Below are 120,174 nucleotides of genomic sequence, written 5' to 3' on the forward strand. Positions count from 1 at the left end.
GAAGTGTCTTAACATAGTATATGAACTCCAAGTCATCAATTATCTCAATTGAGCAGAGGAGAGAGACGATTTTAGATTTGCAATAATTTAGTTGCGAACATGTGTCCAGCTTTCATACCCACCTTCAGATACATCCAGGATTCAGGCGTGATTCTTATCCTGGTGCTGACAGACAGACCTGCTGATTGGCTGAAAACTGTCTCCTGTCTCTGCTGATCCGAAGAGTTCTGAGAGTCAGGAGAACAAATTTCCAAAGCACTGTAAAAGAAGGCATTAGACCAGACAGATCATTGTATTGTGCAGGACGATTCGCCACAGTAAATCTTGCAATTGCAAATAACTGCCAGGAGATGGCGCTTCAGATCCACAGGAGAAGTGTATTCACTCTTCCAGGTTTCAGCTTTATTTTGAACACAGGAGCTTGATACAATACAAATCTCAGTTAAGTTACAGTATACAGATTACAAGTTAACAATAAATTAATAACATCCGATTCATTCTAAAATTATGTGTTGTAAAACCTTTACTCATATGTAAGTCCTGAAAAACCATCTTTGATCGAACATCTGGTAAAGTAAAAGTGTTCTTACCAATGGATGGAACCACTAAAAAAAAAAGAGTCAAAACAGCTGTTTAAAGTCCTTTTCATTTAAGCCAACATGTCATAGCAGCACTGGATTTCGCAACACACAACCAGATCCCACTTCTGTTGAGGGTCAACCAACTCTGCAAGAACCTCAGCAGGGAAAATGGCAAAATAGTTTACCACAACTTTTTAGCAAATAGCAAATGTTTTTTTTTATTATTCTTATTATTATTCCAGGCAGTTAACCAAATAATAGAACTTCCAGTTACCTTTGTTTTTGGACAGTTTTTAACCAGATTTCCTGCAAATGCTCTGACTTTGAGTTACAAAAAAAGATCAGATGCTCTATTTTCCCTTCACTTTTTTTTTTTTTAAAAAAAAGTACTGTTTCGAAATGTATCTATGCAGATTAAAACCTATTTATGCAATAAAGTATACTTTTCCAGAAATCTACATAACGCAGAGAACAGAAGGGGTCAGTTAAGTATTTTACTGATGGTGCTGTTTTCAATATTTATTAGCGTCTCCTGCTTAATGAGGGAGATTTCATGAAGTTTCCTGTATTAAAATGAACTGTGTATAAAAGTTCAAGAGCTCAAATCACGTTTCACAGGTGTATCAGTGTTATTAAAACGGTTGTCGCATGATATCCTGTACACAAACAGCACACGGTGCCGTTCGACAGCTCGCATTAGGTGCAGTAGCGTATTTGTACAAATGTGTTTCTAATACTTGAACGAGACCGACTGGTTTGATAGTCAACATAGTTTCTTCAGATATAGTTTTGCTTCAACGAGACAGGCTTTTACAAACGACGAGGCTTTCAGGGCACAGAATTAGAATTACATTTAAACTATGTACATCACTGACGGAGAGCGGCACAGAGTGGATGAAATAGGCTGTGAAGTAGACAAACATAAGTGTGTGTGTGTGTGTGTGTGTGTGGACATGCATGTCTATGTGCGAGCATGTTGACAGGGGTTATTTTACATTCACAGTTGCAGTGGAAAGGTGGGTTTGGAGAGAGAGCGTATTGGGCACATGTGACCATAGGGAAATAACACAAACACTGAGAACTGCAGGGTCATTTCCAGGCGCACCGACTCCGACTTATTACAGAGTCTAACTGAATGTACCTGTTCTCTCTCTCTCTCACACACACACACAAATGCGCGCACACACACACAGACATAGGATGCGGTCTATGAACGGCAGCAGCCGGCAGTCCTCATTTCTTTGTCGACGTACTGCTGCAGCTGAAACTTTGGCTCGTCTGGCTCCTTCATGGTCCTGTGCTTGAGTTCTCTGAGGGAGAGGGAGACAGAAAGCGACAGCTGCCAACTAACACTAAACTAAATTGTGTCATTTCAATACAGTTTGAAAAAGGTTTAAATGCTGCATATTGTTATGTCCTAGGAATTACTTCTGATCAACTTTGGAGATGACAGTTTTGTATCTTCTCGTAGGACTTTTTTGTCTTGTTCCTTTTAAATGTTTTTTGTACGTATATGTTAGTTGTTTAAGTCTGTGGCCACTTAACATATTTTTGTAGTCATTTCCAGTATATTTGCTTGTTTTAAAACTAATTTTAAAGAAAAGGTCCTGTCTAGGGCCCAGTAGCCCTTCAGGGTGCTGGACCATTGACTGTAAAATAAGTGGACATCATGACAGCTTCCCAAAACAGAAGCCAAAGTAAGTAGAGCTCCCCCTGGTGGCTGGCTGCAGTATGGAAGAGCGTAACACTACCTCATTGAAAAGCTCACGCCTCCTGACAGAAAAACAAAGCAGAATTTGCCACGTTGTGTGTTGTTCTTTGAACAATTTTAAAGCTAAAACTCTTGAGATTTTCTCTGCTCCATGAGAGGGGGACAAAAAGAAATTCATAGCTTCAGGCCATAAAAATAAATAAATAAAATGACAAAGATGGAAAGCCTTGGGACAATGATAGTCAATATGTGTAAGTATGCAGCACTTAGACACTTAATCACTTTAAATTGTGATGCTAACGTTAGCTGATGTCAGTCAGACATCAACAGAGCTGTTAGTTACTATATTAAGAATCTAAATTAATGTTAAAAAGTCAACGTTGATTAAGCTTCATGCTGTATTTATGTCAGGATTAATTCATTTATCATTATGATTATGAATTGACGACAGATGTCACACATTAACTGGAGATTCAGTGAGATAAGAGTAAATGTCTGGGTGTGACACCTCCAGCCACTGAGTGGGCTCGTTCACCCATCTCTCAGTCGGTAGGCTGACAGGTATTTCTTCAAGTTTTTCTATGTAATGCCGCAGATCATTATATATGAGTTACATTATATATGTGTCTGCCTGACTAACAGTAGCCATTTCGCCTGTTTTCCGGCCGACAAATGCTTGCTTAGCAAAATAAACACCGACTACTATGGGGGCATTTGCATTTACCAGTTGTGGTTTGTTTTCACCCAAATTGGGGTGTGGCCTAATTTGCTAGGTCATAAGCTCCACCCCCTCCATGTTTGTGGATAGTACTGTTGTTTCAGACTAGTTTTGTTCTAGTTAATTATTTGATACTATAAAAACAGATATCGTGATGATTGACAGGCGCCATTGACAATCGTTCCATGATGTGGCCCCACAGGAAATGAGAGTTGGGTAAAAAACAACAACAACAAAAATAATAATAGCAATATATATTATTATGGAAGGAAGTGGAGACGAGTTGTCCATTTTTTCTACAGTTTATGAGAAAGGTCATTCAGTAGTTCTTCCACGATTACACTATTAATCAGCTCATTAGAAAAACCATAATTCATGATTCAATACAATATTAACAGAGACCTGGACGATTTTTCAATCCATCAAAAAATGATTTCTATTAATATTTCAGTGCTGAAGTAGTGTGCTGTTGTCGTACCTGCATTGTCAGTTTCCGTAAAAATATTTTTTTCCCTGGGTTTCACTCACATTAGTGTGTTTTTGTAAAAAAGTAAAATGGAGAAAAACACAATGCGGAAGAGATGAAAAAATTGGATGAGTCATAGAGGAGAAGAGAGTTTTGGAGAGAAAAAGAAGATGTAGAGATTGAAAATGTTTTTCCGTGAGCTAGAGGATGACTACAAGAAATGATCTGGTGCTATACCCAGACTATGCTACGCTATTTCTGGCAACACCCCACGGTGCCAGCCTGTTACCATAACAAAGCTATAAATGTAAAGCAGCTCCCACACAAACTGTCGGACTCCACCAGTTAGAGAGAAAGACAGTAAAAATAGTATCATAGTTTCTGTTGTAGTTGAGAGGAACCTTTTTACATGTTGATCTTATATTAACGACTGACTTTGAGTCTCTGTATATAACAACACTTACTCGTTAAAACTCTGCCTCCCTGTGACATGAAAATGCTGGTGGTATATTAAAGAACACAAAAGGTGTACGAGTAATGACACTTTCTGTTTCTTTCATTTATGTTTTCCCACTGGGTAGATTACTGTACGGTAAATAAACAATGCTTGGAGTCTAGCCAGACTCAGCACGTCACTAGATGCGTTTCCATTACAGTTTTTTGCAAAATTTGGCGAATGAGCTGTAAGGAAGATGGATTGAGGAAAATGGACTTCAAACGCCCCCCCCACCAGATCCCCTGCGTTATCTCTAGTGACGGGAGATTGGAAAAAGGAAAAAGTGTTTCCATTGCAATTTTGTGCTTCACTTTTATATCGATACGGCTGAAAAACCACCTCATGATGGTGCGAAATAGTTTTACTGATATTTGAGAGTTTTTTTTTTTTTTTTTTTTTAATATAGGGTTTCTATCACCAGCTTTATGTTGCAATATTTAGGGCAAAACACTTTAGGGCTGTTCATTCAATTAGTTCTTAATGTCCATGTTATTCCTTAAATCACGGCTGACATTTGTGTCATTCCCAGACAAAAGGGACTTCCAGAAAAATCAATCCTTATGAAGTTACCTGCTCATAACTCCAGACCATTGTTCCTTCAACAAGCAGCACTGAAATGTAACTAAATACCTTTTCTGAGGCAGCGTCTTGAAGCACATTCAGTGTCATTCAGCTTTACATGCTGACTCCACTACATTTAAATTGTAAAAGATTTTAGAAGCTATTATACATTTTTATTCATTTTATTTTATTAAAAGATCTTTAATGCCCAGACACACAACTGATTTGATTGTATTCACCATCTGATTTGCTGTGCACGGATTCTTAGTTCCTTTTTGTGAAATTCTAAATTTCCTTTCATTTCCCAGAATCTTTCTTCAAATAAATCATGAAATGACATGAGCGCATGAGTGTGTTATTGCTTAAGAATTCAGCCTGCATCTCGTGAAAGTAACATGGTGCAAGTGCATGTACTTGGTTCGTGTGACACCAGATCACCCAGGGAGCACAGTGTGTTGTTGTGTGCGTTACTCACTTGGCCACAGCGGTGAAGGCCAGCTCCACGTTCAGTCCAGATTTAGCACTCGTCTCCATGAAGGGCACGCCAAACTCCTGCACAGAGAGAGTCTGCTATGAGGTGTTTGATTTTGTTTGTGTGTGTGTGGACTTGGCGCTCTGTGTCCATCCCAGGGAGGACAAAATGACGTTACGCTGTGAGAGAAATCAAGTTCATGAGTAATTTAGAATTTGGAGGATTTAGATGTTGAGCCGGGATTTAGAGCATCCGGAGAGGGACTGATCAATACCAATACTCTGAAAACACTTTCAGTGGGTGCTGAGATCTGGATTTGGAAACTAACGCTGTCTCAGTATTACCTCTGAGTGCGTTACCTTGACAGCTGAAGTCCTTCTGCCACATCATCATATTTATTCTAACGCATCTCAGAGCTAATTTGAGGGAAACGACCTGTAAAATGAAGTAAGCCAGTCGCTGCCATTTATTCCAAACAATAACAACATTATGTTCCTCCATAATTAAACACATAATTACACGCACTAATCACGACACAGCAGCTACACAGGGGGCGTTCCGGGGTTCACGGACGTGACCTGGAGGGCAGATTATACAGCACGTCTTGTGTTGTTGTGACATGTGTCAAACTGCATGTGTGCTGTACAGTGTGTGAAGTATGTGGGCAGTCATGGTGAACAACAGAAAGCTCACCTTTGCCAGTCTCTCGCCTTCCTCTCGCTTCACCACCCTGTCATGTTGGGTGTCAGCCTGAACACATTAGACACATAATACAAAGTTAGAAACTGTCAACAGTGTCTAGAGGTAATGAGGGAACCCGTGTCGTTGGTGGTGTGACATGCAGTACACGAGCTCATTCTCTTTCACGTCAATTTAACGCTGAGACATTTTCATGTTTTAACACCTGCTTGAAGATTTTTAGCTGCTTTTTCTAAAAACGAACACACACTGAAGATGGGGGCACACATGTCATCGCCTGGTGTTGTCACACTCGTCACAATATGAGTCTGGTAACATGCAATTTGGATTTCACTGACAAGGTTTAACCAAATACAGGGAACATATACGTCTGCATGTAACTGGATTGTCCTGCAGCTAATAAGATAAGATTAATTATGTTGTGTGTGTTTAATAACAAATGCTTTAATCACTTTTAAACTTATTCTGCTGAAGGAAGGAAACTTTGGACTGGCTTCCATGTTGTAGCAAAAAAATATTTGTCTAGATATTTTTTCATTTGCAGAAGGTGCCTGTAAACAAGCTCTTCAAGCTAAACTAATGCATGTGTTGTTTTGCAGCTCTTCTTGCTAGCATGTTAGCAAATAGCTGCTGATGCTCGTGGCTAACTCAGCCTTTCGCTACTTTGCAGGTTGGCCATGTGAGTGGAATGTGCATTGGAAAAATACCACAAAAAGCCCAACTTGAAACAACACGCTAAAAATAAATATAAAATCTGACTAGCTACATGTTAGCAGACGTTTGCCTGTGTGCACATGGAGCAAACACAAACATCAGCATCAACACAATGTGACTTCCTGAATAAAGTCTTCTTTTAGCTCCATTTATGTCTCCACCAATTCCTGAGCAATATGTGCGGTGATTGAGCCTTGAGGCTGGTATGAGAGCAGAATCTGCCACAACTGCAGACTCATTTTAAAAACAGTAAATTTAACAAATGGATTATGGACTAATAGTGGTCTCTAAACCTTAATTAACCCTTAGCTTGTTTTCTGCCCCTGAAGGAGCAAACTAGCTGTAAACATTAGCACATTTGGGTAAACATTTTATTAGTTGTAGTTGATAAGTTGCAGTAAACTTTAATTACAAACTGAGCAGCCATGAAGTAGCTTTGCCGTTAATTAGGTTTCTGTTGACCTGAAGAATGGAAGCCTGATATTCATTCTCACTGGCTCGCCATAGTTTTCTAGCAGCAGCAAAAAAAAAAATAAATAAATAATTCTCCACTGTGTTCAGCGGCTTTAGAAGCATAAAATGAAAATTGCCTAAAGTTGAACGGCAGAATTGGGTTGTAATATTTAAAATACGACTATTCTCCTGTCGCTGGATCCATGGCTAATACATAAATGTCAAATACTGATTTGTTAAGCTTTAATACTCTTCATATTTGACATACATAACCATACAATAAAGTACTCAGTCCTTGCTTTCAGGCACATTCCCCCGCTGTACCACCATCCATTATGCCTCCTTCCCTCCCTCTACGAGTCCATCTGTCTCCCAGTGTTGGCAACAAGGTCTCACCTTGTTGCCCAGCAGCATGACGACCACGTCTCGCTGGGCGTACTCATGAATCTCAGTCAGCCATGCCTGGAGATGCAAAAAGAGCAGTTACAACATGTAAAACAGAAAGAGAAGGAAACGGGGCGCGTACAGAGACAGGTGTGATGGGACAGGAGATAAAGACTGAGGAGATGGATGGCACCACAGGGACTGAGAAAGGGAGAAAGACAAAAGAGTCATTTGCTATTCACTGCCTCCAGTTCATCTTGTCGCCCTGTCTTTACTCCAGAGCTTCTCCTCTTCGCCCACCTTCTCTTATCCTCTTGCTTCAGTTCATCCATTTCCTTTCAATTACAGGCCAGTGGCCTCTTGACTTTAAAAGCACTTCATGTATCTGGAGGTCAGCCTCACCCTCGATGTTTGTTTACCGGAGGCTAAATGTTCCCAACCCACTTTCAGAAAATTTTGAAAAACCCAATGAGCAGGGATGTGATCAGTTCTATCCAACTGAGACAAGATGATTAATGAAGCTAAAAAAAGAGACAGAGCAAGAAAGAAACGGCTGCAGTATGGACTGATGTGATTAGTACCGAGCATGTCCTTCTTTACTGTCAGAAAATATTTTGTAATACACACAAAGAAAAATGAGTAAATGTACTTGGCAAGGTTCCAGTATGCTGATTATAGGTAATGCAATCATGATGGGTCTGGTTTGAATACGGGAATAACAGTAAACATGACATTTGAAGGGAGGTTGTGGTGGACAGTTATGGACAAATGACACTTGCTGCACAATGAGACCAACCTGCTTGTCAAAGCGAATCATTGCTGTTGTTATGTTCTGGGAGTTTGAGCTTAGTATCAGGGAGGACGAGATGGTTGGCTGATATTAACTTATCACAGACTGGCTAGTATCAGCAATTATATGCAGATACGAAATAACAACTAAAAACTATAACACACTACGCCAAGACATGTGAGTCACAAACTATTGCATTGTCCCAGACATTATTTTTAGCAAAACATTTCCAAATATAGTCTGTCCTATTTGCTACTTATCTCTGTTAGGTTCTTTTCTCTTGTCCTTCTTTTTTTGTTTTTTGTTTTTTTTTTGTTTTTATTGTATTTGCTGCGCCCATGTTGTTAAATTAGAGGGGATTTTTTTTATTTATTAATGTGTTTCTTGGGTCTATTTGTACATTGTTATCTCACAGCCATTGTACAGAAGGGAGAACATAAGGGTTTGATGTGGATGATAACAATAGGAGTATGGCATGCCAGGAAATCTACATTAAAAATGATCCCGTCAAATTACATTTGTTTTATAGAAATCTAAAAATAGAGCTAGAAAGAATAGGAGCATCAGGCTTCTCCATACATATGGATACATCATAGTTATGAAATGTAATTATTATTATTGGCTGTAATTATTATGACAGTTGAATCGGTTGACTTAAAAATTCATGACTTTTGGTGAAAGGCAGAGATGGTGTAATAGAAAAAGAACAACAAAAAAACACCACTGAGATGCTGACTTTGTTCTGAATGTGCTCGTTTTGATACATCACTGTGACTAATCTTTCTCTTAAGCTAATGTGATTGATTTATCTGGATTAGTAACTTTTTTACATCTATGCTCTTCATAACAAACCAAATGGTGAGAAAATCTGTGAAACACTGAGTGAGATGTGGATCTGTCCAGATTCCTGTAGCAATACGGCTGCTATGTTGATGCATTACTGCAAAAAAAGGCAAAAAGGTGTGTATTTGTGCTATTGCTCCAGACTGCATCAGTCACTGCCAGAATGAGGCACACTCAAAATGCATTGTAATGTGTGGAAAATATAATTATGTCTTGTTCCGGTGGATTAATTTGTCTAACATGAATCAATGTAATGAAAGCTTTAAATATAAATGCTTCTGAAATAAAAGCTCTCTGCTATAATTTTGATTAAAAATTGCATTAAAAATAAGATCTAATAAAATTAAATGGTCAAAATGTATTAATAGGATTATTAATTCAGGGCACAGTAATTTACATTAAAAGCGTGTAGCTGCCCTACATTCATGTTTCTAACAACACCAGATGATTATGGAAATAATTACAGTTATGTAAATTACTGTCCCTTATTCCCTGAACAGATCCCATATGCGTGTGCGAGATTAAATGTAAATCTAATTTTTTCTGTCATTATACGTTAAAATAACAGTTGGAATCTTCTTCTAGTAAAATGCACATTGTAGATAAGGATAACGAACAATGAACCCATGACTATTTGTATTAACTTTCCAGCGCGCCTATGTTTCCGTTCATGGGCGAGCATGAAGGTCAGTTATATAATTTCTCCCATTAAGCGCAGATAAGCACAACAAAAAAAGATATGAGTGAGGAAATAGACGGGCTGTGCAACAGTAACAGTAAAATACATAAAAGCATTTAAGAGCAGCTCAAGGTGAAACTGTTTGAAAGAGAGAGTCGAGGTTATGTTGGTGAAAGGAGATGGGACATTTAGTAAATACTGCGGTTGTAGGCAAGAGGTCAGAAACACATGGCCTTCAACAAATGGGCCAATTCACAGAACTGAAAAGAATCACGCAGTCTTTCCTTAGGACTGAACATCCTGTGTATTTGCATCATATGTTGGTTTTTACATGGGACGCATGTATGGATGAATGCTTTGACTATAACATTCTTCATGTACGATGACACAGCTACACAAACCCAGCAGAACAAGAGCAGGTTACTGGACTCCAAAGCTGTGTTCACACACTTCATTTTAATGTAAGCCAGAGATATAAAGCCATTAAGTCCAACTTCGGTCACTATGTGATGGAAATGATGTGCCATATATCAAAGTTACGTTGGATTGGACTGTTTTTCTACACTCCGACAACGTGGTGACACGTCAACCAATCACATGCCTTTGTTTCACCAGTTGTGACAGCGCACAAGTGTGCCACATTTAATTGGCTTGAAAATGATTATTTATTTAATGAAAATAATTAGTCTTGGTTCATCTATACCAGCGACGTAGTGACAGGCAGAACAATTAAATATTCTTCCACTAGATGGCAGAAGGTGGACAATTAACCTGACATCTACCTGTTGCCATTCAGTCATAGTAATGGATAAATACTTGACAAGAAAAAGTCTAATCTGAACTGGGTCCTTGAGAATGTTTTGACCCAGGCGAAGGTCCTAGTTTGAATAGTGGTCAGAAGAAAGCAAAAGGGCTCAACTCAAGGTTCTTTATCCATTGGATTTCCTTTTACAGAGGAACGAACCGAGCCGACTCCATTCTGCTTAGTGTGTAGGGGAAAAGCCGTTTAACAGAGCCACGGTTCCAAGCAAACATAACACCACCTCCAAACACAACACTGTAGATGATGGGTAGATGATCATTATTTATACATTGTGACATTTTAATTTGGTGGTGTGCCGTGGGACTTTTCTAATGTTAAAAATGTGTCATGGCTGAAGAAAGCTTTGGAAAAACTGTACTAGGAAGCAGCGCATAGCTTGAAGCCTGTCAAATGACCTATTTTGCCATCCTATGGATCAATTAAAAAAAAAAAAAATAAAATGTTAATCTCCATATAATTGGCAAAGAGTGCAAATGCAAAGCAAGACAGCGCTTGATAAACTGTGGCTGTCTGATATTTAATAGGTACTAGAGGGCTGTAAATTAAAACTCATGGACTAAGCTATTAAGGGACTTCCAGGCAAATATTTACTGTGGGCCTCTGCTGACCCCACATATTTTTGCCTAAGTTCCTATAAAGTCCAGCAATGAAACATGTCTCTGTTTGTGGTATTTAGATATTGACACAAATGACCCAGAACTGACTCTAGTGGATATTAGTGCTCCAGTGGTGAAAATAGTTTGGTATTTATAACCAGTCTGATGGATGAACCATGGCTGTTGGGGCTCTTGAGGGTGTTGGGCTCCTTGGTGGTCGTCCATTTTGCCCAGTTTGTAATCTATCTTTGCCATGGCTCCACAAAGTAGATCAAATTTCAGCTTTGTTAAAAAATGCTTCCAATATAAGTTCTGTCACTGGCAAACAACTTTTTTCACTGTTAACTTCTTTCAAATGAGCCTGAAGTGCTAGAGAATCTTGCAGCAACACTTCATAATACGCTCTTTCAGCAGAGAAAATATTTCAAATTTCCTCCAAAGTGTTCACACAGTCACATCTTTGAAACGATTCCAAACATTTAAGAAGTTTCTTGAATTGTTTTGTAAACCTGAAGGGATCAGGCCACAAATCTCTCCATTTTCCTCAGAGCCACAATGTACACCTCCACTATTGCTGGCTTTTGACCTCAAACATTGTGAACAAATCCCTGTGTCAACTGATATTGTTTACATTCCCTTCCAGTGTCACAATCCCATTTCAGATTGTGTAAAGATTATTGAGGGAAAAAAAGACAGCGTATTTATTTGTATCTTTTACAGCAATTTGCTAATGGAGCCAACTGAACTGAAAAGTTCTCAGCAAGGGTTTTAGTACCGATGCAGTACACAAAAGAAATATAACCGTCAAATGTAACCTAAGTGGAGAAACCCAGCTGAGCAGAGAGCTCCTGTTAACATTTCAAGCCTGAATGAGTCAAATATTGACTCTGTCTGACTAGCAGGAGGCAGAGGCAAATATATTTTATTACTATTGGGTGAAACAGCCAAGAGAAAGGTCAGGTTCCTTTCTCCTTCACACACTTATGATATTGTACTGCACATGCACGCACATACACATGTTTGTTTGGCTCTATTTGTGAAGACACTCATTGGCATAACGCACTCCCTAGCCCCCTATCCTAACTCTATCTGAACTAAATGCCTAACCCTAATCCCAACCCCTTATCCCTAACCCTAGCACACTTTTGGAGGACACTTGTTAACATAACGCACTCCCTAGCCCCTTATCCTAACTCTATCTGAACTAAATGCCTAACCCTAATCCCAACCCCTTAACCCTAACCCTAGCACACTTTGGGAGGACACTCATTAACATAATGCATTCCCTAGCTCCTTACCCTAACCCTAAGCATCTGAACTAAATGCCTAACCCTAACCCCTTAACCCTAAAACTCTTTGTGAGGACACTCGTTGACGTAATGCATTCCCTAGCTCCTTACCCTAACCCTAAGCATCTGAACTAAATGCCTAATCCTAATCCTAACCCTCTTTGTGGTGTAAAACTCAAACTGGTCCTCATAAAGAGAGCTGTACAAGAACACACACACGTTCATCTCTTCCTTTGTGTGCATCATCAGACGAAGACCACTCAGATCAGCGGTAATCCCTCCCCTCGTCTAAAGGTTTACAGTATCCTGTGAGGTTTACATCACTTCATTACGCCGAGATTAATGCGCTGAGCCCTCACCCTGCAGCTCCGACTCCCAACTACATGTGAACCTGCCAATTACTCACGCAGCCTTGAAAGATCTCGGCGGCCTGTGGGTGGATTACGGGGAAAGTGAGGAAAGAGCACAGCTTTCTGAGCAGCGAACAAACTTCAAAGGACTCGCTGTCAACGCCGAGCGTCAGGGTTCATGAGTACGTGGGAGTGGGACACGTGTATGGGTTGGTATACATGTGATAGCTTTTGACAGAGATTTACAGACTTGGTACACCTATAACTTTGACACTTTGACTTTGTGTACAGTCACCCAAATTCAAAGACTGGTTGTCGAGGGATACAGACCTGTCCTGGTTTCGGGCTTATCACTAAAAGGGCTTCTATAGCATCAAGTTATCTCTCTGCTGACTGTATATTTTAGTAGTGTAAAAGAAGATGCAAGCTTCACAGGTTCCAAGACATGCCAAGAAAAAAAAAATCTATCTACCAGTTACAGACAGTCTTTGGGGCCCTGGAAGTCTCCAGATAATGGCACACTCTCATTTGCATATTACTACAGCTGAACTTAGTGGGTTTCTTCTAAATAGATAAGGAAAATGTGTCAGTGTTGATATATCTCAAAATGATTCACTGTCTCTCACTGGTTCAAATAAGATAAATATATATATTATAATGTCACCAAGGTTGTCTGCAAATATAGAAGGATTTTTGTCTTGTTTTTGAGAGTCATTTTTATTTTTACCTATGGTGGCCAGTGTGATAAAATTGCAACTGAATATGTGTTTTTTATTTTTTTATTTTAAAGGACTGCCTTACATTTTCCATTATTCTTGCAGGACATAATTAGTATTTTCTACAGAAGAGGTAATAATCAGTCAAAATGGGTGCAGACTAAGAGGTCACACACTCAGGAAGAGAATTCTGTGACAAGAGGCCAAAGAATGTAAGAGAAATTCAACAAAGTGTACTAATGATAGTTGAAAAAACAGTGGAAAATGGGTGGATGCCAAGATGTGCAGATTTCAACCTTGAAGCAATACAACTGACACAGCTGATTGCCAAACTTTTACTGTGGGGAAACACCATGCTGGTTGCAGGCTTGTAGCTTTGGGTGGACTTAAAGTGTGTTCACACTAGCAGTGACAGAGCAACAAGGTGTAACACATTTTTAACGGAAGCGCCAGATATGAAGCGAAAAGCTAACATAGCTATAAGATGCACGGAATGGTGGTTGTGCTGGTTTCAACATTTTTTTTTTGTTGAGTGCTCGAATGGCACTCCAGTGGTATCAGTGCCCCTGGCTTGTAGTGAGAAAGCACAATCAAATGGAATGTGTTGAGGGCATATTCTTCTCAAATAGAGATCAGTGTGATAAAGAGAAAAAGCTCCATTCATACATCAGGAAAATGTTAAGATCATGCTAGTTTGACTAAGGAACTTTTTGGGGTGGGAATATCCACTAGCAACCAGAGGGCGACGAGTGAATCGCATTGTGTGGATGGAGCTTTAGTATTGGAGGATACTGTACATCGTCCAGGAGTCACCAGGGTACGACATTTTCCTGGAATATTCTGCTTTTATCTTTGAGAACAAAATTGCTGCATTGACACAACTGAAGACGCAGCCATGTTTGCAGCTCTGCGGTGCCTAGCAGGTCTACTGTTTACTTCGGGTACCACTTTACTGTGTTAGCATGCTAGCCCTAGACATAGCACAGGAACATGGATATATCCTCAGCTTGCTCACTACTTGCACAATATACTGTCTCTATTTATACACATATTTACTACATTTATACTTACTTATAACACTTAAGACCTGTTTTATTACTTAAGGCTTTTAAGATTTGGTATCTATTTCTTGTATTCTGCTTCTCCAACACAATCAACACAATCTTGACCTGTTGATGGTGCAGAAAAAAGATGTGATGTGTAATTCAATTTTAATTATTTCAGTCTAAATCAACGGTGTCTGAGATTACCATCCTTGGAGCTGCACCGCTAGCGTGGCTAAAAATGTTTCTGCCTGCAGCTGCGTTTGTGAAGCAGAGAGCGGCTAATTATGACATCCCTGAAAACACAATCTCAGAATAGTTGAGAATATTTATCTGTTAACAGGGATCACTTGACTTGAGGCACTTTGTAGAGTATTCAAGATGCAAAGCAACAGTACTCCCCCCAAACAAACACAAAATGATGAGACATACAATTCTCAACTTTGTAAACATGATATTCTTTTGCAGATAACTGACACATTATTGTTGGATGAAGAAGCTATGGGCTGTTATTAAAATAGCTGCATTTACAGAGGTCATGGCCAGACCACATACACGTGTACGTTGAGAAACTAGTTTTACTTCATTCCGTTATGAAAACAGCTGTTAATCAAGCCTGACTAGTGTGTGTGCACGGCTGTGGGTTTCTGGGCGTTATTTTGGGGAAGTTGCGGTTAAATTGGGGAGGGCTGCTGTGATGGGGAAAAACACACACAGTGATATTACAACGTGAGAAAGAGATTAGTCCAGACGAGAGGGATCTGAGACCGTGTCAGCACCGCAGGTAAACAGAGTCTTACATTTTATATTTCTCACCACATCAAAAAAGCTATAAACTAAGTTTTGTACTTAAACTGTACTTAAAGTTAGCAACTATTTCCAGAAGTTAAGTTATTTAGGACGTGTTTGCTGCTGTAGTTTAATTAAAATGACTACTTTAAAGTTGGACGTACTATGGTTGTGTAGTACTAAATGTCAGTTCACCAAGGGATTTTGCTGCAACTGAAAGAACACTACTACGTCTGTTTTCTGACATAACATTTTCGTAACAAAACGCTTCGTAACGAAAAAGGAGCCAAGCACTAAATTAATAATCTATGTAAATGTCATAACTAAATTTCTAAACCACCACTTTAAAATGAGTGGTTTTCATTTGACCTGGTTGACAAAGATTTACACAATTTTTGAGTGGTGACATAGCAGCTATAATGTGTATTGTGAAAAAGTATTGGGTGTGAAAGCTTATCTGAGTAGTCAAGATTGGCCTCCACCCTTCCCCTTTTCTTTGAATATCCTCACCCTGCCTTCTTTCACTCTCTGTTTTTCTCTTTTTCGCAGGGTTATTCACACACGAGGGCTCACGCCACCAGGCGACATGAATAAACGCTCCACTGCTACGAATGGCACTGCCCGTTCCAATGGTATCTATGCCGAGTACGTCCACAGGAGCAACACTAATAACGTGAGACAAGGACAGGGAGTCGGGCCCAGGGTTCGTCCTTTGTCCACAATCTCGCCCTCTAATGTGACCCCACACTCTCATCAGCGGAGGTGGTCAGTCGACTACTGTAAATGCAGGTCCCCCCCTGTCATTATTGTGAAGAAGAGTATGAAGGAACCACAACCTCCTCAGCGGAGCGTATCCCTGCCCCACACAGGATCCCATACCTCTTTCAAGCGCTACTCCTGCCCGCTCATTGGGTCCTTTACCTCACCAAGTCAGTCCTCATCATCTTCCTCTTCCACATGTTCCTCCTGCTCCTCGCCTCCTCCCGTCAAGACATCCGTCATCACCGGTCCTGATCCTCTCGGCTGGAAGTTGTGCCCCAAGTCCTCAGCTCGTTTTCACGCTAAGAGGCTTTCTCTGCAGATTTCCATCCCAATCATCCCTGAACCCACCACTCCGAGCCCAGAACCTTCGACCAAAACTAAACCCCCCCTCAAGCCCAAACCTTTCCGTCGCCACCACTCTGAATCTTCAGCCTTCCTCAGATCCCTGACGAACCCCTTGCCCGCGGTGACGCTCAAAGACCTCTGTGCCGTGCACCTCCGCCCGGTCACCCTTTCAGACGACTCCGACGACGTCTTCAGTGAGGAGACACGGGAGGAGGAGAAGGGGTCATCCTCAAGACCACGCAAAATACCGCCACCTGTTCCGGAAAAAACGGCCATGGCGAGACAAATAGCGCAACTGATCGCCCATTCGCGTAAACGTTGTAAGCCGCCTCGAGCAAAAAGCAAAGAAGAAGAAAACATTTACACCAGCTTGAGAAAGCGAATGCCTAAATATTCACCAAAGACTGCCGGTGTACTGCCACATGCTACTGAACCTGGTAAGCAGACATGATACTTTTATATAATCATCATAAAAAAAGAGTTCATGAGATAAATAAGGAATTTCACAGTGTACTTCCATGTACATATTCAGAGGTAATTTCTTATGAGAGTTTCCAGAACTGTCTTTCCATGACAAATAATTTAGCAATTTGCAATGTCCTTCATTCTGATTAGCTTTTCATGGATTTCCTTTATGATTTGTCAGAAAAAGAGGTGATGTAAGCCGATGGTAACAATATGTGCTGTTTTTCAGCTGGGTTAACTCGAGATATCAGCTGTGGCAGAAAGAGGCCCACCCCACACTTCCCTGGATGAGAGACCAGAGAGAAGTGAAGACTTCCCTAATCACAGACACCATTTACTAGCGGTGCTGTGTGAAGTAGATGGACCGTGTACAGTATGTCCCTGGAGACGGGACGCCATGCTCTGCCTGGTTCAGTCGAGGTATTCTCCTCGAAGGGTGGAGATTTGTACAGATAAAAACTTTTCTTGCTCACACACCAAAGTAAATGAGTGTTTTTGCTTCAGTATTTAGCGTGTATTTTTTATGCGTACTAAACATTTCTGTTGCATCTGTGCATCTTTCACCCAATCTCAACTTAATTGTTTAGGTCGGTCACAAGTAAGAGCAGCTTCAAGGGGATGAGTGGTTTTACGTAGAAAAACAATCAAAACTATAAATGTTGTGATTCCTGCTGGTTATAAATAGAAATTACAAATAACTGTGAATATATGTTTTTGACTTTACAGTATTGATATACTTTGTGATAAATGTATATCTTAATTCAAGTAGGCAAAGGGCACCGCTATCATCAGTTGATAGGAAATGAGTTTCAAAAACCAAGAATGTGGAAATCACAGGAGATAAAACATCATCATCATTTCTATTCCTTTTTTGTTTCATCCAGAAGACTTGTTGAAATTAATCATTATTTTTTTCCTGTCTATGTCTACTCTTCTGATTTAATAAAGGCAAAACCCTAAAAAATACCTGGGAAAAATAATTCAAGAGTCCAGTTTTGTTGATTAATAGTTCACAGTGATGACTTTTTTTGGGCCATATTTCTATTACTTTATTAATTTTAATAATAAAATTGTATACCAATAACTGCATAACACTTCTCAAATTTAATAGTTAACCAATTTATGCTAGTCACTAGGTTATGGATGGTAGTTGCTAGGCTAGAAATGCTAACTGCTAGTCTATTGATGCCAGTCAAGGTGTGCAAAGTAAATTACATATCTTGTGGGTGATCGAGTTACACATGCAAACTACTTACCTTCCCAAATAAACATGTCAGCTTGTCTTGTGGTATAAAGAACAGATCCTGCAATAACTCAGAGGCGCAGGCCTCTCTCACTCACTGTAGTCGAATTCTTGATCCATCACATGTAAAAATAAAGCGTGTCTTTTGTTAGCAACTTCGGACATATCAAGGAAACTGACCCCATTCTGATCCAATATCTTCGTCAACTGATACCTAATTGTAGACCTAGACTATGTCTGCCGTAAAGTTTGATACATCTTCTCATTATGTTCTTCTGAAATAAAGATGAGAATCATCTTGAGGTATACTAAAGTAAGACAATGTAAGATGGTGCACACACACATGTTCGGTAGGACTCTAATTAATCTGGGTTATGGTCCTATAGGCTGGAAGCCTCGCTGCAGGCCAGTGAGCTGTGTGATTGTTGATCACCACACACACTTACGAAGACATGCAGTGACTGCACATGCTGCATCTCAAGTTTTCTCCTCACTTGAGACTTACACATGCAGATCTAGGAAATAATCAGAGGACGGCTGTGTAGTGGCATAACTTCCAGTTGACTGTTTTAAGACCAAATTTATCCCTGAAGAAGTGAAAATCGGCCGAGAGGAATAAAATATTCACCTCTTTAAATGTAGACAAAAGAAACTAGATAAAAGCACAAGAATACAAAACTTCACATCTATTTCTCTTCAAGCTTGAAGACTGCAAACTGAGCACTGCTTGGGAAATCAAGTGTTTCTGCCAGAAAGCGGTGGCAGCTCTGAACTTGCTGCAAACCCAAGAAGACAAATTTGTGTGTTATCTTTGCCTTTTTACTGTTCAAAAGCACACGAGAGTTGATCCCACCTATACTTTGTCTTCTTTGGTTAACATTTGAATGAAAATCTCAGATCCCTTCAAGAAGTCAAATACGACTTTGTTGGCGTATGCTTTAACATTGTCTCATGTTCCTAGGACACAATGGATGATCTACACAGACAGACGTGGGCAGGCGACGCCAGTTGTGACCAGCTGGGCTAAGCTGAGGAGTGACTGTAACAACACTATTGCTCTGATCCGGTGCATGTGGGAAACAGACTTCATTTGCTACATGCTTTCTGTCTTGTGGTTGTCTGTGACAGCCTCTGTGCCTGTGACCTAACAGCATGCTAGTCTGAGTAATTCCTTGACGTCTTGTTAGCGTCCCCAGTCATTTACTGTTGGGGCTTATCTAGACTTTTTGACACTTTCAGAAGTTTTAAAACTTTAACTAGACACAAATAAATGGGTATATAATGGTCCAATGAGTGCAAATGATGCAACAGCGAACATCTCAGCCCCACTGACACCAACAGATGCCACCACAAAGCTACAGCCACTCTTTATGCAATGATTGTGTGCTTGCAGAAAGCTCTCTGGGCCAGTGGGTACACAACACTGCAGACTGATTGAGGCCATTACTTCCAAATCACCTCCAAACTCCGCTGCTATTCTTGGGGCTTGGTTCTGACATGTTGTACATCACTGGTGTGTAGCAGACTTTTACAGCTCTTGTGAGTTTGTTTTGTGGCTGACTTTAGTGAGACACATGGCTATTTTTTATTTTTAGGGCCATTTAAGATGACCTGACAAATACAAGTGTATCACGGTGAAGAACGACCCATAATTTATGGTTAAAGTGGCATTTGGTAACACGCTGAACATAAACTTTCTTAAAGTCCACACAATCTGCTTCCTCAGGAATGCCTGTCATATATCAGCCAGATGTGGCTGATTCACAATAAATATTCTTCCTAGTCATGACCTTGCACACAAACAAAATTTGCCCAGATGTTGATGCATGGATATTGTTGTTGATCACTAATATTTGACCGGAACTATATGTATGTGGCCTAGTGATTTTGTGGATTTCATGTTTTTTTTGTTCGCAACCTTCTGAATATAGTGAGCTGAAACAACACGTCTTTGAGTTGTAATCACATGCTCAAAACATGCTTTAGTGGGAATGAACCTCACTTCCACCAAACCTCATAAGTTTGGACTGAAACTGAGAGATTAATAGCTGAAACTTGAAGGGCAACAAGGAACAAACGTCCCAGGAGTTTAAATGAGATGGCTGGATGCGCTTTGAGGAGGAACAAGAAGAGAAAGATGAAAAGGCAGATAGGGAGAGATCTTTTCATCCCTCAGAGTGAAGAGAAGAACAGACCGACGCCTATTAGCATGCCGCTCTGTGAGAGAGCGCGTTCACGACAGCTTGTTATGCGAGTGCGACACGTGTATCGTTGTGCTTTGTTTGTGTGAAAGTGTACATGCTGGTGCTTGTTTGATTTTGCGGCGTGAGAGGCGGCACCACAGCAATGATAATGAAATCCTGAAAGGAACCAGGTTAGCAGCGACGAATGTGTTAACGACTGTAAATTAGGTGCTACATTACATTATCGCTAATAAACAGAAGACATATAATCTAAATCAAATAAAGAAAGAAGGAACCCGGCTGCTCAACAACTCACACTAACCAGGGACTCTTCACACCCTCCAACCCACAACACAACCCACAACAAAACTGGACACTACTCACTGGACATTATGCCTTATGGCTCAAAAGACTGCGTATATATTCATTTATTCCACCCTTACTTTCTGCACTATTCAACTCAGGGTAGCATCAGTCACTTTATTTATATTGTATATTGTCATGCGCTATGTCATGTTCTCCTTTGTCTACTTTGTACAGGATATATATATATATAAAAATAGAGATTTTTTTTCTCTTTTATATTTTTATATATTCTCAACATTTCCACATTTCTTGTTTACACTTTTTGTTTAGCTGCTGCATCGTAAGCCTTTGAGGAAGGTAATTTCAATCCTGTATTATGTTGCACATGTCAAAATTGTCAATAACGTTGACTTGACTAGAAAAAAAAAACTTATTCTCATTGTTTTAGTTTTATTCCATATTTCATTGTGATGTAAAATTTCACAACTAAAAAGAATGTATTTTTTCTGCCTTTTACCGTACATAGAAAAAAGGCAGTAATCGATATAAATTCACCTGATAAGTGTAATTTCTACCTGCTGGTGCTGACTTGCTCATTCTCATTGTTCGTACTCATCTTTGACACTAGAGGGCATATGACTTGACTCTGGGATGCAGGGTAAACTAATTTACTACGACTGCACTTCAGATTATACTTGCTTTCCACAGCATTACGCCTGAACCAAACGCTACCTGATTTACCAAACCACTGTTTTGCATGAGGTAATATTAATAGAATGTGAGTGCCTTAATAGCATGTTAAAAAATTGAAGCATTTAAACTAATTCCTTAATTTGTTTATTTACTTGTAGAAATTGTTGGGTGGATGTTTCCCTCTGACAAACCATAATTACGGTATGCATTATTTAGACGGGACTACATTTTTAAAAACGCATGGTTGGCTCTTTCAAACAAGACGGGTGCTTTGCATATGCAAATATTAGTAGTGGCGTTTGTTTTTGGTGCAGCATGTGTCTATGTGAATATCACTGTGTGACTGTGAGTCAGTGTTTAGCACATGCGAGGGCATTAGTGTGGATGTGTGCAGACCTCTTCCCAATCCTTCACATTCACAGTGCAATAAGCCAACTACAGATGGAGCCATTAAAGTTCTTGTCAAGTCCTCCTGAAAGGCTGAATAACCAATTACTAGACCACTTCCACAAGCCTTTCACATCTTAATTGCCCATTGCTTGGCTTTACATATTCATAGGATACGCATTGGCCTTTTCAAGCTGTGGAAATGTATTTCTTCTTCTTCTTTTTTTTTTGCAAACAATGAAAAAGAAATGCCATTGTTATCATAGGAGAAGCTAACTTGGTTTAAGTGGATGCAGGCTCGACAGAAGGGAGAAGGCATGAGAAATAAACAGAGGGAGAAGCAGAGATGAAGAAAACGTGTGAGGGCTGAAGGGAAGATGGCAAAAAAAACAAAACAAATATGCTTGTGTGTAGAAAAGAGAGAGTGGGAGAGGAGGAGGGACAGACGTTCATTTGATTTGGTGCTATAAACAGACAGGGAGCTGGAGAGTGTGTTTGCATTGTTAATTTTTGCTTGGAAAGGGAAGGACCTTGAAGAGGAAAGCATCGCCACCCTCGGCTGCCAATCAAATATGTTTTTTTTTGTTTTGGCCTCCTTGACTGAGTTAGGCAAACTGACACTGAGATTCATCCATTTTGATTTCGGTGCTAGATAACCAGGGCTGGAAATTATAGCAAAAACATTTTTCCAAACTTTTTTATTTCCACAAAGAACACATTTATTCATAACCATACAGACCACAAGTATGTCTACATTAGATTTATTTTTTCTTTTCAAAATCTGTATTCACAGAATATATTATGTTTTCATATCCAAGGTTATAATCTAATACCTGCTTCTTTTTCCAATGGTACAACTAACATGACTTAAATACAACTAGAGCCTGACCTATATGTGATTATATTAATACATGTTGTAATGTTTTAAGCAGAGTATATTCTCTATATTCATTGAATATTATCTGAGGGTTATGTTGGAGGTAAAAGTTGGGGGTTTATTGTGCAGTAATTTATTCCACAATATATATCATATCAGACTAATACTGATCTGCCAACATCAGGCAAAAAAAAAAAAAATGAAAAACAATTTATTGACTGGGTTCTCCTGACTATACAATTGCTTTTTTTTTTCTTGACTGACGTTTTTAAGTATATACTGTCTACAACTAAAAGCATATCTTAATTGATGCTTTGCATGCAGAGAAGAATATGATTTGCATAAAAGCTGGGGCGACATAATTGCTGCATTTAACTTCCAGCTGGTGGGATGTTTGCTACATGTCTCTTTTCCCTCACTCTACCACATGTGTTTAATACAAAAGCAACGCATTTCTATCATATAAATAAACAAATCAAACAAATGTTAAAATGTTAAATATGTGTTTGTTGTTGCTCAGCCCCCTTCACATTAAAAAAAAAAAAAAAAAAATGCACATTGCCCATCGCTTTGTGTCTGACGGCCGCTCGCTAGTGGACGTTCCTGGCTCTGGTTGCCTCGGTAACCTTCTTGTACATTTCCTACCCCAACTGTTTCCAAGACACAGTGTTTACGTCACGTCAATAAACTGCATCAGTCATTCACAGTGGCTGTCACCTCAATATTGGAATTACTTCAACTTGGTAGCCACCAGCTTGTCATTGCCAAAGATTTCACCCGTCATCGCTACATCTCACTGAATTTCATTAACTTTCAATAGTCTCTGGAGGGTTTTCTTGTGTGTTCACCTCAGGATGTACTGTACTTTGGTCAACAGAAAAAAAAGGGCGGAGAAAAGTGAAAGGATCATCCTCTCCAAGGGGACAGTGGAAAGTTGATACATTTAATTGGTTTCTTTTAAAGGGACCAACAAAGGATAAAGACATGGAGTGTAGATGTTGTTTAATATAGACCGTCCAAGTCTTAAAGTGACCCGAACTGAATGTTTGAAAGTATTTTTTATAAAATGAGGACTGTGGATTACAGCGTTCCAAGAAATGTCACGGCCATACAACAAATTCAACATGTGTCTTGTATGAAGAGAGACTGCTGCATGACTGATGACAACGTGTCACCAATGCTACAAATTACACAAAAGGTCCAAAGCGCCTCTGATCGTATTCTTTTCCCTACAGTCCTTTCTCTCTCCGAAACATTTAACTGGCCGTGAGCCAGCTGACACCGGGTGTACATCAAATTGATTTTTACTTTACTGTTGAGGGAATCCTTTGAACAACAAAACCTCCATGCTGCGAAGGCTTTCAGTGATTTAATGATTTAACGTTTTATTTTTTTCTTTCTGTGGCCTCTGTGCCCAAGCGTGCTGGTCAATACCAATAAAATTAACCAGCGTGCACGTGCTGCTGTGCTGCGAATTCATTCGTGTGTTTGGCGTGTCAGCACTGGGGTAAGGCGACGCAGCAGCAGCTGTAAAGTCCTGATACGAGGTTGTAAAGGATTGAAGGGTTTAAGCACATGGACCATTGAAGCATTACAACTATTTTTACATGCATCCAATAACCTACAGCTAAGCAACAGCCTGAAAAGCTATTATTTGGCCTCTCCTGACAGTAATGCCATTCATCATTGGTTTGGGTACTTTGCTCTGATTATTCAAGTGATGTTGGAGGAATTGAAGTGTTACAATCACGTCTAAAAACTACACAAATTGCCACGTGCGTACCGTAACAATCTCAGCACACGTCAGACCCATCAACAATAGTGGGTGACTCAATGAGAGACAATCAAGGTCCAATCAAGTGCACCAGATATGAGGCTAAAAAAAAAAAACGTATCACATATGCAATTGAGATCAAGGACCGTCTGGCAAGACACCCAGCGAAGCGACGACATTAATTGGCAACATGTCCTTGAGCAGCGAGGGAGCTTGATGAAATTATAGATTGTGTAATCACTGATTATGTTTAGCGGTAATGATAAAAGGTAAAAGTTGTGTGTATCCGTGGCATATTTACAGCGTGCTACCCGTCGGATACAGCATTCATTTGATTTGCGCAGGTTTCCATTCATCTCTGTTATGACGGGACTGTCACATGAAAAGGGGCAGAGATGAAGAACATGTCACATTAGGTTGTCTCACACTGCAGATACACCGGTTCCCTTCACTGGTAGCTGTGTTGCAAATTGAACAGGATGTAAATGGAGTGCACTGTGACGAGGTGAGGACTGGGACGGGAGCGCAAGTGATGGGCAGTGAGATTATATTACAATACATCTCATACATAAAATACATCAAACATTTTTCTGAGGGAAATTTCTGGCACTCTTACAGTGCATCATTGTCGCTGTTCTTCATAAAGTCCCTTATCAACTACTTACCAGTTTTTTGAGTGAAAAAAAGTCATACACCAACAATCTACTTTACTGAATGAGGGTCCAGCACTGATCTGAACACATCCAACTCAGACACAACTAAACAGTTTCCCTTTCACCACAACACCTCTACAATGAGACCATAGACTGTAGAAAAGTGGAAGCCATGACAGTTTGTCAAAAGTTAAGCCGAAGCACGTGGCCATGTCAGTGGATGGGAGTTGGACCAAACTAAAAAAGTACATGTCAGTTTTATGTAGTCAATATAAAGCTGATGTATGTTCAAGTGTTTCGTTTCAATTATTTGACGCTATAAAAAGGGATGTTGCAATTAATAGGAAACAATGTTTGAATGGAATCCTTGAAATGCACCGACTGCAAAGAGTATCACTGTATCTGCTCGCTTCATGAGACGCTTTCAGACCACTTCATCCACTCCAGGTTTCCTTGTTAAAGGGGAAATAAAGCTCTCAACCAAGTAAACCACATTTTATAGATGGTGTTCCACTCTTATTACCAATATATAACACTATTGACAAATGTTAGCAAGTGCCACCATCTTGCCCTACTGTGGCCCGATGACAATAGGAACAATCATTGTTGGCTAACAGCCATTAGCTTAAACTAGCAAAGGCTTTGGTTTAGCTAGTAATTAGTGCCAATTGAGCAAACATGTGTCGGTTAACGCAGATATATTGTTCGCACTGTTTATAATCATATTCCTGTATCTATTCAACGCTACGTAGCGTGTACTTGTTTTCTAATGCATTTTATTGTGCGGTTACAGCTAGCTTAGCTTACTGGCTGCAAACAGAGCATTGCAGTGTTTCCACCTAGACATCTTTCAGTGAAAGCATTGCCACTTCCAACATAATGTTGAAAGAACGCACCATGGTGATACAGGACGGACCACGGATTAAATGGTCCAGGTCTCCCTGCCAGTGGCAGCCACAAAGACACCAGTAGTGTTGCCAACATGCTCTTTCATCCACACCACCAGCTTCACCACTTCTTCCACTGTCAGTGGTACCACTGCTCGGTTTCCAAGTGGTATTGGTTCAAAAGCATATCCAACAGGATTTAGACTGGGCTTAGATCTCTTTCCATTTCGATCTTGCCCCTTTTCCAGCAGCATTCAGAGGGAGTCAACCAACCTTGTGACCTATTACGATTTCGATTACGTAATTAATTACAAAATGGTGACTTCCCAGCAGGCAAGCCAGGTGGAAATGATGGAAAATAAACTTCTTAAATCTTTTTTTTTAATATCTGACTTCAACAAAAGTGTTATTTTGGTTATAGTTTGCAGTACAAGGACCAATACATTTATGTTTCATTTCCTCTTAAAAGCGCCTCAACTGCCCGATCACTTTGTGCTGCACAGTATTCTAACAGTAGCTCAACAAACAAAATGTTTTCAAGTCATAGCCTGAAGAGGTTCAATCTCATTATGGTGTTATTAGCAGGACAACAGAGGAAGTGTTAAATAAAAACAGCATACTATCTTTGGAACAGTCTTGAAGCATTGTAAACAAATGAAGACTGAAAAAAATCCTAGGGGGCGAAAACATGGCAAGTAAATTGAGTTTGGACAATAAGTACAACAGAAGACTCAAAAAAAGATAGTTTGCATGACGAACACAGGGAGGAACAAAGGAAGGATGGACAGGTTTTCTAAATGCATCTGTGATAGATTTTGGGACTTAATCTGCTTGTGCAGCCGTAATTACTGAATATGTCCACATCTGCAAACGCACCATCTCTTTCCTTTGTAGCCATTCAACCACTGAATCAGTCTTTCTTACCCAGAAAAGAGCAACTATCGCCAGACTGCACGAGTCTGAAAAAACTTTATATTTTAGCGCACATGGGGACAACTGACAGTTTGCAAAATGACCACGTAAGGTAGAACACTCAGGGTCAGCATCTGAGTGGCAGTAAACTTTTATTTGCCTCTAACTTTCTCTGTGATCACTCATTTTAAATGCCAGTACAGTCAAATGCACAGCAGAGCGGTGGTCATTAACCTGGAATGATGTTGGATTTTGTCAGCCTGCATTATAACATAATTACTGGGCTGCTTACAAGATGCTGCCTGTGTGTTGAGTAGTGTTGCAGAAGACAAAATTTTGTCATTTCTGCATTGTTCACATGGGCAGAGGGCTTTGTGATAAGTTAAATATCTTTATAATTATTTACACATAACAGAATGCAAGAAAGACTTTAAACAAATCTGACATTCAATTCATACATGTCCTTTAATTCAAGGGGAAATCTATTACAACACACTAATTCATCACCACGGAACGAAAAGCGTTTCACGAGAGGATCTTAGGAAGCCAAATGCGAGATGACTGCTGAATGCTACTGAAATGGAAACATAAAAAACACGATAAATAAAAACAGAGATGACGGACAGAGAGTCCACGGTTACAGATGGTAAAGAACTGGAAAAAAAAATGAGCAAAATAGCAGCACAGGAAAATACGAGAGACAGAATAAAAAAGGAGGCGAGATGGACAGCACTGGTAGCTGTTCTGCCATCTCTTCGCTGTCCAATTGCTCTGCAGCCTTCACCCCAAACCTCTGCTGCTAATGGATTCACACTATGGGAGACTTCAGTATGTGCTGATACAGAATGCCGCCGTAGCCTTAGAGAGCTCTATCCCCCACATGCATTCCTCTGAGTTTCAGCTCAAATGGCTGTTTTCGTTTTCCCATCACTAATTTATAACACAGTGCTTAACCTGCTTTAGGAGCAGTAGCTAACATTCGTTTGTTTGTGCTTAAGCTGTGGCATTGCACATTATCACTTTCAGGATTTGAAATGTGTGTACGTGATTGTGAGAAGACTATTTAATTTCATAAATAATAAAGTAGTTGCCTTCATTTCCAGTGGTGCTGAATTAATTCATGAATTAATATGTGAATTAAGAGAGAAACCAACCGTTCAGTGCAATGTGATCACGTCTAATTAGCTTGCTGTTAATTTACCTATTAAACAGGTCACCTTAGACATCACTGCAACACTGTCCAACGCTGCCATCATTGCCCTCCCTGGGAGGTTTGGCAGGACCCCACCACTCTAGTTGCTATGCAACACATGCTGTGTAGTTATATTTAGTGATGGCGATAAGGCGTTGGAAATAGTAACTCTAATCTGACCACTTTTTCCGGCAATAAGTAACTTAACGTTTTAATAAGTTAACTTCATTAACTTAATTACTTTTAAACTCAAGTAATAAGTAAAGCTATAAAGCTAGTTTTTAATGGCGTCAGTAATCTGTAGTGGGGTTACTTTGTCAAGGAAACTGTGGCAACACGGCTTATGTTCCACCATGAACTGTAGTAGGCAAAATATATAAGTATGAAGCAAACATCTTAAAATGTGTTTTATTGTTTAACTATTTATGATTTGAGTGTAAGTCTTTAGCTGTTTCCACGGTGGCATTTCAGTATAACATGCATAATATATGTGCACTGAAGTAACAAATACGATACAAACATGCAGGTCTGACAACACAGTATCCAGTGATGCAACGTGGCCATATTAAAAAAGGTCCAAAGCTAGCGTGTGCCTGCACTTCAAATGTTCTAATTAGGGCTAATTAACATTAACAAGACCAAATTAACTTTGTGTGTCAGTGTGTGTGTGCGCATATCTCACAGACTGTAGCTCCTCACTGTGCAGGACAGGTGTGCTCTCTCACCCCTCCTAAGGGATTATGGCTCACACAGTATAGATACACAAACATACACAGAAACACACACACACACACTGTCTGTTCACTAGTCTCCCACTGTGTCTGCATCTGCTCTTGAGTATTGGAGCGGATTGTGTGCTAATGTTGAAGCTAACACTGTGAAACACAAGGTGAATGCTACGTACTGAACAAACAGGATGAAAACACACGATCGATGTTCTGATGTGAAATCATAATCATGCCAGAGCTATATAACTAATAGTAATAGCTTCATTACAGAGAGTTGTAAACTCACATCTGCCACTCTGACCCCTGGCATGAAGCTATAAATACGTCGCTACTGTTCTGGTTTTAACAGCTTTCTGATTGGTGCTGGTTTACTGTAAGAATACCTGGAAGTCTGAGGAGGGATGCTCTGTGGGTCTCAGGAATTTGATATGACACAAGTCATGTGAAATTTCAGAGAACACACTTGTGACTGTTGTTTGTATGATGAAATTGCCAGTCTTGTTCTTCTGTATCACAGCCTGACATGTCTTTTTGTTGTGCGGTACAACAGGAAACGAGCGTAATCGTTAAAGACTCAACACAAATCTATCAGAATCAGATTATTGTCTAGTTTTAAATAGCAATGGAATCGTACAGAGAAAATTTAAAATCAAGCACATTTTGAGTCAGTCCTTAGATGTGGATTAATCCACAGATGGAAAGTCTCCTTTTACTCTTATGATGAAAATAAATAAATAAATAAATCTATGATATTCCTGATGTGTTTACATATTTGCGTTTGCACCAACCAGCTCGTAGCTCAGTGCCACACACAGGGTTAAGTATTAAAGCACCATTGGTGTTGAGATTAGCTGTCAGTGAAATATGCCTGGGAGAGAGCGGTTAGCTGCAGTATTACAGGCGTAATGACAGGTAATCAGCTGTTTGGACAGAAGCTAAGGGTCTGGGCCTGTTTCTCTCCGGGGGCTGCTCTCCGTCTTCTGTTAAGAAGTCATTTGGACACCTACGCACACACCTGCATGAGCGCACCCACACAATCACACAGGTAGCCTCGCGTAGACATAGCTGCGCACACACACACACGTAAACAGACACACACACAGACTCCAGATGTAGGTGGATTAGCGCTGCCAGATGGCTGTGGAGCCATTCGTCTCCTTCATGTGGAAGACGCTCCTTTACAATGGGCATCTCCTGCTCTTAACTCATCCCTTCGTTAATCAAAGGAGAGTAATGCACCTCCAAGAGATGTGAGGAGAGGCATCGAATGGGGCAGGAGATGGCTGCGAAATCAAATGGGAGCCGAGTTCAGATGATGAACGGGCCGCAACTACAAAGAGATGGAACCATCTGGGAGAAAAGTGAGTCTGATCTCCTCCCCGTTACTCTTCAGTGTCACCAGTACCCCTCGTTTGTTTCCACAGTGGTTCTTACCTGCTCTCCTAATTGTCCATTATGCAATTCCTAATGGGAGTGAAAGGCTTTGAAGGAGCGTCTTAACATGTATAACCCCAAATTATACTTGGTTTTGTCTACATGAAAGGAAACCATTTACAAATGGCCAACGACTGATGTTACACTGAGCCGCGCTAAAGTCTTGAGAAGGATTTTGCTAAAATTACCTCAGCTTTTAAAGGGTTTGTGGTATTTTAACAAGGAGCATCGAGACTCATTCAAGAGCCAGTTCTGACAGATGGCAGATTGTAAAAAACTGGTAAGAAAGTTAACAAGGACAATATTGTGCCTCTTGTGCCCCCATGTCTTCCTCCGCCCAGCAATGTCCAACGGTCTTCTTTAGAGTAGGGTCAGGCTTCTCTAAATCCAGCCACCGTGTAAAGGAACTGATTTAGGTTATCTCTGATCGTGACAATGCCCATAACGTATGACTTAACGTACGTAACGTATTTCATTACACAGAATGAGACTGTTTCAGACCAGACCGTTGTCAATGTGTGTGACTCTGAGGTGTGGAGAAGATAGAAAGGTCTGAAAATGCAGCGGCAGAACGAGAGTACACACAAGTTGTGCCAAAAAAAAGGTGTCGTGTTGGTTGTTTGGGGTTTTTTCGGTTTTAAAAAATCCAACGACGACGACCAAAAAAACATTTTTTTTGCAAGGGTTGTTTGGTTAAAGTTGTGGCCGGAGCGATTTTCTGCACCACCTTAGCCGCAAGCATGTCTTTGAGTAACAAGAGTGTATGAAGTCAAGGTCAGAGCCCTCCACATCAGCAGGCAGCGCCAACACAAAGACACACAAGGCTGTTTTACTACTAGCGTGGAATAATTCTACAGTATTTACTCATGACACTAAAATGGTCCACCCTTAGTCAGTCTACCACATTATTTCTTCTCTCAACCAGTAGAAAATGTTGTGAACACCTGATTATGCCTGAAAAAAAAAAAAATATAAATTCTGTGATACTGTCAGAATTTTGAAAAATACTGCGATATATTTTTTGGTCATCCTGCCCAGCCCCAACCGCAGGTAGGAAATTGAGAGCATTGCCGGCCCAGTGCACAGCGCTGACACTCCTACTTGTAAATATAACACTTATATAACCCATTAATCAGCATTTATCCAGGAACCATTCTTGGGGAACAGAAGGGAGGAAAGAGTGCACTCGATCTTACCCGGATGTTGTCGAAGGATGCTTTGTTGGTGACATCATAAAGGAGGAGCAGAGCTGAAGAGAGAAAAAACAGACATCAGAAATCTGATTTACACAACAAGTCGACACTGACCGTGGACATTGTCTGTGCCCTGTGGCCATCAAAGTATTTCATGACAAAAAAAAGCAGGCGAATGCTGTAAAACATTTGGAGGAAAGAATGCAAGAAAATTGAATGCAAAGACACAAATTATGACAGGGCAAGACAATAACACATAAGGTGCTATTGAATATTTCAGCTGAGGTTCTTTCATAGCATGATGTTCTTATAAACCCATCTAAATGTCTAGAAAACGTTTCAAAATGCTTCATCCATCGATTTGATTTTCATTACGAGCAAATCTGTTTGAATTAACCTCCTTTCAGTTTTCCTCCTGCAACAGTGATTAACTGGGCTGTTTGTGGTAATGGTGAAGAGGTTTCACTGACACATGTAGCTGGTTTTATTTCCTCCTGTATACATCCCTGCAGCAGCCAGGGTCTTAAAGATAGCAACAAAAGTGCACTGAATAAAACTAAACTCCATTCTTTACGCAGGCATATGTTCCAGAGCTCATAACTCGGGTTAATGAGAGTTGCCAACAGATAGTCTCTGTTGTTCAAGGACTATGAGGTCTCTCCTCTAGGACGTGGTGCGAGGCACAGATAAAGGTAGCACAGTATAAGAGATTAAACCATGATGCTGAGGTAAAGATTCTGGGTATTGGTACGTACCGGTATATTTGCTCAAAGTTTTCTCCACCATTTACTCTATTTTTTTATCCTTTCACTTTAGCAGGTACAACATACACACAGCAGTAGCAGGGCAGGATTAATAAATGCTTAAGCATGGGGAGCCAGAACGGACGAATGAATGAATAAATTACACCATTATATCATACGCCATGGTGTACCAAAGGGTAACCGCCCCTGTGTCAGAACAACTAATTCTTCGCGGGCCAACATTAAAGCGTTTCGCAGCTTCCTCTGTATTTTGCTCTGCTATTTCAAAACCTTCCCCTTTAAGTTCACGTCACATTTTCTTCTTTGTGCCATCCTGCTAAAGCTGTTTTGACAGGCTTTTGCTGAAAATGTGGGTTCATGTGGCACTTCAAATGTAGCTACTGCCATATGTGGCACCTGTGTGTTACTATATCTATCTATAATTGGCTGACTAGTGCATCCGGCCTGTGTTTGTAAACCAACCCCCCGGACATCATAAGAGACCTGGCTACTGACTGAATACAAGCCACTATTAGAGGAAATACTTATTTATTTATTCTGGCCCAACAGGACATTTTACGGAGCAGTTGGCCTGGCAACTAGTAGTAGCATTTATGTTACATCCTGTTTCTATGCCGTCAAATAACTGATTAAATCTCACCCATGAACAGGGTGGAGTTTATGACCTATACTGCAGCCAGTCACCAGGGGGAGCTCTACTTAATTTGGTTTCATTTTTGAGGAGCTTTTCTACTGTCCATCTTTATACAGTCTATGACCTGACCCTAGAAACCCTAGAAATTGTCCCCCTCCTGTTTCCTAACAATAGTACACATAGGCAGAATACCGCAACCAACTGAATACTCCTTCCTCATATTACTTATGCAAATGAGCAGGAGGACCTACACTGACCAACAAAGGTAAAACCATCTTCTTATCTAGATACAATATGAAGGACTCATCTAAGCCAACAAAACACAATGATTCATAGTTACAGGCTATTCTACACTAGCAAAAGCATAATTATGTATTTCATAAACCATTTCGCCATTGTAATTGTAAGGTATGTTCATGACAGAGTATTGGCAACAAAATAGCCTGGTTCATGTGAAATCTAGTCCCTGTACCTGATTGAAATTCAATTTATGTAAATGGAAAGAAACCCAAAAAGATGTAGGGAAGCACGCAGCCACTTTTTGCTTTATAATTGGAGAGATTTGTTTCAGAAGGCGCTTCCACGGTTTGAAACCTTTGGGTTTTCCACAGAGAGAAAAAGTTCTAAAACGGCTCGCTGTTCGCCGAGCAAAGTGCTGAGCTCCACCGTTTACTGGAGCAGGAGAATTATACCTGACAACATAACTACACATGTGAATTCTAATTACCTCCGGCTGCACTGTGCTGCCACAGAGGACAAAATGACCTCAGGTATTTTTCTGCTCGAACTGGAGGGCGGGCATTATAAAGCTCTGTCAGACAGAAAAAAAAAAAATCATTACACCTACGAGGGCAATTGCAACTCATTTTCGCAGCAGGATAAAGCTTCACATGGAAGAATTAGCCAAAGCTAATTACCTCCACGGCACCTCTCCTCCTACTGCATGTAATCCCTCCAGTCATCTCGGCCAATACCAACATCTCACTCCATCCTCGTTCCTCCACTTTTTTCAATCCCTCCACTTAACCTCCCTCCTCCGTTCCAGCTCCTACATCCCTCGGCAATTGCAGCATTTTCGCCCATCTATTTTGAATTAAATCTTTTGTTTTTCTATTCCAGCCAGACAAGTCCGTGAAGGGTGTTTATTGAGCCGTAATCACCGTGAGCGTGTTTTCGGCCCCCGTCCAACCCGAGGAAATAGAGGTAGGGAGGGAGAAGAGGGCAGTGTAAAGAAAAGATAGGACGGGAGGGAGACAATCTGCCCCACCGGTTAATTCCGTCTCACGTTGCTTTTGTTTTTATCTGCCTCTAGTAGAAGACCAGAGTAAACCAAGAGGAGTTGCTTCCCTCCACCCTCCCCTAATCCAATTACATTTTGCCAAAAGCAAGACAGATGAAGCTGGAGAACTTTCTCACAGCTGCAGAGACGCAGAGTTTTGTTATCAAAGGTTGCAAAATAGTTGGTACAAGACAGAAATAACTACTCCGAAAGGTGGAGGCAACTAAGCTAAAGGGCAAAGGAGGAGATGAAAATAAAGTTGTTGTGGGGTAGTTATTCTGGCGGTGTTACCCGCAAAGTAGTAAAGGGATGTTATTTGCAATAATTTGCAAGTGAACTAAGATTTATAAACCGTCTGTTGACCAAAACCAGCAACAACAAAACATTTAGGGGAAACTTAACTTAATATAGCACCAATGTTCACTTGAAAATAACAGCAATCATCTGTTTTTTTTTTTTTTCTGACTAAAAACCTCTTGCCAGTAGTGAAGTTGGGTAGCTGTGCGAACTATCAGCGAATCCGAGTTTGACCAATAATTCTGTCTTCTACCAAAACAAGGGCAGCTGGACTTCAAGGTTTTTGGAGATGTTCTGCCACGCCTCCGATTAGCTGCTGCAGTTCTGAAGCTTCTTCATACCTAAAGAAGCTCCTTGGTTGAGCTGTGAAATGTCTCCAAATCCATGACCTGGAGGACTGAGAACCTTCGGGGACATTCTCTCTCAGACATTTCTTTTAAAAACATAACCCTCATCTGACCATAGCCTGGCAGGAATGTTGATCTTTCCCATAACCTACTAACTTTAGTGGCTAAAACTTCAGTAAAATTAACTAATGTACAGATCACCTTAATATTTGTGAAACGCCAAATTTCTGTACATGTGGAATATCTGACAACACATCAGCCAACAACCTTTCACCTCCACACTTGACGCTGGAGCAAACCATCGACACATGGTTATTTGATTTGAGTTCCTGCAGGAAACCTTGAGCAGGAGATGGAGTTGGAGAGAGTGAAGTGATCCATAAAGAGCACTGCCATCCACATCTCTTAGATAATCGTCTAAGTCAATAATCACTCACTGACTTTGCCTGCACTTCTTCCTTTGAATATAAGTCACAGAAAAACACAATCGATGCAGACGACAGCGTCATGCATTCTGTAAAAAAAAAAAAAAAGAGCTTATACACACAGGCACACAATGCACCGTGGGATGTCATTACTGACCAACAACAGGTTTTCCAAAAACAAAAAAAGGATCCTAAAATTGTGATTTCCTCATAAGCCTTTAACCAGTGGCTGCAAATGGTTGGAAACCCACAACAGTGATGAAATAAACCATAAAGCATGTAGAGTAATGTACAATAAAAAGGCACTTGGGGGCTTTATTTGATCCAGTGAGGTTTTATTTGATATCGAGTCAAGAAACACGGGGTGAGAAAAGGGGCAATTTAACAGATGCTGAGAGGCGGGTAAAGGAGAGATAAGAATGTCGCCTTAACAAAATAATCAGGAAGTCCCACAAAATTTTACAACCACTTCCACCATTTCCCTTCATACTCAGTCTTTCTGCAGGACGACCTTTTTTATAATTATTAGTAACAGGACAGGAAAATTTTCATGTTTTTGTTAGTTCTACTCTCATGCTTGTAGCCCTTGTAAATATGAAGCAAGGCTGATGGTTGACGTTGTAACAAACCACACACTTCCACTTAACACCAACACTACAACTTTACATATATTAGCTAAAATCAGCCTCAGTTATTATGATAAGTTAAGCTAATGGCCTGGTTGTGCCGTGTTTTACGCTGAATGAATGTATTATGTAGAGCTTCTCAATGAACTCTGCAAGAAAGCAAGATTATTTCCATGCTTTTCACAGATATCTTTTCCTTTTAGGTTCCAAAATGACTTTTACAGATCAATTTGTATGCACACTGCCAGAATATTCCCATTAGCTTGCAAATAGATTGAGAGCGCCACAGTCACTTACAATGTCACTTAAAATGTATTACTACCCTCAAAATTAGTAGGCGACTCCACTCCAGCGAGGAGATCTGCTAATGAAAAGCCGGTGTGTGTATCCGTGTGCATGTGTGTGCATGTGTGTGCATGTGTGTGCATGTGTGTGCATGTGTGTGCATGTGTGTGCATGTGTGTGCATGTGTGTGCATGTGTGTGCATGTGTGTGTCCGCGCGACACCTCTGACTGATGAGTTTCACTTCATCCCTTCAGGCGAGTTGCTGCCCCACCACTGATGCTGCTGTACGACAAAATGAGAGCGAGCGTGTCAAATTGCCACCAGCGTCCCCTCCTTCCCTCTCCCTGCATTATTCCTCTGACAGTTCCAGCAGCAGTTGTCATCTCCACCTCTTCCGCGAGCTAAGCGTGGCCCGTGGGGCTCCATTCTACAGCATCCGTTGTCGTAGGCGGCGGATCAATCACGACGACAAGCGATCGCTAAATTCACCAGGCGCAGCGGGAGCGTTATCCGCGACTATTTTGAGTCTTTTCCGGGAAAACGTTAGAGAGATCTGAACAGGTAAAGAATGTGGGGATTTAATGCCGGCGGTGTAGTGTGTAGAATACATTTGCATGCACACACACACACGCTTTGAGCTTTCTCTGAACTCACTCTACACAAGAATAAAGTCTAAAAAATCCCCTTGCCTGTGACCTTGCGCATCCATTTTAATATGTAAGAAGCCATGAGGTGTGTGTGTCTATGTGTGTGTTTCTGCGTGTGTTTCTACGACTTACAAAGAGTTTGATGATGGATGGCGCAGCTCACGGCTTTCCCTCCAGTGCAGCGGCACCCTCAATGTTTTGTTTCCAATCGCCGTCGCCCCTCTCCTCCATCCATCTTCCTCCACTTTCTTTCTCTCCACACCTGCTTCCCTCCGTTTTTTCTCCCTCGGCTCCCTTCCCCCTCACAGCTTCACGCTTCCTCCTCGCGCCTCTTGATCATCCTGCCACCGTCCGTACTCCCGTCTTAGCCGGGCTACGTTTCGCCCCCACAAGCTGCTGATGGAGGGCTACAGGTGCTCGTTAGCGACGAGAGGTCGGGGCCCGAGAAGGCGGAATGAGAAACGGCGCACGGAAGACGGAACGAGGCCGAGCGCATCAGCGGCATGATGAGTCGATGGCGTCGATTTAATATGAAAGACTCGCAGCCTACTTTGTTATCGCTTTAACATTTCTTGCATCCTTTCGGTTACAGCGCACAATAGCACTGATGGTGGTATTTTGACAGTGAGACAAGTACAAGTAAAACAAACAGAAGGCTAATTATTTTACCACCTAATTGTTACCGCGCCATATGTAGACCTGCACTTTGTGAGACAGTAGTGAGCCCGTCATGGAGCAGATGTTACCAGAAAGTTTTAATGAGTTCATCCCTTATATTCGTTGGGACCAAGTGTGCCAAATTAGCTCTTGGTTCCATCTGCAATGTACCTAAAGACAGCTATCACTGGATTTTTCCACTTCCACACTGGAGAGAACTTAATGAGAAGGCTGCGATACGAGTCTTTGAGTCGGGCTTATGACTGTTTACTTATAAAAGATGTCCCAATTCCTCTAAAATTGCGGGGATCATTGTCTGTGCGTTCGAATCCGACCCAGACGTTTGACAAATCTGAGGCAAAGTGAGGTATTAGTCATTATTGAGTAAAGAGCCAAAGTTCTCAACACTAAATGCCAATGACCTGAAAACCTTTCACAGCCACCATTAAGTGACCATTTGATTTATCTCGTGTTTTGTTTCTGACTAAACACTTGTAAAACCACTGACATTCCCTTTAGTCTCAATGGTGTGTGTTTATAGCTGCTTTGCAATTAAAACTGTACACAATGAAGTTTAAACTGGAGAGTGATGGTGACCAGCTGCACAAAATGTTCATCATTCTGCACAAACAGTTCATGAATGAATAAACTATAAACACACCTCTCTTAGAAATGAAATCCTCACAACATGCTAAACATTATTACATTTACTTGGTTAGCTATCCTTTCACCTAGCTTAGGTCAAAAACAATGTTTGATAGACAGAAAACTCAAAAAGAAAGAGGTTGGGGTGGACGGATGGGTTCTGAGAAAAAGCTGCACTTAAGCAGGAGACGATCCATAATCACTAATTACATATAAAAACCAAATATTCCTGAGGGAGGACGTCCTCGTTCTGTGCAACTGCCAACATCAGGAGCAACATCAACCAACTACATTGTGTTAAATGAATGTTCAGAAGCGAGTTGTAGGAGGCAAAACATTAAAATTCTATATCCTAGTTACAAATAAAGCCTTGCGATAAATCTGAAGTGAAAAACTGTCTTCACCGTTTAATTCCGTTCCTGTGAGTATATTAATGAACTGAGAAAAGACACTTAGAGTTAACAATTAAACAGCCTAATCTGCAGCAGTGATGCAAAGCCAATACACCTTTCCTTACACTGAGGCTAACAAAGAGGAAGCATCTTGATCTAAATACAGCCTGAATAACTCTTTCAATTATGAAGCACCATTGGGAGGCGTCAACAGTAATGCAGCCATTCTTTGTTTCTTAATATCTATTAATGCAATTCTTACTTTTTCAATTTGTTCCTTAAATTTATTATGTTCATTTTGTCTCTTTTTGTGCAATGACGGGACAAGAAAGAGCAAGTTGAAAGTGATGCCTTCACATCATTTGCCGAAAAATATAAATCCATGAAGGGGATGGAATGAATCCACTCACTCAAAAGAACTGAGCTCTATTCATCTTCCTCTGAATTTCCTCTGTTCTCTTAAAAGTGTCGCCTTCCATCAGCGCATAATGCCGCTTCATTCCAGGATGAGTTTCTATCAAAAGCTCTGCCGCCTTTTCTCCACACTTATCCCTGCTCTCTTCCTCGACATCACTTGATTTATGCCAGTCACCTTTTGTCTCCACAGAGCTTCAAGCATCAGTCTGGAGGGATGAAGAATAGTTCTTTGCATCTTTGATTTGTTCCGACTGTTTTGTTTCCCTGCTATTTCTTCTTTGTCTCTCTTGATTTGACAAATTCACTTGTCTTTCCAAATATCTCTCTCTTGCTTGTATCAGGTTCCTACTGCCTCTCTTTCCTTATGTCTCTCTCCCTTCCTTCCCTGGCTATCGCCCTCTTGTGACTTGTACCACCCGTTGCTTTTCCTCTCTTTTAGCATCCTGCAACTGTGCTCCACGCTGTGGAAATGACAAACTGTCAGATGCACTGGGCAGCGACGAGGAGTGAAGCGATGAGGGAGGGAGGGGTGTTCTGGCCCCAGCTGGACCTTTGCGGCGCCCTCTACACCAGATGGGCCCGGCAGATTGCACTGGGCTCGCTCCAACCACCGACACGTTTGCACTGATCGTCTGGATCTTCTTGTTTTCTCATTATGGGCCTAATGGCAGCTGAGATTGAGGCCCAGACCGGATAAAGCAAACATCAATAGCTGTCCAGGGGGGACAGTAGCACCTTGGGACGTGTTGTACTGACGAGCCGTCCTTGGGCAATGCATTTGTTACATGAAAAAAAAAAGGAAACGGTAAGCTAATTGCATTTAGGTTTGACACCAGCGTCCCAAGCTAATGTCAATCTGTCAAGCCGTCACTACTCCTGAACGGTTGCTACTCCAGGTTGCCATAAAATTTGTTGAACTCAATAACGGCAGTAGAAGATTAATTCCACTGGCGTTACTGCTATTAATCCAGCACCATCGGCAGCTCACACATTTCATTTATCTGATGAAAGGCCTCATCATTAATTGACAGTATCGCATAAGATTTGGTTTAATTTATAGGTTCCAGTTGATGTTTATTAATGCCTGATAATCAGTCGGCTTCTAGTATGATCGGAAAGTTGCTGTCTTTTGTCTCGAAAAACATTTGAAAGATTTTCCTGAGGTTTGGTTCAAACATCCCATGAGAAAAAATAAACTAAGATGGTGGAAATATCACTATATATGCTCAACAACGACACACCAGCACTGTGAAGATTTAATTCAAGACACCATTATGTCCAATTACAGGCTAAGAGAGCCACTATGGAGCAAGTAACACAAGGACCAAACTCTGCTGATTTAGAATTCTCTTCTAAATTCATCATACTGATGTATAATGGATGGACGGATGGACAGATGATGCCACAACCAAAACGATAAGACCAAGATTGTAAGAAACTGGTATTTCCTTTAGACGTTGTAAAGCACAAAACTGATTTTTTTGTGTGTTTTGCCTCCAGCCAATCATTCATTGTGGAGGATTTATGCCAGGTATGTCTTATCAGCTACAAGCTGGGTCGAGGGATGTGTCAGTCTTCAACAAAGCAACAAAAAGAAATGTGGTGAATTATGACTCTGGCCTGGTTACTGGCTTGTGTAGAGACAGGTGGTGGACAGGGGATTGATCCTCTTGTTTGAAAAATACTGGCTGGCTGTTCACTTGACATTTTCATGTAGACTCATCGACACTTTTCAACCTAGAACCTTATGTGCTTACATACGCAGATGGCAGGGAAGCTGTTCACTAAATGAAAACATTAGCTACAGTGAACAAGTGAGAAATCTGTAATTTGAAACAAATTGTAAGAACACAGCAAAACTGTAGATATTTTTTGAGTTTTTGATGCAATTAAAGTGACTTAAGGCCCACAACACTCATCTAACGGACTTATGTTCACTGTTGATGCTTAGATAGGGTGAAGAAAGCTCAGAATGGCAAAATCTTTACATTTCAGAGTCTTGGTTACAAAAAAAGGAGAAAAAAAAAAAAAGAAGTCCATGAGAATCGACAGCTTTCGTGACAGCTGCGTTCAGGCTGCAGCCTCTACCCTGGACCTGCCTGTCAGCCCCGATGAGCTTTATTTAAAAGTCAGTAGCAGACGGACAACTCAGAGGAGCTGGTTCCAGGCTCCCTGGGTGCCTTGTTAAAGATCAGCGAGAATAAACTGTTGCACTGACAGATCAGAAGACAGGGCAACTGGCCAGCAACACACACACACACACACACACACACACACACACACACACACACACACACACATGTACTGAAGAAAGATCCCACACGTAGCTACAGAAACATGAACACGTGCATTTCTATGCAGAGCGATCAAACACAATCAGTCATAAACAAGAGGCAGAGCGGCTTCCCATGAGGATGCTGCTTTGTATGCCGCTGAACAGATCCGTGTTCGAGATGATGCCCGTACAGCAGATCGAGTGCGTGTTTGTGTGCGTCCCTGTGTTCCACTACACCTGCTCATTCAGGCTGGCCTCAGGCGCACACCGCTATCTGTACTCAGTGTGGTTGTTGGAGATATAACAGCACACACACACACACACACACACCACCACACATGGGGATGGCTCATAGCTGTCTCGCCCCCCCACTGTGTGAAAGGCAGGCTCATTTTCCCACCCAGTGGTTTGCCACTCACTTAAGGGAACCTGAACATAGCCTCCGGCAAATACCTTCACACGCACACGCCGGTCTATGATACCAGCAGCAGCTAGAGTGTTTTCTCCTCTCCCAACGGGAAGAAGGGAGCGACAGGGAGCATGTCGATGTCAATCACATATTTGAAAACAAAGCCAACGAAGCGTCAGTCAGAACAGTTTGAATGTGTCGGGAGAAAGTAGCAGGTAGAAGGACGTACGTCGGTCACAATCAAACGGACAGAAATAAATGTATCGTACCATGGGCGTCTCGGTAGTAAGCGTGAGTGACACTCCGGAAACGCTCCTGACCAGCAGTGTCCCAGATCTGAGGAGGAAGTAGAAAAGAAAAGGCAACATGAACATTGTAACGTCGAGGGTTTTTATAACAGGTTCTGGATTTAACATGGAGCGAAAAGGTAACACATGGATTAAAAAGTGTTTAAATGTCCCAATACACGGTGCAGCAGGTGCAGGGTTGATGCTCAGAAAGAAAACTCATGCAGGTCTGGTGTTTTAACACATTTCCTCACTCTGGTCCTGGATGCCATCAGATAAGGTCCCAAATGTTTCCCTTCTTCATTCATTCATGACTCAATATGTAACAGACACTATTAAATAATAAAGTTTCAGTTTCAATGTTGAAGGAGTAGTGTGCTTTATGCTAATGGAAACCAGGATATATGTTTTAAATGGGAAACTCTAATTCAGACACTCAAGCAATAACATTAAATACAGTGTGTATACAGCTAACACTGGTTTAAACAGCCAGACAGGTAAGCTGATAAATTATAGATAGAAGGAAAAGGAGAAGGAGAAGGAACAGGGCCTATTTTATAATTATGTGAGAGAGAAAAAAAAAAACATAAACCGTGAACGGTCTACCAACTTCATTTTCTGTCTATTTCCAGAGCTGCCCTGTTCACCTTTCTAAGACACTGACAAACTGCATTTTCCTTGAAAACTGGAGTCAATTTTACCTGCGCCAGAACTAATCATCCGTGCTTTGTATTTCAGAATATCACAGAGGCACAAAAAGATAATAACACCCTGACAACGGGGAATCTGAATTTCATAAAGGGCATTCACATGTTACTGTGCACCTACTGCCGCACTCTGCTGCAACATTTAACTTTCTCCACGAACAGTTTTTACTCTTCTCAGAATATGAGTCCGGTAACACACCTCTGGGATTTCATCATGCGTCGTGTTTTAAACGATACAGATCACATTGTCCAGCTGTAGTCGTAACACAATGACACACTTTCATCGAAGGCATATACTTAAATAATATTAACGTAGAGCAGATCTTATCTAATATTTTATTAATTTTAAAATATATTTTATCGCTGATGGAAAGACTGTTTACTGTGATTCACGTAAAGTAACAGATTCTTCCTGAGGCTTTTTTGGGCATCATTAAGCTCAGTGTTTTCACAGCCTGCACCTTTAATGCTGATACCAATCAGGATCAGTTTCAATGAAAAAGGAAAAAAAAAAACACTGTACTGGTCATGTACTGTATTTAAAGGTAACAAAGTTACCAACTAAATGTGAAGCATTTCACTCAGAACTTGGTGGACGGTAAAAAATGGGTAAAAGACGAGTGAATATTTCCAATTGTGGCCTGAGACATAACTCCAAAGAAATGCAGTTTGCTTCATTGTGGCCAAACAAGGAGTACTTCATAAAGCATCAACAATTAGTGCAAGTTTAATTAGATAACGGGAAGTAAGAGAATTTGATATTTTTTCTCTTTTCTGATGTCAAATCTGACTCTAGAACTTGCAATGTCACAGCGCAACATTCAGGGATCAGCTGATCCAGCACTGGTTCTGTGTACTGTAATGCAGTTACTTCCTCATTGAGAAGCTAAAAGGGGCAGAGTTGCCTGCAGATGCCTTGGATATCTCTTGAAATATCAAATTTGATCGTTAGACTGATGCATGAGGGAGGATTGACTGAAGAAGCGAAAGATGAAGAGAGGGAGAACATCACCGTTTGTGTAATTGAGGCAGAAAATCTCATCAGTCGTTATCTAATGTCGTTTTTCAACGACCAGGTTTCATGCGCTTCTCTTCCTGTCCGCGTTTTCTCCCTGATAACTTCCAGGCCTGATAATCTGATGGAAAGGCTGTTATTCCCTCTAGTGTCTTCAGTCAGGCAGAGCAGCCGGCTAATTGACTGATAGAGATTAACTGAGGCCTCATTAAGTCATCGTTTGCGCTTCTTCACCCTCCTGCAGCAGGCAATGAAGATGCATGGGAGGTGTTTACACCATGGGAAACAGTTGCTGGTGATTTGTTATTAGAAAGAACCCACACATGCACTTTGACAGGAATGAAAGAAGAAGACTAATGTGCATTTAGATTTACTTACAGACTGTACACTTTGGTTCTTACCTGCAGCTTGACCTTCACAGCGTCGATGCTCATGACTTTATTCTGCAAGACAGAAAGGAATCAATAAATAGTGAACACGACAGTCAGTGTACCCACACAGACAGTGATAAGGAGAAGTGAAAAGGACAAAATGGTGAATACAGCTTTTTAAAGCAGACTGAACGATGCTTTCAGGCGCTGCTAACGGGGAGTGCTCGTTTCTAAAAGGAAAGCCGGTTTGGAAAGTGAACGCAGGCGTGCATGCGGAGGCTGATGTATTACGCTCGGCTTTCTGTGGCCACAGTTGGTGTAATAAGGGCTCGGCCTCCACCATCAAGCTCTCTTTTATCACTGTGATGTTGTCAGCACACTGTACTGTCTACACTCCCGTGGCCACACACACACACACACACACACACACACACACACACACACACACACACACACACACACACACACACACACACACACACACACACACACACACACACACACACACACACACACACACACACACCTTTGTGTTGCCGTGAAGCTCTTTGTTTCAGGGAGTTGCATCATTTACCAACACCACGGCTGCCGATCAGTTTAGCATAACGCACACACGCCGAAGCTTCTCGATACCTCTGTGAAGTCGTGTCACAAGGAGAGATAATTAGCCGTTGGTTTGGCTGCTCAAAGAGACGCCAAGTTAATGGTCACCGATTACAGCGGCTCCTACATCATTTTCTTCTGCTCCCGACATAAACAGAGAGCGGACCCGACTCATCTATCATTAGGGGGGACGTGATAATACGAACAAACAAGATGGATGAGCACGCAGAGGGATTATCAGCCACCCTGTCTAATGCGTTTTATAGAGATACAGGCAAACATGTATTAAGGAAGAAGCATTACAACGAGTCTAAAAGCCTTTGGCCGTGCCCTGAATCTGATATTTGAATTCCAATACATCGCCATCCACCGGAAAACACTTGCTGTGATGCTGCCTTGATGTTATGTATGAGCCTTAATGATGAGCCCATAGATTTTATACATTTGCTCCATCCTAACATTCATCTCATACTAGGATCTTATGACAACGTAGCACAAGGTGGTAGGATTTCTGTATTCACACAATCATACACCGTGCCTTTGTCGATGAGCCCTCAAAAAAATAAATAAATAAATATTTCACTGAGAACCTTAAATTATTTCTACATTATGACATTAAGAAGTTTGAGTTGTCAGCAGTCCTGTCAAAAAAATACTCTCAGCAGAAAAAGTGGTGTGTTCATAAGCTTGTTTTGATGCCATTGGGGCAAGAGAAAAAAAAACATTTGCCTTTAAGATGGTTACATAAGGTTCTATTAAATTCCAACTGAAAATCGACCTGCAGGCTAGAAGTCAGCTACCAGCCAGAAAAACTACAACAAACCTTCTACCTGGCCTAGTCAACGGCAGCAGGAAGACTAACATGGACTGTTACAGACAGTCAGACGTGTGTTAATAATTGCCCTAATTACCTTTAGCATTAGGGCAATAACCTATATCGATGACATATACGTATGGAATAGCTTGATAAGACCCAGATACTTGAGAGATGCTTGACATCATTAACACTTTTATCCTGCAGGGGGCACTAATATAACCAAAAGCTCAAAGCTGCTAAAGCCCCAAAAGAAGACAAATTAGTTGTACATTAGGGATGGGTGATATGGGATAAAAATATCCAGACAAATTTGGTGATAACAATAAAAATCATGAAAACAAACAAACAAACACATAATTCAAATCCATGTTTCTGACTCAATCTGTCACCATATTCTGTCTGAGCTCTAAGATGATTAGCATAGTCAAATAAGCTGGTTAACTAAATGGATGTGGCTGCTTTCTCCTCACTCATTAGCTGCCTCTCGTCGTACTCCATCTCGTGGTTGTGCTTCAGGTGGTGGAATAAATTTGTTGTTTGTCTTGCTATCCTTAGCCATTATTTTATCTTTTATTTATTTTTCTTAAGTTGTTAAGTTTGTTCCGCATCCACCTTATGATACCTGAACTAGTTCCATATTACTGATGAGCTGCTCAGAGATCTCCGTGTGTTCTTCACCACCTTCTACAACAACTGTTATGCTATTCTGCACATTGGCCACAAGTTGCAAATACACTGAGTACTTTCATATTTTACACTTACTAAAATTGAATCTGCTCCCAACTGTAGCTGAGCCGCTGAATATTTGGAGGATTACAATGAATTTAGTCTTATGGTTTGTGGTCAGAGTCTAGAAGTGTCCTTGTTAGTTATGTTTCTGAGAAAAAACTCAACTGAGGCATCTCAGCTTTTCTTAGTAGTAATCAAAATTGTTCTTCCACATATAGACTTATCAAACTAAACAACATAAATTTAACTCAATGTCACGCCCTAAGTGGGTGGAAGCCACCTTTAGCGGTGGTTTAATTTCCGTGGTTTAATTTTCAACTACGATCTGGACAAGTCACTGAAGTTAAATCACACTCAATGTGCTAATTGAAGACAGAATATAGGGGACGTGTTTAGCTCAATGAGTAGAGCACCTGTATGTTATTCCCCCTTCACTGCCTTCCCATTTCCTGTCTCTCTTCACTATACTTTCAATTAAAGGCTAAAAAGCCCAAAAAATGAATAAATACATAAAAAAAAAACAATCTGAACTTTAGTTGAAAAGTGTAATTTGGTCAAACTTCAAGCGTGAAATTGATTTTTCAGTCATAGAAATTGTGTTCAAATATGTCATTATGTTTGAATAACATCTATGAGGAACAGTGCTGTGCTATAAGAAGATGTGAATAAACCACCCGCACTGTAAAAATCAATAAAGGAAATGATGAAAACAAAAACAAATTGCTTTGTTAGAAGTCAACCATTGAAAACTAGATGGCTGAATGGAATCCATGTTTAGAATACCTGAGCGTGTATGTCCGTCTAATTGGGGACAGAAAGGTCACATGACCTCCACTTATAGAACCTACATATCTACACATCCTCCTGCAGAGGATATTGGAAACATGCTGCCTGACTGTCCACTTCCTCATCCGTGAATGTTTGGCCAAGATGCTGCATGAGCGAGAGGTAAAAGTGACGATGTCGATTTTTGCTTTCAGTGAAGTTCCAAGCACCACAAGAATGATGATGGCGATGGAAAGAAAACACATCACTCCACTCTAAAGTGAGGGTTGGTCAAAGATCCCAGATGAAGATCTATAGAACAGATCATTTGACAAAAAGTAGAAAGGAGCTGGCAGCAGAATCATCTGATCTGTTGCCCTGGTATTAGCACCAGAGAAATTGAAGTTTTGATTGCTTTTCACCCACAGATGAAAAAGTCTGTTTCATTGACGCGCTCCTCACTCTCCTAACTCGCAGGCACAATGGGCAGACTGACAGGTCACACAACAAGAGCTGTGAGGAAAGACAATAGCTAAATACAAGAGGGCTGGTTGTCATGTATATTAAAAACATATTTACAATATTCACATTGTGACACAAAAATGACATTATATTTAACACCTACTCGTCTCCTGGTTACGTTAAAGGTGATGACAAATCATTGGCTGGAGACACTCGCACAACATTTTTTTAAAGTTGACTGTTATGTGATGAAAGTCAGGTCGACACTGACTAGTCAAAAGTACAAACAAAGTCGAAAGTAATGCTGAGTACATGCTGAGAACAGACAGTTCATGCGCTACATACTGTAGAAGTCAGCGGTAAAGACAGTTAAATGGATGGGGAAGAAACCCCAGGTGGTAGTGGCGACAGTCACCCACAGACCCGAACTCGTGCCCCAAAACATATGCTCCACATTCAAAGGAAATCTCAATGTGTGTGTGTGATAGTGTGACGCCTCCAAAGAGCTGTATCATTGCAGAAAAGACTCTGGAACCAGAGCCACCTCCTCATAGACTCACTCTTGTTTTTGTTTAATGAATACTATGCTCTGATCTACCTCCACCAGTTACAAGGAAATGTTGGATTATACACTGTACTTAATTTTAAAATTTTAAAGTTTGTTTTTACAACTCTCACGGCTCATGGAACCACTTTACAGAGTGGTTGGCATGACAAGTTGTGGTCGCCATTATGTCATGTACTGTTTCTATAGCATCAAATTGCGAACTAAAGCGAAACCTATCTAAATTTACACTTGAAAACGCTTCAATGTTATATTAACTACCTAAAATGCCTGAAACTATCCTTGAAAAAAAATGAACTTCGGCCCAAGTCCCATCCACAAGCATAGAGGAGGCGGAGCTCATGACCTATACTGCAGGCAGTCACCAGGGGGAGCTCTGCTTGCTGTTACTTTATTCTAAAAGCCATGACTGAAAAATTGCTGTAAGAGTACTGGGGATTTTTTTTTATTTTGTTTTATTTTGTTTTTTACTTTACTTGAGTAGAGGTGTAGAGCATCACTGTGTGTAGGCTGGCTTTTTACATAACTGTGAGACCACAACACCATCGTGAAAAGTCCTTCACCTCTGATGTGAAATCTGAAAGCTGAGCACGATGATATGTGAAGTGGCTTCTGTGAAGAATTAAAGGATTAAACAACACAGATCTACTTTGCATTCACTCTTTTTTAGAGACTTAAATGTTTTATGTCCATGAACAGGAACATAATTCAAACATTCCTTTTCCTATCATGTCTTTGTGCCAATTTCTATGTTTGTCGCTATCACATCAAACCTCATCTCTTCTGCTGTTTCGATGAGATTTCAGAAATGACGTAAATCATGCAAAAAGTTTGTCTGGTGAACTTAAGCCTGCATGACTCAAAGGGGTTCTCCTCATCGTAATCTTCCTCTGCAGAAATGTTCTCTGCAGATTCTGGCATCAGTACCCATCGAAGGACTATTTCTCCTGAGTGTCGTTATGCCTCACAGCATTGTACTCTATTTCAGTGGCAGCTTATAGCTTTAACTCTGTAAAATTTGTTACACTCAGGAGCAATGCAATAGCGACTTTTGTTTGTCTATTAATGGCTCCTTAGTCTACACCAGCGTCTCTTTACTGTCCATCACGTCCACCAGTACACGCTGTAGACTGTAAAACACGCTGACCAACACTGCAATGTCACAGGGTGTAATGCAGCAACATGGCAGCACTATGATCAGGAAAGAAATAAATACTGTTGGTGAAAATAGGACTCTCGTTAGTAAAATCTGTTTATTTGATTGATTGTCTGTACGCAGTATTAATTCATTAAATAATTCCTAAGTCGATAACTTTCATTCATGACAGTGAACCCTTGAAAAAGTGATCATCCATGAACCCAAAAAATGTGAGACCGTGTTTACAGAGCTGTGGGGAAGTAACAAGTAATGTTAATGGATCCCAGCATTACAAGCACTTTCATTGTTGCTCTCACTGGTTACACTGATTTTTAAGAAATATAAACCAGTTTCTAGATCATTCCATCCTTCATTCATCAAACCACAGTCCAAGTCAAAACTCGTCTCTACGAGAGCTGAAGACAAACCAACTTGGCCTCAATTGTTGGACAAAATGCTGGAACTATTAAAAAGCAAAGCTGTAACTGAATGTACAACACACTCACTCTCTCTCGCTCTCCTGCTTTTCTCTTACATTTAAGCAATAATCTGCATGGCTATGCTGGTAATGATTTTCAATAACCTGAGGCCCCAGTTATCTTGCCTTGTCTTCTTCTGATCGTCTACTTGAACTCTTCACTTTTCCTTCTCCCACTGTGATTTCAATCCTCATATATTGCAATGAGGTTTGCTCGGGTTCTGTAACAACCTACACAAGGAAAATAGAAACCAGAGGAGAGCGGCGCAAAAACATTTGGAGATTAAAAGTAGAAAAATAAGAATTTACCATGAGTGATTAAATTAGCCTGTAATCAAATTTCTCCCCATGTGCGGAATTGGTGTTCACAGTATCGCATCTTCTTTCTGGCATCAATATTCTCATGAAATAAAGTGCCATCTGTTACACCGAGAAGCTACAGTCTCTCAGGGTCATTTTTGGAGGAACGTCCACATAACTCAGATGATACCAAGCCCTCTGGTCAGACAAAAACCCCACAGTGCTAAGTGAAAGCTCAAGGAGGACTGCAGTTCAGCCCATATGCACCTTCAACCACATCCAAATTAGATTACACAGATCTGGGTCATAGCATGCCAACTCATTAGACTAAAAAGAAGAATATCAGAACTTGTCATTGTCACTAACTTTTAGCCTGTTGTGTCATCTTTGCCTCAACCTGGGCTGGTTACACAGATTATAAAATGTATGGCAGTTTACCATACGCTAACACTCTGGGAGGGGAATACAACAGATACATAATAAAGTTCATTATTCTCAGAAACAAAATGAGTGGGGTGACCAGGCAGAGAGGTCAAAGGAGAAAAAATGTCTCACAAATTCCTGCTGTAATGTGTCATGTTGAAACTGTGCAGGGTCTGTTGCCTTGGCAACCGTGGTTTTTTGTCCTTGTTTTGTCGCACTAAATACCATAAACTGTATAAATACGGACGACATGCCCAGACCTCCTCGCTTTGGCCAAACTGATGCTATTTTCCCATCTTACACGCTTGGAGCCAGAGTCTGACCAGTACAATCCGAGAGTGGAGCCATAATATCGATGACCCGCCACACTTCTGCCAGATTCAGTCGTGTTTCGTTTAATTAATACTTTCACTCTGCTCCATGTCCACCAGTTTCAAGGAATGTTGCATTATACACTGTACTTACCTTTAAAAATTGTTATTACAACTCTCACAGTCCCAAGTGATGACTTTGTAGAGCAGTTAGCATGGTAACTGATAGTCACCATTATGTCACATCCCATTTCTACAGCGTCAAACAACTAACAAAACTTATCCAAAAAACTGACATGTGAACATGCATCAGTAGTATATTAAATACCTAAAATTACTGAAACTACCCTTGAAAAAAAAAAAATTACACAGTTCAAAACTGTTCTCAAAACTATGGGCTTTTATTTAGCATTATATGTAGAAACTAGCTTTGTGGCTAACGGAGGTTAAGTTTTGCCCCTAGCTACATGCTAATACCGTTAGCATATGTAAATGGCAGTTTACGTTTCATAAATTAGCATTGTGGCTAGCGGACTTTCCCTAATAACTTTCCACGACAAAAAACGTTCATGACGAGCTCCCGCTAACTCGCCATTTTCGCAGAAAAATGACAGCTTCATGCTGGATATCAGTGCCGTCAAACCACAGACTTTTTGAGTAGTTTTTATCCGGCATAAAGTTTTGAACATAATTTCTGACAGCGATGAACAAAAACATCTAAATCTGATTGGTTTAACTGAACCACTGGAAGTAACCTGATTGGCTCACTTCCATGTCAATCAAAATTTCTGAAATTTCCTAATTAACTACGTCAAAGGGCAGGTTACTCAGGTACAGAATTATGGAAATAGTTCCCAGAAAACTATGGTGGCCAATTATATAAACCATGTTTCCATTCACACCAGGCCCAGTTTGCAAGAGATTGCAGAACTGAATCTCTAATCCAAACGTGGTGCACAGAAAAACATGCAAACCTATCAAAACATTAATTTTCTGAGACATGACAACAGATATTCTGGATAAAGCCACCATGCAAATTCTTCATCATGTAGGCTACTTTGTTTGAATAAAATGTCAGCTTTCCTACTTGGTGCAGCCACTTCTCTTGTGGTACCTCATCCCTAAAATGACCTGTCAGGTTCAACAAGGATCAGGAGAAATCAATGCTAAAAGCTGACACGAAGAAAAAAGTCATATTTTCTATATTTCAAACTGATAAGCACGGCAGTAGGAAAGTTACAGATTTTGGAATGGGCTCTGACAGGTCTGAGTGTGGTGTGTGGTGTAGACAACCGCAGGCTGCAAGACATGCCCACGCAAAGACAATATGCGCATCAAATAACAGTAAGTAAGTAGGACACACATCTTAAAGCAGCTTCACATAGTGAATGATCACAGCAAGTTTGACTTGCACACACAGGCCACGACACAACACCTACACACAATGCTGAGCTATGGAAAAAGCAGCCATCAGGACCAGACAGCCCTAAGCTATCTGTCAATCAACCTGGCAGCCTGGTCGCTCCCTGCTTTGAATTTATATAAGGAGTCTGAACTCCTAGAAAGTCCTCCAACTTAAAAAAAAGAAAAAAGAGGAGAATACACCTGAACTTCTGCCACCGCTGGACTGATCAATGATGAAAAACCTCTCACATAAACCAATTATCCTGCTTTGACTACAAACTAGATAACAGAAAAGAGAAACGTACCAGCGTAGATGATGTTTAACACGTGTGCAACATGACACGCAGAGGTGTCCGCTCTCAATATGCAATGTCAATTTACTTTCATTTAAAGCCAAATGAAAGCAATGACACCTGCATTTTTCCTAGTGTGTTCCTTTGACTTGATGTATGTATGTATGTAGAGTGGACCCAACAGTTTCTTAAAAAGCTTAAACGTTTCAGGATTTAAGTCTTTTGTTTTTGTTTCTAAAACAAAGTACCAACAGTGACAAACACCATAAATCTCGCAATTTGCACCAATAGTATTGATGAATCCATTTTAAAAGCTGCAATAACACTTTTTTTAATGACCATTAAGATCTTTTAGACCCATTTGACAAGATGCTATACCAGAGTATTCCTGTGATAGCCTTTCAAGTAACTGGTTATTCATCTGGTCTTTCAAATACCAGAAAAATCCAAGAAAATGTCCATCAATACCACCCTGAGTCCAAGGTTAGGTTTTCAAATGTTTTAATTACCCAAGCAAGAGTCCATGACCTCGACCCACACAATGCACTTGATTATCGACCCACTGGCATTATGATACATGATGTACTGCAGCTGTATATGCTCCTCAACTAGCTTAGGCTCCTGTCAACTAATCAATATCCGTTAAGTCGGAACCATAAACGCAGAGGCTGCCGATGGGCGTCTGGGTGGAACAGCTGTGTCTTAGGACAGCATTTGTTGTTATCGATGCTATTGGAGGTATACAGAGGTAAAAAAGTTGGCATACTTATCTTTGCCTCAGGGTACTATTTCCCTGCTGTTTGCTACTCGACATAGGGCTGTTGTTTTTCACTGGTCCATACATTGGCATTTACATCATGACAACAGTGTTTTTGTTTTCTTTGTAAACCCCAAGGCAATTATTATTAGTAGCTACTGACATACGATGCACGTCAACCCAAGGTGCACGTCAGGACACCCTGTAGGCTACGACGTAGGGTCTGAAGCTAAACCTGCAATGACTACGAACCAAGCTTGAGTATTACTCAGCCAACACAGACAGCTGTAGTTACTCAACGCACTTCATGCATTTCTTGTCTGGGTTAGAACTTTAACACCGTCCTGCCAAAGGGGTTATTTACATCACAAAACTAGACCAATGCTTGTCGGACAAAGTGCCAGATGAGACAAACTTCACAAACAAAACTGTCAGCAGTTGGACTTCAGCTGCTGTTAATTTTCTCCCTTGGTTCTACTTCACTACTGGGAGGTAAACAGTGAAATGGTGAGACAGCTCCAAAAAGAGTTGTCTCACACACACATTATCTATGCGTGTCTCTGCAGCATTCTGTCTAATTAGCGTAGACTTAATGAGGGTTAATTATTTCAGCTTGCTGGCTCTTCAAGTTTTTAGGGGGAACTGAGGGCTCAGGTTTGACAAATTAAGAAAAAAAGGGAGATACATTATGAGACTGCTGTATACTACTACTGAAAAGGACAGATGTGCTCTATGGTGGTTACTGAAGTTCAAAAATAAAAGGAAATAAAAAGAAAGTAATTTTCTTTTCATTGGCCATGGGTTCAAATGAAGCATTATAGCATGAAGAACCACTTTGCTGTCAAAGGAACTGGCCCCGACAAACAATGCACTGATATAGGCCTAACGAAGGATGTATTTCAATGATAAGATGAAAATGAAATCCATGAATCCACCTCCTCGCTCACACTGTAATCAGCATAATCTGCCGCGCTGCTTTTGACTGGGAAGACACTGTCTGTGGAGGGACTATGCTCCTATCTGTTGTGAAGTATTACAACTAACTGACTAAAATTCAAAACTTTATACACATTTACACACAGATCTAACTCATGTTGGCCTTATGGCAGTATTTTTTTCCTGAATAAGTGGAACAGGCTGCAAATAAAGCTAACTAGCCAACAGTTACACACCAACATACACAGAGCTAAAGTAGCATACATTTGGAGTTCTGTATTTTTAACACTAGCAGCTATGGCAACATTCAGTCCACTTTTAGCTTAGTTTTGGTCTCTTCTACCATCCCTTGAAGCTAAAAAGACTGACTGAAGACTTATGGAAACAATTTCCAAACAACCAAAACAGAAACTTATAGAGTTCCCCTAAATCAAAACAATGGGCTGAAAGCGGCTAAAAGAGATCCGCAGAGCTCAAGAAAGATTTTATTACTCTCTGTAGACTCAATACTGTAAAGAATGTTACATGTGCTGCTTTTCTTGTGTATACAGTCTCTACCTACACTTCCTCAACTAACTCTGGATGCAAAAACATTGACATGTCTGACGTTAGCTCCTCAAACACAAGTAGCGGCCAGCCACCTTAGCTTAGCAGTCTGGGGAATATAGGAATTATGTATAATAAACAGCCACATGAAAAATAAAGCACTTCAGACATTTAAACACATATTTGCTTTCTGGTTCATCATTAACTCAAAGATTGTGTATCGCAGTGCAACAGCTGACGGTCGTTCCAGGAGTCAATCATTCTCTTGGGATGCTTTTTTTTTTCCTTTGACATTTTCTAGATGAAGTTTGAGTCTGGAGGCACTTTATTTTTCAATCATGGCCATGGTTACTGCTCATGCTTACCAATCACTTATTTCCCAACACAATGCCTCAAAAAGGCACTTTACAAGTGTGGGCCCTGGGATTGGGATTGGTCTGGTCCGGACAACAAATATTAGATGGAATGCAACTAATATATGGAGAGAAAACTTGTTATCCCTCCGAGATGAATCCCAATGATTTTGTTAATCTTCTGACATTTCCTATAGGGCCACCAGCAGGTTGACATTTTCATTTTTGTGTTATATCTAGATGGCTATTGGATCCATTACCAAGAATTATTACATCCATCGTCTCCAGATTTTCATTTTTGTGTTATATCTAGATGGCTATTGGATCCATTACCAAGAATTATTAGATCCATTGTCTCCAGATATTAATGTTATCACATTTGGCGTAACACAGACTTTTCATCTGTATCACCCAAATTATGAAGTTATTTCACTTCATAGTTAGTTTTGTTCTTTTAACACTGAGCCAATTATGCTAATTAATGTAGAGATTCCCGTGTTTAGCTTGGTTGGTTTAAGAGTGACATTTTTTGACATCTTTTTGATTGCCGTGACATTTTGCACACGCACTTGTGAAGTTTTTTTGGCAGGTCAACTTCCGTAAACTGCCACCTGGGCAACATTTCAGTTGCCAAAACCTTAAGGTTCAGAATGCAATCAGTCAGAGCTAAGACAGGCTCCACATACGGTTTATCTGCAAAATACGTGCCATGTGAACAAAGTGCATAATGAGGCTAGTTACTTTGAGTGTACTTGTAAAAGCCAAATGAAAAGGAGTGAAAAAGACTGTCTCATGTAGCCACTAATGGAACTGTAGAATGTTTGTACAAGGTTATACAAAGTTCACGTTACTAAGACTGAATAGTGTACAGAAAAAAGAAAAAGCGAGGAATGAAAACAGAAAACCTAATTCTTATATGTTCCTGACGACTTTGAGAGTTTTTATCGGCTTATTACAGAGATTTATGTGCATTAATGGAAGACTTGGCGAAAGACTGATTCTCTCGGTTGCAAAACAATTTTAGTCTGTTTGCATCGACAAACCAATCTCTGGTAAATTCACAAATTACCTTGCAGCAGTAGACCCCACTAAGCGGAGTAAAATTTGTTATCTTGCTTAGTCTCCTCTTCCTCAACCCTTCAGTCATGTTGCAGTGGTGTGGCACAGAATGGCTCGCGCCCTGCTTCTGGCAATAAGGCCAGCTAATCCTGGATTTGTCACTCTCTGTGATTCCACTCCACTTCCTCTTCTTCCTCTCTTTATCCATCTATTTCTTTCCCATATGTGCTGTTTGACTTGTCTTTCCACGAAGCACCCTCACACCTAGCTTCCCTTTCTAAACTTCTCTTCCTCCTCCACGGTGCTCCATCTGGCCCTCTGCTCAGCTCTGCTCGTTGATCAAGGCTTGAAATCTTCCTGTTCCTTTTCACGCATCAAACTTGTGAAACAAATTGAGTGTAGAGCAGTATCCCTGTGGTCAATATGTGATTTGTCTCTCTGTCTATGAGTCTGGCTTTATAGTTTTCAGCAGCCATGGGCCCATGGGAGCTCTCACATTATATTTCTTTTTACTATCGCCAATCCCAGCAAAGATTTAGATCAAAGGGCAGCCAACCATGGTGAGTCTGACATGTCCAATTTAAAGCTTGGTTTGTGCCACTTTTCTTCTTTTTCCATATCAGGGAAAAGCTTTAATATTCCCTATACTGTGTTTCTACCCTCCTCCAATGGGAATCACTCAGTGTTGCGGTGAAAGAATCTGATAGTACATCATGATAATCGATAGATGTGTGTGATGGGACTTGGTTGCATTGATTATGGAAAAGAGGAACTAAAGTAAGCCATCATTTTTCTTATCCCAAATTTCCACAACACTGCCATCTTAGATTTACCTGTAACAGTGGCATCTCAAAATGACAAAATTACTCCAGATCAATAGTGACTGATATATTAGCTCCACACATAAACAAATAAAGGGAATGGATACAGGCATCAAACCCCCTTGTGGTACTTATTCAGCTCAAAATTCTGTTATGTTACAAGTGGAGCCCCACAGGGATCAATGCTTGGTCCACTACTTTTCTAATTCTTAATTACTATAGTACACACAAAACATTTCCCAATCCACTTGTTAATGTATTATTTTTACAAACTTGACTCACTTGAGCGTGATCTCCTTTGAAAGAACAAAATGCACACTTTTAACAGAGACCAAAGAACTGGGAATCACTGGTGCAAGAAGTGTTAGTAGTCATTCTCAGGTGGAAGATTTCACCAAACTTAATGGCTGACAGATCCAGTATATTGAGTGTACAAAGAAATCCACAAAAAAGTAACGGAAACAGGATAATAAAAGGATTGAAGAAAAAAATATATGCCTCTGTTTTGGTCAATGTGCTATTTCATTCTAGCTGGTCAGCTAGTTGCTAACTTTTGATCTAAGCTATTCGGTACTAGGCAGATAATGTACATGTGCTTTAACAGAGTCTTTCTGCAGAAAACAGTTGCCAACTATAGCTGGAAACAAGTTTGTTGTGATCAGTCACCCTGAAGAAAAACTTGTAGATCCCAAAACCAAAACAATGCACCGAAAGACACTAAAATGCTCCTGGGATTATCTGAACTGCAATGCTGTGATATAATAATGTGGTGGCTATTCTTGATCATTGAAATCGTCATCCTTTTATTCTAAAAATACTGATTCATTCAGCTTCAAAGCCTAAATATAGACAAATATAGACCATGCAATAGCCCCTGAATGTGAGTTCAAAATGAACTCACATTCTTTTGCAGGGTATTGTAAGGTGCTTACTGTCTCTGACTATTAGAACCGACTCTACAGACGTCTGTATTTTAAGTGAACGGTATTATAATGCCTCTATATACTGTTCAGTTCTTGCCCCCATGTGATAGCTTTATCCAAACAATAGGCTGGAAATCCTATTAGGCCATGTCGTGTTCTTCCAATAAGTCCCGCTAGACTTAAAAACTTCTGCTTAAGCCTAGGGTTATCTCTAACTCATAAAGGACACAGCCTGCAAGTGCTTCTAAATTATTCTGTGTGCATTGTGCGATATTTTAGCATTTTGTCGAGGCTTTGGCATTGATAAGTAAAGAAAGTAGAGGCTGACAGCTTGATGAATAGTCGCCGAGTATCTCTGCGGTTTGACAAAGATGAGGGAGTTTTCTAAAAGGCGCGGTTTCCTTGAGCGAGTTTGCGTCTGATAATCAAAAGCTGGGGACTAAATTGGTTTCATTCCGTACTTCATCCACTCCTCGTCTTCTGATTATTGTGATTACAGAGTTGTGCAAACAAGGAAACGATGGAAGGAGAGAAAAGGAGCAATGGCTCCAAAGAGACTAAATGTGGCTGACCGTAAAGAAGAAAAGGAGCTGAATGAAGTGAGGAGATGAAATGACTGAAGATGGAAATGGAGCCTTCGGCATCAAAATATCTGTACTCTGTACACGCAGTCACGTAGCTCATTGCTTTTTTTGCTTGCTTACTTCAGTGAGCAGATTGTTTGTGTGTGCATATGTTTTAGTGTGTATAATGCACAGCGCCTCCACCCCTCAGTTCCACTCTTCAGGGTCAGTAGTACACCATTAAGCTGTGATACAGCAGCAGCTACAGGAGCACTGCGCAGTCAGCACACTTTGTGTTGTGCAACTACTTGTGCTTGTGAATGTTTCACTAAACCCAAAGTACTGTGATGTCTTTTAAAAGAAACAGGGACCTTCTGCTCTGTCTGACGCTCTCATCCAATCGTCTATCGCAATTAGGCCTTTGTCTACATCTACTCCAAGACCCGACTGCTAACTTGATGTGGAATGTATTTCACCACTTCATATAATCAATGATATTCAGTTGACATGCCACTGTTTTTGTTGCTGTGGCTAATCAGAGCTATGAAACATTAATTAAAAGCCATCAAGGATGTTGCTATAGCCACACAGCGCACAAACTGAGATTTTCAGAGACTGGGTCGAACAAGTCTTGAAATAGCTACAATACAGACGAACTATTTTCAGCAGCATGTTGAGCTTTCAGCTTCGGTCTTCATTGTTCTGATCAAATACTTCTCTTTCCTTTTTCCTTCAGTTCCAATTGCCAGTAGTAGCTGTGAATATTTGCTAGCTTCACCTGCCTGTAATAACATAAATGTTATTTTTATGACAAGAGAAAGAAAGAAAGAAAGAAAGAAAGAAAGAAAGAAAGAAAGAAAAGTAGATTTCTGAGTTATGAGGAGACCGTTTTGATAATATTATATAGGATGAGATTAAAGACAATAGTATTTATCATATAACTGCATGGTGGATGGAGTAATGTTGAAATCTTTCATTTTCTCGTCATCTTTCAAACATGATGCTCTCCTCTGTATAATCAGTGTCAGCTGCTCTTCAAACATTGCGTGAGAAGCTATTTCCTGCAACCCGATCCTGATATTTTAAGATCCTAACCTCGCAGGACGTCATATCCCGACATGGAGGTTTTAAAAGTAATTATAGATGAATTATTCTGGGACCAATGGCTTAAAATGCAATCAAAGAACGATAAAAAAAAAAAAAAAAAAAAAAAAAAATTATATCAGTCCTATAAAAAGGTCTAAAACGCTACGTCAGCAGCGATCCAACCTGCTGTTCACTCAGTTCATGTGCAACGATGCACGCTTTTTAGAAAAAAGAAAAGGGTAAATCGACAAAAATTCAATCACATATATATGTAGATTGTAACACGTGCACATAGAACACATGTATAACTCTGATGGTGCATGTTTTGTTTTGATATAAGCTGTTATTGAGCACCTTGCATGCATCCGTGGAATTTCACTGCGTAGGTCATGATAAGCAGCACAAACCTCCTTTGATGCTTAAAAATATGTCATCTTCAGAATTATATTTAGCTTCTGGTGCTTGGTTTCTACTTCTGCAACAGAGCCCATGTGACTGGTTGTAAGACAGATAGATAGAAACTTAAAACACACATGACTGGTACATGGGGGAGATTGTTAAAAAAGGTTTTGATTAAACGGAGTGTTAAAAAGTGCAGCGTCTATTTCAGGGTGTTCAGGATAGTTACTGCAGATGGAAAGAAGGATTTTTTGTAGAAGTTTTTCCGGACCAGTGGAACTTTGCGCCTTCTGCCTGTTGGCAGTAACTGAAAGGAGTGGAGAAGGGTTCTCTGTGGAGTATCTAGACTCAATTTTTATAAGAATATATGTTTCAACCGATGTTTCAACTGATAGAGAAAAAAGGTGTTTTCCTACAAAAATTTAGTTGTAAACGAATTCAGCTCCTCACCACTTTCCAGGGTAGGTCTCTGCTGGTTGTTGGGTTTTAAGAGGGTTAAGAAAGGCCTTGGGTCTGTGTATAACACTGGGGAAAACAAGAAGAATGTTACTTCTGCTACCTCACCATATAAGGAGTGGTCCACTGCTTTGCTGCAGCTTGCTCACGAGATTAGCGTTCATCACACTCTGATATTTCACATGTTGGAAATCAGCTAAAGTCGATTGGCTACACATGCATGAAAGGCAGCGCTCCTCCTTTTGTCTACAGGTGGAGCCTAGGTAGAACAAGGCCAATGTGTATGCTTAGATGGGGCTTTGTTTTTTTTCTACCCTTAAGGAGGATAGGCTGAGGTCTCAGCGGTGAATCAATACTTATTCTCTGTGTGCCAAATAAATATCCTTAACGAGAGAAGTTGTCGAGTGATCTCTACATAGTAAGATTATCCTTTCTTATAGGTATAAAGATCCTGGGCAGAAGGAGAAGAAAAATTTGTTCCTTCAACAGGTGTAAGCATTTACACCACCAGTGTGTGTGCCAACATCTTTCTGCAATTGCACCATGAATTTGCTAGCCATAAATGAAGGCGTTTGAAACCGAGCTGCTAATAATACTAAAATGTTACCTTTACAGAAATCACTGCAACATAGAAAAGAGAAAATACTTTTTCTGTGCTTTCTGAGAGAGAAATAGATGAAAATGAAAAAATAAATCAAATAAAAATTAGATAAGTCAACTGCTTACTATAAATTAGATGTATTCACTGATACTTTATGTAATCTTACATATATGTGTCCATAGAAGGCCACGTCTCAACAGCTTTATGTTTAGTAGGTGAATGTTTTATTCTACACAGACTGCTGCGATTTGTCGCTAAATCCAATATCTGTGTTATTACAGTAATTTAAGATGTGCTGCTACAAATGTATGGTCACATCAGCTTCGTACATGGCCACCGGTTCCATTCATACTATAATAAGGTGCAAGGATTACTGTATTACTGTGAAGAGCAGTGGCACTCACATAAACGCTGGCTAAGATTTTGAGACTTGGTAAGTGTAACAAAGTAAAGAATGGGCTGTAGCAGCATGTCAGCCGTTTTAGTCTCTTTAGTTTAGTAAAATTTATGTAACTCAATATGCTGACGTTTACTTGTCCATGATCAAATTCATATATTAATTCTATAAAGATAAAAGCGCTGCATCACAGAGATTAGCATTAGCATGTTCACACGCAGATATTGAATTCTAGCACACTCCATGACCTAAGCCTCACGATATGAATTGTGCAGTCGTGTGTGTAAAATGAAACTTCAGAACTACCTTCAAATTCCATCTTCAGCAGAGCTCGTGTGCAGCTATGATCTGTGAACATCACTGTTGTGGGATTAGGGGTTGATTCATTACATTTGGGACACGCAGGCAGTGAGGCGACTATATTATTTTCACAGAACCTGCCTCACGGGAGCATTAATTGATGGTTCCCGGTACCCCCTTGCCCTTTCTGCCACTTTAATACCAAGAATTAAATATGAGGAAGTTTGATCTTTGACACGGAAAGGGCCTGAGTGAGAAAGTCAACTCATTTCTCTTTCTCACATTATATTTTGTATCTAGTTAATCAGTGCTGAAAAATCCAAGGATGTAAAAAGCACCTCACCCTGACTGATAATACTTGCTTTTCTTCATTTTAAAGCCAGAAGAATCTGCTTCTGAGAGTATGAGTATGAATATGCATGATTCCAAGTGATGGCACCATGTGTCTTTAACATTGTCAGTCAATATTCTTAAAGCCTTAAGTTTTTAAGGTAAAAGAAACGTCTGAAGAAGTGTGTACTGGTTTCTGTGACTCTGTGATCACAAGAACAACTAAAGGTTATTTAAAGCCACTGTTCCACTGGATTAATGAGCGAATGAACCGCTCACCCACACAATCATTTCTGGACTGTGATGATAGTTTCTCTTCTTTATCGGCAGCAGGGGCATAACATTGTTGGTACTGACAGTATTTCCCACCAGTGAGTATACTTGTCACAACAATTTAAGTGGATATGTCTTTTAGGGTCACTGCAGTATTATGCTGTGTCCAGTTTGTGAGGAGACTGTTTCATTTTTACCCAAAAAAATCTTGCAAACACATGGAATAAGAACGCAAGATTATTAAGAAACTTGCAAAGCCTGAGTGGCTCCAATGTGGCTAGAATGGGCTAAAGCCATAGTGATAGCTAGCTAGTTAACATCAAGCTAGCAAAACTAAATGAGCAAGACGGTCATACAAAACTGTAAATCAAAGTTATGGTTACTACTGGCAAATATTAGTAGTATTAGGGTTAACTAACATTACGTAATATAATGTTAAGTGCTATGCTAGATAGCTAGCAAGGTTGTGTTCGCTAGCTGACTTTAGCTGTTGCATTGGGTCTCAATGCTCGGAGCTCTCTCTAACGCTATGTTTCATAAGTTTACATGAAAGTTGACGTAGCATACCAACAGGCAGTTTAAACTTATTTTGTTTTCATCTTTCATGTAGCATTTCATGTAGCATTTTGTGAATGGACAACCTACTCCTATGGCTAGTGACTATACTGCTGCTACAGCCAAAGCAATTGTGAGTGTCCTTTGGACTTAACATTTGAAATAATATAAACAATGAAATTCAAACTTTTGACCACTTTTTTTTAATAACTACATAACAAAATACTTAATAAACTACTTGCAATATTTATTACAAAAAATGAATACTTTACTTAAAGAACACTTCAGCTTCTACTCAAGTCCTTGTACTTGTACTCAACATTTTAAAGAGTAACACCATTATTAACATCTGGAATATTTGTTTTCAACTTTGAAACGTCTCATAAAACAAAAACAAAAAAAGGTACAACAGGGGCTCACACAAAAAGTCTCTAAAATGTGTGAAAACTTATGTATCTTTAACAAAAAGTTCCGCAAACAAATAATATCGGAGCTAGGAACTTGAAATTCAGTCCACCCATTCCTGGGACATGGAGACTTGTGCAGTGAAGGCACAGTGTTTCTGCATCAGTGACAACCGCTTGAGAGCGGGTAAAAATGACGAGCTGGCTACAAAAATGTTTTTGATCAAATGAATTTCCTTTCAAATCACCACTAAATGACAGTTATTCATAAGCACTTCACTAAATAAGAACTGTATGCAAATTGCAGGCTTAGCTAGCTCCAGTATCAAATAATAAATATTCATAGCTGGTGACTGCTAAAGTCAAACTAGCTTTAGTTATATTTTATTCAGTTGTTGTCACGCCAGATAATTCAAGCCTGTGACAGGATGATAGCTGTGCATGGTATGTTACCATAAAAACAGTTTCAGGTTATTACAGAGTCGGTGCAAGAACAGAGCATCAAGACCAGGACTAACAGACTCATGAACAGTTCTCTCCTATAAGCTGTTAGACTACTGAACTACTGATTTGACCCAACAATGGCACTGTGCACCTTGCATTTTACTTATTTTACTTTATTTTATTTTAATTTAAGTGAGTCTTTTACCTATTTTTGCTAAGTCTGCACAGATCTCTGAGAGAAATGCAATTTCATTCTGTCTCAATTACAGTTGTATGTATGTTAAAATGACAAAAAAAAAAGCTTGATTTGATATAAGATCATCTGATTTAATACATAAACACTATTGTCTGATGAAATTCACCCAAGGGCCCACGCAAATCAGACAGCAGCAAAGCAACGAAACTCATGTGGCAACAATTGCTCAGGTGAAAATCACCCAAATTTAGTGTTCTAGGGTTTAGGACAACAGTCAAGTGTGTTTGATCTTCCAGGAAAAGATATATAATGTCACAACCTCTGAGTGAGTCAAGTTATGTCTATCCTTCCACATTCCTACAACAAAATGGTGGAGCTCAAACCTGTTAGTGTTTTGGTTTTGCGATTGAACGCTTGGGTTAACTTTGAGGTACGTACAAACTAAACCAATTTCACAAAACTATCAGCGACAAGACCTGACTGTTAAGTCACCTCTGGCCTCTGTTGCACTTGAACGCATCGCAAAATATAGAAAACAGTCAGCCAGGTATTACCTTTCATGCACCATACGTTCTGTGCCTGCCCCCTAACCTGGGAGGATAGGAAGAGCTGCAAACCGTTGCACACACCTGGCTATTCTTGAATCAAGTCGATCGCTGGGTCCACAGTATATTCACTGTACATGATCAAGCAGATTTCAGAAGATATTTGAATGTTTTGCTCATGGCTGAAATGATGATTCTCAGTCTGAGTATGCCTCTATGTCCTGCTGATGAACTCAAAGGTAATAAGTTATTCACACTAGCCCTGGCTGGCATTAGCATAGCCATTGTAGTCAGTCTTACTAATTCAATACCACAACGGTATTGGCCATTCAACAATTTATTGATTGAGAACCAATATATTCGAAGAGAGACGCTGAGACTGAAAAAGTGGTTTATGGCATCTCACAGTTTATACTGAGGGCAAGCAGGGTATATACTCAGCATCGCTCTCTTCTATTGTACCATTTCTCTAAGCTGATGAACGATCTATTGAGACCTCACTCACAAAAAATGTGGGAGGCATCGGCTGAAAAGCTGGCGTCATGGGTCCAACTGCCAATATTACAGGACATGCCATGCAAATATAGGGCCACAGACACTTGCTGATGGTCTGACACCAGAAAATGGTTAACTGTCAACTTGATGAGTCATGGCCCCTAAACGTCAGCTGACATTGTATGTTTTGTCTTGTACAATGTGTTAACACTGGACATTTTAATCGGCCTTCCTGCAGCCAGATCCTTTCACTTCTCCTCAGATGGCAAAAGAGAATTAGATGTTAGCAGAAAGAAAGCTCCCGGTCGCCTCTGAGGCAAACGCGATACAGTTTACAGAATTTTTTTCCTAAATATTCTTGGACAAGTGTTATGTCTACGTCAGTGATTCATTAAAAACAAATGTAAGCACCATTGTGTGTAATATATTTACACAATATTGTGTGTAAATTCATGTCAGCACAACACAACACAGCCGTGACATTATTCCTCATAACTGTGACAAATTACTCAGACAAATTCCTCCCTCACACAGTTTGAAGTGAAGTACTTTGTTAACGGCCCTTTCTGCCCATTCATCTTGCAAAAAAACAAATTATTCACACAGCCCGCTGACATGTCTGTTCCAGATAATACCCCGCACTCAGTGCTGTTTTTAAGAGGGAAAGCTATTCATTGGATTTATTTTCCAACTTTGCCTCCTTACTGTAAAAATCCAAATTACAAACCTCATCTCCACTCGTGACGACAATAACCTGAAGGTCGGCCTTTAAGGCCTCAAACTACAAATACCAATTTATTTATAAAAACGTGTTTGGGTGTCTTGCTGGAAGACCGAGCAAAGCCAATAAAAGCAAAAACTCTCGAGTGCATGAAAGTTGCCGGCCTGGCCTGGCAGAGAAAAGGCGGATATAGAAAGCTGTGGCAGCAATGTGCTTCTCTGCTTCAACAGTCATGACCATGGTTTGCTTCACAGGCCCCAGCTGAGCTCCTCAGTGCAAGACGGTGAACGTGTGGAATTTAATTGGGAAGCTATATGAAAGGAAAGCGGGATTATTTCTGCTTGCACCATGTTCTCATACGGAAGAGTGGCAAAGTTGGACTTAATGGTTTGTGGCTCACAACATCACAACTGTGTTGGCCTTTTATTCAATTTAACCATGAACATGAGCTCTCCCATAACTTTAGTTGCGTTATTGTAACCACACTGCTTAGATCTGTATTTACACTGGATGATCAACCAGTTCATATGAACACTAATATTGCATTCTTATTCCTAATGTGACATTACACTGAATTACATATAAACAGCATTTTCTGTTAGGGTTTTCTAAACTGGGCCTTATTGCGGACGTACTATTTTCCAATTGAGACTTTGGGATGTTCCAGTTTTTGGAGAATTATTTACACATGTACACAGCACATGTGGAATATACCAACCGAGTCAGGGTTTTTACCCAACAGGCCTTTAGTCTTACAAACCAAGTAGCGAGCAGCTAGTTGGACGACAATGGACGGGACAGACGCCTTCTTAACAAGAGGAAAAATAACAGGTTTTTGGATGAGTGCAAATACTGCACAAACCTTCTCTAGGAGGAAGCTGAAGGAATGAAAGAATGAGAAAGTTTATGGTTGAGCAGTGGAATAAGGAGGAAAAGGTTATGGAAAAAACATGCTTATCTTGGTGAAATATTAGTTTTCATTTGCCATGTAAACATCCTGGGTGGGATATTGTCTTTTCAGGCTAGGGATACCTAACCAGCCACGAAAGGTATGGACATCGTCACTAGCTGGTAAAACAAGAGGAGAATTTAGCTACAAGTTCTGTCAAAAGTTGGTGGCAACCAAAGTAGAGCTAAAAAGTTAAGTGAACAAGACCTAAGCTTAATTTATAGTCGTGCATCACTTCCAGATCCGACGCATTGCAACAGCAGCGGTCTCTGCTTTGACTGGTCCAAAATGAACAGAGAAAGCTTTACATTGATGTGACCAAGACACGACTGTGTCCAACCAATGCCTGTGTGTTCAGAATGTGTCAACAGCCGTTCCAACTTGAAGGTCCACAACAATCAGTCCTCTCCTGATATCTGACATGGCCTTTTGAAAGAGATGGGAGCGTGGCTCTAGCAATCCAACAAACTTGAGCATGGCAGCAAAAATCATTTCAAACCACAGCATTCCTCTTTTGTCATATCTCCCATGGCAACAGACAGTATTTAGAAAAAAAACGCCGTCCTTGCCTCCAGCAGAATTTTTACTCAGAATGAAGAGAAAGAAATAATGTCACAAACACATTTTCATTTAAGACAAATAAAAAAAAAAATCTGGCTGAAAAACTGAAATAATTATATTCAAGAATTTGCCGTGTGCAATGTAACATCCTCAGTTATTCCAAGAAACAATACCAAGGTCTACTTTGTGCCCTCAAGAAAACTGGAGTCCTGATATGACCAACTACAATAATTTGCTTCTCTCTGAAAGAAGTCAGTTCTCTGTATGAAGACTTGTGTGATCAACACTGCAAGCCTGAACTGAAACGCTTCTGCTTCTGAGTGTAGTGACCAGGAGCGTGCAAAGTGAAGTGTCGGTCACACCTGCCCTGACCGGACACCGTCTAAACTGCGCATCTGTAAATTTGCCTCCGCATGCAGATCTCGGTCACGGCTTGTTACCGTGGCAACAACAACAACAACAACTCTCCTCGTCCCCAGCTGAGGACCCTCAGTTAACACTGAAGCTCCAAAAAAAAAGCCTGAAAGCCATCTGCCTGTCGAATTAGCAGAGTGTGGTCCTAGCAACACATTCATTTGCTTTGTTTTGTTGTCACGGTTACAGGACTATAACAACGGTCTCCGGGGAGCCCAGCAAGTACTTGAGGAGTCACGTGATGCAAAATTAAAAAGGTAAAGTGAACAGGCCGACTGGCCGGACTCTGAAAGTGTCTTTGTCTACTGTATAACCTGTAAATAAATTTGGCTTTGACACATAAGTAACATTACAGGAGGATTTAAAAGGGTCTGTGAAGTAATATTGACGTAAATGAACCTAGAGCCGAATGATTTTGAAGGCTATGTAAGAGTGTGGAAATGTGGCTTTGACTTTGTTCCTGATGTTGTTGTCCTGTGGCAGCTTATTAGCATGAGTGTGTTTCACCGCGTTGCTTATTCATGAATCCTTAAGTGGGTCTCGTATGGCGTATTCTCAGCCGACTCTGCAGGAGAGGAGCAGACCATGTGCTGCACAACAACGCCCAGGACAATGAACAATGAATGAATATTTAAAGTCCACCTATTTTCAGTATTTTTTATTTAACTGCTTTGTGTTTCTTAAAATGTAAAGATTGGTTGGAATTTGGAAAAGAGAAAACATTTAACTGCAATAAAGTGATAATGAAGATAAATTACTTATATTAATAAAAGTACAGTACAATGAACCCAATATACTGCCCGTCTCACCATATGTGCATCTGATCTTTTACGTCCTGTAAGCTGCAAAATGAAGTCACTGATACACCAACCCCACGGTTTAGTTCAGTTTACCGTGCAGATGGGGATCATAGAAAGGGCTCACCAATGCAAAGAACGAGATTCATTTTGAACAATAAAAATTATAATTACAATAGATTTAATTAACTTTAACTGTATTAGCAAAATGTAAATCAGGCTGACAGCCCAGTGAGATTTATAAACCCATAGGAGCTCAATTTCCTATGCAACAAAACCACTCCAGCCCCCTCACAAACTTACTTCAAGTACTTTTTTTTTGAGAATACCTGAGATTCTTAGTTGATCAATCTATGCTACCAAATCACCATTGGCGCGCATGTCGAAGCTCATTTGAATCCTGCGTCTTCTCAGTACTCACAGTTCCTGGGATGACTCTGTTTTACCCTCCTTCAGCAGCGTCCCATCACTGCAGTGAAGAAACACGTCCTCAGGCTCTGCCCACATTCAAGCGCGCAGTGTGGTCACGATTTAGCATCAATGAAGTAGAGTTATGATGGAAAAATGCTCCCACTGGGCGTCCAGTCTCTTCAGCAAACAAATACACTGAGTACACGTAGCAGACAAACTGAAAAAGGCTTACTTCTTTCCTCGCTCCATCTATGTCATCTCAGCCCCGCACCTGGAAGCCAGTTAGCCAATCAAACAGATTGACACCTGTCCACACCATTTAAAACACAAGCCTACGGTGCATTCAGGAACCATGTTGAACGTAGGACATTCCATATACTTAATGAACCTTCCCAAATACCAGTAGTCTTCTATGTAATGTACGCATTTAGCGCTTTGTAAAGTCATTCTGCAGTCATTCCGAAACCAGCCCACCAGAGGATCTAATGTGGCCCGCAGGCTGTAGACCCCTACTCTAACGTAAAGCATCGCCGTACCTGGTACTAAGTAAATGCCAGACATTCACCTTAAACTTACAAATGAACAAGCAAAAAAAGTGGTAATGTGCATGCTTGTTTGTGTGCGCGCCTAATGTGGACTGCCTTTTACCCTTTTCTTACTGTGCACAGAAAATTGCCTATGGTGTACCTGTGCGTTGTTACTATGACAACCAACATTGTCCAGTGTGGTCAGCATTAAATCAAAAAAGTGGACAGTCGGGCATAAAGATCATCTGTTCTTTTTCAATCCTTTCAATCATCCCTCGAGTCTGAATTTTCCCATCTTTGCCCGATACCTAAGACAGCCACTAAATAAAAGGTGTCTCAGGACGGACAATGCCTGGGAGAATAAAGAGCACTTCAGGGACCACAATCATCACCGGTTATCTTTTGACTGACAACCGCCCAAACGTGTGGACACTAATGTAAAGGGACACGATTCAGTCTGCACTTCATCACAGCTGCAGAGAGCACCCTCGAGATGCCATTTGTATGTAAACAAAAGAACAAATTGAATCACTGAGATCACATCCAAGAGTTATTGCTTCATCCTCATCACTCATTCACTCCGCGCTGCCAGCTCTAAAATTAACACATTTTCCATGAACACCTCCTCTCTGTCTGGTAAAGCGGGCTTAATCTCACGAGCTTAATGTTCGCCGCAACAACTCAGCCCCTCAGAATCGTCAGGAACAATCGGGAAGCTACGGATGACGACAACAAGGGGCAACTGGAGTCCTCTTGCAGCTCATGAATCTCGTGGTAGATTTTGAACGAGTTCATGTCAGCAACCAATTTCAGTGACAACGCAGAGAAGAAATGTCCTGGTTAGTTGCAGAGTTCCTCTCACAAAAAGCTTTTCCTCTTTGTCTTTGCTGAAGAAGGTTAGTTTTTTCTTTGTTATCTTTCCATCCTCTACTACCAACTCAGAAAACCTTTGTTTGCTTTGGGAGAACAGCAGCTTCTTCCAGAACAAAATGAAACCCACAGCACAGGTTGACTTCATTGATTGATAAGGGTGTAAGTAAGCAAATATGATTTAACTACTTTCACTGTCCACGCAATATCTGACAATATCTGTTTGAGTTTTACACCAGAAAGGAAGACGGACCGTTTAAAAAAAAAAAACTCTTGCAGTGATTAGTTTATTCCAAAATGTGACATTACCAGAGCAGCTGCCATGTTTTCAGTTTGATGAGCAAAATCCAACACCGGCCCAGCCAGCAGCGTACGATCGTGAAGTCGGGCGCATCAGATGTTTCATGCTGCTCCTTTGATGCAAAGCTCGGATGCAAAGTCTTCTGTTTGTCTTTGGTGAAGGGGATAAACATATTGGACTTGGATTTGTCGAGCATATTGCCGCTCCATCTGCTCTGGAGGGATCGGAGACATGTCAATACTGGAGATTTTTTTTTTTTTTCTTCCCCCCGAATCTGACCTTGAAGCTCAAAAAGTAAAATGCACAAGTGATTCTGACTTGTATTACGGAGAGGAATTTATCAGAGAAATGGAACGGTGTAGACCTGGACACCATGTGTGGCTCGTTCTCGTACACAGCTCCATGTGTCCGGTTAAGTTCTTGCTGAGAACATCACGAGTCAATCACGACGATTTCAGCCTTGACTGAATTGGCAACTTGTTTCAATGACGGAAACTTGGCCTAAAACTTCTAGTTACAGAATTCAAGGACTCGCAAAACATGAGATGTTTTAATCATGAGATGTTTTGAACTGATGTTTTAATATAGAAGTCAGACCATAACTCTGGGCCTACTCCTTAATTATTTTACACTTCACGAGTGACAAAGCGTGCGTAGCTCTTCATCTACAATATTTGGTTTTGTCGACGCATTTACGATAGCGGCAAGTGCTAAGCTCACTGAAAACACATTGTCACATCCTGTGACTACTTCATAATAAAAGTCAACCTGAGGGTTAAGTGTTTTTATCGCGAAGCAGCAGTACCAGGCCCATTGATTATGCTGCAGTAACTGCAAACTGACTGGCGTCACCACAGTTGACAATCATGCAAATATATGAACACTGCAACATTTTCAACAGTGGACCCAGTCACCAATGTCATTCAGTGAGAGATCGTCACTTAAATTAAAACCCTCGAAGTGTTCACATAACAACGCAGTACACAAAGACACTTTTAGCCTTATTTGCAATCTCCTGACTCAGGACAGCTTGCTTGTTGCAAAGTAACTCGTTTTTCTGTTAGTTCTAGGAGCCTGGAAGCCAAATTAACCTCCCTGTCTAGAAATGATTTTCGGTGTAAAGTTTATCTGGAGCCACTCCGTTGGGAACCAATTTTGCTCTGAGAAAAATCAAATAATCGAACAATCTGGGTGAGAAAAATAAATAAATGTTGATGCCGGATATTGAGGCGTTTACCTACCGATGGAATGACAGTAAGCTTTCCCTCTCACGACTAACATCACTAGCCAATCAGAAGTAGGGTGGGGGTGGTTCTTGATGCTGCATTCAAGACAGCTTGGGGAAAAATGAGCTCTGAGTTGTCAAACTCAGAAATTACTGCTTCCAAACTAAAAAATAGCTGCTGCACACATTTTAATGTTCAGCAAACGGTGACAATATACCAAACTTATTTTTTCTCCCCCGAGTTAATCTGCAAATTGGAATATAGAATTTCCGAGTTTTAATGAAGGCATCATCTCATTGAAGTCACTGTTGTTGGAAAGGTGGAGAATGAGAGTGAAGCTAGGAAAAAAAAAAGGAAAAAGGTTGGCAACCACTGATCTACGTCTTCTGACATCTTGATCTTGAAATTGTTTATTGACTCATATTCTGATTAGCTAAGCCCGGCAATTGGTCCTAGTTGAAGACAAAATTAGAAGTTACTTCTCTTGGATGTTTTCTTTCCTTCTTTCATCTGACACAAAATCATAGGCTCCATTAAACAACTGTTATCTCCAATTCAGAAGATTCCTTCATATCTAAACCACTGCCTTAATAAGTAAAATGCACAGTTTGATGCAATTTTCTTCCAGATACGCTAACGTGCCAGAGTTACGATACAGCCTCTGAGTTAAAAACATATTAAAAACTTGATGCATTCAAGTTGCTACATGGAATTCAAGCCAGCTGTTCTGCACAGTTGTTTCTCCTGTATAGATTACAGCGGTCTCGCTCGCACATAAACAGTCACATATGAAGACATGTCACATGGCAATTAGCTGTGAAAGGGGCAGTCATCCTCCCGTCATGTTCCTCCCAGGCCTCACACACACAGAAAACCATCTGTGTCAGTTTGAGCCGCGGAGCCGTTTATTTAATGATTAACCGACCCGGTGCTGTGGAGCATCATTTCAAGCAGGGTGGTGGAGAAATGGAAGGGAAAAGCCAAACTATGGAAATGAGAGATGCTGCACACACACACATCATCATCATCATCATCGTGGCCTGTAGGGAGGAGAAGCCCAAGTACAGCCTCCACCATGGAAAGAGATGACTCTCATCTGCAATTCCTACAAACTTCTCAGAGGAAAAGACAGTAAACAAGTTTTGATTTCTGACTCATCATTTCTTTCTGTCAAGAGAAATATAAATAGATGGAAAAAGTTAGACCCCAAAAAAAAAAACTTTCTTTTCCCTACAGTGTGCTGACTCCTATTTCTCATTATCTTGAAAGTAAAAGGTCACATTGCTGCACATCCCTGACAGAGCTGAAAAGTGCTGGTTTGTAGCAGTGGCTGCGAGAATTTATCGACTTTTAGCTGAAGAGAAGCACATTATAACGCTTTTTTTTTGCCCCCCCGCATTCCTGTGCGTGATGGACACAAAAGCTGCAGCGCTCTGTGCGGCTATGACCCCGTATTTACACTTGGCCCGAGTGAGAACGGATAACAAGGACGTGTTGCCGCCGGGCTGATAAGATTTCATACTGTTGGATTTTCTTTTCTTTTTTTTTTTTTTTAACCAGAGCTTCTCACAATTCTGTCACAATAGAATAAATAAAAACTAAGTTAAGCATCTTCACAACAGCAAAAAACTGTACATTTATTACTACTGGAAGATGCGTATTAAACTTGACCTTGTGCTACATATAAATATACATTATTATTATCATTCTTCATTCAAAATGAAGCTATTCAAAATACACAGGTCCGAATATAATTTTTTTAAATTTACGTGCAGGGAAAATTAAATAAAAATATGTATATAAAAAAACGTCGAATCAATTAGATTTTGCGATTCCCCTGCAGTACCTACATGGACACCCTAGGGGTCGCTGACCCCCTGTTGTAGACCTATGCTCTAGCAAACCATCCAGGGGTGGACCGGACAAAAAACTGGCCCTGGCATTTTGGACTGGACTTTCACCACTTTCAAGACACACACCTTTTCTTTTTGGTCTCTTGAATGTGTACACCAGCTCTTTAAAACCATGTACCTTAAACCATGCAACGCATTTAGCCTAGGCCTGCTACTTTTAGGTTTTGTTATATTATATATATATATTATAATATTAGATTTCCAGGTATTTACAGAGGTAGTTATGGATATCTTTTTTTTTAATGAGCTGCTTAATTCTGCAAAAGTTTTTATTTTTCATTTCAATTAAACATGAGGTGGAATTCAGCATGACCTGCGCCGCGCTGTGTGGGCTGCACACTGCAAAATATTAATTACGTCCCCACTAATATCACCGAACAGCGTCGGTTAAATATATTCACTAAGCTTTTAGGGATATTTACCCTCTAGTCGCCTACCTGTGAAGTAATGAGAACGCAGATGCCAAAAATATCCATGTGTCCTTGTAGATAACAAGCGCTCTGTGCTTTGTGCTTTAAAACAAACTGATAGCACTATCCAAAGCTGGGCGGTTATATAAAGACGTATTAAGAGTAAATGGCACGTACATTCAAGCTTTCACTGAACGAAACACAGTTAATGCAGTCGGGTTTATTTTACAAAATTCTTCGTGTAGATGTTGTTAAGAAACAACAAAAGTCACAACCAAAACTCCTGTTCACACCTGGTGTAAACGTATGTGAGGGATCTGATGTGAGGTGGGAAGCTCTAGATGCATCGAGGATGCACTGAGATTTGACCGCACAAAAAAAAAAAGAAACCCAGTACCAGACTCTTGGCCAAATATGACGCTGCTGCCTGCAGACGCTAGTTTAGCTTAGCATAAAAGCTAAAAACAAGTGAATACTGGCATGTGACTGAACCAGTTTAGCTACTGGACCAAAAACCATACGGCATGTTTTACACTGAGCTTTAAACCAAGGTGAGCTTTTTATGCTAAGCTAAGTCAACCACCTCCCGCCTCCCATTTCATGGTTAACCAACACACACAAGAGAAATACCGAACTGGACAACTGCCAAATTTTTATTGTAGTCCTTAAGAGTTAAACTAAGGGCTTTAGTGAGGGTTAGTGCTGGGATTAGGGGCTAGAGAACGCGCTAATTCAACTAGAATCCTTCCAAGTACATCAGCTGTCTAATAACGTGAAATATAATTACCTTGAGAGAAAGAAACAAAGGAAACCAGAGAGATATGCACTCAGAAATAACCAATGAGCTAGTCATGAGAAATATCTGCACAGACTGTCACAACGCAGCATGAACACAGACAGTTTCACTGCATAAATGTGATAATGAGGAAAGAAAGACAAAGCAATAGCAAGGCACTGTCAGGGAAACTGTTTTTTTTTTTAAACCAAGAATATTCAAAGTTTTTTTTTTTATTATTATTTGTTCTGTTTTCTCATAATGACCGATTCTTCCCACCCAACACTTTTGTCCATTAGCGGAGATCGTAAATCGTGGTTATTTCTGCTGCTAATGTTTTCTTGAGACAGGTACCCAGTGGTGCTGTATGAACCTCCAAAAACCCAGCCATTAGCACGAACGCTGATGGTCCCAGCGTCGGCTCGTTAACAGACGCTCGTCGGGCAAATAAACAGATTAAAAATCTAAATGAAGAAAATGCAAAGGAGCAAAACGAGATAAAACCAGACACAAAGTAGACACTGTAGATGACAGAAAAACCCTCAACTCCCCACCAGTCCACTAGATCTGAAGATCTGAAGACTTCGATGAGTTGTGAGACGCCTCCAAGAAACTCCACAAGTACAGTTTCCTTTCTTTATGGATAGACCATGTTATATTTCCTATGTAGTTTAATACACTGGAGTCCCAGGTAAGTCAGCTACCAAAAGACTTGTCACCTGTTTAATATTCAGCGTGGCTCTGCTAGCTCACAGACTCACACAGCGCGACGCCCGTTTGTGGTGAAGCGGTGACGACGAACACGTATCCGTAGCTCGGCTTCTTTAAGAGCTGAATATCCTGGAACTGAACCTCTTTGTACTCGCTCTACTGTAAACGCTCCGGATGACAGCGTCAGTGAAACGGGGCTCAAAATGTCTCCTAAGGGGGGGGAAGGTTCTTCCAAACAGCTGTGTCAGACTCCGCCGTTACGGGGACCTCAGGGAGGGAACAACAAGACAGCGGGACTGAAACGGGTCACTGCTTCCAGTCCACGGCTGTGACACTTAAAGCGGGGCTTGTTTCGGTTTGGTTTTTCTCCTGGCGCTGTAACGCTCGTCTGCAATTTCCTCCAAGAAATCGGGTTAGCCACTAGTACGAAAATAAACATTAAGCCATCGATAACTAACCTTGTTTTAAATTGCATTTTTAATTTAGCTTCATTTACTTAAAGACTTAAAACACCTTGCAGCTCCTCATAGGGAAGAACCGGCACAAGGGATGAAAAGCAGCACTTTTAAAGCTCCGTAGTTAAAGCTACTCGACTTATTTTTTTTGGGAAACTTCTCAGTCAAAGAACGAAATCCTCTCCGGCTGTCCCATTTGCTCCAGTGAAGTTCAGACTTCCTTGATTGTCAATTCAGTGCTGAGAGAGGAAGTGTTCCGACTTTAAGGACTACTGATTTTACACACGGAAGGTCGTTTCACTTCTCAAGGACAGCACTGCCTGGGAAAAAGCTGTGAAAGTGTCCTCTGTGGCTCCGGGAAATAGTCCGTTGATGTCATCAAGACAGAAGCTCAGTATAAACTCCCTAACGGTCTATACGTGGAGAACTACATTTACACCCGGGCCCTGGAGTGGCCCCCGGCATTACTCTGTAATTACTCCACTGAAAAGCTGGGTGGAAACTGGTTAACCACTTTAAGCGTGGAAACAAGCAGCTCATGTTGATTACTCACGAAATGTTTTTTTGTATTACAACTTTCTGGGAATTCACTTAAATATGCGCTAATTTGCATACATTTCCCGAACAGAAATCTAAATAATGGCTAAAGCGAGGTTCGAAACTCTCGTTTCATTTTGTTAATGGATTAGATTTCCAAGTATTTACAGAGGGCCTTTTTTGATATGTTCACAGAATACTGTCTACAGTCAAAAAAATATATATATTAGCCATGTTTTTGGTAGAGAAATGTTCCATAAATTAGGCTCTGAATGATATATGAAAAATCCCCTCTATAAATACCTGTAGAATGTAATTAAGAATAAATCTGGAAAGTTTGGTTTGTGTAGTGGAGATTTGTGGCTCAGAGTATGCAGAAAAACTCATTTGGAGAAACTGGCCTTTAAGGTTTTACATTAAAACATGAATGATGATTTTTCTTTTGGGCTGCTGGATAAAACCCACACAGACACATGGAGAACATGCAAAATCCAGGTCAGAGGCCTAGTGTGTACAGAAGCCTAGTGTGGCTCTCTGTGAAACAGTGCATTGTTGAGGCACTTAAAGAACTGAAAAGTTAAAGTCATCTGCCTCCATTTATCTCTTTACTAAAATACATTGGATCCATGTTAATGTGCATTAAAAGAAATTCAAATTTGTGATGGAAAATTAAAAAAATATATGTATAAAAAATGTCTAATCAACCAAAGATTTTGCGACCCCCCTGCAGTACCTGTGTGGACCCCCTGTTGAAGACCTATGCTGTAAGGTGTTACGGTGTAACCTGTCTCATCAAGGGAAATGTGATGTTTGCACTACACTCCTCCATCCTTAATATTCAACTAAAATACATGGTCCTCGTCACGTTTCATTATAGCGAGCTTAAATGAGAGCTTTAACGCGGGAAAAAACAATATTTTTATCTTCCATAATCGGGAGCGGAGCTGGTGTGAAATTGATCTGAGAAAGGGATCAGTATCTCGGGCTAAACGTGCTCACAACCTGGAAATACAACAGCCCAGATGCCTCATAGATCGGTCGAGGTTTAATTTGGAAATGAGGACAAGCCTGACGGGAATATCAACATTTCCCTCAGACTACGTATAACTTAGTTACACTATATTCATTTAAAATCTATCAAAGATTTCTACTTCTACAAACGACAGCAAACACATCTCAACTTCTGAACCATAAGTTATACATGTTTGTTGTCTAATGCTGAGAAATGGGCAGGTTGCTAGTCGGCTAAAAACGTCTTTTGGAGTTCACGACACTCGCTAATCGGGGTAAAGCTTCAGGGGGCTTGCATCTCTTGCCCCAGTGTACGCTGTTCTGCCAAAGTCATATTCCCTGAGTTTTGAAAAGATGTTCAAAGTTGGTTAAAAAAAAAAAGGAGACGTGAGCGAGACAGCTCCGTTTCCCACTGAACTGCGACGCATTCGCGTGTCGGCGTTTACCCTGAAATCGATGCCCACGGTGGAGATGAAGCTCCCGGCTAGAAAGGCTCCGTCTTTGAAGCGAACCAGCAGACAGGTCTTTCCCACTCCTGAATCCCCCACCAGCATCACCTGAGACACAGACGGAGAGAACAGGGAAACGTTTGTCAGCGGATAAAATGAAAACTTTATGCGTGTGATGGAAAGAGTTCTGGTGAAAACTTATCTACAAATACACAGGAGTTTAGGCTGCACAGCACACACACACACACACACACACACACACACACACACACACTCCACAAACTCAAGTCTATAGAGGAAACAGTATTTTGCCTCCGTCCAAGGGGAGAACAGACTGTACACACCAATTAGGATCCACAGTTTGATTCTTTCTCATCTTGCCACACAAACCTCTGTTGATATATCTGTGTGTTTGTCTGTTACACTCACAGACTGAATGTATTAAACGTTTTCTACGTACTGCTAAGAGTTGACTGAGCTCGGTTCGCACTGATTAAAGGTGAAATCTGACCTGTTACTACCGTGTGTATTATTCATCCCCGGCCGAGCTGTGATTTTGGCCGCTGACGCGTGAGCAATTGTTAATCAGGGTGCAATATTAATACCAGATGCCACCCACATGATGAGATTTTGGATTTGCATACGCTCAAAGCAGGTTACCATTGTAATTTTTCCCTCTCCGTTTCATCAATTTGATTGTGCAGACCCAGCGCTGTGTTAACGCTGATTACTGTATCTGTGACTCTGTCTGTGAAAAGTTAAGTTTTAAAAATGTCCTATTTTGGCAAAGACAACACAATCTGACCTCTACATATACTAAACGTTTCTCGGGTTATAAAAGTCTTTCCTAAAAACTCGAAAACAGTGTGTGACTTTAGAGGAAGATTCATTCCGTGTGCTCCAACAGTTTAAGGAAGATCAACTTTCCATGAGTACACTTTTAAATACTATTAATTTGCGACACACAGCAGCCGCTGCACATTTCGTCAGCTCCACTCCTGCTAAACAAAATGCCTCCTCCTGTGCTGCTGTTCAATGATGTCATTAATAATAGAAAAACCTCCCCGCCAGCGCCTCCACGTTATTGCACTGGACTACAGCACTGTTGCAAAACCTCTTAATAACACTGGCCAATGTAGTTCCTGAACTTTTAGCGCTCGATAGGAGCCGCGGCGGAAGTAACAGGGACAATATCTCAGAGATGTGAGAGGAGAGTCTGGGATTTCGACACGATTAAACTGGGCCACGCGGGGCCAAGCGACCTTCTTTATGTATGTTGTGACTGCGCCTCCTAGGGGAAATAATGCTCAAAGTCTTCTTCTTTATATTATTATTTATTATTTGCGAGATTCCGGAGATTTTTTTGTGAACACTTCAAGTGATGCGACACAAGAGCCTATGGAAGCCTGTTACAAAATAAATAAAACAAAATAAAATATATTAATATAATAATAATAACAACAATAATAATGATAGAAGCAAGCAGCTTAATTAGGAAATACTGTCAAAATAATATTTCCATAGTCCATATTTTCTGTTACTACATTTTAACCCTAATGTTATATACTCTGCAAAGGCATTTTTAAATAATTTTTTCATTGTATTTAATTATTTTATTGGTTTTTATTTTTATTTTTTTTGACTTGCCTCAAGTTTGTTGGTTTTTATTTTGTTCTTGTTCTTTTTTGAAGACTGTAGCACATTAATTGTTTTGTTTCCATTTGTTTTTATTGTTGTATTGTTCACTGTTTAGTTGTTGCATTGGTTCATGTGTCTGTTTTTTTTTGCAACTTTTTTTTAACATGTTTATTTTTCTTGGCAGTAACTGACTTCCATACATTGCCATATATGTTTCTACAGAATTGGTAATATAGAAATGTGATCGCATTCGAATGTTAAATATGAGGTGTAGCTACAGAAAAAAATTCTTTGACATTTTCTAGAATCCACACATCTACATTATCAACACTGTTACTTTCACTTTTTAAAGAGTACGTCTCTTTTTAATTGGCAACCGATTTTCTGACCGGTTCTTTTAATTGAATACGGGAACGTCAGGGTGAATAGTGGGGCTGCTCACCTTGAAGGCGATATCGTAAAACTCTCCGCTGTTGCTGATGGACGGTCTGCTCGGGTAAACCAGCCCGGAGGACGGAGCAGCGGCGCCGGCCAAACCCTTCCCCGTCCTCCCGCTGCTCGGAGACGCCTTTGGGCTCCTGGAGCTCCCTTTGCCTTTCACTGCCTTCTTCCTGGACATGGCTCTGACAACCTGTTCAGCTTCTAGCAACGAAGATGTCTTTCCTCCTCCTTCTTCTTCTTCTTCCTCTTAATATATATGTATATAATTTCTTTGCTTTTTACTTTTCTTGTGGTCGAAGCGCGTTGAGGCGAGAGAAGTTCACCTGCGCGTCAAAACCATGACTTCGTGCGTAAAGCGGTAAAGTGATGGCACAGGGACGGAAAGCGTCTTTATGGAGAGGCAGCTGTTGTCCCGGTGGTGCAGCTGGATGAGTAGAAATCTGAGTCTGTTCACCATGTAAACAGCGCTCCCTCCCTCCTCTCTCTCTCTCTCTGGATATCTCTCTCAGCCCTATCTCGCGGTGTGATGTGTGGAGCGGATGGAGGCATGAGTTGTTACGGCGCGTTTCAACAGGAAATCCACCCCAAAACAACAACAACACAAAAGAATGAATATTCTACTGTTCTAAACGCTTTGAATTCACAAAGCCTCATTTAGCGAGAGATTCAAAATGTCTTCATCAAATTTGCGGTACGTTTTTTTTAATGGCCGAACGAAAATGTGGTCATTTGCATCGTTTTCTACCTACAGTGCAGCGGGCTCGGAAATGTAAATTGTGTTTTAGGGTGTATTTCTCTCGGCTCTGGCTTTGATTCAGGCTGGACGTGCAGGACAGATTGTAACAGGAGGCTCAGACGCTCTCACGTCCAAGGCCGCATGGTTCCAGTGTCCAGTAGCGTCCAGACTGTGCTACGAAATGTGGGTGCTGGGGTCAGCTCCCACAGTCATTCAGCAGAAGAAGAAAAAAAAAAAAAAAAGTCATATAGGTTGGTAAACAATGTGAAGAGGCTGTTTTTAGGATGTTTCCGGGCCAGTGAATGGTGATGATGAGTATTTGGATGGACAGGTGGATGTTTTTTTTTCCTTCTGATTATAAAAATGCATAAATAAAAAAGCAACTCCAAGGAGTGTGTTTCTGACCTGCAGAGCTGCAGGCTATTCGTCTGTAGTCCTGGTCTCATCATCCTGCCCAGTCTTCATGGCTTACAGCTATCCACACCTTCCCAGATGCACAATTCTCCAACCTGCCTGTGATATCTCTTGTATTCAACCATTATAGCAGCTAATAATCTCAAGTAACATGCATCAGCTGTGTTTTGTACTCTAGCCTTAACCATGATTAAATTCAACACGGATGCTTTAGTCAGATGCATACGACATATGCCTGGTCTCCTCTTCTTGAGCCGACCTCAAGCAGATGGGTCCCCCATGTGAGCTGGGTTCTGTTCAAGGTGTCATCCTGTTAAAAGGGCTTTTCTTGCCACCTGCTGCCTTACTGCTTGCTCTGGGGACTGGGTTCTGTAATGGCGCATTTCCACTAGCACGGTACGGCACGACATGGCACAGTACGGTTTGGGTCTGTTTCCATTACAATTGAGTACCATATAGTACCTCCTTGACGTGGGCAGGGTCGTCATAACAAGGCTGTGCAAAATGACTGCTGTGACATCATTTACACCGCACCAAACCAGAACAACAAGAACAACGGACAAGAGAACACGGGCTGCAAAAAGACGACGTTTGAGGATAAGCTAATGGTTGCTAACGCTAGCTTGGTAGCCTTTACATTGCACAATAATGGCTGCAGGCTAGGTTTTAAAAAGTGGTGGGGTCGAGTCTTGTGTTTATTTACAGTCTGGTTGGTGGTCGCGCGCTTATGACACTTCCAGTGATGACACTAGTCAGCCAATCAGTGTAAGGCAGTCGGCTGACGTTACGTTTTAGTATCGCTGATACCAAAATAGTACCTAGTACCAGGTACTACGTGCTAGTGGAGACACGCATATACCGTACTGTGCCGTGCCGAACCGTACCGTAGCGTGCCAGTGGAAATGCGCCACAAAGTGTCTTAAGACTATTTGTATTGTTATTAACCAGGGCTGTCCAAATGAATGCGTTAACATGGATTAATCCGTCAACATGACTAATCTGATTTAAAATTTTAACGCAATTAACTCATCAGCAGTGCAGATGACTCTGAACGTCTCTGGCAACACATTTCAGGCTCCCATTAATGTGGGTAAATGTTTGCTTAAAGAAAGTGACAAAAAGCTTTTAAGTTGTCTCAAGTTGAGTCTGTTTTCTCATGCAAAATGAAACACGATTAATATAGATTAAAAATGAATGATCATGATTAATCGAGATTAATCCACAGCAACCCTAAAATTAATCTGATTCAAAAGTTTAATCATTTGACAGCAGCATTATGAACACTATATAAGTAAAATTGAATTGAATAGAAAATGAAGGTCAGGATGTTAAATGGGAAACTAGAGGTAAAGCTGGCAACTCGCATGACTCACGTCGCAACTATTTTCTTTCAAATCTTCGCATTAGTCCTCGTAGAATACAGAAGTCTGTTGCAGGGAGGCAGGGAGATGGTGTTTCGCTCTTTGAGCCGAGTTAGGTTTAGCCCCAGAAGTGTGTAATAAGAAACAGCCTAAAGCGTGTGTCAGTCAAACAATAGTGACTCAATACCAAAGGTCCAGCACAAAGATTTGTTATCAGGCCCCCACTTATACCCCCAGTATATATGTTAGTTCCATTATTTTCCAGACGTAGAGGGCTCTTGAGGCGCTATCATTAATAAAATGATTGAAATAAATTTACATGGAAACAAGTCTGATGAACAATTAATCACTGGAGTAATGTTAAGGAATGATGCTAAAAACCCACTGAGGCTAACCTGTTTTATATGATCACAGACTCAACATCTATTGGACAGATAATTCCTTTCCGATGTGTCCATTTGCTGTTCTAACCTCATTTTCACTGCAAATGTATCAGCTCTTATATAAAATAAGTGGATATAATTGATGGTTGTGATCTTAACGTACATATGTAATGGATTAAAAAACAAACCTTGAATCACTTTTGGTGAACTTTACGACAAATGAGCTTGAGTTAAAGTAAACGAATAAAGATGTCAAAACTGGATTTCAGCCTACACCACAACAAAAAATATATTACAAAAGGGATCACATAACTTGGCTCTTACCCACAGAGACAAACCCAAATGAAAATGAATCACCCGGTTCAGCTCCCCTGTGGGGCTTTAAAGTGAATTTTCGCTCTTTGTTTTGGTTTCACGGCCCATAACTATAGCTCCTGCTACTGTAGTACAAAACTGTTTTCGAACAAACTAAAAGAGAAACTGTACTCTACCGGCCCAGCACCAAGCCAAAGGCAGCTGAAGAGCAACAACTTTTCATCTGGAGTTGGCCAAAAGCAAAACAAAGGTGAAACCACAAGGTGTCCAAAGGCACAAATCCTAAAGAATGCTAATGTTCATTCAGATTTGATATGTAAATAGGCTTCTGTCTGTTAACAATTTAGCAATATCAGCATTAAAGAGTAAGCGCCAATCCTGCGTTTTAAGGGTGATTGAGCTGCCTGGACCCCCTCTGTCCTCAGGGTACAAAAATGAGCTTAGCTTAATTTCAAGTGCTAACCTGAACATTCAAGTTAACACCTCCCTGCAGATGTTTCACAATAAGAGTATTATTAAGAAATGAATGGTGTATACCCACTGAAACAGCAGGGGCCTCATTATTAGAAACGGATGCAGATTGCATCAAGTTTAAATGAATGAGCGAATCCTCTTAATAAAATTAATTAGTCTTGTGAAACAGATGTAATTAGAGAAAAATATTCTGTTCCTCTCTGCAATTTAGGTTAATAAATGCCTTAGTCACACATAGTAAAATAATACTATTTTGTTCATGGATCTCTTGCAATTACACCACAGACCACTAGGGGTCCGCAGATCCCCGGTTGAGAATCACTGCTCTAGCGGGTGAAAAGACAAACAAGCTGTTAAGGAAATTTCATGTTAGCTAGTTTGTGCAAGAACAGAGAAAAACTTTATTCTTTCACTTGACGCCACATCAATTTTTTTCCACCTACAAAATGGTGAGATACTGTATTACCACGTACTATGTATGAATGTAAGTAGCAGATGAGAGATTTCAAGCCCAGCATTCTGCTTTTACCCAAGAAATAAAAAATATTATAATCCAAATGCTTCTTCAGTTGTATTTCCACCTAAATTCCCCACTGGTCACATTGGCTCATTTTACAATCATGATGTCGCCTCTTCCCACTGAGAGTGTGTGTGTGCACACAATGAAGTAACTGCTGTGCTACATGGAAACACCGCAGGACTCCCTGCCTAGTATTCAATAGCTCTTTATATCTTTTAGCAAGGAGTCCATTCCCACATACAGTGGCGACACACACTCCACAAAACATTTTATATAACCATGGACCATGGACAAAGGATGGTCGGTCCACTGCACTGGTGACTCATTTGCTGTATATGTCATACTGTAGCCTATTTCTTACAGGGAAGATTTGCTAAGCATCATTTTATACCTCTAAATACTATAATCCTTCACACCTGAGAGCCGTTCAGCTCAACACTGAAAGCAATCATGCGATTGTTGTGTCTGTGATGTGATTCATTTATTTTCGTCTGGCCTGGTGTTACAGGTAATCAAACCCACAACCTCTTTTGGTCAGTCCCTGAATATGGCTGCTGCCTTCACCTTAGTATCACATTAAAGAACTGAGAACTGTGGAATTGTTTCAGCTGCGTGTCCCTGTCGTGTGTGTTTTACACAAGCAGAGCCCAAAACAGATGGTAGTGTGATTCAGGGTTCCATCTCTAAGTCAACCATCAAAGTCACATAAAACTGCAAGAAAGGCCGCAAAGGCGATTCTGCGGGGAAATCTATTTGCGGTCCGGAGGCGGAGGGAACACAGCAAACAGGATGCAGATGCGTTTGATGAGGAGGCTATTAAAAATACCCACGCTGTGCGAGTGGTGTATTGTCAAAGCCAATAGGCAAACAACCAGAGGAGCGCGCGCACACACCCATTCATCACTGGTAACAGTTATAGTTCCTAGTTACAATCACACTGTGTGAAGGAGCTGTTGATCTGATTATTTATCCTCTGCACAATTTAAAGCTTCATATCACCCGTAGGATATTCCTATAGCGATCCCCAAAGAGTTTAATAACAAATAAATGGGGAAGATATTAAATAATTTAATTCATAAATTATGTACTAAAAATCGTAGAAATGTTATAACCCAGTGTATAAGTTACATAACTCAACAGTCTGTAAACACAAACAGATTAAAAATATGAATGCAACCTCACCTATTGGTTTTCATTGGAGATTTTTGAAGCCCAGAGCTGCAGGTTATGATCAGCGCCATCTTTTTTGCTTGACACCAAGAACTTCCATGCAAGCAGGGTCCTCCCCTTCCTGTGAGGGCAGACTGGCTACAAATCATTATCAATGTAAGTCCTCAAGACGAAGCTACAGAAGGTATGCACATGACGTCACAGCTAGCGAAGTCGGCCACTGAGTGGCAAAAAGTGATAGTTGATATTAGAGATTAGCAGCATTAGCTTGAATCACAAACGCAAAAAAAAAAATAAATAAATAACAAACGCAATGCCTGCGATCACTCTTCGTCATCCTTTTAACGTCTGGTCGGACTACATTGTGTGGTTGACTTCACAGTAAAGCTCTTAGCGTTAGCATCTTTTATATATTTATCGGAACAGAAATGGCCTAAAACTAACTTAAACTTACTGAAACTGGGTGTGACGGAGCGTCTTTGAGCGCACCGTCATTCCCCGACCGGCGCGCTCTCTCTCGCTCGCCCTTGGCCGGAGAGAGCCGGTGTCGGGACGCGCTCAGCGCATTCATTGTGCATAATGGGACCATGTTCTCTTTCTGTGGTTCTTGCTTACCCACAAACTGTTAATTCATTGTCAGGACTCTGGGTGCACCCTCGGTCCCTACGGATCATTCACACGCTCATCTGCTGTTGTCGTCGGCCTTTGCATCTGGGTCACGGGCCAAGCCGAGGCGCTCCCTGGCCACGCTTTAAATAACGCTTCGTGGCGCGCTTCTGTTGGTCACGTGACCATGGACTTCACCAATATGGTTTATTCATCTAATATTTTGTGATTTGTTGTATTGTGGGGGAATAAGGGAATTGTTGTATGGAAGTATTTTTGTGCCATGTTGCAGATATCAGAATGTATTGGTAAAGTGTGGATTTTTGCCCACAGTTGGATGAATTATATTAATACCCCTGTAATTTGTTATTGGTTTACCCGGGGGAAGGGCTAAGGGGTATTTAAAGGGAGCTTTGCGCACTTGGTAGGGGAGTTCTGGCCTTGTGGATCACTAGTTGCTGTTGTAAGCTGAGCTGGCAGCTGCTATTCGCAAACTGTAAATATTTTTGCCTCACGTTTTTCTTTTCTTTTTGGGAATCTGGTGCAAATAAAATTCACCACACAACTGGAGTCGACTGAGCCATCTTTTTTCTTATTTTAAAACGAACCCGTGACACTGAGGCTAATACACTTTTCCAAATCCAAACTAGCTTGTATGGCTCATTGTCGAGTCCAATTGTCCTTGATTTGATAATCCATTCTTCCCGGTCTTGCTCGATTTACCGATACATCTCGCCATGTTTTTGCCACTCAGGGAGGCGTGGCCCCGGCGGCAGTGACGTCAATGCATACCCGAGATAAACTGATGCTCAGCCCTTGCTTCTGCGTGACAGAATAAAATGTCAAAGATGAGTTGACCTCAATTTTTTTTCATAGCTTGATGTTTTTAAATTAATGTTAACGTCAACACAGCAATTATCGCAATCGAACTCAGCATCTGTGCAGTGTTCAAGAGTCAAAAAGTAAAAAAGGTTGGCAACAATGCCAAATGAATTCTGAAATTCTGAACCTCACATATGCTACTGCTAGCTAAAAGCAGGGGTGTCAAACTGATTTTAGTTTGGGAGCAACATACAGCCCAACTTGACATAAAGCTGTCCAGCTCAGTAACATAACAGCATAATAAAGTAACAACAACTCTAGACTTTTTTTCATTTGTTTTACTGCAAAGAAGAACAGAAGTAAATCAGGAGAATGTTCACATTTAAAACATATCCTTCAAAAAAAGAAAAAGAAACAAAATTTCTTAAGAAAAATAAGTGCAATTTGGGCACACCGTCTGCCTATAACAGTGGACAAATTAGGAACAGCGGTTATTTTCATTGAAAAATCGCAATCTCCTTCATAATTTCCACATTTTCACACAAATTCATGCTGCAGACCAGATTAGACCCTCTGGTGCGCCTCTTTTGCCCCGTGGGTTCTATGTTTATGACACCTGTGGTCTAGTGATAAATGTCTTTCTGTAGTCTTTACAGCATGCAACAGTATGTTCTTCTATTCTTCTACTCTACTACTTTGAGAGTTCTAGTTCTGCATTTTACAAAGAATACTTGATAAAATGAAGTCACTTTAGACACTATCTTGCTAACTAGCTAGGCTAGGCTAGGCTAGGCTAGGCTGTATTCTAAAGGTAACCTTGGTGATGGCAGTCAGTCATTTTTCTCATGTTTCTAAGGCGTTAGCAAGGTGGAAAAAACTGTCAGACACAGCGAGTCCTCATTCTCCCAAAATGTAGATCCACTGTAAAACAGAAACCAATCACTATTTGTGCTTCCTTTGTTACTATCGGTGCAGGCAGATGGTTTTGTTGTGCTTCGCATGGTTGAATCTGGATCTGGGACAAACACAGATGAATGTGCTGAAGGTTTTTCCACCCACTGTCTCAGCTAGATCACAATCACACATGGGCCAAGAACCTCACAGTGCAAGCATTGTATGATACATGGAACAAGAGACGTGCCGTGAAGGTTGTATTAGAAATGCATTGCAAAAACTGAAAAGGTTTCCAAAGCACTTCAAAATCCTGAAAACAAACAGCAGTAAGTCTGATTACCTGGAGAACTGCACCATCTAGTGGCGTCTTTGCGTTACTGTAAATTCTATAGAAATCCAATCACACAATCTAAGGCATTTTAATCTTGTCTTTTATATTCCAGAGGTTGGCATTTTTTTGAGACATTTTCTATAGAAACAGAAGAAAAATATTAAATTTGCATTTTTTTAAAAAAAAAATCTGCATGACCATTTGTTAATATTGTATCCAATATAACAAGTGAAAATCAAACCTTATTGGATGTTTAAGGTTCAAGTTGACAAACAAGAAGTAGAAGAATTCAGGCAAAAAGAAAAAAAAATATCTTGCTTTGGCTTTAAAAGTCTTCACTGTTTCCTGAAAACAAAAAAAGAAAAAAAAACACATACATTGACTGCTTTTACGGTAGATGTAATCAATACACTACTACATGCAATTCAAAACTGGCTTGTACACAGCTGCTCTTTCTGCACATGTATGGAGGCCGGTTTATGCTAATGGAATTAGCCAGCTAGCTTAGCAGTTGTAGGAGGCAACATTTTAGACTGGTTAAACCAGACCACCAGTCTAGTGTGGTTCATTTTATTTCACAGTGTAATTGTTTTGTTCAGAGGATGAGAAAATAAGCAAAATGTGAAACAAAGATCAACCCCCAATTGAGAGCAGAGGATCTCGTTGCAGCATTTAGTAGAGTTGAGCTAGCTGCTATAATTATTCCTGTAGTGTGTTTTCTTAGTTTAGGAGACTCCTCCAAGAATCCAGATAAGAAGAAGAATGAAGATAGGATAAATGTGACCAGACGTTAGGCGGCAGTCACAATGGAGATAAAGGAGATAACAGAAAACAGCTTTGCACAGAGGACACAAATGAGCATGACATATAGTCTTAATGGCTGCGTAGTGTCCGCCTGACTGCTCTCCGAGCTGGAGAAAGGATCAATCCTCAGGTGTGGTCTGATGCGTTTTCTCTGCCACCACCTGCCATGTGCGGCGTTGAACTTGTGTCTGACAGTTTCTCCTCGAGCCCACCTGAGAAAAAGACATAAAAAAAAAAAAAAAAAAGATGTCAGTGAGTGACATAAGAACTGACTTCTATAACTGAACTGACCATAAACACTTAACACCTCTCCACAAACAATTACATCACACCTCACAGACTGGACTGTCTCTCTGTTACAGAGCTCTACACAGAGCTGTTATTTTCTTCACCACAATGTGCAATCACTCCAGTGCAATAACCTTACGTGCAATAGAGGGTATACACTGACGTCACTGCCGCCCGGGGCCACGCCCCCTGAGTGGCAAAAACATGGTGAAATGTATCAGTAAATACAGTGAGACCAGGAAAAAGGTGGATTATAAGATCAAATCAACGGTAATTGGACTTGACAACGATCAAACTAGTATGGATTTAGAAAAGTGGATTAGCCTCGGTTTCAATTAGTTTAAACTAATGTGTACACACATTCAAATGCAGCGCACGTATACGCGCGTAAACAAAATTGAGCATTAAAACAGAACTCGACAAATTTATCTGACAGCCCTTCAGAACGTAAGAAGTCATTTAAGGTATGACTTCATGAAAAAAATACAGCATAAATTAATAATGAGTGACAGAAAATGTGAACCACAACACCAGGTTTCCATGCCTGGATTGCAGCTGTTTCTTTGAAATGCAGTGATCCGTTTACTTCTCCGTTCTTTGGCTTTTTGAATATGTTGGTACAGTCAACAGCTCTTCACCTTTTTTGAAAAAAAAAAACAATTTTACAACTTAGACGCCATTAAAGCCTATGATTCAGACTAATGCTGCTAATCTCCATGCTCAAATGTCACTTTTTGCCATTCAGTGGCAGTAACCACGGAGACAATGCTGGCTGTGACATCACATGTATACCCTCTACTGATATCCAACAGGTAAAATACTTGGTGTTCCAATTATCTGCTCTCTCATTCACCAGAGGGGGCTGTAGGACAACGAATAATTACTAGTGACAGTATGGACTTTTGATTTTATTGATCCGTGCAAACACACATTAATGACAATGAAGTTGAATATAACCAAAACTAAATTAACTGTGTTGTTTCAATAAAAGGTACTTGATAGAGATGGAGAGGAGCGTGTGTTCTGTCTTTACCTGGGTGGGTCTCTGCCCTGGAAGGGGTTGTGGTCCATCAGTGAGGGGATGGCGCTGTCGTTGGACAGCATACGTCCTGCTATGTGGATCTCCCACTCACTCTGCTCGTAGGTCTGAATGGACACACATAGACAACGTGTCAGAAGTAGAAATAAGGACAAGATGAGGAGAGAACAAAGAAAAATCTCACAGGGTAATACAACACAAAGGCAGACCAGGAGTCATAGCTGACATTAAAGCTGACATTAAACCCGTGGTCAGGAGAGGTTGTCTGAAAGAGAAAATCAGTTTTAATCCTTGAGCCCAAGTGGTCTCAGGGGATAACAGACTCCTGGACCTCCTCTTGGTTTCTGCGTTCTGGCTTTTGATGACAGATTTAAAGAGAGGGTGACAACGGCTTACACAACAAAGAAACGAAACAAGGGAAGAAGGACTCACCAAAAGACTGTTTGACTTTTAGATTATTTAGTAATAAAAACTTTATGTTTGTATAGCGTCATTTATCTAAAGCAGAACTATACAGATACCTACAGATAAGAAGTTCAAACAGGAACAGATCAGCAGAGCCCTCTCCCATAGAAAAAATATTTTTCAAGAATTCAGGAGGGAGATCACATACATAAACCAAAAAGTGCGATATATAGAATAAGATTACAGTGACTACAGACAAATAGGAATTCAAATCAGACAAGTATGTGCTGGAGGGGATGTGGTGAGGTCATATGTCCACCCCCCACCCCCCGTGTGAAAGGCAGGCTCATTTTCCCACCCAGCGGTTTGCCACTCACTTAAGGGAACCTGAACCTTCTCACACACACACACACACCATATCTGAAAACATAGCCAATGAAGCGTCAGTCAGAACAGTTTGAATGAGTCAGAAGAAAATAGCAGGTAGAAGGACGTATGTCAGTCACAGTCAAACAACTCACACACACACACACACACACACACACAGAAAAACAAACGCATCGTACCATGAGCATCTCGGTGATAAGCGTGCGTGACACTCCAGAAACGCTGCTGACCAGCAGTGTCCCAGATCTGAGGAGGAAGTAGAAAAGAAAAGGCGATATTAACATCGTGTCCCACCATAACGCTGAGGATTTCCAGCCAAAATGGATTAATCCGCTAACTCCCTCCCACGCACGGGCGTAGCAACTAATAATAGCCAATATCAGCACGCAATAGAGGCTGTAGTAAAACAGGTTCTGTGTTTAGAGTGGAGTTAGTGTCTGTTTTCAAAACAAAAAACTGAAAGGATGGAAATACATAAAAAAAAAATGTTCAACCGCTGCAAAACCGCTTCAGTTTGCCAGGTTAACGTCCTCCTAAAACCGGCTGAGAGCAAAACAGCTTGATGGACGATGGCGTCAGAGGTTAAACTAAGGCCAGCAGCTCCTTTAGTCCTTCATGACTGAAGGACATGTTATTCTATGTCTACCATCTTTTAGCATCACGTTACGTATGAAATCTTCGCGACAAGATTCACCTTTTAACTCGGTCTTATATTTAGCTTCTTAAAGGTGATATTCAGGACTGCCATGTTCAGGTTTCTAGGAAACAGGACAAAAGGCAACAAGCCACTGATAAACTCGGTCGTTATCTAATGCTGTGTTTCAACGACCAGAATTCATGTGCATCTCTTCCTGTTTTCTCCCTGATAACTTCCAGCCTCGACAATCCGATGGAAAGTCTGCTATTCCCTCAGAGCAGCCGGTTTAATTGACTGATAGAGATTAACTGAGGCCTCGTTGTCATCATGAAGATGCATGGGAGGTGTTTACACCATGGGAAACAGTTGCTGGTGATTTGTTATTAGAAAGAACCCACCCATGCACTTTGACAGGAATGAAAGAAGAAGACTAATGTGCATTTAGATTTACCGAGAAACTGCACGTCTTGGTTCTTAGCCGCGGCTCGACCTTCACAGCGTCGATGCTCACGACTTTACTCTTAGACAAAAAGGGATCGATGCATAGTGAACATGGCAGCCATCGTATCGACGCAGACAACACGGACGGTGAGAAGTGAAAAGTGAAAAGGACAAGATGGATGAGCGCACATCCTCAGTCAGGACACAGAGGGAATATTAATTTGCAAGGTTAGCCTGTTAGCTCAGAGCCTGAGCCACGAAAGACAGACAAAAATCAAAAAACACGACCAACCTTAATTAAGTTCCATAGATTAAATATGACGTATTTGAATCAAGAAGCATAAAGATCAAATGAATCTGCTACGCTCATTTGTCACTGTCATTTGGTCCGAACATGAAAAAGTCTCAAAAAAGGTCAAAGCTTTGACAAACATTCCCATCAACTCAGAGCTATAACATCACAACAACCAGGAACCACTTTCAAACTTCCAAAACATGCTTCAAAGATGACGGTGTCTGTGGGCTCCAGGGATAATTTCAACCAGTTTCAACCAGTCCTCCATTCTGCTTTTGTTAGTTTTTTTCCTTCATCTCAGGTGTGTATAATTTATCTCCATTTAAAAAAAAATTATCTCAATTTATCTCATCTTCCTTTCCTGTCTACGTGGAAAACGACTAGTCCACAACACTCTTTTATTAATATTAACATGATGTATAGATGGTGTCTTACATTTACATAACAGAAACGTGTTAGCATCCAGTAGTCTATCCACCACATAGAGAGCAACCTTATAATGTGTTTATAGTTGTACTGTATATACTGTATGTATCAGCGTTAACCCAGTATTCACTCATTTATTGCTCTGTTCTTGTTTCCATCAACCTCTGGGGGAAATAATTGAGCCAACAATTTGATTTACACCCCAAATGCTATTTATTTTGGGGCAGTCAGGGTGTATCCTGCCTCTCGCCCCAGAGAATTATTAGGCTTCTCAAAAAAGCATCAAACAAAAGATGGCTTATCAACACTCAAACTGTATGTATTAGCTGTGCTGAGCTAAAATATTGAGCTAACTTAAAAAGTATGAATTATGCTAAGACTTTGATATAATGCATTTATTTATGTATTATTTACGCGTGTATTTAAATGAATACATTTACTGGAACTGATAGTTTTATGATTGTATTGTAGTTTCTGAACACTCTGCCCGGAAAAAAAATAGTTTTCATTTGATCTCAAGTTACAATTTTGTGTCGTTTCCAAACAAAAACTTTCACGTGACAAAGTATTTTCTATTTACTGATAAACTTTGCCCGAATTCTGTTAAAATCTGTATCGTTATCAGCAATACTGGCCCTGTATTTGCTCGGTATCGGATCAGTACCAAATCTAACTGACATATGAAGTACAGCTTGAAAAGTGAATGTTTAAATCGATGTTTAAAAACAAATCTCATGTATCCTGAAATATCAAATCCCACCTCGATTAGGTGGAAAGGTAGAAACGCCGTCAGGTAAACATCATAGAAATGGCTAAAGTGCTGGAAAGAATAACACACATGTACATGATGATTACAGTTAGAAAAAAAATCATGACTGACACATAAGTACTTTTAAAGAAATAAGAAGAATGGAAAATGGCAAGTTTTTGGTAAGTTTTGGAGCCAACAATCCTGATATGTTTAAAACATGATCCAGTAATGTAGTAAGTAATGTAACTCAGCAGACTGCATGTAAACATAGACTGGTTATAAATATGGATGCAACCTCACCTACTTTTTTGTTGGAGCCTTTTGAAGCCCAGAGTTGCAGGTTATGGTTGGTGCCATCTTTACCACTTGGAGTCAAGAAGCAGGGTCCTCAGCTTCCTTTCTTATAGTGTGTTCATAGAGCTGGTGGCAAGGTAAGTGGTTACAAATCATCATCGATAGAAGCCAGCTATATAAACCCGATGGACCACCAATTAAAACTGAGTTGGCCTCAACTTGATTGAGCTTAATTTTTTTAAACAGTTATTATTGTTCATTATAGCTGATAATGATTAGCGGTTTCATTTCAGTCTATAAAACTGAAGAGCCGCTGTTAGCAGCATTAGCATTTTTGTTGGCTAGAACATTTTTAGAACCCAGAATAAACCTCATCTGCTGTCATAGCATGCTATACCTACTCTAATATGCTATAATGAGAGTTCTCAATCTGTATTTTATAAGGAATACCGGATGATAAAACGAGGGTGGGATTTTAGACACGGCTTTATGCTGAGTAATAAACCTGTAACCTAGTAACCTTACCTACCCACCTAGCTTGCTAACTAGCTAGCTAGCTACACCAGGCTTTCATGTTAAGGGCAACCTACCAGTCTAGCTACCTAGTCCATAACTCCTTCTGTTTTTTTATTTAATAGCAGTCAAAGTGACGTTTATCCTCCACAGAATGTCCCCATCTATTTTGTAAATGATGACAGGGTGACAGAGTGTTCTGTGTCTAACAGACTCGCAAATAAATTTGTCAGACACTGACTGCCAGTTCCTCAGAAATGCAGATCCACTGTGTTATATGTATACAGAAACAAAAGACTGTTGGTGCTTCCTTTGATCCCAGTGCAGACTGATATTATTGTTGTGCTTCACATGAGTGAATCTGGATCCGGGACGAACACAGAGGAACGTAATCGAGGTTTATCAACCTTTTCACTGCACACGGTGAAAAGGTTCACGAAGCCTTCTGACAAATATCTTTAAAAGATTGATGGCGTCTAAAACCATAAAGAGTTAAAACCCACTAGTATTTTAGAACTTACCTACAAGTCCATCTGATTCCCAGACAGCAGTCAGATGACCTTGACCCTGATTCCAATTCTGTGAGATGATGAATATTATTGTTCTCAAAAACAAACGCACTAGCTAACAAAGCAAAAGGTACAACCACCATGATCAATGTATGTTACCTCGGTTTTGTATTTCCTTGACATGATAGAAGGGGCAAAACAAATCTGGGAGAATAAACCAAAGCCAAGAAGTTACCAATTACCTGGAGAACAGCACCATGTAGTGGCCACTTTGTGTTACTGCAACCCCTCAGAATTCAATCATAACACAAGCTAGGGTGCTCTGTTTGAAGGTGGGGGTGGGGGTGGGGGGCAACGTACATTGTGAATACATATCTTAAGTACAACACATATCCTATGTACAACTGTGTACAAACCAAACAGTTTAAACAGTTTTTAAGATTTTCTTGTTTGTTTTTTTATTACATCAAGAATCAATTTAAAATGAAATGACATTTGAGGTTACAAGCAAAACAAAACAACTCCCAAACGTATACAGACCTGAGGAGCATGTGGAATATGTTTTGTATGACCTTTGACTTGTCTGGTGGTAGTGGGAAGAGTCAGTCTCTCTTCCACTTGGTCTCCAGAACTTGTCCTTAATGTGGAGCCCTTCCTGTTGTCCGAGGCCCCGGCTTTAGTTCCTGTTTCGGGGAATATGTGGATGGGGCCAGTTCCTGGACTGGAAGTAGCCCCTGAGTCCTTCCAAGTCCACGGGCGGGAAGTAAGCTCCGATGCGTTTTCTCACCCACCACTTGCCCTGTGCTGCGCTGGAACTGCCCGGCTGGGTGAACTTGTATATGAAATGTTCTCCTCGAACCCACCTGAAGGAACAACACAAACAAAACAGCTGTTAGTCACTGAGTTTACACCAACGTAGCTGAGCTCCAAGTTTCAGTCTGTTTTCTGACTGTTGTGTGTGTGTATTTATCATCCTAACAAACTTTTGAGACACATCCAGTCATTCATTTTCTGTAGCCCCTTGTCCTCTAGAGGGTCCCAGCCGTCATTAGGTGAGTGACGGGGCACACAATTAACAGGTCATCAGTCTATCCCATCGCTAACACAGACAGACAATCATTCTCACATTTTTTTTGCAATTTAGAATCATCAATGGACCTAACGAGCATGTCTTTGGTTGGTTGGAGGAAGTCTTTTGAGACACATCTTCTACCATTATCTGCTGTTTGTTTCACCAGAGGGGGCTATAGGACTAGGAACAATTACTACAACAGCACACTGTGGACATCACTGCCCATACTTGTCCAACTGTGTAGACACTATAGGACTGTAATGGGAAATTCTGTTCTGTTTGGAATTAGTTTTTTTTGTGTTCGAACCCTGATTCAAGGTTTAGGCCTGTCACATGTTACTTCTTTGAAACACTGCGTTTTTTACAACAAATTTCCACTACAGGACCAAGCACCACTTACCACCTATGTATATGTGTGCACTTTCTGTAAATAATACCTTCTTTGCTCTTCTGCTTAGATGCTAGCTATATTTAATTAGCTCTGTACCGTAACAAGTTGGATCTAATCTCATCTAAAGCACTTGACAATAGAAGCGCTTTGGTGATGTCCGAGAGGAGTGTGTCTTCTGTCTTTACCTGGGTGGGTCTCTGCCCTGGAAGGGGTTGTGGTCCATCAGTGAGAGGACCGTGCTGTCGTTGGACAGCAGACGTCCTGCTATGTGGATCACCCACTCGCTCTGCTCGTAGGTCTGAATGGACGCATGGAGACAATGTGTCAGGAGAAGAAAAGAAGAATTTAAAGAGACACTGTGGGATTCACAGACCTTCTTGGGAAACATCATCAGTTGCTGCCCAAGTACTGAGTAATTGCTGACTAATAGTAGGACTAAAACCCCAAACAAATAATCAATTTGCTCACGGTCCATCACTTTGTAGCAACAAGTTGATACGGGATGTTCCAGTTGCCTAGGTAACCCCCTTGTATATTTCCCACTTCAAATCTTCTCGGTTTTAAAAGATGTCGCCGCTTCAATCCCACTTCCATCTAGGTGAATACGTAGTAGGAACCAAAAGCTATGGATGGTGTTTCACTGCTGTATATGTTTGAGAAACTGTGTGCGTCTGTGGCAAATGCCAACCACCAGCTCCCATCAGAAGTCCTCTCTATCTTGTCCCCTCAAAGCTAAGATCAGTTCAACTTGGACCCCAAAACTATATGTTGGATACGACTTTTTCACCTAGAATACATTTCATTCCATGGTTGTTCCATTACCCCTGCAAATGGCTGTGATTGGTCGTAGGACGTTCTAGTTGTGTGCACATGTATTTGTTCCTGTATCGGTTGAAACACACTACATAATGAAAACCCAATGGCGTGAGTGTGGGTCCTCTGTCTACTGTTGCTCCCCTCCAACCAAACATCATCTCTTGCAGCCGTTGAGAATCTCACCTGGAAGGCAGCAAACCACATGAGCCAGTCCAGCCGGTAGTGATACGGTGATATGAGGCACGGCCGTCTGGAAACATCCCCTGGCTTACACAGGAACTGGTACTCCTCCCAAACCGCCGCGGGGTCCTTGGGATCTGGGCTCAGAGTGCCCTGGAAAATCACCTCGGTACGCTCCTTGGTGATGCTGCTCGGGGGGAGTAAAGAATGAGGGAACAGTGGAAAATAAGATCAAATCATTACTGTACGGAAGGAAAAAAAAACTTCAAACCATAGGCCTAAAAATATATGCAGTGGGAACGTGATTAGATTATCGTCAGAGCGTTATTCCGCAGGGAGCTTTGGTTTTTGTAATATTTTTATTATGATTACACTCAGTTGGCTGTTTATTAAGTACAGTTAAACTCAATTTCTCTACAGCTTATACGAATGCAGTCAACAGACCTGCAGTGACGTGTTTCTAATAATTTGTCCATTCCACTGGGGGTAGCTGAATAAAACCAACATCCTTCTGTATAATGCAGTGCAGATCATCTATTGACCCTCAAAATGACCATGACCACTTAATGCAACACATTCAAACAAGAACAAATACATAATCATTTGGACATTTGCTGTAGGACCCTTGCATTGGTTGAACTACATGTACCCAATAAACTGTCACCAGAGAGCGTGATTAATGGTTTGGTGGTTTAGTTTATCATTTTCCGACAACCCCGGTCACCCCTGAGCGTACCTGCCGAAGGCCCCGTAGGTGTTGACGATGCGCAGAGGGTCGAAGGAGGTGTTCATCACTTGTCTGGAGCTCAGCAGGTTCAACACCACGGGGACGCTGAGGTAGCCGATCAGGATGCCCAAAGAAATGTTCACCACCCGGCGCACAAACATCCCTGACGCAGAGGAGAGGATACTGGATACAATGTGTGGCGACTATCATTTTCTTTTATCGACGGTACGGGCAAAGACTTATCAGTCGACCCCGAGAGGAAACTGTAATTACAGCTTAAATGAAGGTGACATATTTGTTAGTGTCTGGCTCTAGAAGGAGGGGGACCATGTCTGGACCACCGCCACCGTGGAAAAGGTTTAGATGACGAGATGGCTGGTATTGACAAATGTTGGCAGCCAGTTCCTTCCTACCTGTGTCTGCCTGCTTATCCCACGCTTGTTAAAGACATCAGCATAATCCAAATAAAACTTTATTTGCGCCATCACAGCGTTTCTAGGTCTGTTCCTGTGGTTAAAATACGCTCACACTCCAGGGAGAGCACTATTTTATATTCAACATCCTACAATGAAGTAAAGACACTAAACGGGTCCAATGAGACCAATTAGAGAGGGGCCACTCTCACACTTTTCCCACATTTTTTGCCAGTCTGTATTGTAAAAATGTAAGCGACATCCCTTTAAATTCCTATTAACCATATGTCATACTTTTCCCAGCTACTCGGCTATCCAAGTGCTAATCCCTTTTATTCTCTCCAGTATAACCAGACCTTCCACCTTCTCAGCCATTTAGTCTTTATTGTACGTCGTTTGTACATAATACCAATGTTTTATTTTGGTTTGGAACCATATCATAAGGATGTCCCAATATTACACGGGTTTTATTTCTAGTACTGGTCTGTTTCTTTGGATCACAGCAGCTCAGGTTTCTGGTGAACTCCCCAAACAGAGCCACAACAGACAGACAGTGTCTTTTGCAGACGGTGAGCAGTGGGGATCTCATGTTCGGACCCAAATATACCCACAGCCCGCTTCTGTTTGAGGAGAATCATCATGCCATGAAAGGATGGTACTTGTTCCAGCGCGTTTGCACGTATTTATAGACTGGTTGAGCTACACCTGAACATCTTCCAGGAAGAAGCAATTGACATCTTTAAAACTATTAACTTTTTTTCAGGCAGTCTGACACTGTTGGTTACGTATTGTAACTCCAGATTCTATGAGTGAAGCACTTTGTAGTAAAGTGGTTTTGGATGTGGCTGTATCAAAGTATGAGCACATGAGAACAGCTGGGACATCCCCAGCATATTGTAATAATTCATTTCAAATAAAATACAGAAAAAACAACCGTTTGACAGCAAGAGAACCAAAAAAAATGAAAAATTTAATCGGTAGACCGTTCAAAATCTGAATACCTTTCGTAGGTTTTAGGGTGCGTCCGGCTGCATCCTCATTCTGTATCTCCAGCACCGCCTTCTTGGCTCCAGCCCCAGAGCGAAACCAGAATCCCAGCGATACATCGTCAAAACAGGCCAAACTGGGAACAATCGTCAGCCAGTTCAAAAAACTGAGATTCCCGCTCACTATCAAAACCACCTACAGTCCAAAACACAAGGCAAAAGACACCATTAGTACAAAATCCCTTAATACACCATAGTGACTTTTTATTTTAACCAGGCTAACTTGACATCTGCGACCTCCAACATCCAACACACATGATGCGCAAATTACATTTAAGTGCACAGTAAAGAGTAATGCAGGTAAATGCAATAAAAGATTCCGGCACTTGAGCCATTAAACCTTTTTAATGTAATAATAATGTTCAGAACAGTCTCGCTTTAACAGGGTCAAATTAACCTCCTGCCTCACTCAGATTCCCGTCTTTGCTTCAGTAACAACGCTGCAGTAGAGGAAACATCGTGTAAGTAACGATTTTGGTAGCTCAGTGTTTAAAATCAACATACACTTAAAACAAACTAGACGATCTGAGTCATCGGTTTCATACCAGCTGAAGCAGAGCAGAGAGTGAATGAAAAGTCTTTACTTTCACAGTTTTGTCAACAAGCGCGTTTACTTTGTAGCGTGTAAGCTAGTCACACACCGCCTACAGAATGGTTCCAGCGAAAAGTTTATCCAGGGCATAGGTGTTCAACAGGGGGTCCACGACCCCCAGGGGGTCCACGGAGGTACTGCGGGGGGGGGGGTCGCAAAATCTTTGGTTGATTATACATTTTTTATATATATTTTTTTAATTTTCCTCCACAAATTTAAATTTCTTTAAATACACATTAACATGAATTCAACATGTGTTAGTGAAGGGATAAATGGAGGCAGTTATGTCAGGTGTGTTTGTCTTCAAATTTTAATGCAAAATGATAATAACAATGTATATTTATAAGTTTAATATAAAACACATATAGGAGGTAGGGGGTCCCTACTTAATCCCTCCATCAGTTTGGGGGTCCTTGGCCTGAAAAAACATTAAAGACCCCTGATTTAGAGCCTTTTAAATTAAACAGAAATGCTCTATTTCCACCAAGAATTCTACATCCTTTTAAATTCGACTCTTACTCCCTTCATTTCATCCTCGTCCTGTGCCTTTTTCTTGTCCAGTGGTTTAATTGTACCAGTGTTTGTTATCACTAGGTGCTGCGTGGCCATGAACACTAGGAGTTACCTGGAAAAGGATCTGCAGTGCCCCGTTCACCATGCACATCCGCCTGCCCAGGAAGGTGAAGAGTGGAACGATGAGCTCGATGAAGTGGTTGGACAGCGTCTCGAAACGATGGAACCACCAAGGAGAGCGATGCATGTAGTACGACATGGGGTTGGGAACTGGCTGGGTCTGGAGAAAGACACAGAAATAAAGCTCAACGTCACGGGTCAAAGAGCTGGGGGGATTGTTCTAAAGCACCATAACAGTTCGTTAATGGTTCATGTGTTTTAATTTCTTTTTAAAGTTGAGGAATATCAAATCAAAAAACATTTTCTATAACTGCACTGCTTCTGTTTCTCAGGATGGAACTTTTCTCTCCTTTATTTTGGCACCAACGCTAACCAAGATGGAGAGTAATTTATAGTGCCGCACCTTGAGGGAAACATTTCCATTTCTAAATAAAGAAGAAACTTCATTTAAATGAAGGTAACCCCACCTACGCACGAAAAACACTCTGAGCGTTCATACAGCGCCGCAGTGTTTGTGTGAGCGCGACTGAGTGTGGCAGTGCACAAACCGTGTAATAGCTGAACATGCAAACAGTGTCAGGTGGGGCGGTGAAAAACAAATATAACTCAGAAATAGGTGGAGGAAAAAGGAAAACAAGACAGCTGGCATGTTAATCTATACTTGTTTTCATGGAATACAAGAAATAAAATGGGGTTATTTAATCTGTGGCTTTCCAAAACCTCCCCCTCTGGAAATCCAAGGGCAATGAGCCTGCGGTCTCAGGCAACCAAACAGCCCCACATGGCCTGCAAACTAGCTGAGCTGCGACAAACAGACCGAGGCAAACAAAACGCCAAGTATGCCAAAACACACCTACGGAGCCCCCTGAGAGCTAGGACAGGAGGAGATCTGCAGTTCCTCAGCAGGTCTGAAAGGAAGCAGTGTGTCAGAGGGAGTAATAAGGCTTCACCTGGCGCCAGTGGCTTCCGGTGGGTAAATCTACATCTCCCCCAGGGGCGCTGACAGTCGACGCTGGACCGTTTCGTGGAAACTGACCTTGTCTAGCATTGAATAAGCTAAGCACTGTACGATGATTTGTCAGGTGGCAACACAATTTCTGGTACGCTATTACCCAAAATACCTGTCCGCATGTAACTAAAGATTCCCCATTTCTAATTTAACTCATAGAGTCTGCAGCTTCAGTCCTCCGCTGTCGACACACACAGCAATTCCAGGACACCGTTAACGAAACGTAGCTGAATTTAGCCAAGATTAGCGGTGATAATCTGTAGATTTTGTTGGGAAGGGTAGACTTATGACCCCGTTCCTAATTTTGTGTAAAGTTTCCCAGCAGAACACTGCTGCAGTGTCACAGGATGGTCAATGCTATTCACTTCTCCTGTGGGTGGTTGTAATGTTGTGGTTGATCAGTGTAGTTTCAGTTCGGTTATACTGAACCACATAGGTTTGGTTAAACTAAAAATATTCTATCACTCCAAAAACATGGTGAGCATTCAGTGGAATAACGCGGTTCTCTATCATTTCATTTCCTGTACTATTATTGTACTATTACTCGTTTCCATAATGTGTAAATGCAGAGTGTAGAATTCACAAATGATTTTCTACGTTCAAGAATTTATATTTGATCAATTATGAAACGTGGCAGAGACGCCGCAACGGTTCAATATTTCACAAACAACTGACACGGTGTATTTGTACAGTGGACAAGATTGAATCTCGTATTTCATCGCACAAAGAGTCTGAGAGCCACTCGTCCATTCCTGTGCATGGCATAAGCGACGCTGGAGCTGTGGGAAAATAAGTGAATGAATTAGATTCACAATGAAGAGCACCAAAAACGACCGGAGAAGAATTCTCCCAAACTAAATTTGAAAAAGAAGGAATCCTAACGCGTGATAATCCCACACGGCACTAGTTATCAAGTCCCACAGGAGCCGGCGTATTACAGCCTACGCCTCAAGAATACAGTTGAGATATTCACCCTGTTTAAAATACAATGGGAATGGAGCATGCGTGTCCTCTCCAGTCATCTAGTCCCATAGAAGCCAGTATATTCCTGTCCATGTTAATTACAGAAGACAGGCCTCCTCACTGTGATGGTTGGGAACGCAGGGTAGTGAGGGTCAGAGCGGTTGAGTGTCCCACAAGGGAAAAACAAACAGTGGATTTGCACAACCTCATGGTCTGTGTGAGAGACTGATTTATTGGAACCCACAACAGCGGTCAGTGTAATGTGCTGCCCTGGTGTGGTTAAGCTGATGTGAGCTCATTGCCATCTTGTCATCGTTCGGGAGACAAAGCCGAGGCCAGAGTGTTTGTATATCTGGATCGTTCTCCAGAGCAAATTACAACTATCCTTTATTGCAACAAGTACGAAAATTGAATGTGTTAACACTAAGTTCTCAATCATTACTCAGCGCTCTGCACAGCAAACAGTGTTGGGATTATATACTGATTTAAGGTGTACAGAAAATGTAGACGCTGTCATAAACAAAGTGTGTCCTCAAGCTGCTCGAATCAATATTTGTATATCAGAACTGATCCAGACCACTGTGTTACATGAGAAAGGGTTCGCTTGGAGTGACAAATCCACGAAGAGTTATGACCCTCTACAGCTTCCCTCAGCTGTGGAGCTGGGGTTGTAACAACTTGCAGCTCACTGTTTATGTTTGGAGGCTGACAAATTTGCCACGTTGGTTGAGTCCACCAGCTCGCATGTGTGTTTCCTTGCATCACCAGGCTACTGTTTATAGCACAAAACGCTAAGAAAGCCTCAACTGTACACTACCGGCCGCAACTGCTAAGTTAGCAACAAGCTAGCGATCGTAGCATTGTCCAGCTAACACTGAACACTGAGACATGTCCCATGTTCAAACGTGACTCTAAACCATAGGTCTTCAACAGTGGGTCCACGACCCCTAGGGGATCCGTGGAGGTACTGCAGGGGGGTTACAGACTCTTTGGTTGATTAGACATTTTTTTTATACATTATTTAAATTTTTATGTATGTTTATGTCAGGTATGTTTATGTTTACGGCAGGTGTATGACCCCCCTACAGTTGCACAATTGAAATAAATAAAAATAATATTTTAACCTGTTTATAATTTGAATAGCTTAATATTAAATGCAAAATGTTGATAATAATGCATATTTATAAATAGCAGTAGGCTGAGTTTAATATAGAACACATATAGTAGGTAGGGGGTCCCTTCTTAATTCCTCCATCAGTTTGGGTGTCGCTGGCCTGAAAAACGTTGAAGACCCCTCATTTCATCCAATGCAAGAACTTTATGAGTGTCTGTCAGTTTTAACGATTTTCTATTATGTAAAGCAGGAACAGAAAGACCCAAGCTATTAAATACACAACCGTCTGTACACACGTACCTCGTAGTGGTAGTCCATGCAGGTGAGGTCCCTCCAGCATTTGTCTCCTCTGATTTTAATAAGACCCTGAAAAAAGACAGAAAATGAACATCTGTTAGCAGGATGCCTGCACTACCTTCAAACGGCAACGTCCACATGTGCTGTGAATCATATCAAATGAGCCACCGCTAACGGCCGATTAGAAAATCTGATTGCAGCTTGTGAGGTCCGAGACGAGTTCAGGTTATAGGCACATGAATGTAAGAAAACAGTTAGCTATGGAAACATTATGCTGTACCCCTTCTTTTGTTAAAGTTTTCTCTTAATCACAACACACTGATGGATTGCTATGTACAGTATGTTATTGAAGCTACAATTAACTACTCAATCCAGTTTAGGCACTTTAGATTACATTAGAGGGAAAAAATGTAGCCCCGCAACCAAATTAAGACCAAAGAGAAGAGTGTGTGATGATGAGTTCAGGACTGTAGTGTGTGAATTCATTTGTAACTCATTTGAACTATTTTTACTCTGGACATCGCATATAATCCAATAACAGCTAAACGCCCGAATAAACTTTTTTTTTCTGGACCGACTGACCTTCAAGTCTTAAAGAGATGGAAGGACTGTCGCTTCTCTTTACTTGAACGGTTGAGCTGAATGGTTCTCGCCACTACATGCATAAGAAAAGCATTTAAATAGGGTCATTCACTGCGACGAAGTGTTTACCAACCGTTCCTACCTCTGCAACCGACGGTTTCAAACACATTACGAAGGCAAGAAATACCACAAATTCACTCTTGACAAGGCACATCTGTTAATGAAAAACCACCGAAGCTGACTGGGGAGTGTGCAAAGCCGTCATCAAAGCAAGAAGTATGTAAATACATTGTGTAAATTATATATAATACGTGGGAATTGTTAAGCATTTATAACAACTAATTGTCCATGAGGCAGGTTACCAAACGCTACGCAGTACGGGAGGAAATGTTCTCTCTATACAATCATTTTTTAAAACGTCTTAGAAACACTGAGAAATGTGCCTTCGGTTCTGTGCCTGTTTTCCACCAGCTGAACTGAGTAAATAGTGTGCTGTCCAGGACACAAGACTGTCAATATTGACACATAAGCCCGTCATGTGGTTGCTAAGGAATGTGAAATAAATCGCCGCCTAACCTCTTTAACCTGATTTAGAAAACCATGACATTTCATTCTGATTACGAGCTTGGCTGCCCGGCTGCTGAGGTGGCGCAGCCAAAGAGGTGGCTGATAATTCAATTCGATCATGAGATGTTGAAATGTCATCAATTACAGATCTACAAACCTCTGACATAAACAGAGCAGTCCGGCTAGAGTGTCGAGAGGCCTGAGGAAAGTTTTCATGAGAAACGGAGAGGGATACTTTGTAAAAACTCCACGAGTTCCAGCTGGATTTAAAGTCATGCTAAGCAGCTCTGTGAGAATACACTTGGCACCGCGGCGCGTTGCGCTAAGCCCAAAAGTAAGAATTCCAACATGCCGACTACGACAAATCCAATATTTTAATGTTTTTTTATTTATGGCTCAAGGGGAATGAAGGAGAAATTGACTGCTGTCTAGTTAGGTTATTCTGACAGAGTTAGCAAGCATGTAAAATGCTTCTCAAAGCAGAAGCTTCAGGTCATTAAGGGTTATTAATTAACCTTGTAGGCACAGTGACTGGGCAGAGTCATCAGAGTCTGCAGAGGCATTTTAAAACAATGAACAACCACGGAAACATGACCAAATGGCCCTAATTAACGAGCGCTCTAAAAGTCCTCACTCTGACGTAAGGATCCAAAAGCGTAACTGGATCTCACAGAGTGATCACTTACTTTGAAATCCACTTCAGGCTAATTTATTTTGAGGCCTGGGAGACGTGAAGAGGCTGAGGGACTTAACTAGAACTAGAACTCAACTAGAAGATGATTTTTTTTGTGCTCTTATGCGCTTAACATATTTGGAGCATGTACTTAAAACTTACTGAGCCAATGCGGCCTCCTGAAATCTAATTAGCTATGTTTCCTTTTATGGTTTCCCGCCTGATTACCCTCACAGTCTGCTGGTATGAACAAGCTGCTGAAGATTTAATTAAAAGGCATGTGAGCAGATAAAAATCCCACCACAATGCACATGATATCAAACCTATCCAGCTATGCTAATGGGGATATCTTCAAAGGTAACTAATACTTTGCTTTTACGTCATCTGACATTTGTAGTATTTTTGTGTTGGAACTGGTGCCTTCGGGCAAAGGTCCAAAAGAGCCAATTACTCACCACATGGTATCATGGTGGTATCATAGAGGAGTGGCCTCATCAAGCACAGAAGGATATTTCCATTTTATTTGCCAAAGGTAATTAAAAAGCATGTCGTAAACTCCTGGTGTGTGAAAGGTAACATAGATTGTAAGTCACTGGAGTGGATAATTGCCACAATGCGTCTTCATTTCCTTCCATTGTTCACACTGAGACTAGTATCCCAGGGATACAGGAGGCGCCATCTTGCAAGTTTGGAGCTACTGTAAGAGAGTGGACACAACCAGACCCTGAGACTCACTCATGTTTGCTTCTGGTTAATACTGCATCCTGCTCTACCTCCATCAGTTACAAAGAAATGTTGGATTGCACTTTAATGCTAGTGATTGCCAAGTTTCCCCCCCCCCCCAGAGCTACCTTACTTTCATTGTTAGTTAACTACATTAATTCACTTAATAATGACACAAAACTTTACCAAAAAAAGTTCCCTAAGGTCCTTGAAATGGGTTAGCATTAACATGAGTTACGTGCTCATTTTGTACGTTATAATCTAACGGTTATTTATACGTTCCTACTCTCACGCGTCTCAGAGCGGCTGTCGATGACAGCTGTCAATCATAGCAGTCATCTTAATGATGTCACATCCTGTTTCTATATCGTCAAATAATTAACTTAAACAAAACTTCTCAGAAAACTTGAGCGTACATCAGAAATATATTTTCCACCTAACACAACTAAAAACATCTTTGAAAATAATTATTTGATTTATATTTTAGTGTTTTACATCCATTAACATGGAGGAGGTGGAGCTTATGACCTATACTGCAGCCGGTCACCAGGGGGAGCTCTACTTACTTTGGCTTCACTTTGGAGAAGCTGTCATGGCGTCCACATTATCTACAGTCTACGATCAGGACACCGTGATGTCAAACCACAGAAACTGACTTGAAATATTGGTGAAAACTTAGGATACATTTAAGTCATGTGGTAAAAATGCATGTTGGGTGTTCACAGAGACCACCAACCCCTAGGTTTGAAGGGACGTTTGAAGTGTGCGTCGAGCTGTGTCATCCTCACAAGCAGAAAGTGGTGAACCACGATGCTGTCACACAGACAAATGCCTGTGACCAGGGTGGATCAAACACAGAGGGACTGTGGTAGAGGATGACTTGTACTTAACACTACAGAGACGTTCACAAATTTACTGAGATGAACTGAGACGGAGTCCTTTCTCTGTGTCACAGCGTCAGCCCAATCAAAATAGAAAATAGAGCCTTAAAGTTCACCAATCCATAAGATTTCCTCAGCTTTCAAAGCCAAAGGCAGTCAGCGAGCATCATTTGTTAATCGCTCAGCATCTGGAGTTGATTTCCTGACAAAACGGCATGTGAATGCTATTTGGAACTCCACTTCAACCTCCTGGATGACCGCCATTCTTCGAACGTGCATGCAGTATTGTGGTAAATTACGAAAAGGAAGAGAAAAGGATGATTTAATTTTGAAAATCCTTCATGTGGATTATCATCAATATCAAATTAGCTGATCTAATAAGACTGAGGGTGAAGAGGACATTGGTGAAGTCTAACAGTAATTTCTTGTAATGTTTTGCAAATATTATGTTAAATCCCAAAATTTAAGTTATCAGTAGTAACTTAGTAGTTTATCGGTGAGCTCCAAGTACACTTTACAATGAACAAGACCCTGTGTGTTTGAGCTTTCTTCTTGGCCTCAATAAGCAAAAAAAAAGAACTTTTGACTGCACTGAGTGACAGATAAACCACAGTCTATGGTCCAAAGTTCACCAGGGAAACCACCAAACAACCAGAGATGTTGTTAGGTTGATTTTGGCTTTACCAAATAGAGTTTGACGTTAAAACAGGGCTCCCAGAATAACAGGCAAAAGACTAGAACTGGAATCACCTAGGGGATTATGTGGATTATTATTTCCTTTTTGCACGCTGTTTTACTCGATGCATGTTTAGCATTTAATGCATTTGACGACTTAAGCTACCGCTACAGTGGTGGAAAACTAAGGGGAAAAAAAGACGTCTTCGCGAAAGCTAAAAAGTATTTTTTTCCATCTGTCAAAGCAGTTGCTTTCTATCAATCAGATGGGCCGCAGCCTCTTACAAAGTTTCAATGACCCCTTCTGTGTATTTGTGAACTCACAGCTCCCAGCATGATGCGAACTATGAGCCATCTGAAGGCCCAGATAGTGATGAGGGAGGGGGGACAGCGGCGGGGGACCTGGGACAGAGTCCACACTGGACACAAGAAGATCGCCAGAAATCCCGTCTCCAACAGCTGGCTCTCCCATCCTGCACAAAGAATCACAATATTGTTCACAAAGTTCTTTTAGTAACTAAGATTAAGTGCGTTACGGTACAAATGAGCTGAGTATGCTGCGTTAATACTGATGAGAACAGTCAAAGACTCCAAACAGAGTATGTAATGATACAGTTTGTTGTGTAACACTGTGGTAATGCACAAAATACAGAGAGAAAATAAGCTAAAATAACGTCTAAAAAAAACAAAAAAACAGTGCAGTGGTTTCTCCATGCGTCAAAGTGACAGTGAAGCAGCATTTAGACATGTAATACGATACTTCAGCATCTGTAGCATGATACGACCGGGTACATGGGTACATGGGACAGAGATTTTCCAATTTCCAATGAAGCTAATTTTAACCCACTGAGGTAGTTTGAACACCGAGCCTGTCGACATCGTCTGAAATTAGTGTATGTTTAAAAATAAATACGGCCTCCTTTTTATTATGTGGTTCCAGTATTGCAACTAAAGCAAAAGAAACGGCACCACTGACGCTGTGACATAATCCTGAAAATTATCTGTTATTGAATATTGCTTTAGAAGTGAGAGGACAATTTTTGGAACAAACAGAATAAAACTAAATGTCAGAGTTTGTGTGCCAGTTTCGTACACAACCTAAAAACTACATGCTACTAGCTTTAAAGTACATTCATAATGACAATGCTAGCATGTTCATATGTAGCATAAGACTTCCTTTAGCATTAGCACTTTCGATTAGCATTCTAGCATCTTAATTAACATTAAACCACAGGTCTTCAACAGGGGGTCCTCAACCCCTAGGTGTTCCACTGGGGTACTGCAGGGGGGTCTCAAAATCTTTGGTTGATTAGACATTTTTCATACATTTTTTTTTTAAATTTTCACAGAGAAATTTAAATTTGTTTAAATTTCTTACTTATTTTCTCATCAGACATTTACAAGAATCCAATATATTTAAGTGAAGGGATAAATCAAGGTTATCTTTCAATCAGTACTTCACTCATTCGCATGCAATACAGGAGCTGTCTCGACAGCGCTCCGTTTCACACGGACCGCCACGCTAGTCCAGACCTGTCAATCTAAGCCTCCTGAAGGACCCACCCCTATTGCTGCTGATCCAATCACGATACTGCATATCACACTCTGACTCTGTCACATTCCCCACCATCGACTGAGAGCCTATTCAGTCCCCAAGAAATTCAGACACATGCTGTTGAAGAGAACTAATAGTGTAGCTCGTTCCACCTCCCACTTGAGGCCAAAATGCTTTGTCCCTACTACATTTAGCTATGTTTAAAGGTAAAGGTATGTATGTTTATGGCAGTTACACAGTCACCCTATTGTTGCACATGTTTGAAATGTGAACATGTATTATTTGAATAGCTTAAAATTTAATGCAAAATGATAATAATAATTAATATAGCACTAGGCTGAGCTTAACATAGCACACATATAATAGGTAGGGGGTCCCTACATAATCTCTCCATCAATTTGGGGGGTTTTGGCCTGAAAATGTTAAAGACCCCTGTATTAAACGGTAAGGGCATTTACACAAACATCGGAATGGGGAACATGGGTAAATTAAATATTCAAACCATTGTGACCTATTTTGTTTTACAGTGTATTTTTACTACAAATGGATTTATGTAGTACGTCTTCTGACGTCCTCAAGATTCACCATGACACTGACCTACTTAATGTAATAACAAGCATGTTTGAACTTGGAAAAAGTGTCTCTCTTTAGGTGCAATTAGAAAATGGACTGAATTGAATCATTCATACATAGGAGGAGGTTGACTGTGCGAAATCCATCCACCACAGGCGTAACCAGAAATGTCTGGACCAAGCCCACAAATGAAAACTTGGACCTGGCAGGAAAAGAGACTACCAAGACGATAGGATTCTACTCTGGGAACAATGTTGGTACAAAATTCAACGAGAGTTCATCCAATATCTGTTCAGATATTTCTGGATCAAAACTGTGAGACTGTATTTTCTGTCCCTAGATCCACATCACTATACCATCTATGAGATACATGTTTATCTTTCTAAATGCAATTTTGTAGCTTTGAATTTGTGTTTAATTTAGAGAGCAGTGTCTGCCACTAATGGTCCTAACAGCAACAAAGTTCTGGTTTGGAGTCCAGACTCGGGGAATATCAGAGGAGCTTCGTCTGCAGACTTCAAGCTGCACTGTCAGCCAGAGTGATAATCGGTCCAAAATAAAACAGGGATTCGGCGAGAAAGACAGCGAGAGTGAGAGAAAAAAAAAAGTCTTTAGGGGTAACAGAAGCCACAACTCTCGACCACAGACATGGGCCTGGCGTCTCTCACTACAAAGCATCATTAGACAGTCAACGAGCTGCCACTGACCTCGCCACTTATTTAAGCTGGAGACGTACGTGCAGCGTCTTATTCATACTCTTTTATTGCTTCTCTGCCTTTAGCGTGACGTTCATGACGGGTTCAATGTGAAAGCAACACATTGTGCATAATTTATTATCACTATTAAACTGTATTACGGCGGATGAAACATCTTCAACAGGAAATCTCCTTTTATTTGTTCCTTTCCATTTCTTTTCAATCTTTGGTAAGATCACAGGGTTTTGTTGCATGTAAGTTTCACGGATTTAAGGATTACAAATGATCGAAACCTGTCTCACAGCGATGCTTCGCCTCTAGTTCACTGCTTCTTTTGGAGGAGGAAGAGGAGGAGGAGGAAGAAAGGAGGCCATGGTGGGATTAGTTTGGAGTTCACTTACCGAAGGAGTACCTAGAAGGAGATAAAAGAAAACACAAAGAACATAGCAACATAAGAATGGTGATGAACAGGTTCACATTTATTTAGTGAGGACTGACTCGAGTTGACACTTCCGTCGTTTAAAGCTGCAACATTTGTTTCTTTGGCCACTTGGGGGCAGCAGAACGGGCTGAAAACATCACAGGTTTATTTTCCTTAATGAATATTACACCAGTTATTTGTCAGTTTGATTGAATAATAAATGTATAAAGTATTCTTTAAAAAGAAATCTATCACAAAACCCAAACAAATGCCCATTACAAATGAAAAAAAAAGATATTTTCACATTACTTTTATTTTAATGGATTACTCCACTAATAATAATAATAATAATAATAATAATAATAATAATAATAATAATAATAATAATAATAATATTACATATACGTTTTATAATTTTTAACAGTAAGAATGTTTTTACTTGTTCTTACATACTAACATATTATACTACTATGGATACGAAATGTGAAAGCAGCTGCAGAAAACTGGAACCTTATTATTTTAAGTAATTATTCGTATCTGGTTTAAGCAAATATTGATGTGGGTTTCGATGTACTCAACTTAAGGATGAGAAGAAAGTAGCTGTGATTTTAGCCGTAGTAATGAATTGGACTATCTCCAGTAGACACTGAGACAAAACTAGAACTCATTTGTTGTCGGGTTTCTGTTCCACTGACAAATTCCAGTTCAATAGTCATTATTTTTTATTTTAGTTCAGAGAGTTTTTCTTCATATTGCATAGTATGGTATTTGTATAGGGAATACAGATTCAATGTTTTGTTCAAAGAATAATTCAATAATATTCTTTTCAGTTCACTTGATGGAGTTCTGGTGAGATCAGTGTATACTAGTAAACCAAGCTGGTAGCATGGAAATAAAAAGTCAGAAAAAGCAGCATCTGCTTGAATCAAACATATTAACATTTTTAAACAAATATTACAATGAAGAAGATCAGTATGACACATGGGATTTGAAGAGAGTGTCGTCACCGTAAACCAATCAACTCACGCCAATGGAATGGAAACTGGAAAAATGACTGAAACCATTAGAGGTTTTAAACTGAAAAAGTCCTGACAGTAGACCAAAAGAATCCAATCAGACAAATGAAACAGAAATACTATACTTCTGTATTTGTTTATTCAAGAAATTGAATCATTTGTATATATCTGTAAGATGTAAAAGCATTGTATTCAGTGCCTGGTGTGACCCCCTTGTGCAGCGTTAGCAGCAACTAAATGTTTCCAGCAACTGCTGATCGGTCGTCTGCGGCGGTCTGGAGGAAATTTAGCTCATTCCTCATTACGGCACCGCTTCAGCTCTGCGATGTTGGTGGGTTTCCTCACATGAACGTTTTCACTGAACTGGCTGGACTAAGGTCAGGACTTTAACTTGGCCTTTCCAAAACATCTATGGAGTCATCATCTTCCTTTCTGACCCAACTGGAGCTTAAAATTCAGCTCACAGAGAGATGTCCTGACATTTTCTTTTTTGGCCTTTTGGCGAATTCAGAATTCATTGGTTGCCATGGTTACATATATTTCCATCTCTCCACTGCATGTTGTCCTAACTAGCTTTAGTGCTGGTCTGGTACAGTAGGTTTATTACAGTTCATTTTGCAAAAAAATCACACAAAAGAAAGTCAAGTTGCGGGCAACAAAAAAAAAAGGAATCATTTGAAATGATTTGTATCTAGCATCTAGTTAACTCACCACAGCTGTCCCACGCTGACCAGGGAGTGGTAAAGCACCCACAGCGACACCATGATCAACATGTTGGCCATTCCCGTCACCAGGACGAAGCCGGAGAGCGCCATCCCCGCCAGGGCGACGCCGTCCAGGTTGGCGTCCATGTCGCTCCAGTCCAAGAACCAGAGGACGGAGGGGGTGTACGCCAAGGCGGCCAGGCCTATCTTGCCTCCCACGTAGCGTTTCACGCTGTTGAGGTAGTTCTTGCAGGGCATCAGGCCGCGCTCGCCTATCAGCTGTTTGTTCTGGTTGTAGGCAACGCTGAAGGCCACAACTACAGACGAAAAGAGACAGAATGGGATAAAGACAAACGCATGTTTTATGTGGGATTCAAAGCGGGTGGGTGTTGTGTATTTTCAGCTGATTGAGCGGGAACCAAAAAGGGTTCTGGGTGAACACTGTAAAAATCTTGAGTGTGTTAGACTGACACCTTCAGACACTGCTTAAGACGGATGAAGGAGCAGGTGAGCAGATGCCCCATCAGGTGTCTTATTGCCTTAGTCATGAGTGTTGTGGGTAAAACATGACAGCCACTTTGATAAAAATCAGCTCCAGGTCTGGTTATGGTGGCTGGAAACAAACTGCTCTGCTAGCAACAACTGCTCCCAAGTAAGCGCCAACAACACCAAAACAAGGGGCCACGAAAACTGAATGGAACTTCATTTAGTCATTAACAGCTGTGTTCATAAACCAGCGTGTGTGTGTGTGTGTGTGTGTGCACTGTTGCCTACTTTCAGTGTCAACATACTCACAGTAAATGAAGGCGACGGCGCGCAGCAGCACGACGCGAGTGAGCCAGTAAGTCCCAGGCTGCAGCGACCGAAGTCGTTTCCCTTTCTCTGTGTCTCTGCCGGTGTTCGCTCCATTGTCTGTCCCTCCGGGAGCGGAGTGCGTCTCTGTCTTCTTAGTGTCCACGCGTCTTTTCCTCACGGAGCTCTCTGAAGTTTCGCCGCCGGCCGCCATGTTCGCGGAACTCACGGTCACGTGACAAAACGGACCCGGAAGCATTATTATTATTATTAATAATAATGATAATGATACTAATCATAATCATACTAATATTATGATTATCATTGTTGTATTTCATTTATTTGTTTGTATATATTTTGATGCTATATAGAAATGATAAAAATACAAAATGTACTTGTGCTATTTTATTATGTATTCATTTTATTTGCCTTGAATGTTACAATTTCGTTAATGAAGCTACAAAAAATATGTACTTATTTACTTTTAGATTTAAAATATCAGCCATTGTTAGTAATGTTTTATTAGATAAGTTAAAATATGTTTATTGATATGTAACAATTTTTTTCTACTTAAAGTTCTGGCATAACATTAAAAAGCAATAGCCGATTATTAATGTAATTGTTATTATTCTTATTATTAGTTGTAATAGTCGTACTACTAGTAGTAGTAGTAGTAGTTGTTGTTGTTGTAGTAATAGCAGTAGTAGTAGTAGTTTATCTAGTTCTTTATGCCGAATTTGGATGCAAAAGATTAAAACAATACAAAATGTACTTGTTGTGTTTATTGATATGTAACTATTTTTGGCATAACATTTAAAGCAATAGCCTAGCGTACATAATGTGAATGTATGTCTTTAATTTCGAGAAGTTAGTCACCATTAGATGTTGTTGCAGAAGAAAACAGATGATTATTATATTTTTTTAACCAAAAATTTAAATAAAACAGAAATAACATAACAATACAGAATAATTACGATAAAATATAAAGAAAATGAGCTGCAGAAATGATATACTGCTGCAGGTGGTTAAATATTGGTACGTAAATGAAATAATTATAAAATAAATACAACATAATCAAAAATAGAGCCTCTTGTTAGAATTGTTACGTTATATTTTCACAACCGTTTCGTTTCAGTCGATGTCCAGAAGTTTTCATTGTTTAGTTTTTACTGCCAAATAAAATCAAAAATTTAGTTAAGTTTTTATCACTCTCAATGTCAGTTTTATTTTTTTAAGATTTTAATGTGTTGCTTTCACATTGAATTTTTTGTAATGTTAATATTTAGTCCAGAGCAGGTACTAAAAAATAAACATAACACCAGTATGTAGTTGCAATAAGCATGTGAGTCAATGTCTTCTTGTTGTGTTGACAAATAAAACCAGATCGACATTAAATAAATAAATAAATTTGACCATAAAAGGCTGTTTTCTGTAAGTTTGGTGAACAGACCGCATCGCTTGTTCTAAATCTCTGATAATGCTTTATTTCTATTTCAGCCAACACAAGTTTCGACTAGATTTAACTATAATCACCTTACACTATAATCACTATAATCATAAATATATAATCACTAATACAACTCTCCAAGCTCTCCAAAAAGTTAGCTTTAAATTCTTATCTGAAACTGTGTCAGTTCTCTGTTTCCTCCTGCCTCCTTATGCCAATCTAAGAGAATCTCGAACTTGGCCAAAACCAATAGGACAAGAGGGGTGGAGAGTTAGGTGCTAAAAGGCGTTGAAATATTACAGCAGTGGCACGGCAAACTTTTCTTGGCTGTGGAGGAGGATGTGAAAGGGAATGGCAATTTCAATACAAGCAATCTGGGATCTTTCTTGTCTTCGCGGTCATACAAGTCTTCCAACAGAACTGTGCGCATTTACGCACTTGGAGAGGTCCTCGGCGATTTAGGGGAACATTTCAGAACCAAACATGACTGAGGAGAACAAGTTATTGACGGGGCATGCGTGCAGTCCAGCGGGCAGTGAAGGCTCCGTGTCCCGGCACGGATCGGACTCAGAGTCCCCGACGTCTCCGACGGGCTCCGAAGCGCAGGAGGCGCCGCGCCCGCCCGGGATTACGCACAAGCCCGAGAGCAGCCCGGAGGAGGAGCGGTTTCCCGCATGCATCCGCGACGCGGTGTCGCAGGTCCTGAAGGGCTACGACTGGTCGCTGGTGCCTATGCCCAGCCAGGGGGAGAAGGGTCTGAAAATTAAACCTCACGTCAAACGCCCGATGAACGCGTTTATGGTTTGGGCGCAGGCAGCGCGGAGGAAGCTGGCCGACCAGTATCCCCATCTGCACAACGCTGAGCTCAGCAAGACGCTGGGAAAACTTTGGCGGTGAGTAGTGACTCTCACGGAGCTTCGCTTTCAACTAATGAGCGCTTGCTTCGTGTATCATCTATGCATTGTCAAGGCTGCCACGGACCGAGTTAACTTATTTGAAAATAAAAAAGATCCCTTGTAAAAACTCTCCCTGTACAGTGGGCCATAAAACAGTGGAAGTGATCTAAAATGGAACATGTTATTTCGTGAGATTATTTGCTCACTAGGGGTTCATTACTAATGCCACCATGTGGGTATTTTGTTTGTTCTGCCAAGATTCAGAATATTCACTGAATAAGCAATTTCAATCCACTACAGAGGACAGTCCTGCATTAAAGCAGCAAACTGCCGCTCTCTAAACTGTGGTAATGACAAAACCCAATTTTGTACGTATACACAATATCTACAGTACAACATTCCACAGCAGCATGCAGCAAAATCTTCTAGTCCAAAGGAATTACTGACATGCGCTCAGTACTGAACACACAGCAGCATGCAATCCATTTTGCAATGTCCAAGTGCTTTTTTTTCCCCCTATTGGACCTAATCCGTTCTCCATTAACTGGTGCCTGTCCTCCGCAGACTTCTCTCTGAGACGGAGAAGCGGCCCTTCATCGAAGAGGCCGAGAGGCTGAGGCTGCAGCACAAGAAAGACTACCCGGACTACAAGTACCAGCCTCGGAGACGCAAGAACGGCAAACCGAGCCAAGCGGATTGCAGGCCTGGACTGGCCCAGGCGTCGCAGCAAGTGCAGGGCCTGTATAAGACGGATCCAGGGGTGGGCGGCCTGGGAGGTACAGGAGAGGCGCCCCATCACTACCACCCAGACAGGACAGGTGATTGGAGTTTGACACTCCTTCCATTGCTCATTGTACTGCAGTTCATTTGTTTTATGCTCTGATGCAACAGGCAGATTTCATTTTTCCGGTATCCTTTGCTTTGGTTTCCAGGTCAGTCCCACGGACCCCCGACACCTCCCACCACCCCCAAAATCGACCTGCACGTGGGGACCAAGCACGAGGGCCGTCGCCCCGTGGACGTCGGCTCCGCTCCCAACCGCCAGAACATCGACTTCAGCAACGTGGACATCTCGGAGCTCAGCACGGACGTCATCGGCACCATGGATGGCTTCGACGTCCACGAGTTCGACCAGTACCTGCCTCCCAACAGCCACAGCACCTCCGTCCTAACCCCGCCGGATACCGGCCACCCCTCCGGACCGTTCGTCCCGGCCGGCGCTCACTGTCACTCTCACTGGACGCCCAAAACGCCGTCCTCTACCAGTCGCGACGCCCGCGGGACACTCGAGGTCGGCGGTCATAAACCCCAGATAAAAACCGAGCAGATGAGCCCGGGTCACTACAGCTCCACCGCCTCCTCCTCCTCCCCAACTCCTCCTCCACCACCAGCATCGCACCAACCTGAGTACACCTGCCTAGGCTCGGGCTCGGGGCCTTCCTCCACCTCGTCCTCGTCCCCTCCCAGTCAATCAGATTACACTGACCTTCAGAGCTCCGGCTTCTACAGCGCGTTCTCCGGTTACCCTGCCAGTCTGTATCAATACCCCTACTTCCACTCCTCCCGCAGGTCTTACACCACGCCGCTTATCAACAGCCTGGCCTTGGCGCAGCCTCCGCACAGTCCTCCTCCTGGCTGGGAGCAGCCTAGCTACACTTCCCTCAGCAGGCCTTGAAGAGGACCAAAATGTGGCCTTACGAGTAGACTGACAATGTTTGGACATTTAGCAGGTTAAATGTTATCTGGACTGATATTGTTTGGCACCGTTTCGTGTCGATATGTCGCTACATTTGTTTGTTTTCATGCAAAAAAAAAAAGAAAAATGGTTGCGTTCAGTGTTTTTCCTTGTCTCTCTTCTGAGTAAAAAATAACTACTGCAGAATGACATTTGATCTTGCTTTGGACGTTAAAAAAAGTTCCATTAAAACCAATGACATTTTGGTATGAAAGTAGCACCTATTTAAGACAAAGGTGTTTTAGGTTTTACAGAGGTTTTTCCGCACTAGAGCTGGCTGGCTCCACATGTTTCCCTAGGGATCGTTACTCTCCAGCCAGAAGGAAAGTGCTTTACATCAGCACTGACCAAGAGCCTGTGTGTTTCCCTTCTTAATTAATGTAGAAACCAAGAATGAAACCGTGAAACCTTTCACACTTTGTACTCGATTCAAAAATTTGTTCCGGTGACTGTTTCTTCGCATGTCTGAGTTGAGCTCCAGGGTGATGATGCATGTTATGACTTTGACATATCACCTAAAATCTTTAGTTTGAGGCATTTACGTCCTCCGCTGCTGTTTCATTTCCAGGTTGTTTCCAGTCCGACAGCTGCTCCTGTTGAGTTTCCTGTGAGAAGATTAGCTGATTTCACAGTCTCGGCTCCGGCTGTCCTGTCCATCAGGGCCTAGTGGCCGATGGACAGGACAGCTGGACCAGGATTTTACAGACGCACCACAAGAAACACACCACTGACCTATAACATAGAAAACACTTTGAGTTGCAGACATGAATGGAGATATCAAAATGGTTTGAAAGTCACACTGTTTTATCCGGACCAAACTACGGTGCTGCAGAATGTGGTAAAGAAGCAGCTTCACCTTTAACAAACGTCCACTGAGCAGATTATCTTGGGGACAGACCCAGTGGCTGCTGAGCAGAGGTCCCACCCGTTTTTAAACGCTTCCTGTGTGGGACCGACCTGGCCGCCGCTGCTCACTGGCTCACTGTCTCAGCAGTTTACCATGACAACCCGGTTGCCAACGACAACAAGAGGGCCAGACAGAAGCAACATTGATTTAGCCACATGTACGCGAATCCCCGGAGCCGGTGGGAGGAAATTTGCGGAAGGGTGGCGTTAGGTGACGTTTTTGCGCCAGCAGTCCTTCGCTTCACACTTTCTCCTACGGTAGGCGCTCCACCCTCGGCATAAGTGACACCCAGCCAGCGCCATCTACTCCCGTGGGCGTTTTATTTGAGTTGCAAGGCTGGATGGAAGATCTCTTTTTCATTGGCTTTATAATGTACTGTATGTAAAACGGGGGTTCATCGACTGGATTCCCAAAGCTAGGTTTCGAAGCTCAGCGTGGTGGCTGCAGCTGTCGCCATATTGGCTAATTCTTGCAAAGAAACCCAGCTGTCACTAAAAAGACACATCCTTAATTTAACTTTAAGCCCCGGAAATTATTTAAATGGTGAGTTATATATATATAAAATAAAATCAACTGGGATAGAGTTGTCATGAATGAATAAAATGACCGTAGGGCATTTTTATTCCTGTTGTAAAGTTAGGCATTTTTATATGGAAGACTAAGGGAGTTCAGCTGCCCTCGTTATACAGTAACTTTTGAAGAAGGCCTCAAATGGACATTTTTTTGGCACTTTAGTTTTGCCTTCATGGAAAATTTCTCCTTCATTGCTTTTAGTTTATCTAAAACACATCCTGCAAAAAAAGACATGTCACAAAATGCATCTGGTACAGAGAATAAATTGTGTTAATATCTTAATATCACCAATAAGCTATGGAGGAACATGTTTTTGCTGTTGAAATAGTCGAGGTAATACTGGTCCTTAGCTTAGCTAGTCATGTTTGTGAAAAACCTGCTTCATTCAGACTCATGGATTTCTCGTTAAGTCGTGACAGAAACCTTTCCGTGAAGGTCTTTCTACTGCTGGTGATGGAGAGTGTGTGAAGAACTCTGTGACATAACTCAGAAAGAAAGGAGGTTTCCAAATTTGTGTGTATACTTTGCTCAATTTCTCTGCTTGAAGCTAGCATCTCCAAGCCAAGGATGTGGGTATCGATCCAGAAATATCAATACTTCCCATCTAGATGTGTGCTTTTTTAGAATCGATCTTCACATCAAAATATCAATAAATATCGAGAAATATTAACACTTTTATGACACAGAATCTGTACCTCACTCAGAACTGAGGGTTTGTGTGTAGATCTCTGGAGAAGTGGCAGTCCGGAGTCCGGGAGGGTGAAGGCGTCCCAATAGGAGCTAAGTCAAAGATGGAGCGCACATTGATAGAATGAAAGAACAGCTCAGCCCATCTTTGGCAAGACCCATCAATTCTTCTTGATGAGACCCAACATGAGCTGATAAGTGAGACCACACATGGATGTGGGCATTCCCTAAATATGAGCGAGTCCATCACCAGGACCTGACCTGACTATATCTTGATGGACTTGGTGGAAGAAGAGGGTGTAGATATCTCTGGATCTGCTGCAAGAACTTTTAAACATTTAAAAGGAAAATGTATCTACTACAATATTTTAGCAGTCCAAAGCAAAACCAGTGCTATTTTACTGGACTGACACCGGAGTGGTGACAAGCTTTAAACAAAATTTAATCTGTGTGAGCGCATTCCCAAAGTATCA

At 40.9% G+C, this 120,174-nt stretch overlaps 4 protein-coding genes across 4 annotated transcripts; 2 read left to right on the forward strand and 2 right to left on the reverse strand.

Annotated features, from left to right (window-relative positions):
• Window positions 1–357: 357 nt before the first annotated feature.
• On the reverse strand, window positions 358–80,012 carry LOC125022534 (ras-related protein Rab-26). Its single transcript, XM_047609245.1, has 9 exons — window positions 79,533–80,012; window positions 77,450–77,560; window positions 43,718–43,759; window positions 41,577–41,643; window positions 31,211–31,263; window positions 7,268–7,333; window positions 5,699–5,755; window positions 5,009–5,085; window positions 358–1,891 (listed from the first exon to the last, which is right to left on the reverse strand). The coding sequence occupies exons 1-9, from the start codon at window positions 79,707–79,709 to the stop codon at window positions 1,789–1,791; spliced, it is 753 nt and encodes a 250-aa protein (XP_047465201.1). The 5' UTR covers window positions 79,710–80,012; the 3' UTR covers window positions 358–1,788.
• LOC125022533 (mediator of DNA damage checkpoint protein 1-like) lies at window positions 15,019–17,725 on the forward strand. The gene is made up of 3 exons (XM_047609244.1): window positions 15,019–15,168; window positions 15,723–16,717; window positions 16,975–17,725. Exons 2-3 carry the CDS (start codon window positions 15,760–15,762, stop codon window positions 17,034–17,036), a joined length of 1,020 nt encoding a protein of 339 aa, XP_047465200.1. The 5' UTR covers window positions 15,019–15,168; window positions 15,723–15,759; the 3' UTR covers window positions 17,037–17,725.
• Window positions 80,013–94,778: 14,766 nt separating the features above from the next.
• Window positions 94,779–113,697, reverse strand: lmf1 (lipase maturation factor 1). Its single transcript, XM_047610059.1, has 11 exons — window positions 113,460–113,697; window positions 112,672–112,981; window positions 110,925–110,935; window positions 108,025–108,173; window positions 103,603–103,668; window positions 100,209–100,376; window positions 98,947–99,127; window positions 97,542–97,695; window positions 96,809–96,992; window positions 95,995–96,107; window positions 94,779–95,209 (listed from the first exon to the last, which is right to left on the reverse strand). The coding sequence occupies exons 1-11, from the start codon at window positions 113,668–113,670 to the stop codon at window positions 95,023–95,025; spliced, it is 1,734 nt and encodes a 577-aa protein (XP_047466015.1). The 5' UTR covers window positions 113,671–113,697; the 3' UTR covers window positions 94,779–95,022.
• Window positions 113,698–115,174: 1,477 nt separating this feature from the next.
• Window positions 115,175–117,684, forward strand: sox8a (SRY-box transcription factor 8a). Its single transcript, XM_047608193.1, has 3 exons — window positions 115,175–115,796; window positions 116,364–116,617; window positions 116,732–117,684. Exons 1-3 carry the CDS (start codon window positions 115,387–115,389, stop codon window positions 117,472–117,474), a joined length of 1,407 nt encoding a protein of 468 aa, XP_047464149.1. The 5' UTR covers window positions 115,175–115,386; the 3' UTR covers window positions 117,475–117,684.
• The last annotated feature ends 2,490 nt before the right edge of the window (window positions 117,685–120,174 follow it).

Source organism: Mugil cephalus, chromosome 16 (genome assembly GCF_022458985.1).
Source record: "Mugil cephalus isolate CIBA_MC_2020 chromosome 16, CIBA_Mcephalus_1.1, whole genome shotgun sequence".
NCBI lineage: Eukaryota > Metazoa > Chordata > Actinopteri > Mugiliformes > Mugilidae > Mugil > Mugil cephalus.

Bases quoted from the DNA above. Each gene is read 5' to 3' on its own strand.
- sox8a (XM_047608193.1), top strand. From the start codon at position 115,387: ATGACTGAGGAGAACAAGTTATTGACGGGGCATGCGTGCAGTCCAGCG. The intron at 115,797-116,363 runs GTGAGTAGTGAC...TGTCCTCCGCAG, and splicing joins ACGCTGGGAAAACTTTGGCG to ACTTCTCTCTGAGACGGAGA. The intron at 116,618-116,731 runs GTGATTGGAGTT...TTTGGTTTCCAG, and splicing joins CTACCACCCAGACAGGACAG to GTCAGTCCCACGGACCCCCG.
- LOC125022533 (XM_047609244.1), top strand. From the start codon at position 15,760: ATGAATAAACGCTCCACTGCTACGAATGGCACTGCCCGTTCCAATGGT. The intron at 16,718-16,974 runs GTAAGCAGACAT...GCTGTTTTTCAG, and splicing joins GCCACATGCTACTGAACCTG to CTGGGTTAACTCGAGATATC.
- lmf1 (XM_047610059.1), bottom strand. From the start codon at position 113,670: ATGGCGGCCGGCGGCGAAACTTCAGAGAGCTCCGTGAGGAAAAGACGC. The intron at 99,128-100,208 runs GTAACTCCTAGT...TTTGGACTGTAG, and splicing joins CACTGCAGATCCTTTTCCAG to GTGGTTTTGATAGTGAGCGG. The intron at 96,108-96,808 runs GTGAGATTCTCA...GCGTCCATTCAG, and splicing joins TGTGGTTTGCTGCCTTCCAG to ACCTACGAGCAGAGCGAGTG.
- LOC125022534 (XM_047609245.1), bottom strand. From the start codon at position 79,709: ATGTCCAGGAAGAAGGCAGTGAAAGGCAAAGGGAGCTCCAGGAGCCCA. The intron at 7,334-31,210 runs GTAAGATCGAGT...TTGCATCTCCAG, and splicing joins CATCCTTCGACAACATCCGG to GCATGGCTGACTGAGATTCA. The intron at 5,086-5,698 runs GTGAGCTTTCTG...CTCTCTGTGCAG, and splicing joins AAGGCGAGAGACTGGCAAAG to GAGTTTGGCGTGCCCTTCAT.